This window comes from Canis lupus, chromosome 17, assembly GCF_003254725.2.
Source record: "Canis lupus dingo isolate Sandy chromosome 17, ASM325472v2, whole genome shotgun sequence".
NCBI classification, from domain to species: Eukaryota; Metazoa; Chordata; class Mammalia; order Carnivora; family Canidae; genus Canis; species Canis lupus.
Window position 1 is genome coordinate 36423692 of NC_064259.1, and position 125575 is coordinate 36549266.

At 42.1% G+C, this 125575-nt stretch overlaps 1 protein-coding gene across 1 annotated transcript; it reads left to right on the forward strand.

Moving 5' to 3' along the window:
- The first annotated feature begins 432 nt into the window (after positions 1-432).
- MERTK (MER proto-oncogene, tyrosine kinase) lies at positions 433-111706 on the forward strand. The gene is made up of 19 exons (XM_025453956.3): positions 433-702; positions 29170-29581; positions 40844-40944; positions 42908-43081; positions 60142-60228; positions 63697-63812; positions 69189-69372; positions 73754-73905; positions 81606-81759; positions 84143-84296; positions 86759-86844; positions 88545-88640; positions 89326-89406; positions 92667-92759; positions 94113-94231; positions 102018-102127; positions 104133-104292; positions 104952-105088; positions 110640-111706. The coding sequence occupies exons 1-19, from the start codon at positions 642-644 to the stop codon at positions 111151-111153; spliced, it is 2991 nt and encodes a 996-aa protein (XP_025309741.3). The 5' UTR covers positions 433-641; the 3' UTR covers positions 111154-111706.
- Positions 111707-125575: the final 13869 nt, after the last annotated feature.

The window sequence follows — 125575 nt, forward strand, 5'->3', positions numbered from 1 at the left end:
TACCCAGGGGGCGCTCGGCGGGAAGCGGTGCCACGGTGGCCTTCGCCTCTGGGAACGTTGCTGCCAGGGTTTTCTGTGTCGTGTACGTCTGGATTTGGGGATCGCTGCGGCTTCAAGGTGCTGGACCCTCCTCTTGGGCCTGACGGAGGCCTCGGAAGCCCTCCACTTCCCTCCAACTTTCTCCCTCTCTGTGTCTCTCCCACCCACACGTGTCGGGCTCCCGGCGGGCGCACAGGCTGGGGCTCTTTCTCCTCCTCCCCTCCGGCCCCCCCCCTTTTCTCTCCACCCCCGCCCCCCATCCCGGGCCGCTCGGGCTCTGCCCAGGGCCCGCCCCTCCCCGCCCCTCCCCGCCCCTGCCGTCCAGCCCAGTCCCCTTCCTTCCCCTTGGCGGCCCGCCTCCCCACCGTCCTTCCCGCCCCCTCCCCACCCCAACTGGCTCGGGTCCGCTCGGACTCGGCCCCCGGCCCGCCCCTTCCAGCCCTAGGCGCCTCCTGCCCGCGGCTTGGCGCCGCCACTTGGGCGCTAGCTGCCCGGAGGCCGGCCCGGGGCCACCACGCTGGCGCGCTCGACCCGGGACTGGGCAGGTTTGGGACGTCCATCTGCCGTCGATCGGAGAGAGTTTCCAGACCCGCGGCCCCGGAATGGGGCGGGCCCTGCTGCCGCTCCTGCTGTGGTTCTTCGTCCGCGCGCTCGGGACGCGAGGTGAGTGGCGATGGGGCCGGGGGCTCGCGCCTCGGAGCTCCGGGGACGGTGCGCGCCCGCGGGGGCGCGCCGGGCGTCCGGGCACGTTTGCAAACACCTCCGCGCGCGCCGCGGTGCCAGGGCGTGCAGCGCAGGCGCCCCCACCAGCCGCCGACGGGGCGCCCGGGATGGGTCGTGGGTGCGCGTCCCGGTGAAGACCCGCAGGGGTGGGCGCCGAGAGCTCCCCTTTACCGCAGAGGAGGAGATCGAGCTCCGCCCGCTGCAGGTCCCGAAGTTTTCGATCCAGAGGAATTTTGTCGCAGGTCTGGTCCGGAAGGCGCTGAAAACTTTCCTCTAGACATCGTTGCTTGGTTGGACCCCGGCTCTGGGCAGTAGTTCTGGGAGCCTCGGGCCCCATCTCCCGAGGGACCGGTGCCGGGGGACCAGCAAGCTGGGGAGTGGGGGTCACATTCCTGGTGCTGCGATCGACCGAAGACGGGGATCTGCCCCCCTGTCTGCTCCCCCTGGGTCCTTAAGGGCAATGTTAGCACCTCTTTGTAGGGATCCCCTGGGTGTGGGGACCTTGGACAAAGGGAAGCATTCTTTTAACCCTTGTTATTGCTGCTAGGTTTGTCCCGATTCTGTTACATTCCAATAAAGTTCTAGACTGATAGGCGCTAGGCAAGGCGGCTTCCTTTCTGCATCAACAGCCTGTTTGGAGGCTAAGTGATTCACAAGGTAAAAGTTTGGTCGCTGTTGCATTTCTTGAGGAAGCTGGGAGAAGCTTCACCAGGTGTTGCCAAAAAGAAAAATAAATTGGTGTGTGTGGGGGAGGGGTATTTTGAATAAACACATCCCTGGCATTTTTCCTTAGTTAAAAGTTTTCTATTTCCATTCAGCATGTGTTTTGTTTTGTTTTGTTTTTATCTCTTTTGATCATAAACATGGCTGAATAGCGTTTACCTAATTACAGTCACAGATATTTGTTAAGAATACCTGGAAAGTTCAATTTATAGTTAAGCAATTTACTTAAAATATTTTTCTTTTTTTTTTTAATGTTTTCCTTTGAGGATTTCCTTTGAAAGCTTAGTCACTCAAATAAAAAATTCCTAAGCAGCACACATTAAGTTGCATATGCAATTTATAATTTGGGGGCACATAGCAATTTGAAGCAAACATCAAAAGCCAAAACCAATCAAAGAAGTTAAACAGTTCTGTTCTCCACCCCCACCAAACCCTAAAGAATTCCTTGGCATTTCTGCCAGATTTATTTTTCATAATCTGCTGCAAATCTGTTCTATTTTGCTACTAGTGAAGACTGACCATAAATAGTCTTGGAGGGTAGTGAATGTGGTGAAAATTATGGGAAAAGCAACAGAAACGATAGTTTTGATGCTTCTGAGATATTTTTAAATGGTGTGTTTCTCCAAAATTTTTAAAAACCATAATCAAAAGCCTTTTGCAGCAATTAGCTTTAGTCAAATAATCAATAATAAAAGTTCTGCTAAAACCCACCCAGCAGGAAGAATGAAAAATTTTTCTAGTTTTTCTTCTACTTTTTACTTTTTTTTTTTTTAGAGAGTGAGCTAGGGGGAGGGCAGAGGGAGAAGGAGAGAGAATTTTTTTTTTTTTTAAGATTTTATTTATTTATTTGAGAGAGAGAACATGGAAGGAGGGAGGGTCAGAGAAAGCAGCAGACTCCCCACTCAGCAGGAAGCCTGATGTGGTACTCAATTTTAGGACTCCAGGATCATGACCTGAACCCAAGGCAGATGCTTAACCAATTGGTCCACCCAGGTGCCCCGAGGAGAGAATCTTAAGCAGCCTCCATACCCACCCTGATGCAGGGCTCCATCTCAGGACCCTGAAATCATAGACCTGAGCCAAAATTGAGAGTCAACTCCTTAACTGAATGAGCCACCCAGGTACCCTACCTTTTGCTTTTTATCTTGAATTTACCAGTAAGGTGTCTGACAATGTTATATCTTACCTTTTGAAAGCTTAAAGGATGGGATTCTCACTGGCAGAATTAGAACAGAAGTAAGAATGCTATGGGTAGAGACTAAAAATGGAAATTAGACTTTTTGTCCAGTTTTAAAATTTTAGAGAGGGAAAGAGAAAGAGGGACACAGTGAGGGATGTGTGTGTATACAATGGAGAGGAATGGATAAATAATTAAAATTTACATATCACTTTAACCTAGGGACTCCTCCCACCCCTGCCGAATACATATACACAGATGTGGACACACAAATACCATCCCACAAACACACACACACAGAGAACTGAAAATGCTGAACCAAGGGCATCAAGCTTTCCAATCCGTCCTTTCTGCTCAGTCTCTGGATGGGGGAGCCAGTGAGCAGCGAAACCAGGCAAAGGGTGGATCTCAAGAGGGCCAGGGAGAGAATAGAGGAGGAGAAATACGAAAATGGATAGAAGTGAAGGATCTAACCCGTGATGAAGCAGTACGTGCAGCTAAACTCAATCCTTTGAACAAATTAGGCTTTTAAAACCCTTCAACGTTAGCATTTCCCTCCCAAGCTGATGCCTTAACCCGCGTTATAATATATTGTAAACATTCTCCTGGAGAGAACTTTAAGTTGTCCTGTTGTTTACAGGCTTGATGACAATGGCCTCAAATGCTTTTTGGAAGTACGCAGGGCACACTTTAAAAATAAATACTTTATAAAGGCATTCTGATCTGCTTTTTTTTCAAAGTGATGACTGGAACACAGATATGTTTAAAATTCACAATAATTATGTTTTTCAATTTGATTTTTAGAAATAATTTCCAGATAATCTGAAGAGCAGGGCCAGTGAGTTACCAGTCAGAGCTGGTTTTGAACAAGTTGAATCTTTAGATGCCCTGACTCAGGAACATGCTGCTGAGTAGAAAAGCTGAGCCAGGACATTGCTCCTCCCCACCTGCAAATGAACGCATATGTGTAACCGCTGCTTACTGCATAATCGCCAGAATGAAATCGTGAAGATGAATTGGACTGTGTTGTCCCCTTGTTTAAAATTCTCTAGCAGCTCCCCATTCCTCCCATGGTTTGCAAGGGTGTGAAGAGCCTCCCACTCCCTTTGCCCCATTTCCATTTGTTCTAATGTTCACACTGCTCCAGCCACAAGTGTCTCTCTAGCACTTTTGCAGTGGATGTTCCGTCTGGCTGGAATCTTTTCCCCAAGATCTCTGCATGCTGGCTCCTTGGGTTTTAGCTCAGATGTCCTAGAGGAGGCCTTCCCTCACTCCCACCTCAACCAGAGTTACACACACATACACACACTTCCCACTGAATTTAAATTACTGATAACACTTTTCACTACCTGATGGTGAGATGGCACAGTGCTTCACCCATTTCAGAAGCTCAGTGAGTATTTGTGGAGTGTACTAAAGGACCAAGCCTCTGTAGATCTCACCGCTCCTCCTGCTACTCTGCTCTTGCTGGCTCACCCAGAAACGGAATGCAGAAGCTCCCCATGCCCTTGTGCTTGGGGCTTCGTTGATAAAAAATAATCTTATATTTTGCTGTGATGCCAAAGTGATTGTATTACTAGGTAACTTAGGACATCGAAAGTAGACTTTTGGGCTATATTAATCCAATATAGCAATGTTGACATTTTATATTTTCTTAACTATTCTTAACTATTCTAGGGTGGGTGGGAAGTCAAAAACTGATTTTTCACGTTAAAAATAGTGTTAGCAGCTCCTTCCCAGAGGCAGGTTGCCTGATATCCGGCTTGTAACCCTGAGTGCCTTGACTTTGGCCCATTTTCACTAGTTTAATTTTTTTTTTTTTAAGATTTATTTATTTAACAGAGAGAGAGCACGCCAGAGAGCACAAGTAGGGAGAAGCAGGCAGAGGGAGAAGCAGGCTCCTCCCTGAGCAGAGAGCCCAATGCAAGGCTCTATCCCAGAACCCTGGGATCATGACCCGAGCTGAAGGCAGAAGTTTAACCTTAAGACTCAGCCAGTCAGGCGCCTACTTAAAAAAATATATATATATGATTTTCTTTTCTTGTGTGTGTTTTTAAAATTTTAAAATCAATTAGTTAACATATAATGTATTATTGATTTCAGAGGTAGAGGTCAGTGATTTATCAGTCTTATATAACACCCAGGGCTCATTACATCATATACCCTCCTTAATGCCCATCACCCAGTTACCCTGAACCCCCCCATCTTCCTCCCCTCCAGTAACCCTCAGTTTGTTTCCCATGATTAAGAGTTTCTTATGGCTTGTCTCCCACTCTGATTTTCGTCGTTTTATTTTTCCTCTCTTCCCCTATGATCTCTATTTTGTTCTTTAATTCTACATATCAGTGAGATCATAGGATAATTGTCTTTCTCTGATTGACTAATTTCACTTAGCATAATACCCACTAGTTCCATGCACATTGTTGCACATGGTGTCACTAGTTTAATCCTAACCGAAAGCCCATGGCTCTGGGTTGGTATGAGTCTCAGCAGGAGGTTAATGATTATTAAAAAACCGGGAAAAAGCAGGTTCACCACATGAGATTCTTGGGACTGGTATGAAAATGTTAACAGGCAGACTGGGTAGGCAGCCAGCCTGGCTTCATGTCCTACCTGGCGGGCTCCTGGGGAGCCCTGGGGGCTGTGGGTAACTCAAGACCTCAGTTTCCTGTCTGGTACCGTGGGTCTCTTCCCTAGTCACAGAACCGGCAGGAGGATGCAATGAGCTAAGGACACATGGTAAATGCTCCAAAAATATTAGCCATCACTGCCGATGCTTTGCCTCCATTCTTCTGAACTCAAAATCCGGGGTAATGTTTTTTTTCCTAGACAAAAGGTGTTGCGGGGAAAGCTTCTTCTTTACTCTCTGAAATGTACCTAAGTTGCGACCTGAAATATAAAAACAGAGCTGTGGGCCACCCTCCACCGGTCAGAGCAGTTTAGGGAAGGAGCTGTGCTTGTCGTCCTAGAGACCTAGAGCGTCCAGGTCCTTGTCATTGCTCTTTAGGGCTTTGTTCCTAGTACTGCTTGCAAAACCCATGCCTGTCACTTGTAGCCTATCTGAGGACGCAGGGCCTGCCCTGCTGCCACTCCCCACCCCTCCCCCTGCCCTGCTTCCTTCACTTATTGAGTTCCGACTTAACATAGTACAGGAATAGCTTCCCGTCATGTGCCTCTCAGGAAGGTATAAAAATGAAGTCCAATTCCTGCTCAACTTTTCCCACATAATGCTACTCCAAAGTGGGTGTGGTTTGTTTTTATTTTTGCATTTGTTTTGGTTTGGTTGGTTTTAAATGTAAACATCCAGATAATCCCTTTCCTTTTTATCTGCTAAAACTCTGTTTTCCAAGTGAAGCATTCTGGCTGCAGTGGATACAAAATGAGGCTTTGTTTCTTAGATTAACTGTGTACGTGTGTGAGTGTGTCCATGTGTGGGTGGTCCTTGAGCAAATGGAACTACGAGGAGCTCCAGATGTACTCCTGGCTCCTAGGCACTTCCTATTGGGTGACAGGTATGGACCAGCGCCCAGGTACCCTGAGGAAAGCCCTCTGGCTCCTCTGCCTCCTACAAACTCCCATTTGCTAACCTCAGATTGAGAAGTAACTTATTCTGTCTGTTTACCCCTCTTCTAGTCCTTCTGCCTCCAGCTGAAGGCTGAAAATGCAGCCAGTCAGCGGTTGAAAATTTCATTAGGATCTGTGGGCTCCTCTTGGAGAGCAGAAGTACTGCCAGCACCTGCCAGTCGGGCACCTTCTCCCTCGCAGGCCTCAGTTTTCTTTGGCTGAATTGTAGCTATTGAATTGTATAAAAGATTCTTTTTTGCTGTTTATTTATTTATTTATTTATTTATTTATTTATTTATTACGATTTTATTTATTGGGTGCCTGGGTGGCTCAGTAGTTGAGTGTTTTCCTTCAGCTCAGGGCATGATCCCAGGGTCCTGGGTTTGAGTTCTGCATCAGGCTCCCCGGAGGGAGCCTGCTTCTCCCTCTGCCTATGTCTCTGCCTCTCCCTGTGTGTGTCTCATGAATAAATAAATAAAATCTTAAAAGAAAAAGATTTTATTTACTTATTTGACAGAGAGAGCACAAGCAGGAGAGTGGCAGGCAGAGGTAAAGAGAGAAGTAGGCTCCCTGCAGAACTCTATTTCAGGACCTTGGGCTCATGACCTGAGCTGAAGGGAGACACTTAACCAACTGAGCCATCCAGGTGCCCCTATAAAGATTTTTAACCCCAGCAAGGCCCAGGTCTTCCTCAGTCTTGTGAGACCTCTCAGCTTGGCTGCAGCGGCACGTGGAGCAGCTAGACAGCCTGCCTTCTTAGCAGTGTTGCTGTTCCCATTCTCAGGGCCTCTGTCAGGCTGCAGGATCCAGCGGGTGTGACCTGCTAGGGAAGCCCTACACTGCCTCATCCAGGTCACCTCCTTAGTTCCTGGTGTTTTATTTTTTATTTTTTGAAGATTTTATTTATTTATTTGAGAGAGAGAGAGAGAGAGTGAGAGCACACAGATCAGAAGGAGAAGACTCCCTGCTGAGCAAGGAACCCAATGAAAGACTCGATCCCAGGACCCTTGGGATCATGACTGAGCCAAAGGCAGACTCCTAATGACTGAGCCACCCATGCGCCCCAGTTCATGGTGCCTTAAAGTAATAAATGAAGAAAGTTTGATTATTTCTTATATACATTTCATAGAGAAACTTGCTCAGTTCTTTCACTTAATGGTAAAATGGATTTTCCATGAGTCTTGGGGATAATTGAGGAGGAGCAGAGCAGGACAGAGAAAGAGACAGAGGGGACAGATGTTGACTTTTTGTTTGGACCAAGATCTTACAGAAATTTTATACCAAAAACTAAGAATGTTTGAGAGACTTATGCTTGGAGAAAACCCATTTCATTTCTTCTCAATTTATAGACTTTCATGGAAGCAAATTCTATGCTCCTATGTCTCCTTATACCCAGTCATTAATGGTGTCTTCTGGATATTTTTCAATCTCTTCCTTCAAAGATACTGTCTGGCGTCTGTGGGGTGAGCCAGAGCCCTAGCCAGATCTGATCATCATGGTGTTAGCACCTTACCGTAGCTTGCTCAGGAGGGGGCCCACCCGTAGGACCTAGATCTCAGGTTGGCATTTGACAATCAGGCAAATGCTCTGGGACAGATCCCTTTTTGTATGATCTGCTCTTCTGGGGGCGGGGGCCGGGGGAGCTCCAGTTACCTCAGCATTCAGAACAGTAAACATCTTAGAATCTGCTTTAGCTGTGTTCTTGCCTCTCATTAGACACACAAAGGAAAGCCTTGTTTATCTTGGAGAAGCGATTGTTTTGCTATTTTAAGCTTTAGGGCTTGTTCAAGCTACTAACAGTAGACTGGCCTCATTATGGTTTTTGAAAATGATTTTTTTTTTTTTTACAAGTCAGAACAAGCTGTCTTAATGGAGAATATTAGAACATGGACTCAAACTTGCTGAAAGTTGTTTTCTATCCCTGCCCTGCTTAGTGAATGCACAGTGAGGTGATAAATATTCATGGGATCCCAAGTGCCGCCTGTTTTGGGGGCTGGTTTTCCACTTGTTGCAGTCCATGGCAGGCTGCCTCCACACAGGAAGTGAAACCAGCCCTTAAGCCTTTTTACAATTCTGGCTCAGGATTTGAAGATTTGTTGATGAAAACAATGTTCTTTGAAAGTTTTGGAGCAAGGAAAAGAGGAAGCTCATTAGATTTTAGCATTGCATCTTAAGCATTAGTTGAAAAATATAACCACTTTGGGAGTCCAGAGATATAAGTTCTCATCCCAGCTTAGGTATTAACTTGCAGGGATACCTGGGATATGATGTTCCACCTTTCTGAAACTCCAGATCCCCACCGATCAGATGGAAGGGTGGATAGGTGATTCTGGGGTACCTTCTGGGCAGAAAACAGATTCTGTCTGAAGGGGAGATGCATGATGGAACGCTTTCTCACTGCAGTTCCAGACACACTCCCTTAGCTCGAGTGTGAGCCTCCCAGCTATGCACCAGACTCTGGCTGTGGGTGTCCTCAGGCATCAGCCTAGAAATAAGCCAGAGGCACTACAGCATCTTTCTTAAAAATGAGTCATGCCAGTGGGTTCTTTACTGTGGGCAGCTGCCGTTCCCTGCCGCCTGGGCCGTTTGTGCCTCCATGAAATAGCCCTTCCAGCTACACAAATGTGTGTTTTTGAGACCTGCCCAAACAAATTATGGCTTCTTACTGTCCAATCTGCGGGGAGCATGGACTCTTGGATTCTGGAAGACCTGGGGATGCTTATGTAGTCTTTCTGGGCTGGGCAGAGCAGAGCACGTCTCCCAGGGTGCACAGCAGAAATCCCAGCATTCAGGGGGAATTTTATCATTTTTAAAAGTCTATTCATATATGATGTAATTTTATATTACAATCACAATATTTTATAATGTGAGTTATAGGATGTAAATCTCCTAAGCATGGTGGCTAGGAGGCCAAGGAAAAAGTATGCTAGGAAGCTTTTTCAAAATACAGAAGCCCAGGCCCCACCTAGGACCTATGGAACCAATGTTTAGGGTACAGCCCTGACCAGCAGGAGTCTGAGTCATTCCGTGCACATCTCTTGTTACACTCTACCAATGCAATGTGTCTGATTCTTCTGCTTGGGTTCCCCTGGCCATACTGATGGGGGAACACAGGGCTAGCTGAGGACAAGGTACGAGCTTGGGATAGCACATTGGCAAGTCCTTGAAACAGGGAGAGTGACATTCCTCTACAGACTCAACTCCTTCGATGTTCATGCTTTGCTAAGGGCAGAAGGCAATCTTAGCCCGGCCCCCAGGATCTGGTAAGTCTACTTTAACATATTCCTTTAGACATTTCCCTTTATCTCTAACCCCCCAAGATATGTGTTGGCAATCATCCTCCAAGCACATGGCCCACCGATACACATCTGAAGGGTCATGACTCAGGTTTTATTAGACGGTAATAAGTGACCTTTCCCAACAATACCTAGCCCCCTCAAGGTCCTGGAAACCTTGTTTCCAAAATTCCTTAGCGAGTACACTATCCTCAAACCCCTCCCAACTCCCAGGTATATAATCAGCCACCCCTCACAGGTCTGGGGCAGCCACTCTTCCTGCCCATGGGTCCTGTCCCCGTACTTTAATAAAACCTCCATTTTGCACCAAAGACATCTCAAGAATTCTTTCTTGGTTGTTGGCTCCAGACCTTACCTATATTCCAAAACTTCATCAATCCCAAGCTGCAGGGAAGAGTGACCAATCAAATGTGGTAACAAGGCAGGTTGCTCCCTGATCAGGAGATCATTTGTAGGAAAAGGGGGACTGAGCATTGAGCAGGGTGCTACAGCTGCTGCTATACACATGTGATAAAATTTTATGTAAATAGTGTGTTTGCTTTCAGCTTGTTCTCTCATTCTGTGTTAAGTTTGCTAGGCTCGTCTGGGTTGAACCGTGTTGCCCTAGTTTATTTATCTTCATAGGCAAATACGTGGATGTACTGTAGCTTATTTATCTGGTCTCCTTTTATTGGGCACTTAGAGTTTTCTAAATTTTTCTGTTACAGACAGTTTTGCTGGTGTAGAAATGTTGAGGTTTGCAGTACAGTTGAGAAAGAATTCTTGAGACATCTTTAGTGAAAAAAGGTGGTTTTATTAAAGTATGAGGATGGGACCTGGGAGCAGAAAGAGCTGCACTGGAATCATGAGGAGTAATTGATTGTGCACTTTCAAGTTGGGAGGGGGTTAGGGACAGCACAGGCCTCCCAGGTATTTTGGAAACTAGGTTTCCAGGACCTTAAGGAGGCTAGCTATTGTTAGGAAAGGGTCATGTATTACTGTTTACTGAAAACCTCAGTCATGAGACCCTTCGGATGTATGTCAGTGGGTGGTATGCTTGCAGGATGACTGACAACATATATCTTGGGGTAGAGACAAAGAAGTTTCCAAAGGAATTTTCATAAAGTAGACTCACAGGATCCTGGGGGAGTCAGGACAATGTCAAGCCAAGATTGCCTTTTGCCAAAGCGTCAACATCAGGCAGCTGAGCTCCCTGAGGAAGGTCCCTCTGCTTGTTTTAAGGACTTGTCAGTAGGCTGTAAGTAGTGAGGAAATATTTTTTCTTTTGCCTTTGTTTCCCACATCATTGCCATGAGCATTCTTGTTTGTAATCTTTCCCTTATAGAGATTTATTTGCTATAATAAAATGCACAGATTTTAAGTGTCGAGTTTGATGAGTTTTGACAACTAGGTGTCAAAACCACTACTCAAGTTAAGATGGCCATCAACTTGCATGTGTGTCTGACTGTGGGTAGACATGTATGAGTCTTTAAGGGTAGAAATGCTAAGTTATAGGTTGTATTGCAATTTCATCCTCATCAAAAATTGCCAAACTGACATTAGAGAAAAGCATTCATACTGTACATCCTCTAGGTACATTATTGCCATGTAAGATCTCAACTGAGGCATCCCTCAAGTATACTCTAGATAGGTCTGGTAATGCTGCTCAGGACTGGTTGTAGGCAGTCTGCAAAGCAGGCTAGACCATCTAAGCAGCACCCACTGGCCTTCCAGGCTCACCACCCAGAGCCGCCCCCCTGAATGTCCCACCCGCCCTTTGCCTGACACAAAGCACACTGGAGCCCCGTTCTGCCCAGCCCTCAGAACTAACCTCAAGTAGAGGCTTAGGAGCTGGGGCCTGAATGTGACTGGAGAGGTGAGGGTAAGTGTGACTGGGAGGAGTCCCTTCACCCCTTCCCGCCTGTGATGATCTGTGCAAGTTGCTTAGCACCTGTGAGCCTCAGGCTCCTCACTAGAACTAGGGGCAATGATACTCCCTGCCTAGGATCAGAGAAGATCGTGCAGGTAGAAAGGCTGGCAGAGTGTGAGCGCAGGCAAATAATACAGATGCTATGGCTTTTGCCTTAAACATAGTTGGATTTTTAAAATAACACTTAAAAAAAAAAAGACTTATTTATTTATTCATGAGAACACACACACACACACACACACACACACACACACACACACACAGAGGCAGAGACACAGAGGCAGAGGGAGAAGCAGGCTCCATGCAGGGAGCCCGATGTGGGACTCGATCCCAGGTCTCCAGGATCACGCCCTGGGCTGAAGGCGGCGCTAAACCGCTGAGCCACCCGGGCTGCCCTAAGATAACACTTTTGAGATAATTTTAGATTCTCATGCTGTTTCTAATAAATAATATGGAGAAGCCCCTGTGTATCTTTCCCCTAGTTTCCGCCAAAGGGTAATATCTTAGGAAACTGTAGTACAGTATGGCAGCCAGATACTGACTTGGATACACTCCACCAACACAGGATTCCCTCATGGTGCCCTTTCAGAGCCTACTCCTATCCCTCTGCCCTCTCACCTCCTTAACCCCTGGCAATCACTAATCGGTTTTCCATTTCTGTAACTTTGTCATTTCAAAAATGCTATATAAATGGAATAATACTGTATTTTCCATTTGCTGCCATGACAAATTACCACCAATTTAGTTGCTCAAAACAACAAAATATCCTGTCTTACAGTTCAGTAAGTCGGAAGTCTGACATGGGTCTCACTGGGGCTAAATCAGGGTGACAGGGCTCCTGAGTGGTTCAGTGGCTGAGTGTCTGCCTTTGGCTCAGTCATGGCCCTGGGATCAAGTCCCACATCGGGCTTCCCACAGGGAGTCTGCTTCTCCCTCCACCTATGTCTCTGCCTCTCTCTCTCTCATGAATAAATAAATAAAATCGTTAAAAAATCCAATCAGGGTGACAGCGGGGCATCCTTCCTTTCTGCGACTTGTAGGGAGAGTCTGTGTCGTTGCCGTTTCTAACTTTAGAGGCCATCCATAGTCCTTGACTCCTGGCCCCTTTCTCCATCCTCAAAGCCAGCAAGCATGGATTGTGTCCTTCTGGCATTTTAACACTGACACTAGGTCTTCTGCCTCCTTTTCTACTTTGTGGGCCCTTGAGATTACGCATTCCTGACAGCATTTGGTGATACCACTGTTGATCATCGTAGCCATCCTGACAGGTATGAAGTGATACCACACTGTGGTTTTAATTTGAATTTCCCTGATGGTTTACGGTGTTGAACACATTTTCGTGTGCATATTTGTCATCCATATATACTCTTTGGTGAAACATTTCTTCATGTTTTTACCCTTTTCTAATTGGGTTGTTGGTTTCTTACTGAGTTTTGAGGGTTCTTTAATAATCTAGATACTAGTGCTTTGTCAGATAGGTGGTTTGCAAATAACTTCTCCAAGTCTGTGGTTTTGGGGTTTTTTCCTTCTTAATGGGGTCTTTTGTAAAGCAGACATTTTTAGTTTTGATGAAATTCAATCTATCAAATTTTCTTTTTATGAATCATACTTTTCAGTGGCAAGTGTAAGACTCTCTGCCTAGCTCTAGATCTTGAAGATTTTCTTTTTTTCCTAAAAGTTTTATAGTTTTACATTTATATTTATATCTGTAACCCATGTTTAGTTAATTTTTGAATAAAGTGTAAGACTTAGGTCAAGTTTAATTTTTTTTGTCTTTGAATATCCACTTGTTTTAGCATCATTTGTTTAAAAAGCTATCTTTCCTTCATTGAATTGCTTTTGACTTTTGCCAAAAAGTGTGGATCTGTTTCTAGTTCCCTTCTGTTCCAATCTGTCTCTACCTCTGCCAATACTATCCAGTTTGATTATTGTGCTATGTAATAAGTTTCAAAACTGGGGAGACTGATTCTTCCTATTTTATTCTTCTTTTTTCAAAATTGTTTTAGCTATTCTAGATCCTTTGCTTTTCCACACAAATTTTAGAAGTATATTGTTTTTATCTACAAAAAAATCTTCCTAGTATTTTAGGAATTGTATGTTAAATCTGTATGTGCTTTTTCTCTGACATCAAATATATAGTTTCGACAACAGCAAATTCTCCATTCTCCGACCTCAGCTGGGCATCTACAATTCAATTCAGTTCTAATACTAACTACCTAGAGTTAGTGTAGACCTCACAGGTTAGGAGTTCAATTTCATAAGACCACTACGCACTTCACACACCAGCTCAAATCAAGTGTCCAGACCACCCACACTTCTGTCCAGCTGACCACAAATTCAGGGGTGCCCATGCCATCCTTTCCCCTTCAGGTTTGGTAGTTCACTAGACCAGCTTAACTCAGGAAAGCACTATTCTTACAATTACAGCTTTATTATAAATGATACCTCTCAGGAATAGCCAAATGAAAGAGATATGTAGGGGAAGAGGTTCAGAGCCTCCATGCCTTCTTTGGGTGTACCACCCTCCCAGCACATTGATGTGTTTACTAACTCAGAAGCTCCCCAAACCTTGTTTGGGATTTTTACATGGGGTTTTATTACATGAGCATGATGAGCATGATTGTTTTTAAATCATTGGCCATTAGTGACTAAACTCAATTTCCAGCCCCTCCCTCCTACCTTGAGGTTGGGTGTGGGTCAGAATATTCTAACCCTCTAAATCCCATGTTTTTCTGATGACCAGCTCCATCCTGAAGCATTCAGTGGCCCCAACCTAAGTCATCTTATTAGCGTGAACTCAGACATGTTCCAAAGGTGCTCTCACTCAGGAAATTTTTTTTTTTAAGATTTTATTTATTCATGAGAGACACAGAGAGTGAGAGGCAGAGACACAGGCAGAGTGAGAAGCAGGCTCCATGCAGGGAGCCCGATGTGGGACTCGATCCCGGGTCTCCAGGATCACGCCCTGGGCTAAAGGCAGGCACTAAACCACTGAGCCATCCAGGCTGCCCTCACTCTGGGGCAATACTGGGGATTTTAGGAGCTCTGTGCCAGGACTGGGGACAAGGACCAGTTAAATGTATTTTTATTATACTACAATCTGTATATCACTTTGAGGAGAATCGATTCATACTCCATTTATTTAGATCTTCTTTTATTTCGCCTATCAGTGCTTTGTAGTTTTCAGGATATGAGTTCTGTATGTGCTTTGTTAGATTTTTACCTAAGTATTTCATTATTTGGGAGTGATTATAAATGGTATTATATTTTTAATTTTGATGTTTATATATTCATGACTTAGTATATAGAAATAAAATAACTTTTGTGTATTTATCTTGTATTCTGTGACCTTGATGAAATCAGTTATTAGTTCTAAGGATATTTTTTATGGATTCTGTGGGATTTGCTATGTAGACTGTCGTATCTGTAAATAGTGACTGTTATTTCTTCCTTTCTGATGCTTTTTTATTTCTTTTTCTTGCTTTACCGAAAAGTTCTTGGCTAGAACTTTGAGTACTATGTTGACTAAGACTGGGGAATACAGGAACACCTGGATGGCTCAGTTGGTTAAGCATCCAACTCTTGATCTCAGCTCAGGGCTTGATTTCAGGGTGGTGAGTTCAAGCCTTGTGTTGGGTTCCATGCTGAGCATGGAATCTACTTAAAAACAAATTAAGGGGGACCCCTGGGTGGCGCAGGGGTTTGGCGCCTGCCTTTGGCCCAGGGCGCGATCCTGGAGACCCGGGATCGAGTCCCGCATCAGGCTCCCGGTGCATGGAGCCTGCTTCTCCCTCTGCCTGTGTCTCTGCCTCTCTCTCTCTCTGTAACTGTCATAAATAAAAAAAAAAAAAAAAAAATTTTAAATTAAACCAAAAAAAAACAAATTAAGAATGGGGAAAGCAGACATTTTTGCTTTGTTTTTAATCTAAGAGGAAAAGAATGAACTTTTTTTTACCACAAAATAAAATGATAGCTATTGGTTTTTTGTAGATGCTCAAGTTGAGCAAGCTCTCTTCTCTTCCTATTTTCTTAAAAACTGTGGATGGTTGTTGGACTTTGTTAAATGATTGATCTGATTATATGACTTTTTTTTTTCTTTAGCCTGTTAATATGGTCGATGACATTGATTGATTTTCATATATTGAAACTTTCTACCATGGAATAAATTCCACTTGATCTTGGTATATAATTCTCTTTATATATTCTGAATTCCATTTGCTGATATTTTGTTAAGGAGCTTTTGCATCTATATTCATGAAGGATATTGATCTCTACTTTTTTTCTGTACTGTGTTTGTCTAGATTTGGTATCAGGACAACACCAGTTTTGTAAAATATATTGGCTTTTGTCCTCTCCTCTTCTAGTTTCTGGAAGATACTATGCATTTGGTGTAATTATCCAGTGAAACCATTTGGGCCTGGTAATTTGTTTTGGGGGGAATTTTTTAGACTATGAATTTAATATTCTTTATAGTTATAGGTATATTCAAATTATCTGTTTCATGTTGGGTGAATTGTAGTAGTTTGTTTCTTTCGTGGATTTAGTCCATTTCCTTTATACTGTCAAAATTGTGTGTAGAGTTCTTCATAGCATTTAATTATTACCCTTTTGATATCTGTACAGTGAATAGTAATATTTCATGTTTCATTCCTGATATTACTGATTTGTGTCTTTTTTTCTTTGCTAGAGATTTGTCAATTTCATTGGTTTTTTTTTTAAGATTTATTTATTTATTTATTTATTTATTTATTTATTTATTTATTATAGACACACAGAGAGAGAGAGAGACAGAGACAGAGACACAGGAGGAGGGAGAAGCAGTCTCCATGCCGAGAGCCTGACGTGGGACTCGATCCTGGGACTCCAGGATCATGCCCCGGGCCAAAGGCAGGTGCTAAACCGCTGAGCCACCCAGGGATCCCCTTCATTGGTCTTTTTAAACCAGTTCTTTGTTTCACTGATTTTCTCTGTTGCTTTTCTTTTTTGCAATTTCATTTCTTATAAATATATTATTTTTTGTTTTGCTCTCCTTTGTCTGTGTTCTGAGCTTAGGTTACTGAATAAATTTTCCCCTCAGCACTGTATTATGTCACACAACTTTTGATATATCTTCATTTTCATTCAGTTCTATATATATATTTTTATTTCCCTTGAGACATCCTCTTTGATCCAGAAATTATATAGAAGTTTCGTTTGCAAGTATTTGGAGAATTTCCTGTTACTTTTCTGTTATTTCTAATTATTTCCATTGTGGTCAAAGAACACAAACTGTGTGATTTTAATTCTTTTAAATTTCTTGAGAGTTGCTTTATGGCCCAGGGTATAGTTTATCTTGGTTTATATCCCATCGTCATTTGGAAAGAATGTGGATTCTGGTGTTGTTGGGTGGAATGTTCTATAAATGTGGACTAGATTCTTTCCATTGGCAGTGTCACCAAGTTCTTCTATAGTTGTATTTTTTGCCTCATTTCTCTGGAGAGAAAGAGAGATGGTGAAATCTCCAACTACAGTATTGATTTATTTCTCCTTTCAGTTATATCAGTTTTTGCTTCACATATTTTGCAGCTCTTTGCTTTGGTACACATTCATTTAAGACTGCTATGTCTTGGTAGATTGAGTCTTTTATCATTATATAATTTGCCTTTCTGTCTCTGGTAATTTTCTTTGCTTTGAATTCTACTTTATCTGATATCAGTGTAGCTATCCTGCTTTCTTTTGATTAATGGTTGCATGATGTATCATTTTCTGTCTTCTGCATTCAACTTGCCTATATCATTATACTTGCCATGGATTTCTTATAAACAGCAGACAGCTGAGTAATGTGGTTTTTCAAAAAATTTTATCCATTTATTAGAGAGGGAGAGACAGAGAGAGAACAAGCTGGGAGAGGAGGGGCAGAGGGCAAGGGAGAAGCAAACTCCCCACCGAGCAGGGAGCCCAATGCAGGGTTCTATCCCAGGACCCTAAGATCATGACCCAAGCTGAAGGTAGACGCTTAACTGACTGAGCCACCCGGCACCCCTGGGTAATTAATTAATTAATTAATTTATTTATTTATTTATTTTCCCTGGGTAATTTTTTAATCAACTGTGCCAATCTTGGCCTTTTAATATACTTAGATCATTTAAATTTAACATAATTATTGATATTGATATTATTAGGCATTGCTGTTTCACCAGTTCAAGGTAATTATAAAATCCCTATCTCCTTTTAAGTTTCTTTACTTCTCTCTTTAAAACATAATTATCTTAAATATTTCTTCTTCATATATAGAACTATAGCAGAATAGCTGACGGTGTTCTAATTTTTCTTCAACTATCAGGCATAATTTAGAAAACTCAAGAGGAGGAAAGTCTATTGTATTAACCAATATTTTTGCTTTCTGTGTTTTTCCCTCCCTTCCAATGATTCAGGTTTCCTTCTTTTATTGTTTTCCTTCTGTTCAGAGAATTTTCTCTAGCTATTTTTTAAGAGTATGTCTGCTGATGACAAATTCTTACTTTTCTTTCATCTGGAATATTTTGGTTTCCCCTCATTTCTGACAAATTCTAAGTTGAGAGTTCTTTTCTTTTAGCACTTATGCAATGTGCCACTTCCTTCTGTCCTCCATGGTTCCTGATGTGAAGTATACTGCCATTTGGATTGTTTTTCCCCTGTAGGTCAGGCATCATCTCTCTCTCTCAATGCTTTGAAAAAAGTCTTCTTTGTCTTTACTATTCAGAAGTTTGACTATGATGTATCTTGGTGTGGATATTTTTTGGGTTTATCCTACGTTAGGTTCACTCAGATGTTTGATTTGTAAGTTTATATTTTTCTCAGGCTTAGGAAGTTTTCAGCGTTATTTCTTCAAGTGCTTTTTCATTCTTTTTTTTTTTTAATTTTTATTTATTTATGATAGTCACAGAGAGAGAGAGAGAGGCAGAGACACAGGCAGAGGGAGAAGCAGGCTCCATGCACCAGGAGCCCGATGTGGGATTCGATCCCGGGTCTCCAGGATCGCGCCCTGAGCCAAAGGCAGGCACCAAACCGCTGCGCCACCCAGGGATCCCTGCTTTTTCATTCTTGCTCTCTTCTTTCTTCTCTCCTTTTGGGACTCTGTTAATACAAATGTTAGATCTTTGGTAATAGTCCCATAGGTTCCAGAATCTGTTCATTTTTTTTCTTAGTCTCTTTTCTCTCTGTTGTTCAGTTTGGATAATTTTTTATGGTTCTGTCTTCCAATTCACTGATTATTTTTTTTTCTTCTTTAACAGAAGCCCCCTCCCTTCTGTTATTGAGCCTACCCATTGAGTTTTTTATTTTGGTTATTGTATTTTAAAGTTCAAAAAGTTGCATTTTTAAAAATCTATATATTTGATTTCTTTACTGTGACTTTATATTTCTTTGCTGTGGCTTTCCATTTTTTCATGTGTTTCATGTTCATACTTGCTTATTGAAATATTTTTATGATTCATTTTTTAAAGCCTTTTTCAGGGACACCTGGGTGGCTCAGCAGTTGGGTGTCTGCCTTCGGCTCAGGTTGTGATCCCAGGATCCAGGATTTAGTCCCACATTGGACTCCTGCTTCTCCCTCTGCCTGTGTCTCTGCCTCTCTTTCTCCATATCTTTCATGAATAAATAAATACAAATCTTAAAAAAAAAAACCCAAAAAAACCTTTTTCAGATAATTCTTTTTCACTCGGTATTGGTATTTCATTCAGTTTGAGATCAAATTTTTTATTGAAACCTGACCTATGCGGTATTGTGTTATGAGACTCTGGCTCTTATTTTTTATCATTTATTATACTGGGTTTCCTCTCGACTGTTCTGGCTGGCTGGGGAACTATGCTGCCTCTTCACTGCCTGCTGGGGGTAGAATTCTGTTTTCCCTTCAGCCTCCATTGTCATCTGAGTGTGAGCTACTGCTGGTCAGAGGTGCGATGGGAGTTCTGGCTGTCCATTAGGTTTGCACTGATACCTCCTATCTGGGAGGGGCCTTATTACTTCCTAACTGTTCCCCACTGTACCTCCACTGATCCTAGGGGAAGAGGAGAGATGCCTTGCTGGCATCAGTGAATAGCCCGACTCTCTACTGGGCCTTCTCTGATACCACCCTAGTGGGGATGGGGAGGGATGCCTCGTTAATGCCGGATAGGAGTGGAAATCCAGGCTTCCCACATGGTTTTTACTAACATAATCCAGTGAGGCCCAGCTTTCTACTTGGACCTCTCTGATACCACCCGATGGAATAGTTGTGGCACCTCTTTTCAACCCAATAAGGGTGGAGGTCTAAGCTCCCCACTTGACCTTTGCTGGCATGGGTGGAGATGGGACCATATTTTTTTCTGGGTGGTTTACCTGGAGGAAAATAGTTTATTGTCTAAAAGCCTTTTGTCTTGATGGACTCTCCCTTTATTGGTCTTTTGGGGAAAAATGGGTTTTTGTTGGGGTTTTGTGTTGGTGTTTGTTTTGTTTTTTAGTAGTGGTCTTTGCCTGGTAACATTTCCAAATTGAGACATATGGAGCCGAAGGAAAACCCAGGGAATTCATCATGATGGTGCCTAGCATCCAGAAGTCCCCAGTTCAGATGCCTTCTCTCCACTTTTCAGAGTAGTTGTTGTTTGTTTGTTTAATGTTTGTTTCTGTTGTTTTTATTGTACTCAGTAGGAAGTGTAGGGAAAAGTATATCTGTTTTTGGACAGCCCACTGCCTTTAGAAAAGACTGACAAACTATTCTTGTTAGATGTTTGATGTTCCAGAAATAGACACATTTTAAAAGGAAGTAATTTTTTCTTTAGAAGAATGGCTTTTTATTTTTTTAAAGATGTTATTTATTTATTTGAGAGAGAGCACACGTGTGTGCAAGTGGGAGGAGGGGCAGGGGGAGACGAAGAGAGAGAATCCCAAGTAGACTCCAAGCTTCTGCAGAGCCCAACATGGGGCTCATCCCACTCCCTCTCCCCCAGATCACCACCCTAGCCAAAAGTCAAAAGTCTGACACTCAGCTGACTAAGCCATCCATGCGCCCCGATAAAGGCTTTTTATTAGTAGGCATTCAGGTATTGGTGGGCTGAAATGTATGTGTTGGGAGTGATATGATGGAGGAATTAAACTTGGGGACTGAGAGTCTCTCCTAGATCTCAGGAAAGCCACATCTGGCCCTTGGGGAGAACTAACCCCAGACACCCCAGAGCAAACTGCTCTACTCTGGCCAGAAAGTGTTCTTTCAGTGTTTCTGTAACACTTGATGTGCTGCCAAAGGGGAAAGAGAAGGAAAACCCTTAGTTAAGTAAACATATATTCATATTTCACTGCAAGAGGTTGAATGGTCTAAGTCAGCATAATTGGTCCCATATGTTCAGCATTGATGGTCCAGACATGACTAGTTGCACCTTTGAAACAAGACAGATGAGGTGTTTCTGTTATGAAAATCTTACGTGCCATTTATTGCATGTCTGTACATGCCAGGCACTGCATGGAGTTTTATGTGCAGCATTCTATGATCTCTGAAAGAAGGAGGTGTTATGTGTCTTACTTTACAAACAAGGAGACTGAGTCTCACTTGGACCAGTGACTTGTACAAGGTCTTCTGGCCTGAGTGGCTGAGCTGGGTGGGGATAAACCTTCCTTTTTTGACTCCAGAGTTCTTACACTTATCGTGCTCCCAAACCACAGGCATTCGAACCTGAGCCTTCTGGGTGGGGAAGGCTGGACTCTCAAGAGCTCCCTTACCCAAGGCAATTTGGGCTACTGGATTCATTCCCTAGACCAGGTGGTCTAACCCTGGCTATGCATTAGAATCGCGAGAAGATATGTTTTTTTAAGTCCTGATACCCAAAGTGCACCCCTGACCAATAAACTTGGGTGCAGCTTTGGGTGAAAAGTAGCCATGGTGTTAAAAAAAAAAAAAAAGCCATTTAACACCTTTCTTGGAGAGTCTGATATCTGCTAGTTTTGAAGGCATGCTGGAGAGTTAGAAGATGATGATGAAGAATCACAGTCAGATTCTGGAACTCTTTTCTGGCTGAATTGGTGTTCCTTTACAGAAAAAACTTAAGGGTTGCCGTCTGCTTGGGAAGCTTCTTTTGCAAAGGACTTCTACCAAGAAAAAGTTAAACGCCCAAGTCACAAAGTGGGGTACAGGCTGAAGGATTTCATGAGGGCCTTGGGACTTCACTGCTGAAATGTGTGCACAAGGGGGAAAGGCACAGGTAGGCTCTGTCTTTTTTTCTTTTAAAGATATTATTTATTTATTTATTTGACAGAGAGCACATACAGAGGCAGGGGGAGCTGCAGGGAGAGGGAGAAGCAGGCTCTGCACAGAGCAGGCAGCCTGATGTGGGGCCCCCTGGGATCATGCCCTGAGGGACTGAGCCACCCAGGCATCCCTGCTTTTTTTTCTTAAGCCAAAAAAAAACAAAATACCAGGGGAAGTGGGGAAGTGATCCTGGTTATTATCATCATTGTTGCTTAAAGGTCTGAGCCCCTTTACACCCTCAGGGCTCAGAGAAGTTGAATAGCTTGACTTGCTAGGGTCCCTGTTTGCCCCTCCAGACCCATCCCAGGAGGCCAGCCTGTGGGAGGGCAACAATGAATTGACTCCTGGCACTGTGGCTGCCCCTGGTTTGGGCTAAAATGGATACTGTGATGTATATTTGACTGAGTATATCCCTGTGTACTGGCACAGTTGTTACGTATCTGAAATTCAAGTGTAACTGGAACGTCTTGTTTTTTAGCTGGCAACCCTATGCCTCGTTGGGGGCATGTGGAAAATCTGATCTACCAACAACCATGTTTTATACCTGACTTTGGTTTCTTCCCTCTGTGCAGGCATGTCAGTGGGGTTTTGCTGCACTCTCTCTTTTCTGCTGCCATGCCACAGCTGTGACCCCTCCATGCAGAAGCAGCCAGACCATACATTCCCCTTGCTTCCCAAAGCTCCTGCCAGGCCCATTCTATCCCCGTCAGCTACTTGGTTTCTGCTAGCAGGGCTTTGTTACCGTTGGTACAAACGGGACTGTTCAGGAGTCAGTTTCATCCCATGAATGGTCCTTTTTTCTGTGTCACTTTTCTCAAGTGGTGGTGTGCATTCACTCGAGGGAAGTTAATGTTTACCATTTACAATCTGGGGACAATTGAGTCAAGTGATCTCAGAGTAAAGGTTTTAAATTCTTCTCTCATTAAGTATTGTTGCTACTTCTTTATCAGTTGAGAAACCTTCATGTTTACATAAAATGAAACAAAAACTAAAGTCACAAGTTTCTGTTTGTTCTGGGTTTGGCCTCCGCCAGCCTTAGGGATAAAGAAGGAGAGCCCTTAAACTAGATGACAGGGGGGATCCCTGGGTGGCGCAAGGTTTGGCGCCTGCCTTTGGCCCAGGGCGCGATCCTGGAGACCCGGGATCGAGTCCCACGTCAGGCTCCCGGTGCATGGAGCCTGCTTCTCCCTCTGCCTATGTCTCTGCCTCTCTCTCTCTCTGTGTGACTATCATAAAAAAAAAAAATAAATAAAATAAAATAAACAAACAAACAAACAAAAAACTAGATGACAGGGAAGCTGCCCAGGCCATGATTCAAATAGCAGCCAGAATGATGGGGATGGGGGAAGGGAGGCAGTCCTGGTACAGCCCTTTCTCTTGGAGGGGGACACAGGGCACTGCAGGGGAAGGGAAGGGATATGGGCTCCAAAAGCCTTCTTGTAAACTGCAGACCCACCCCTGAAGGAGGCCTTACCTCCAACTGCAGGGGGACCACTTGATAGTAAAGCCCACAGCAGACAGGTCGAAAGGAGACCCTTAGCTCCTGGGCAAAGGGCATCCTCCCCTCTGTTTGTTGCTGCTTCCCTGGGCTACATATGCTTTGCAGGTGGGAAGCAAAGAACACAGAGGAGTTCAGGGCTAACCCTCACTCTTGCATCCTCCCCTGGGCCTCCCAATTCTGAGGCTGAGCTTCAAAGAGCTCGCTTGACTCCTCTATTTTGTTGTTTGAGGAAGAGTAGAAAGAGTAGGGCAGTGGGTCCGACAGGCTGGCACTTCAGTCCTGCCCTTATTCCAATGCTCAGGCCAAGGCATTTCTGCTCTCCCTTTCCAGGCACCCAGGATTGTAGAGCAGATTGATGGCACCTGACACCCAAGGCAGGGTTGAATTAAATAGGGCTCGCCAACCCACACTCTTCCTCCTGTAGCACTGCCCCCCTGCCCAGTCCTCCTCCCATGGCTTGGAGGGCCTCCAGGGCCCAGGATGCTGCTCAGTGCTGGCATTCCACTCAGTACCCCTGGACCTGCAATAGTAGCAGCTTCTGCTTCTTTTATCCACCTTGGGCTGTGGTTCCAAGGTTTGGAGAAAAGGAAAGAAGCTCATGTTATGAAAGGGAGGCCACTCAGCCAGACAAAGATACCTTAGAGCCCAGAGCCTTCTGGCCATCACAAACCAAAAATTTATTTTCTCTTCTCATTCACGGGTGGCAATTATGTTGCTCCAATGTTGCTATTCCCCATGCATTGATTAAGATCTCTCTGATCAGTCCCGGTACTTATTCCTACAAGGCCTAGGCCTGGCTTCAGAAACCCTACTTCAGGTGGCCAACAGGCCCGGGTTCAAATGCAAGCCAATGACAACAATATCTACCAAAATCAGTAGAATGTGCTGGCAGACCCTGTACATCTGATCATGTCCTACCACGAAGGCACTCTTATCCTTGAAGGGGATCAGAGAGGTTAAAGAGCTTTTCTGAGGTCATGTGTCAGGCAGCAAGGGACTTTCCTGGGCAACCATGGCTTAATCACTAGCCCACCTGCCATCATACACACTTAGCAAGCACTCAGCCACTATTCATGGATTTAAAGATGAGATGTGCTAGTTGATCACACAGAAAGTCGCCTGTTCACTAGCATTCCCCAGCTGACCAATTTTGAGTCTAACAGACTAAGGTCCCTAAATGTCTGGCCTACTGTGGCTGTGTGTGGTTGGTAGGAGGTGCTGCTTCAGAGGCATGTCAACATCCCACCTCTGTCCCACTCCCAGCCTAGGAGTGACGCTCTCTCCCCTGCTCACCCTTCCGAACTCTGCCCACATCACACCCATTTATGAACACACTGCACATTAAATCCATGTCATGCATCCATCCTGCTGGGCTCAGAGGATGTCACCTCCAACTTTTGAGGAAGCTACAAATTTGTTCAGAAATATAAGGCAAACCTGCATGAAACAATGGACTGTATATCCAAACAATTTATTTTCCAGATGAATAAATATTTGCAAATCATGTTCCATAAGCCCATCCCTGTGCTTAGCACTGGAGGTCGATGACAGGAGCCACACTCCATCTATGAAACTGATGTTGGAGTCCGGTCAAGGGCTGGTGGTGATTAAGAATGCGCAGGGATGCTCCATCTTGCAGCTGCAGGGCTGGGTGGGACTGGGCCCCTGGGGTTGGCAGATGCAGCTGCGGGAACAGCTGGACAGCTACTCTCCCACCTGGGTGGGAGGCCATTTATCCAAGGCTGCTTAGTAGCAGTTACTTGTTTAAGGTTTGACTTCTCACTTTAGTGGCTTATCCACTCCACAGAAGGAAACAACCTTGAAAGGAGCGAAGGGGGGGGTCAAGTTTCTTGCGAATTCCACCCAAATTACAGCCAGAAGCAGCCCTCTTATCCGGGTGTGCTGTATAGAGGGTATTAAATTCCCATTTAGTCTCCCTCAGCTTTAATCATCTCTCACATTGATTGAACATTGTCTCCAGTGTTTCTCCATCCAGCAAGCCTTTTGCCATCATAAAGATGAGTTCTAGCATGTTAGGGAGAACGAGAAGGTTGGTTGTACAAGCATCCCTTGTTGGCCTGGTCTACTCCTCCTGCCATAACTCCCCCCAAATAATTTTAAAGCCGTCCACTTCTGCAAGGAAAAACAGGGGGAGGGGTTTCCATTGTACATGGAAGTAGTCAAACAGTGAAAAGTTAGCAGCTTAAAATGTAATCTCTGAATGGTCATTGGCAAGAAAACTGAACTGGAAGCAGCCTCCTGGCCTGTGTTTTAGCAACAACCAGAATTGTGACCACTCTGGAGAACTTTCCCATGTTCTGAGACTACATCTTTCCTAAATACTTCGTGTCAGATCAACCTTTCTGCCATGGGACCATGACGATGGCGAGGTCAGCCCCTCGCCTCTCCCCCATGTGTCCTGCTTCCTAGTCACTCTGCTGGTTAGGTCTCTGCTATCTTCCTGGCCGTTTCCCACCTCCTGGCCTCCTCCTTCCTGCTCATCTTGCTCTGGCTCAGCCGGATGTCAGTGCGGGGGGCGAGGGGGGCTGTCAAGTATGGCTCTGATCTCCTCCCTCCCGTGCTCAGAAACCTTCCAGGAATCCCTGCTGTCTCAGCCAGGATTCAGGGCTCTCCGCTGTCAGCCTGTATCCACTTGCTCTGTCACTTTAGTCCTAGCACAGGAGCGCCGCCCTACAGCTACATTCATGTTCCAAAACTATTAGGGCCTCCTTTTTCTCTTTTATTATTATTATTTATTATTTATTATTTATTATTTATCTACTAGGGCCCACCGCCCCTGCTCCTTGAAACCCTGTCCACACACCCCTCCTCTAATTCATGCCTTTACTTATTCATTTACACACTTATTTTGAGCGTCTTCTATGAACTGGCTATGGTGTGGATGTGAGACCTCTTGGGACTCTCGATCCAATAGAAGAGAAAGAACTGAATGAGGAATCACAAAAGATGTTACAAAAGGGAGGGCCCCAGCACCTAATTAGTTGAGGGGGGAGGGACCAGGGCAGGCCTCCCGGACCCTGTCAGTACAGCCCCCCACCCCAGTGAGCTGTGTTCCGTTTCCCCCTTTAACTCCTGGGACTCTCTGCTGCTCCTTTTCTGGGGCAAGTGCCTTTCTGTACCCCATCAGACTATTACAGCAAATCTTAGACCCAGGAGGTGCTGTGTAAATACTCATTGGGAAATGAATCATTGTGCCAACCCCTGGCAGTTCAACGCGGAGTTTAGCTATCTTTACAGCCATCCGTGGTGATTACAGGGTGGGTTTGCTGCTCCTGACATCATCTGAGTGGGTGGCCTTGCCTTTAGTTTCTTCAGTCAGCAGCTTGGCTCACCGAAAACTGAAGATCATACCCGACTGTAATCAAAGGTTATTTTGCAGAGTTCAGGTTACAAAACAGGTTTCCATTTTATATTTCCTGTGCTTCTATAAATATTTGAATTTTCCACTACCAACCTGGGTTACCTTTATAATTTGGCATTTTAAGACTTTTTTTTTTTTTTTTTTATGATAGTCACAGAGAGAGAGAGGCAGACACACAGGCAGAGGGAGAAGCAGGCTCCATGCACCGGGAGCCCGATGTGGGATTCAATCCCGGGTCTCCAGGATCGCGCCCTGGGCCAAAGGCAGGCGCCAAACCGCTGCGCCACCCAGGGATCCCTAATTTGGCATTTTAAATGTCGTTAAGTAAATTAAAGAAACCAAAGAATTATTTGCTTCTCCCACTCCACTTATTTGCCTTATATTTAAAGAAAAACAAAGTTACCTGGACATACCCCTGACTTCCAGTCCCATGGATGTCAATGAATAAGGACTATAGGTGATTTGAGAGACAAAGGTGAATTTTAAGTGCTTCGAAGTCTCAAGAAAAAGAGCGTTCTTGTGGAGGGTCTGAAGGCATGAAATAAAACAACCAGAGCATTCATAACCACAGGAAGTATCCCCAGATTCAGAGGAAGATGATGGAACTGGATGGGACCCAGGCAGAGCTTCACCGTTCCCTGCTAAGAGCACAGGTCCACACTTGGGCATAAGATTTGGCTGGCATGGGGGTGACAGGAGAGGCAGAGGCCCCTCTCTGCAGAGTCACCCTGACCTCCATTTCCTGGAATAAATGAGCACTCCCATCACAGCACACTCATCTGTCTGGATGGCTGGGCTCATGGCCAGCCTGTGGCTGACCCACATAGCCTCCCCCAAAGTATGCAGAGGGCCCCTGCTCTCCCACAACCATAGAGACCTTGAAGCAAGCTTTCTCCAGTTTCTTATAGTGAAATATCTTCCTTTCCCACCTGGCATTCACCCTGGAGGCAGTTCTCAAATGCGTCAACCTTGAGAGCCAACCTGGCATGAAAGAGTCACATGGAGAAGACTCCCTAATAGAAGCTATGACCTTCAATTGAGGAAGATGTGCAGCCCAGCGTGACTTGGCAGGAAGCCAGGCAAACAAATTCTCAGATCCTTCTTTCTGCTTTCAAATCTCCTGCTTATATATCCATTGGCCAAATAAGTGCTTGGTGGACTACTTATGCTAAAAATTATTAGTTGTTCATCTGAAATTCAAGCTTAACTGGGTGTCCTGTGTTCTTATTTGCTATATCTGGCACAACCCTAAACAGAGACACCCCCCTCCTCCACTCCTTGCACACACATACTCAGGAGCTCGGGAGGGTGTGACATCCTGAGTGTGGCAGAGGCACAGCTGTTGAGTGGAGATGGGCACCTCTTGGTACCCCCAGTCACTTACCCACAAAACGCCAGGCCTGTGTTTCTCCTCCCTCCCTCCCTCTGCCTGTCTCGACCACTTGTGGCCAGCGTGTTTGAATACATAACAACCAGCATAGAATGTATGCTCCAGAAGTACTATTAAAAAAACCAGAAGTACAACTATTGTGGGCCAATACTTTTAGAAATATTTGTGGGTCAGATGAAATCAACATTTCCAGGTCTATTTCAGCAGGCAAGCATTTTACTGGAAGCTCCAAGTTATTCTGTAGTTGGTGATATGAGTGATGGATTTTTTTCCCCCATACCTAGAGATGGATCATGTTGAGGTGCAAGAATTGTAAACTCCTGTCTTTATGACCAGTAGCAGCCTTTGCAAGGCCACTGGCCAAATGTGTGGCATAGTCTGTGACTGAGAACACAGTGAGAATAGTGATCTCAGGTGCTGTCATCTTCCTGACACGCTGTTGAGTTGGGGATGAAGGACTTCAAATGACTCACAATTTTAAAAAATGGGTGAAAGTAGTCGAAGGTGCAAACTTCCAGTTTTAAAATAAATAAGTCCTGGCTTGTAATGTACAGTATGGTGACTATAGTTAACAGTACTGTATTGTAAGAAAAAAATACCATATTGTATACTCTCTACCTAAGAGAGTAGGTCTTTAAAGTTATCATCACAAGAAAAAAAATTTTGTGACTATATGTTGTGATGGTAGTGAACTAGCTAACTAGATTATTATGATCATCATTTTGTAATGTATACAAATATCAAATCATTATTTGTATACCTGAGACTAATATAACATGTCAATTATATCTCAATTAAAAAAAAAAGAAAACAACTTTTAAGGGGGCACCTGGGTGGCTCAGTCGTTTAAGTTTCTGACTTGATTTCAGCTCAGGTCATGATCTCAGCCCCATGTTGGGCTACTTGAGATTTTTCTCCCTCTCTCTCCACCCCTACCCCCACCCCTGCTAGTGTTCACACACTTTCTCTCTCTCTAAAAAAAAGAAAAATTAAAAAAGAAAGATTTTTGATGGGGGGAGTTATATTTCTTAAACATTGTTTAGAAGGTAAGTGGACAGATGAATGAACTTGTGAATGAGAATATACATCCAGACATGTATGTTAAATATGTTTCACACAGGACACTGAGGATACCCCATTTCTCTCTCATCATGACCCTAGAGATTGGGAACCTACTGGAAAAACTCCATTATTTAAAAGGATAAAAATCCGTCATTCTGTTTTGCAGCTGTTGCAGAGGTGAGAGAAGAAACCATGCCTGACCTGCCATTGCCAGGAGGCCTGCAAGCTGACCGCACATCATTTTCCCTTCCTCACACCAGTGGGTACCAGGTGGAGCCTGCCTTGTTTTCACCAGCCCAGCCTGGAGGAGCCCATACAGAAAATGCAGCTCATCCTGGGGTGACCTCTGCTGGATTAAAGCTCCTACCGCCTCTTGCATTTAATCATACGATTGGCCACATAATACTTTCTGAACATAAAGATGTCAAATTTAATTGCTCCATCAATATACCTAACATGTACCAGGACATTGCAGTTATTTCCTGGTGGAAAGATGGGAAGGAGTTGCTTGGGGCACATCATGCAATTACTCAGTTTTATCCGGATGACGAAGTTACAGCAATAATTGCTTCCTTCAGGTACGTGCTCTTTCTTCCTTTTCTTTTTTAAGATTTTATTTATTTATTCATGAGAGACACAGAGAGAGAGAGAGAGGCAGAGACACAGGCAGAGGGAGAAGCAGGCTCCATGCAGGAAGCCCGACATGGGACTCGATCTCGGGACTCCAGGATCACGCCCTGGGCCGAAGGCAGGCGCCAAACCACTGAGCCACCCAGGGATCCCCTCTTCCTTTTCTTATTGTTGTTATGTTATTGCTGATTCAAAAGCAAAAGCCTCATAAGTTAAAAGACAGAGGCTTTTTTGTTTGTTTTCGGTGTTAGCAACTGCCCGGTGCATTTAGAGTGTAGATTAATAGCTGACTATATTGTTGATCTCTTTTACTCTGATCTTGGCCCCCCTGGGACTGTTGATTATCAGATGGGTTCCGGGGAATTACTTGCCACCCGACCTACAAGTCATATCAGGCCCGCTTTACTCAAGAGCCCTCCCAGTGAGTAGGAACAGTGTTTCTTACCTGTGAGGAGATATCTAAATCACCCCATGGGCATGGAGTTTTGAAAACATCCCCATCCCTTTCATTTGCTTTATCCCCCCTCGCCCACTTGTCCCCCCCAACACCCCTGGCTTCTGCAGATCATGGTGCTGAGATAGCCCTCATACCTGTTGGGGTGGGCAAGAGATGTAGAGTCCAAAGTCTGGGAAAAGGAGACAAACCTTCAGCCAATTGGGTCCCTGTCTCCATGTTCTACTTTGTTGTGGCAGGGGCCAGCTGAATGTGCTACGGGGGTGACAGGGCTAAGCCAAGTCAGCATGTATAGCTGGAAGAATCCATTGTCCCTGGGATTGAGTCATTGTATTTTCAGAGTACAGTAGACAGTGAGCCTGCTGCTGCTTCTCCCCCGTCCCTTTTTTATTCCTCTCCTCTTTAGCCAGGAGGGGTTTGGGTTTTTCGTTTTGTTTGTGTTTGAGTCAGAGCCTCCTTGAATGTACAACCGTAGAGTTCAGTGAGCCTGTGGTCATTAAAAGCTCAAAATGAGGTCAAAGCCATGCCATTGGAGCAAGTGCCTTCCCGAGTGGAGCCCTCTTTGGTCTGCTACGTTTTCACTTTCTCTGGCCTGATATTTGGGGCAGTCCCAGACAGTGTCATGTCTTTTGGTGAATCATTTTATGTTTCCTTTTCAGAAAACTGCCTCAGAGATACCACAAGGCTTACAACTCCAGTTAGAGTTTAGTGTGTCCACACTTCCACAAGATGCACGTGGTTTTTTTGATAGTTTTTTTTCCAAGATGTGGGCTTGGTTAGCATCAAAGCAAAGAACACAGCTTTCACATTTTCCATTGATTGGTTTAAACTCTGGCTGGGTCTCTCAGGCTGCCATTCTCAGCCAGTGGCTGAGACCACTCAGGAGATTGGACTACATTCTTTTCTGCATCAGCTACAAACCACAGAGGTATTACCGTGCTATAGACACAGCTTCTGATGAGAGAAGACCACCATTTAATAATAACCAAGGAGCAGTGTAAAGGTCTAAAGAGACAGACAGAAAGCTGGCACATTGGTCTCATCAGGTATCATTATGAGGAAAGCACTGCCTTGCTGTCTCTCTGGGCCTAGGAATCCTGGCCAGCAGTGAGACCATGGGTGAGCTGCCCCTCTTGCCCCAGGTGGGTTTGGGTCGGATGACCCACAGCTTCAAGTGTATTCTAGGGCTCATGAGATGATTTCAAAGAACCTAAATTGGAGAGTTTTTATTTTTTTTATTTTTTTTTTTAATTGGAGAGTTTTTAAACTTAGAGTAGATAGTGTTGTATCTTGGATATATGTCTTCAGAGTTCAGAATATGACCTGGATCCTATTTTTAGAACTTTAGAAAAATAAACTATATTTTTTCATGGATCCAGCTTCATTTTCAAAACTCATTCTGAAGGGGAAAAAATTCTTACTTGATCTCTAAACTAAGCGATAAAGCAAATTTAGTGCTCTGAATTCTTAGAAAAGGTGGACACTGCTGAATGGAGTAGCTTTGGAGACAAGTCCACCATTATAATATTCTTCAACTGTATTAAAGTCATGTTCAGATGACCCAGGAGCTATATGGTGATTCAGTGAAGTAAATTGTAGTGACTTAATCAAGATTATACATATTTCGGTAATTTCTTGACAGGAGAGTAAACACTCTACATTTGATATCTCTTAGATGAGGACCCTGAGGTTCCTGTGAGTAGGCTGACTATGACCAGGATCACTAGGGAGTAAGCTGTCACCCTTAAGCAGGGGGCTTGATTTGCACACCTGTAGTGTCCTTTCTTCCCACATCTCGTGGGTCCTAAAACAAGTCTACTCTGGTTCCCAGGAACAGTGAAGAGTCAAAAACTCTAGGCTTTTAATATATGGAATTTAATCAGGAATTCATTAGCCTGCAATTTTGTTGGAGTTGCCATTAATAATACCAGTATGGACTACGTGTATTTAAGGGAGTGTACAAAATGCCAATGTGTACATATTGGCAGGAATCAGAGCAATTATGGAGAGAAACACAAGGTATTTGGAGCTAGGTCACAGGACCATTTTTGTATGAGGTGTTATTATAAGAAAGGCTAGAATTTACATGAATTTTGAAAATGATGGGGTCTCCAGTTTGAGGCCCCCACACCGGTTTGTTTCAGTATACATCCTTTAAATATGAAGCAACTGTGAGTTGGTGGAGACTGCCAAGATTGTGGATGTGATTTAACTTTCTCAGTCTTTCTTGCTTCCACATTTCCTCTTCTATATCAGACCTCACACTTAAACTCCCAAACCCCCTGTTCTGAAAACAAGCATTGGTCAATTGTCTGGTCTCTGACCCTAAAACAAGACCTGTTTCTGGTTGAAGGTGTAAGTTAGGACATGTGCATCCTTAATGCAGTGGAGCTCTCCTCTCTTTTTTTTTTTTTAATTTTTATTTATTTATGATAGTCACACAGAGAGAGAGAGAGAGAGAGAGAGGCAGAGACACAGGCAGAGGGAGAAGCAGGCTCCATGCACCGGGAGCCCGACGTGGGATTCGATCCCGGGTCTCCAGGATCGCGCCCTGGGCCAAAGGCAGGCGCCAAACCGCTGCGCCACCCAGGGATCCCCGGAACTCTCCTCTCTTACTCCTTCCATTGCTTCCACCCCCTCTTTTCCATGGTGGTCCAACACTATCATGTTGCCCTCTCCCTTCCAAAGGAAGAAAAGACTGTGATGAAGTAATTTACACTAGGGAAAGCTTTCTTTCGCATTCACCAGTGACATCATTTTAGACCTAAGGAGTAGAGTTTTTTTTTTCCCAAATCACAACACAGGCAACTGCCCACCAGTGATAAAAATGGACAGCCTTGCTTGTGATGGTATTTGCGGGCAATCCATTACTTACTGGATGAACCACTACCTGCATGAACGTCGGGACATTGAGACAAGGAGGGTAGAGCTGGTCTGTACCCTCCTGCATGTGCCTGTGGGATAAAAGTGGAAGGGAGAACCAAAGGTCAGGTGCAGAAGTGCTAAGAGAGGGTTCATATGTTAAGGTGGTCTCTTCTTCAGATTATAGATTTGGCCTTGAATGATTGATTTAGGGGAGAAAACCTGGCATCAGGACTGAGGGGACATTTTTGCCACCCAGGAGCCAACTCATCTTTCAGTCAAATTTCAGCTTATTTAAACTGGGGATGGGCATCTGGGTTGCTCAGTGGTGGAGCATCTACCTTTGGCTCAGGTAGTGATCCTGGGGTCCTGGGATTGAGTCCTGAATTAGGCTCCCTGCTCCATGGGGAACCTGCTTTTCCCTTTACCTATGTCTCTGCCTTTCTCTCTCTGAGTCTCTCATGAATAAAATAAATAAAATCTTAAAAAAAAAAAAAAATAGGGCAGCCCCGGTGGCCCAGCAATTTAGCGCCACCTTCAGCCCGGGGTCTGATCCTGGAGACCTGGGATCGAGTCCCACGTCAGGCTCCCAGCACGGAGCCTGCTTCTCCCTCTGCCTGTTTCTCTCTCTCTCTCTCTCTCTCTCTCTCTCTCTGTCATGAATAAATAAATAAAATCTTTAAAAATAATAATAAACTGAGGGTGGGGGTGGATATGATAGAAGTTCATGTTCATTCAAGTACAAGTCCCACCTACTTGGGAAAGGCTGACGGAGATTTAACATCATGAGTGAGAGTGTTTCTAAAAGATTTTAGAAACTGCTTGGTCTTGATTCCTCCATGTATATATTTTAAAGTTATTTTTATAGTGATATATGTACTTTGTTAAATACTTAGAAAATACCAAATACCTGTAGAAAAACTGTGGTCCACAACGCCGAGAAAGCTTTTCCAAGCACATATAAATTGAATATTCCTGAAATGAAATTGCCATTTTATGACACAGATGATTACATATCTTGTTTCGTTCACTTAACATTAAGAATGTTTTCCTGTTTTATGAAAAGTCTTCAAAATATTTTGATGGCTGCCAGATGCCTCTGTAACCTGCTATTGTAAAACAGAAGCAAATATGGAAGAATGTAAATGATATTGTAAAGGGAAAACTTTTTAAAAATATTTTTATTTATTTCTTCATGAGAAATACAGAGAGAGAGAGGCAGAGACATAGGCAGAGGGAGAAGCAGGCTCCGTAGGGGGAGCCTGATGCAGGACTCGATCCCAGGACCCCGGAATTGAGACCTGAGCCAAAGGCAGATGTTCAACCACTGAGCCAAAGGCAGACAGTCAGTCACTGAGCCACCCAGGCATTCCTGTAAAGGGAAAACCTTAAAAATTATTTTCAAAATGCCAACATTGATCGGTGTGTACAAGGGAAGAAATAACTGATATGGTACTTCAAGTCCAGATGTCCTCTCGAGCTGGGTCCATTCTATGCTAATAATTCACATTTTTCCTCTTTCACTTGGACATCTATTATAGGTATAGGAAACGCTCCGTGTCTGCTAAGCTAATAGGTTGGAGTATTCTTTTTTTTTTTTTTAAGATTTTATTTATTTATTCATGAGAGACACAGAGAGAGAGAGGCAGAGACACAGGCAGAGGGAGAAGCAGGCTCCATGCAGAGAGCCTGACATGGGACTCCATCCCAGGTCCCCAGGATCACACCCTGGGCTGAAGGCGGCGCTAAACCTCTGAGCCACTGAGGCTGCCCGGATTAGAGTATTCTTAATTGATGGCTTGATACTGAAAATTGTGATTGATACTGAAAATGCACCTCCACCCTGCCTCCTACCCCACATTCCTGACCTAGTCCTGGATGGTGTGCAGCTTAGGCTGCATCTTCAGAGCTTATAGTTGTTCTCCTTTGCAGGACTTAAGTCACTAGGCTGGACCATCCGCTTGGCTCTCCAGTTGGTATTGTGCCTCATTTGTGCCAGATACCAACTTAAAACTATAGCTCATCCATTCATCCAGATCCTGGGATGCTGCATGAACAGGGGCCTTTCCCTGGAGTCTCTAAAAAGGGTTGTAATTTTGGGGATACACAGTTAGCTCTACGGTCTGGCACAGGACGTAAGGAACTCTGACGTAGGTGGAAACACTCGCTGGTCGGATAAAACATTCCAGGCAGGCACCAGCCATCAGACCAAAAGACTGGGGAGACCAACTCTCAAACAGAAACAAAAGCCGCTGTTCCTGTAGGCTGCCGGACTCTGCAGATTTAATTTATTGGCGTAACTTGTGGCAAAGGGAAAGGATTTGATCTGTTTTCTGTGTAGCCTCGGGATTCCCCATTGGGAATTAAATTCTAGCTTGATTGTCAGTAGTTAAAGCTGGAAGGACTTTATTGCTTTCTAAAACTTATAGTTCTCTAAATACATTTTTTCATTTTTAATTTTTTTATTGTGGTAAAATGTGCAGAGGATAAAATGTACTATTTAAAAAAAATTTTTTTAAAGACTTTATTTATTCATGAGAAACACAGAGAGGAGAGAGAGAGAGAGAGGCAGAGACACAGGCGGAGGGAGAAGCAGGCTCCATGCAGGGAGCCTGATGTGGGACTCGATCCTGGGACTCCAAGATCATGCCCTGGGCTGAAGGCGACGCTAAACCACTGAGCCACCCGGGCTGCCCAAAATGTACTATTTTAACCCTTTCCGGGTGTGCAATTCCGCAGCGTTAAGTCTATTCACATGATTGTACAGCCCTCACCACCATCCATTCCCAGAACGTTCTCCTCCTCCCAAAGGGAAACTCCTTGCCCATTGAACACTAACTCCTCATCCCCTTTTCCCCCTGACCTTTGGTGACCTCTATTCTACTTTGTAATGTTGACTTATCTAGGTACCTCCTATAAGGGGAATTGTGCAGTATTTGTGCCTTTTGTCTTTCTTTTAAGAAGGCTGTAGAACATAGCTGTTCCCGAAGAGCCATTCCTGAGTGCGGCAGTGGAGCTGGGCTAGGTCTGCGGGACGGGGAGGCTGAGAGTGTCTGCTGCCCGTCCTGGGGCTAACCCAGCTGGGGCTGCGCTAATGTGACTGGTTTTACAGCTGCGGCCCTGCAGCTCTGTCCAGGTGGTTCCTGTCTAGACGCGGTGGCTGAGTCCCTACAGTGGCTTTGGTTCTCCCTGGTTCAGATGTTTGTATTTGACCCAAATCTGACACGATTGTTATACCTTATTTAAAGCGATGCATACACAGGGTAAAATACTCCAACTGTTCAAAAATCCTCTTCCACTCCATCATCCAGCCCTTCCCCAGCAAGGAGCTGTGGTTATTCACTTCTTGGGTATCTGTCGGAGATATTCAATCCATATGAGTCGTGTGTGTGTGTGTGTGTGTGTGTGTGCGCGCGCGCGCTCATGTGTGCCTGGCCCCAGAGTTCATCTAATAAAATGTTAAAGCTCTGGTTAAATCAATACCCAGGATCCAATGTTTTTTGTGGCTGTGTAAATGCTATTTTCAGCTGAGTCATGTAGAAGGCTGCGCTTACATCTTACTTCTTCTTCTTCTGCTTTTGGATTTTCTTCAATTTAATAGCTTCCTCATTTGTTAGTCTGCTTAATTTTCTAAAAAGCATCTTAATTTTCTAAAAGCATCTCCTCGCAGAGTGATATTCTGAAATCAGGACTGATTTTTTTCCTGGGAGATGCCTGTCCCAGGATAGCTCAAGTCTGGGCACGCTTGCTCCCCAGCTACAGGGTACAGCTCAGTAATCTTTGCTCTCGTGCTGGGGGCCTTCATGGCATCTCTTTGCTCCAGGAGCCTGGGTTCCACATGCCTGGCCCCCAACACTGCCTTTTGGTGGTCACTCCTCCACTTTGGCATGGAGCCCACCCACCATCAGCATGGAATTTGCATGTCTGAAAATGCCATTATTTTTTCTGTGCTCACCTTGAGGTAGTTTGGCTTGATATGGAATTCAAAAGGAAAATAATTTCCTGTTGTCGTTTGGAAGTGATTGACAGACCTCCTTTTCACTCTTAGATTTGTTCTTAAGAAGCATGGTGCTGTTCTGATCATGTGTGGTGCTGCTTTCCTTCTCTCTGGAAGCTTCTGGGATCTCCACATTATCTTGGAGTTGTGACATTCCCTGGTGAAGCCCCTTACTGGGTCTTTTTTCTCTCACTGTGCTGCCCACCTAAGGGTCTGGGAAGGAAAGTCCTAGATCTCCAGCTCTGGGGCATTTTGTTCAGTTATGCTCCCCTTCCTGTGTTCTTTCTGGAACTCCTCTTACTCAGTTGTTGGAATGCCTAGATTGCTATTCTGAGCTTAGGGCCTTTGCTGGTGAACCTCCAGGGACTAGGCCTGCTGTTTCCTTTAGGGAGAGGGAGGAACTTGAGGACAACCTCTTCTGTCTCCAGCTCACCCCACGCCCAGCCTTCAGCATGCCAGCTTTAACTTGCATGTCTGGGAAGCAACAAATAGAATTATTTGTGGAAAATCTTTCTTGTGCTATAAGTAAGATGGATCTGGACTTGATGATTAAGGCAGGCACATAGCCTTTCTCCCCAGACGATTGCTGACCTCTTCCTGATATGAGCGACTAAAGACAGTTTTGATCATGTTCCCTTTGCACTCTCCTTTTCTACTCCTGGCCTGGTTGGCTTAAGGAACTCCTAGGGTTTTTGTGCCTTTTGCATCTGATTGCTACAGCCCCGGCTGTGCTGCTAAGCTTTTACTTAGGCCTGATGGTTTCTCAGTTCCATGGGCCCTCTGTGCAGTTGTTCCATGCATCCATGGGCTGTTTTCCTGGGGCTCTGCCCTGCACAGAGGGACCTCTGTGGCCTTCACTTTCACTCTGATCCCTGGCTCTCTAAGTCATGTGGCCAGCCTGTTGCAATACCGGAGTCCCAGACCCTGTGCCAGAGCCAGATCTTCAAAGGCGCAGCAATCCTCAGCCTATCAGATCTCACCATCAGTCCAGCCCCTGAGTCTTGCCTGAAAAAAATAACTCCTCTTCTACAATGAACTTTTGAGATCTGTGGAAAGGACCTCCCGTCTTCAGTAGCCATGACCTTAGTATTTTTTGGAACTGCAGAAAAGCCTAGACTGGTCAGCCATGCAGAATCTTCAGGAGCTACCAAGAACAGGGTGTACTATTCAGCCACTAACTGATACTCCTGATGGACAGGACACCATTCTAGACACATGCTTCTCTCATTCTTTCTTCCTGCCATCATGACATCCAGGTAGATTCATCAGAAGAGGGTCAGCTAGATCCTTATTTGGAAATATTTGCCCTTTGAGGTCTCTTCCCATGTTTTCCTGGTGACCTCTAGATGTTGTGACCTTCGGTCCTTGTCCTAAAGCGTGGAGAGTATCTGACCTTTCTTTGACCTTGAGTCTTTCCCAAACCCAACATTCATCCATCAGGTGCAATTCCAAAATTATGTCACTCCTACACATGAATGAGGGGAAAGAGGAAGACAGAGTATTCTAAGTCAGTGGGGTGCTAATCAGATTGGCATATCAGGAAATTCAGGTGACAAGTGAGAGTCACGTTTTTTGGTCTTAGAAACAATAAGGAGGTAATGTTAACCTAAACAGCTCTGGTTCCCCTAGTTCTGATTGACGCTATTCTTTTTTTTTTTTTTTTTTTTAAGATTTAGTTTATTTATTTGAGAGATAAAAAGCACAAGTAAAGGAAGTGGCAGAGGGAGAGGGAGAAGCAGACTCCCTGCTGAGCAGGGAGCCTGGCAAGGGGACTCCATCCCAGGATCCTGAGATCATGACCTGAGCTGAAGGCAAACACAACCAACTGAGCCACCCTGGTACCATTGATTGACACCATTCTTGACATGTATTTTAGCTACTCTGCTAATCAGAAGCTAAAAGGAAGCTGCAAAATGGCATGTTGAGGGAGAAGTTGTAATTTAAAATGTTCCTTGTTCTAAAAACGTGTGTTCAGCCTCAAGGCCTAGGTGCCTTGTTGTGGCAGATTGGCTCTTGGTGCCACTGTGCTGTGTTTCTCCTGGCAGCTGCTCTCTGTTGCCCGGGGGGCCCATGGGCAAGGATGGCATCCCCTCCCACCTTGCCAGCTTCCTATTCTCTTCTAAGCATTAAGCTTCAGCCCTTGACAGCTTGAGGGATGGGTTTTTATTTTGCTTTAGGATAAATAAGTTGTATCAGGGAGCAAGCTGCTGGAAAAGAAGATGGACCCCTCCATGGTTTTCTTCTTTTACTTTTTTTCTCTTGCCATGACCTCTGCTCTGTCTGATGAGTAGAGTAGAAGAAATCAGTGCCTTTGGGCCAGTGAAAAGGACCTCTCTTGGAGAGTGTCTGAGAACATTTCAAAGAGTTCCTCGTTTCCTCACTCCTTCCCACTCCCAGCTAAGGACAGGTAGTGTGGAACTTCCCGTTTATGAACATGTTGGAAGGGTGGAAAGCAGGATTCTCAAGATCTCAGAGCCAAGGCTGCCTGTCTATAGCAGATACTTTACAACATATAGTGTTCAAACTGTAGTATAAGGACAACAAAAGATGGGGATCCCTGGATGGCTCGGTGGTTTAGCGCCTGCCTTTGGCCCAGGACATGATCCTGGGGTCCCAGGATCGAATCCCGTGTCGGGCTCCCAGGGTGGAGCCTGCTTCTCCCTCTCTGCCTGTGTCTCTGCCCCCCCCCATGTCTATCATGAATAAATAAATAAAATCTTTTTTTAAAAAAGGACAACAAAAGAAAAGTGATCTATAATAAAATAATATGAACATGAACGTGTAAATGCCGGGCCTGCCCACTCTAAGAGAGATAATAAAGTACACTGGGAGGGGCACCTGGGTGGCTCAGTCAGCTAAGTGTCTGACTTGGGCTTAGGTCATGATCTCGGGTCCTGAGATCCAGCTCTGCAGCAGCAGCATTATCAGGTTCTGCAATCCACAGGGAATCTGCTTCTCCCTCTCCCTCTGCCCCTGCCCCCACTCAGGCTCTCTCTCAAATAAATAAATAAAATCTTAAACTTGCATCCTGGCATGCCCCCATGCATATGGCAGCTGCAGGTGGAGAGGTGCTGTCAGTGATCTGAGTCTTGGCCAAGTTCCAAACAGGACAAAGGAAGGGTGGCCCCCATTCTCAGATAATGGCAGCCCTAGGAAATTAGGTGGGTATCAAAATCAGACAAAATTCTTTGTGTGTATGTAAATGGAACTTGGTTCTAGACTCAGAAAGTCATCTGGGATATGAAACAGTTGCCCCTGGTACCTAAAAGTGGCCCTTCACTCCTAAAAGCCACAGTGGTCCCTAGTTTTTGTGCCCACTTAAAATAACCCTACAAACTTGCAAAATGCCTCTATAGGGCAATACCCCAGTATAGAGAATCTGGGTATAGAGCCTACCATTTAAGGCAAGAAGAGTGACAGCGTATACATTAGTCATGATTCTTCAGAGAAACAGAACCAAAGAGGGAACAAGAGAAAGTTATTTTAAGGAATTGGTTAATGTCGGTGCCTGCAAATCTGAAACATACAGGGCGTCAGGTAGAGACCCAGGGAAAAGTTGGTATTGCGGTCTTGAGTCTGAAGGCAGCTTGGAGGCAGGATTCCCTCTTCCTTGGAGGACCTTGGTCTTTGCTCATAAGTCCTTAAGTTGACTGGATGAGGCCCACCCATGTTATGAAGTGTCATCTTTACTCAAGAGTCTACTCATTTAAATGTGAATCATACATGAAAAATACTTTCACAGAAACATCTAGAGTAATGTTTGACCAACAATCTATTACCATGATCTAGCCATGTTGACACCCACGATTCAACACAACATATGACAAAGAAGTTGAAAAGCGTTATTCCTGTAACAGGAGCTCAAAGGGTAAATATCTTTGTATGTTTTCTTTGAAGCATAACCAGTGTACAGCGTTCAGACAATGGGTCATATATCTGTAAGATGAAAATAAACAATGAAGAGATTGTGTCTGACCCCATCTACATCGAGGTACAAGGTAAGTCCAGAGGCCACAGCGTGGCCTGTATTAATTGCTTTGCATATAAAACTGTAGAGTTTGGTGTGCCCATTTATAATTCTGTATGCAAACTTTGCAAATTTGTAAGCACTGACATTTTACAAGGTGATCCTCTTTTTACACTTTAGGAAATAATAAATGAATGACCCGAATTCAGTTCTTGAAGTTTTAGCTCTATCCTCAGCAAAAAGGCTGAGATTATGGATTTTCTTGTCCTCAGGTTATTTACAGTCTAGAGATCTGGAGACTTTTGTTTAGAAGCAAAATGTATTCCATCATCCATTTCTCAGTGCTGGCATCAGATACCAGTCACCTGGTCTAGTGGTGATTTGCCTAGGAGGGTGAGCCATATTCCTTTTTTTTTTTTTTTTTTTGTGAGCCATATTCCTGAACTGGGTCAGCAGCTCGATCTGGGACTCGTGTGGGCTCTAGGATTTGTCGGGTACGTGGTTCAGTACAGTTCCATGACGTGACATGAGACGGGCTCGGTGGGGGTAAAAAGTGAGACATGGACTAGGAGAAGGTGGTCTCCGCCCTCAAGGAATGTGAAGTGCAGTGGGGAGTGTGAGCTGACGCCTAGGTAAGCTCAGGTCCTGAGGACCGGGTCTCTGGTTGTGCATGCCTGGTTCTGCAATGGCAGGGTCTGGCAAGGAAGGCTTCAGGGAGGAGGCACCTCTATTATCACCACAGGCAGTCATTCCTCACCAACTCACTGGCTTCCTCCACGGCCCCTGAATCTCAGATTTCTGAGATACTCCTACCAGCAGAAGCATCCAAACACCTTTCTTTAATACTTTCTCCTGACCCTCCTCACCACAGGCTTTAGAGCAGGTCATTGGCTTTTCAAGGAAGTTCATCTGGAACCATCTCCCGCTGAAAGGGTGCTCTGCTACCCACTTTTTTTTTTTTTTTTTACAAACCTAATCCTCATACCCCCTAATGCTGCAGGAGGCTTGAGGGAGGGAGGCCCCCCTCAGAGGAGTCTCCTTTAGAGCTTTGGTCTAGGCCCATGCCAGGCTGGACAGTTAATGCCTCCTCAGAGTTATGTAAACATCAGCCCAGGGGTGTTCCTATGTTTGCTGTTAATCTTGGAAAAATATTGAGTGGACATTTAACTTGTCAGAATGCCAGCAAAATGTCCAGGGCAGAAACACTTTAGGTCCAAAAGGAGTTTCACAGAACTTCGAAGCAGGAAAAAAGATTTCCATTTTGCCACACCCGCATCATTCCTTCTGGGACCAGGTCTGTGAGTTCTCAACCCCGAAAGAATACAGTTTAAATCCCTGAGGACAGTTAGCTTGACCTGTTAATTTTTTGGCACATGCTCCAAATGAGTACTGACTGTCTTTCTCTGAGATACTTCTGAAGTTCCCTGATGGCCTCAATTTTGAATGACAGTCGAAGATTTTAGGAATGTAATTTCATAACTGTGTCTACATCGATCTCAGGAGAAGGCACTTTGCAAAGTATCCAGCCCTGCACAAGTGTACAGATTTTACAATTCATTATCACTCATCTTAAAGTGCCACACCCAGTAGATTATCCTCAAAAATAGGCAGACCTATTACGTGGCTTTGTTTTTATGGTGTGTATTTTGGTAAGGAATACTGAAAACGTGCCAGCCTGTCCCAGGAGTTTGAGTAACACCTAATTTCAACACCACCAGGTCTCCTTTCTGGTAAAACCAGTTCTGAATCACCATTACAACCCCTTTGGGAAAGTATCCTAGAAAGCCAGGATACTTTTATTCTAGTTGGGTAGAATAAAATAAGCTTCTCTTCTTTCTTAGCCAACTTTCAGAAGGTGAAAACTGGCCATTTCAGACCTGAGGTGGTATATAAAGAAATCTCTTGCCAAGTTCCAGAACAGTCTCCATTCCCCTTGGGGCTTTGCCTTTGCTTGCAGATCTAAGACATTCTTTCACCGAACTCTTTCTTTACAGGACTTCCTCACTTTACTAGACAGCCCGAGAGCCTGAATGTCACGAGAAACACAGCCTTCAACCTCACCTGTCAGGCTGTGGGCCCTCCTGAGCCCGTCAACATTTTCTGGGTTCAGAACAGCAGCCGTGTGAATGAACAGCCGGAAAGATCCCCCTCTGTTCTAACTGTTCCTGGTGAGTCCGAGTTGTGTGATTTCTTTATTGTTTTCTCTTGAATAGTGGAAGGGATCAAATGTGTGGTGACCACTGCTGGTGCAGTAGAAGACAATGAGACTCAAGTGTCACTGAGGTTAGAGACTGGGGACGTAGAGAGGGAGGTGGTGGGAATCTCGGGAGTGAGAGTTCACAAGCCAGGGTTGGGGTGTCTGTGGTTAAGTGAGCAGAGTGGCGGGAATGCCTGAGCCCTGGCAGCGGGAGCCCTGCTCACATCTCCTGTCACAGCCGGGGCTTGGCTGGCCTGGCCTGTCTTGCGCTTCAGGAGCCACTGATGTGAGGTTTGATAGCAAGGAACTGCACCGGTCATGGGAGCTGTGGGACAATTGAGTCATTTTGGGATTGTGGCCACACTGACAGTCGGGAGTCATCTAGATTCTCATCTGAATGGAAGCACCCTGGCCTCGTTCCCAGCACTCCCCTGGCAGTGCTCTTGGAATCAAGGCCTTGCTGTTTCCCATGCTTCTAATGCCCACGGGCTCCCCTTTGGTTTCTCTCATCGCGGCTTTTGGCAACATCTGGCAGAGGTACCAACCCCTAAATCCTTCCTTTCTTCATGCATTCAGCGACTGTGTGGCGAGGGAGTGCTGTATGCCAGAGGCTGTTCTAGGTACTGTGAGCACAGGGGTGAACTTCTGGAAACAGTCTTCCTAGCTTCCTTCCCACTCCTCTCCACTGCTCCTCCTCTGCCCTTGACAGCCTCATCCTTGAACCCACTTCTTTTCACTCTGAGACACTCCCCCCCCCCACTCCCCCCCCCCCCCCCCCCGGGAGAGTTCTCTGTGTCCCTGGCTTCAATACTGCCTGTGTGATGTGGTCTTGAGCTTTATATCTCTGGCCCAGCCCTTTCTTCTGAGCCTCAGGCTCATGTCCCCAAGTGTCTCCTTGGCATTTTCACTTGCTGGTACATAGGCACCTTAAAATGAAACTCTCGATCCACCTCCCCCACGAGACTTGTTTTGCCCCAGAATTCGCCATCTTAGCAAATATCACCATTGGCCCATCCTTCCTCTTTCTCATTTCTCATGTCAAATGCATCAGCAAGTTCTGTCCCGCCTTCTACCGTGTGTCTTCAGTCTGTTTTTTCTCCATTCGTGCTGCAGCACCCTGCTCCACATCACTGCCAGCTCTTACCAACACTAATGCAGTAGCTCCCTAACTGGTCTCTGCTTCCACCCTTGTCCTCACTTGAATCCATCATCCTTGGTGGCTCCCCATTGTCATAGACAGTCATTCAGAGTCATTCTTGCCTCTGTCCATCGGCCCTGCATGCTCTGGCCACTGTCCAACTCTCCAACCCCACCCCACCCCACCTCACCTTCTCCTCCCTAATTATTAAGCACTGGTCATCCGGATTGTCTGTCATTTCCTCACACACGTGGCCCACCTTCCTGCCTCAGGACCTTTGCATTCTTTCTTCTGTCCGCCTACAGTATTCTTCCGCCTGCCCTTTGTCCCATAATACAACTGAGATTCTTCCAGGAAACCTTGCCTGGTCATTCAACTATTTTAGGTCCTCCCCACCTCTTTATTGACCCCCCAGTCATGGGTTCTTGTGGACTCCATCACTGCACCCGTCACAGTCTATCCTCCCCCCATTTATTTGTCTAGCTTCCTTGTCTGTCTTCTCAGAGACTATATACTCAGCAAGGACAAGGACTTTGTCTGTCCCAAGGCAGTGCCTGATTCATAGTAGCACTCACTGAATATTCATGGTGAGAATGGAGCAGCAAGTAAATGCCAGCTCCTTGGATTTATCTCTGAATCACTTTCCCAACTCCTGACACCACGAGGAATACTATGGTTTTCTCTGCTTCCATCTGAATTGGCTCTGAGTTTCTCCAAAGAGTTGATAATCAAGCTACTTACTTACATACTTTTTTCCAGAGTGGCTGTACCAGTTTGCATTCCCACCAACAGTGCAAGAGGGTTCCACTTTCTCTGCATCCTCGCCAACACCTGTTGTTTCCTGTGTTGTTAATTTTAGCCATCCTGACAGGTGTGAGATGGTATCTCATCATGGTTTTGATTTGTATTTCCTTGATGATGAATGAATGATGTTTAACATCTTTTCATGTGCCATCTGGATGCCTTTTTTTGAAAAATATTTCTTCATGTCTTCTGCCCATTTCTTAACTGGGATATTTGTTTTTTGGGTGTTGAGGTTGATAAGTTCTTTGTAGATTTTGGATACTAACACTTTATCAGATATGTCATTTGCAATTACCTTCTCTCGCATTATCAACTATGGAGAGAGCCCAAATGTCCATCAACTGATGAATGGATAAAGAAGATGTTGTATACACAATGGAATATTACTCAGCCATCGAATGACATGAATGGAGCTAGTGTATATTACGCTAAGTGAAATAAGTCAGAGAAAGACAAATACCATTTGATCTCACTCATATGTAGAATTTAAGAAAGAAAACAGGGATCCCTGGGTGGCGCAGCGGTTTGGCGCCTGCCTTTGGCCCAGGGCGCGATCCTGGAGACCCCGGATCGAATCCCACGTCAGGCTCCCGGTGCATGGAGCCTGCTTCTCCCTCTGCCTGTGTCTCTGCCTCTCTCTCTCTCTCTCTCTCTGTGACTATCATTAATAAAAAAAAAAAAAAAAAAAAAAAAAAAAAAAAGAAAGAAAACAGATGAACGTATGGGAAGAAGGAAGAGAAAAAAAGGAGAAAGGGAAACAAGCCATAAGAGACCCTTAATGATAGAGAACAAATTCAGGATTAATGAAAGGAGGTGGGTAGGGAATGGGTTAGATAGGTGGTGGGCATTAGAGAGGGCACTAACTTGTTATGATGAGCACTGGGCTTTGTATGTAAGGGATGAATCACTGAATTCTACCAATATTGCACTGTATGTTAACTACCTAAAATTTAAATTAAAATTTTTTTTTAAATATAAATAAATAAATTGAAAAAGCCAAACAAAGTCAATTTGAAAAATATACCCTACCCTTTCTAGGATGTTGGCTCTGAGTCTCGTAAAGAAAACTTTGTTTTCATTAAGATAAAAAGGACATACAGCAAGTGCATAGAACTTAAATGCATGACTCAGTGAGTTTTGATAAATGTAGACACGCATGTCAATGTAGACACTTCAGTCATGGCAGAACATTGCCATTACCCTCATACTCCCTTCCCATTAGTCCCCATCTCTCATAGGCAGTCGTATTCTGATGTCTGTCATCACAGATTAGTGTGCTAGTTCTTTAATGTTAAATGAGTGGAATCATAAAGTATATATTCTTTTGTGTCCAGTTTCTTTCCCTCAATATGATGTTTTTGGGATTCATCCATGTTGATGTATGAGTAGTATGTTGTTATTACCAACAGGGCTGTATGGTGTTGATATGCTACATTTTGTTCTTTTGTGTGGTGACCATTTGGGATGGTTATGACTGTTGGTTATAATAAAGGACTTACAGATACTTGTGTGTAAGTCTTTTGGGAGCCATATAATTTTATTTTGTCCTGGATAATACCTGGGAGAAGAACTATGGGATCATATACTAGGCATATGTTTAATTTTTTTTTTAATTTTTATTTATTTATGATAGTCACACAGAGAGAGAGGCATATGTTTAATTTTTAAGGAAACCACCAAACTGTGTTCTAAAGTTGTACCAAGTTATATTCCTGGCAACACTGGATGAGTGTTCCAGTTGCTCTATCCATGTCCTTGCCAACATTTGATATGGTTAGCTTTTTTTCATTTTAGACATTCTAGTGGATGTGCAATGGTAAATTTTAAATTTGCATTTCATTCCTCTAATGTCTAATTAATTTAGATTTAGAAAAGGTTTTAGTGGGGTACCTGGGTGGCTCAGTCAGTCAAGTGTCTAACTTTGGCTCAGGTCATAATTTCAGGGTTTTGGGATTGAGCCCCTTGTTGGATTCCCTGTTCAACAGAGAGTCTGCTTCTCCTTCTCCTTCTGCCCTTCCCCACTGTTGTGCTGTCTCTCTCTCTCAAATAAATGAAAAAATCTTAAAAAAAGAAAAGATTTTAGCAATTTTTTCTTGTGCTTATAGACCAATCGTATATCCTCTTCATTGAAGTAGCACTTTGAGTCTTTTGCCTATTCTCATAAAAATCTTAGAATCAGCTTAACAACTTTTGCAAAGAGTGTTTTGTGATTTTGTTTACAATTGTATTGAATTTATAGGTCAATTTAGGGGGAGATCACATCTTAATAATATTGAGATTTCCAATCCAAGAAAATACTCTGTCCATTTACTTAGGTCTTCGTTAATTTCTCTCAGCAATTTTTTATAGTTCTTGATGTAGAGGTCTTATATGTCACTTATTAAAGTTATTTTTTTTATATTTTATGTTGTTGATGCTGGTAAGTAGCACATTGGAATTCATTTCCCAATTGTTTACTATTAGTATATAGGAAATAAATGAATTTTTGTATGTTGATCTTATATCCAACAACCTTGTTAATGTCTTAGTTCTAAGAGAGTTTTTTTGTTGTTGCTTTGTAGATTCCTTAGATTTTTTTCTGTAGACAATGTCACCTGCAAATCAAGACAGTTTTACTTCTACTTGTCCAGCTCTTATCTTTTTATTTCTGTCCCTTTCCTTATTTTACTGGCCAAGACTCTAGCACAATGCTGAATAAAAGTGGGGAGAGTTGATGTCTCCGTCCCAGTCACCAACTATGACATAAACTAGGTTTTGGCCAGTGCCCTTCATTAGGTTGAAGAAGTTTCCTTGTATTCTCAGTTTGCCAAAAATTTTATTCTTTTTATCATATAATTATATAGTTTTTCTTCATTATTCTCCTAATATGGCAAATTACTTTGATTTGATTTTTAAATGTTAAACCAGTGTTGTATTCTTGGTATAAACTCTACTTGGTCATGATATATTGTGGTGGATTCAATTTGCTAATACTTAATTAAGGATTTTTGCATTTACCTTTATTCTGTTTCACTGCCAGACTAGAGTAACACCAACCGGGTATACTGAAATTCAGTTCTGATAAGTAAACTGCCCAAGTCTGCCACAAGGCTCACTTCAGATGCCAACCACAAGCCTCAAAAGTGGGGGCTCCCCAGGCCACCTGCACTTCTTACTGACTAGCTATAAATTTGGAGGTTCCCATGACCCCCTCCAGTTTGATAATTTGCTAGACCAATTCACAGAACTCAGGAGAGTGCTGTGCTTAACGATTACAGTTTTATTACAAAGGGTATAGCTAGGGTGATGTCTGGGAGGATCCTACATGCAGAGTTTCCCTGCCCTTTCCTCTTTGAATTAGGGTGTGTCACCCTTTTGGCACATCCAGGAAAAGGACATTCCACTGAGCTTTGGGGTGCAGACTTTTTATTGATGTTTCCTTGCATAGGCATAATTGATTAAATCATTGACCGTGTGATTGGACACAGTCTCCAGACCCCCTCAACCCTCTCATCACATGGCTGGTCATTCTGATGACCAGTCTTCATCCTGAGGTTTTCTAGGAGCCCATTGTGAGTCACGTCATAAACCTAACAAAGCTACCCCTGTCACCCAGGAAATTATAAGGGACAAAAGCTAAATTCTTTATTGTACAACAATGCTCATGAAGGCAATGGTCTATAATTTTGTTTTTGGGATGTCAGTTTTTGGTATCAGGGTATTGTTAACCTCATAAAACTAGTTAGGAAGTATCCCTACCTCCTCTATTTTCTGAAAGAGTTTAGTAGCATTGATGTTATTTTGAAAGACATGCATAAAGTTCAGTGGAAGCTGCAAAATAGTGTTTTGTACACAATATTTCTTTTTTTTTTAAGATTTTATTTATTTATTCATGAGAGACACAGAGAGAGAGGGAGAGAGGGAGAGAGGCAGAGGGAGAAGCAGACTCCATGCAGGGAGCCCAATATGGGACTCATTCCTGGGATTCCAGGATCATGCCCTGGGCCAAAGGCAGACGCTCAACCAGTGAGCCACCCAGGCGTCCCATACACAATATTTCTGGTAATGCAGTTTGCATTACTTTTTTTGATGAAGGTTAATGTATTGATTAATGTTGAGATTGAACTTAACCGAAATCCTCAGGTCTTTTTTCTTCTCAATTACTGCAAAATCAAAGTTCTTCTCCTGTTTCTTGTATATTTAATTATTTTTGGAAGTTCAGCCTACCATTTATCCTTATAAAATTTAAACAATTGTCCCGGCCCACTGGGGCCATCTGGAACCTCAGTCCTTTCCTTCAATTAACAAATCACCCCCGCCCCCTGCTTTATGCCAGCTGCCTTTTGTGTCTCGTCCAAGTTGTTGATGAAAATCTAGATTCCACTCTGAGGGCAGAGTCCAGTGGCATGTTGATAAAGGCAGACTCTGAGTTGACATCAGTTCATTAAATCAACTTTCTTGGCTGTTGTTCAACCACTAGTAAATATGCTTGGTTTTATTTTCCTCCTATTTACTTCTCTTTCTTCTGAGATGTTATCACCATATCAGGCAAGTAGCTATTACAGAAAGTCTGGAAATCAGCTTGGAATTCATTTTGAAATCAGACCATACTTGTAGATGAGCCAAAAAACCAGATGTGACAATTTCCTGCATTCTTACAGGCACGAATTTGATAGCCCTCTCTTGAGTTTTATGGTGGATTTCTCTCTCAATGGTTCTGTACTACCAGGATCAGTGCCATTTTTCTTTAGGAAAATAGGGACAAAAATCTGTCAATCTCTGTTCATCTAGAACTATTCCTCTATTGCATGTTTTCTTAGAAGGTAGAAGTGTGTTTCTGTGATAAGATCTGCAAATTCGGGGATCCCTGGGTGGCTCAGCGGTTCAGTGCCTGCCTTAGGGCCAGCGCATGATCCTGGAGTCCTGGGATCAAGTCCCGCATCAGGGTCCCTGCATGGAGCCTGCTTCTCCAAATGCCTGTGTCTCTGCCTCTCTCTCTCTGTGTCTCTCATGAATAAATAAATAAAATCTAAAAAAAAAAAAAAAAGAAAGAAAAGATCTGCAAATTCTTTTCATACCCAAGGCTAAGTATAATTTGTCTCAGATTGGAGACCTGATTTATTTCTAAATGATTATATAGTCTCACAACCATAACCTATTTGGGGTTGCAAGTTCATTACAATTTTTATTTTACCTTTTTTAATTTGAAGATTTTTTTTCCTTTGGTAGGAGAAGATAAAAGTAAGATAGAAATAGAGCAGTTTATAGCTGCTCTATTTTGTTCATTTATGTGTTTACTATTTGAAAGAGAGAGAGCATGCAAGCACGTGCAGGCCGAGGGTGGGGGTGCAGAGGAAGAGGGAAAGAGAGACTCTCAAGTAGATTCCACACTGAATATGGAGCCAGATGCGGGCTCCATCTCATGACCCTGAAATCATGACCTGAGCCAAAATCATCAGACGCTTAACTGCCTGAGCTACCCAGGGGTCCCAATTTCAGACTTTTTGTTATAATAAAAATAATATGTGAACACATTTTCATTGTAAAACATTCAAACCATAACAACATACCAAAGCAAAATGGGCAAGAGTCCTTGAATCTCCACACATTCACTCCCTACATAGTTGTCACACACAATGTGTGTGACGACACACAATGTGAGCCACTGGTTCACTTTCTTCTAGGCCCTTCTCCCTTAAATATACTCATATGTACATATACACATAGATGGCCAAGACATGTAGATCTTTCCATATAGGTACTTGTGGGCCTCTCACTATTTATGGTAATTGCCTCATTGCATGAGTGAACTATAATTTATTTAACCACTCCCTTGCTGATGAGCATGTAGGTTGTTTTATTTTGGTTGGTATTGTTACTCATGTGGACATCTTTGTACCTCTATGTATTTCTTTTCTAAAAACCTTTCTGGACACCCCTTCCTTGTCTGTGTATCCGCAATGCCTCTTCCATAATGCTTGTACCTCCCCACCACATGGAAGCACAACCATCTACCGACTCCCCACCCTGAATTATTGATCAGTGTGATTATTAAATATTAGTTATTAATTACCTTAGCCCTATCACCCAGGACAATGCCTGGTACGTGAGAACTGTGTGAATGAATGAATGAACTAATGAACAAACGAATTATGAACAGACACAGAGTCAGAGATCCTTTCACTGGTACAAAGGAACATAGTGATAATGAAGTAACTTGTAAAAAAAAATGAAGTAACTTGTATTTTCATAATTGCTTTTGGATGTAAACTTCTCATCTCTTCTCATTTGTATTTCTAACCAGTTCTGTGAAATTAATACAGCATTTTTCTTACACCCATTCTGTAGACAGAGGGCTTAAGGAAGTCCATGGAGGAAGGGCCAACAGTGTAGGTTTCTGACCACAGGGCTGGTGCTGGACACACCAAGTTAGATCAAGTCAGCTATCTGTGGACTATTCCAAAGCACCTGAATTTTGTAACATTATAAAACAACCATAAAACATCATTCTTATTTACATCTGTGTTTCATTTTGAGGATGTTTAGTGATAACCTGAGCCCATCTTAAAAGTTCATGTTTAAGGAACTAGGTGCCATTCTGACCAGAAATGCCAGGGACGGGGTCTGTGCTTCACATGCTGATGTAAAACTGTGCGTATTTGCAGGGAGGGGCCATTCTGTCTTGAAATTAACCCTGAAGTAAACTTTTCTTTTTTCTTTTTTTTTTTTTTAAGATTTTATTTATTTATTCATGAGAGACACAGAGAGACAGAGATATAAGCAGAGGGAGGGAGAAGCAGGCTCCTCTCGCAGGGAGCCCGATACAGGACTTGATCCCTGGACCCCGGGATCAAGCCCTGAGCTAAAGGCTCAGCTCAACCGCTAAGCTACCTAGGCATCCCGAAGTAAACTTTTCTAATCCCTCTACCAAGAGAGTGCTAAGTAGGGACGTGGTTTAAAAGGTCCTGATTGTTGATGCTTGCTTTGAGCAAGCACATTTGTGGACAGGAAGGCCATATGCTTTTTTTCTTCTTGATACCAGTTGGGTTTTTTTTTCCTCTGTCTTTAAGAGACATGAGCTAGAAGTACTTTGTCTAAAGGGCATCATTCTGAGTCAACAAAGCCAATCCAAAGGTTATATGCAGTATGATTCCATTTATATGACATCCTCAAAATGACAAAGTTATAATGATTAATCAGGGATTAGCTTGGATAGAATGTTTCTAAAACACGAGGGAGTTTGGGTTTTTTTGTTTGTTTGTTTGGTGCTGAAGTAGTATAAATCTGTACTTGTAATAAAATTTCATAGAGCTGTATACCACCCTCCCCACACACACACCCCAAAATTAAACAGAACAAAAATTGGTAAAATCTGAATATGGTCTATACTTGAGTTTAAATAGTATTGTACTAATGTCATGTTCATAGTTTTGGGCATTGTACTATGATTATGTAAGATCTTATCATTAAAGGAAGCTGGTGAAGGGTGACAAGAACTCTGTACTATTTGCAATTTCTTATAAATTAAAAATTATTCAAAAACAAAATTTTGTTTTTATTTTTTAAAAGATTTTACTTATTTGAGAGAGAGTGTGTACATGAGCAAAGAGAGGAGCAGAGGGAGAGAGAGAGGGGGGACAAGCAGACGCCACACTGAGCCCAAAGCCCAGTACAGAGCCTGATCCCACCACCCTGAGATCACAACCCAGGTCGAAATCAAGTGTTGGAGGCTCAACCGACAGAGCTGCCCTGTGCCACACAAAGTCTTGTTTTTATTTTTATTTTTTAAAATATTTTATTTATATATTCATGAAAGAGGCAGAGACATAGGCAGAGGGAGAACCAGGCTCCCCACAGGGAACCTGATGTAGTACTTGATCCTAGGGCCCTGGAATCATGCCCTGAGCCAAAGGCAGACACTCAACCGCTGAGCCACTCAGATGTCCCCAAAGTTTTGTTTTTAAAAAGTGCTTTGTCTTGAGCAAAACCAAATTCCAAAATAAAGAACCAAACTGCAAAAGATTTTGCTATATGGTATTTAATGGTGGTAGTTTAGTGGTTGAGATCCCTAGTTATGACATGCACACTAATACTACTTCATTGTTGTGTGTCCCTAGGCAAGTTACTCAACTACCTAGTAGAAAATAGGGATAATAACAGCATGTGCCTCATAGAACATTTATGAGGATCCAGTGAAATAATGAGTGGAAGGCCCTTAGTACAGGAGCAACCTATAGGAATAATTCAAATGTTACTTATTACAAAATGTTTATGTTTTTATATGCAGTAGTTACTATCTCATTGTCAGTTTTGAGCTGCCTTTCTATCAAGAGTGGTGGACTTATGCTGATCTTTCTAGTTTTTATTCAAGACTTTATTTACTTACTTACTTTTAAAATTTTTTCAAATGATTTTATTTATTTATTCATGAGAGACACAGAGAAAGAGAGAGAGGCAGAGACACAGGCAGAGGGAGAAGCAGGCTGCATGCAGGGAGCCTGACATGGGACTTGATCCCGGGTCTCCAGGATCATGCCCTGGGCCGAACGTGGCTCTAAACCACTGAGCCACCAGGGCTGCCCTTATTTACTTACTTGAAAGAGTGCAAATATGTGTGCACGCACATGCACAGGCATGCAAGCAGGGGTAAGAGCAGAGGAAGAGAGAGAAAGAGAATTTCAAACAGGCTTCACGCTGAGCAGAGTCCAACAGTCCCACGACCCTGAGATCATGACCTGAGCCAAAATTAAGAGTCAGACCCTTAACCGACTGAGCCACTCCGACGCCCCTGGTTTCTATTTTTTAAAAATACTCATTTTATTTTTAAATCCACACCTAGAAAATAGCTAAGCTAGCTTTATGTTTTAGTTAGTTGGATAGAATTAATAATATTCGTTGTAATAACAACACTAACAATGACTAGAATTGATACAAGTCAATTCATAATTTTCACAATGCTTTCTGTAAAGATTGATCTTGAACTTCATAGCGAGCTGTGATGTAGTTAGGCATTTTTAATGCCCATTTTCAGATTAGGAAAAAATTTGGAGCTAGTAAGGAATCTACTTATTTAAGGTTTAGTCTTTATGTGGCCCCTGCAATGATCCTGATAAAACACAAGTTAGATCATGTTGATCTTCTGCTCAATGCTCCAGGTTTACCATCCCACATAGAAGACAAAGCAAAGGCCTGTTCCCTTTGCCCAGAACAACCTCTCCCCCCACACCCCACCCTGGCATTTAGCCCATTCCCTTACTCAGAGTCATTCCTCTGAGGACATTTCCCTAAGCCACCTCTGACCTGAATATTTAAAATCACAGCCCACTTCCCCACCCACCCTTGGCCCTCTGATCCTTTTCTGTTTTTCCATAGCCCTAATCACCTTCTAATAGAGTATGAAGCTTACTTATTTGTATAGGTTATTATTTCCTACCTACTTCCCTCTGAGAATTCGAGCTCTGTAAGGGCGAGGATCTCTTTTCTTTATGGATATACCCCAAGTGCCTAGGAAAATATCTGACACCTAGTAAGTACTCAGTAAATATGTGTTGAATGAATGAATTCAGGGCAGATAGTGTGCTCCAAGTTAATAAGCAACTTCCATTATGCAGGTTGTGCTTCCACTGCTTTGCCTATTTTACTCTAGGAAAAAGAGAAAAAGAAAAGAAAGGGTTGCTTATCCAGAACTCAAAGAATTGGCCCAACTGGTGCTCTTAGAAGTTGCTTTCTTAGCAATTCTGACTGTTTTTCCCTCAAGGGAACATCCTGTTACTGAATGTTCTTTAAAATATCTTTCAGACCTTGTGTCAGAGGCTGTCTTTTTTTAAACCAGCAGACCAAGCAAGAGGGGCATGAACCATCATGATGTGAGTTAGGTGAGATGTCACAGAGTAAAAGGGGGTGGCCCACTGGAAGAGGACATGGCTCAGAAAGACTGGAGGCTTCGGTGCTAGAGCAGAGAGTGGGTAGTAGGGTGGGAACCTAAGGGGGTGGATGATTTTTTTTTCCCCTGGAAAGCCACAAGGGCCCAGGCTATAAAACTTCAAGGTCTATTCCAGTCTGGTTATTATTCATCCAGACAGAGAAGAGGAAAGTGAGAGGAAACAGTCTTTCCCAGCACATGCTGTATTCAACCCAGGCTTGCGCATGAGTCTTTAGCTGGGAAGCTAGTGCCATTAGACAGAGGAAGTATATGTAACTGAGTACATTAAGCAAAGAAAATTGTATTTTGCCTTCAAAAGTTCTGGCCCACCTACTTTTCGAGAAATTTAACTTTGATTTAAAAACTTCTCGCTGCTGGCATCTGTTTGGCCTGTGGGCAATAACCACCTCAGTGCCCAGGAAGAACTGCTGTAATACATGATTTAGCTCCTTCTGGGCCATTCTGTATTAATGTGGATTTCTTGTGCCAGAGAATTTGCTAGAGATTGTTTTCCTGACTTTGTGTGCACTTTGAAAAGAAACACAAAAAGGAAAAGCAACTTCCCACTTAACCTTAACATCATGTTCCTGACACGTGGTTTCACTTTGGGCGTTGATAAACCTTGCAGCTCTAAATAACAGTGGACCCCAATTGTCTTACTTAGGGATCTATAGCTTGTCAAAGGAGTTTATGAAATGAATCCATCTTCTTGTTTTTTTCCCCCTCCTGACCAGTTTGGAATGTGATCTGTATCCTGTACTCAAGTGTTTCCCAAGAGTTTTGACAAGAGTCATTGAAGTCAAATAACTATGTTTAGCTCGACTATATAAAAAATATAAATTGCAAAGCAACTGTATTTTCTGAGCCAAAGCCTATTTTTCTAAATATGAGCCAAGTTTTGCACATTCATGGAGCCTGGTGAAATGGGCATCTTATTTGAGAGCTTATGACCTAGAAGGTTAAAAGTGATTCTTAAGTATGAAAACCAAAGTGTCACAGGTTGGACTGTGAAACAATAGTTGGCAGCATGGGCACCAAGCAGTGGTTTAGAGGGATGAGGTCTTGATTCTCATCTGGGATGTCTGGCTTCTTTTGTAAAATCTGGCCTGACAAAGTTCCTGAAATCCAAATGCTATGTCGGTGCTTCTTTTCCAACTGCAGCTTCCCAGTCATCTCTCCCTCACTTTGCAAAAGAAGAAAGACCTCTCCCTGACTTATCTGGAGTCACCATAGGGCATCAGTTCTCAAATGCTTTGGTCTCAACATCCCTTTACAATCTTAGAAATTATTGAGAACCAAAAAGGTTTTGTTTATGTGAGTTCTACCTACTGGTAGTAGTTTCTGGTTTCTAATTCAGAAACTAAAATAAAACTTTCAAAGCATAAAAATATACAAGCACATCCTCTATTACTGATAGAGCTAATGACATCATCACACAACATACAGCCTCTGGAAAATTCTTTTGGAACATTCCATCACATGTTCCTGAAAGAAAGAAAGTAGAAAGGACAAATAACATCTTATTATTGTTAGTGTTATTATTATTATTATTACAAAAATAGTTTTCTTTTCTTTTTTTTTTTTTCAAAAATAGTTTTCGTCATTAGGACTCCTAAAAGGGCCTCTGAGATCCCCAGGAGTTTCCAAATCTCACTTGGAAAGTGACTGCTATAGTGCTTTGGCTCAGGTTAAGAAATTTCCAGATCACTACATAGAAAATTCCAAATTTTGTTCAACAAAGGAGTTGCCCTTCCAGTAAAATTCTTCTATTTATGTTTAAGAATTATATACGTGGTTGGGGTGCCTGAGTGGCTCAGTCAATTAAGTATCCAACTGTTGATCTCAGCTTAGGTCTTGATCTCAGGGTCATATGTTCAAGACCCACATCAGGAGAGCCTACTTTAAAAAATAATAATAATTCTATATATTGTCCTGATGAGTTGTACCCTAAAAGTTTTGAGAATAATCAATCTAGAAGATATTTTTTCCCAATTTTAACATATATGTGTATTTTGATTGCCAAGAAGTGTTGTAAGGTCATTAATCATGACTTCTAAACCCAAATACTTAGTGCCATTTGGATAAAATGCTGCAGGAGAAATAGAAAATCATGATGGAAACTTCTGGCTGCTGGGAGAAAATTGTTTCTCACCCACAATCATTGTGGGTGATTTAGGGTCTCCCATCCCTAAATGGGTATGCTACATAGGTACCTTTAAGGGAATTTTACTTTAAAATGTCAGAGTACCGGAAATTACTTTCTTTGCAACTGTTTAAATCATAAAACATTTAAGATGCAAACCTCAAAAATGTATAAGAGCTCCATATATTTTTCAAAGTTATTTGTGAGGAATATAAGCAGAAGATACAAAGACCCCCAAGGCAGGGTATTAAAGGATGTCCTTTTATACATGTGGTTAATGAGTTTGACATAAATATTCCTCTTCAGTGAAATAAAAAAATTTTTTAAACCATCACACAAACTATTAACAGTTTCATCTGTCACTCAAAAGGAAGTGACCAAAAATGTGAAAAGTCATGGCTCCTACCTGAAATTTTAGTTTCTTAGCTCTTGGAATTGTCAAGAGAATCGAAGCCATCCAAATAGGATTTTCTTCCAATCTGAGGGAAATACTTCTTACCTCAGAAAATTAAAATACCTGAAGTGTCTGTCTTATTTTGACAGAACATTATTTTAGAGAAGTAAAAAGTCACCAGAGAATTGTAGGACAGAGATACATAGGTTTGTTTTTTCTTGAGAGACCATGTCTAGTTAGCAGAACTCAGGTGCCTAACTTAACTTCCATCTGGATGGAAAGGAGCAAGAGCCCACCGACACTGGTATTTCTGTGCATTTCTAAACCTCAAGAGAAGTGCCAACATAAAAGGGATCAGGTTCACATTTCTTCCTAAAACTTCTCCCAGACATGGTTCTCTGGCCATTTGGCCCAACTTAGGGCTGGTCTTCCCCCAGCAGCTTGTTCCTCCTTATTTTTTCAAATATTTAATTACTGTTAGTGACAAGCTTTGAATATTAAAACTATCAGGTCGAAATTTTCTTATACAAGTAAATGGATAATGGATAGAAGAAAACAAAGTAAGGTTTTCAGGAAAGAAGCAAATGGAGATACATTTTCAAGAATTTTTTCTTTCTCCAGTTCATGATGTGAATTCTGTGCCACAAGACACAGAGAAGTTTCCAGATTCTACTAGATGGTATATATGGCTGTGCTTTGAAAAAAAAAAAGAAAAAGAAGCAAATATCTGTTTTTAAATTTTAGAATAGTTTTAGATTTTAGATGTTATGGAGATAATACAGAGTTTTCCCATAAACCCCACTCCCACGCTCTCCTATTATTAACATCTTATATTAGTGTGATATATTTGTTATAATTAATGAACTAATACTGATACATTATTATTGACTCAAGTCTATATTGACTCAGATCTCCTTAGTTTTTAGCTAATACCCTTGTATTCTATGATTTCATCCAGTATTTAGTTGTCTTGTCTCTTTAGGCTCCTCTTGATTGTAACAATTTCTCAAATTTAACTTGTTTTTAATGGTCTTGACAGATTTGAGGAATACTGGTCAGGTTTCTTGTAGAACGTCCCACAGTCTGAACTATCTGATATTTTTCTCCTGCATAGACTTTGGGTGTATGTTTTGGTGAGGAAGACTGCCCGGGGGGGGAGGGCCACTTTCATTACACCATATCAAGGATACATTCTGTCAACATAACTTAGTGGTATTGACCTTGGTCATATGGCCAAGGTACTGTTTATCATTTTCTCAACTCTCAAGTTTAAAAAATAAAGTTTCGCTTTTATTTCCTTTTCGTATTATCCTTTTTTGGAAGGAAGTCACTATGTGCAGCCCATGCTTAAGGGGTTGGGAGTTATGGTCCTCCACCTTCAGGACAAAGAATCCACATAAATTATTTGGAACTCTTCTACATGAGAGATTTGTCTTTTCTTCCCCATTATTTAATCATTTATTTGTATCAATATAGACTTGTAAATATTTATTTTATACTTCAGGTTACAATCCAATGCTACTTTGTTTATTTTCTTGATCAAATTGTTACAGCTTTGGCTATTAGGAGTTCTTTTAGTTGATTTCTGTTTCTCTGTCATCCCCCCATCACTGTGTGTGTGTGTCTGTGTGTCCGTGTGTTACATGGCGTTTGTGTTAAATTTTATTCCAGGCTCATCTTATATATTTCCTGCTCCAATCTGAGAATCAACCATTTCTCCAGACTTTCATTTCCTTTTATTGGCAAATAGTCTTAGAAACCAATATCTGGATTACCTCATCTTTCTATTTAAAATTAATAAATCAACTACTTTTTAAAATTTCTAAGATGTCTTCAAACCTCTGATATTATAGAATTTTTTTTTCATTCAACACTACCATCTTCTCTTCAAGTAATCATAACGTATTGTGTTTATGTAATACTTATTTATGAACAGACTAATTTTTACCATTAAGAGAAGTATTTGGGGCACCCAGGTGGCTCAGTGGTTGAGCATCTGCCTTTGGCTCAGGTTGTGATCCCAGGGTCCTGGGATCAAGTCCTGCATCAGGCTCCTTGAGGGGAACTTGCTTCTCCCTCTGCCTATGTCTCTGCCTTTCTCTGTGTGTGTCTCTCATGAATAAATAATCTTAAAAACATTTAAAAATTAAAAAATAAATTTAAAAAGGGATTCATTACAACAGACCATCTGAAATGGTTAAGCACTGTGACTTTTATCCCACTATGTCTGGTGTCCTGAAATGTCATTAGTGTGCAGTATCATATGTACTGTGTGGCTAAGCAGTAGGGGATCATCCAGGTGAGCCTCAAAAAGCACTCTTCTTGATATTGGGGCCAGAGATTCCTATACCTCCTTGCAAAAATTTAAGTCTAAATATTACTGCTTTGTCATCTAACAGTTCACCATCTGGGAAAAAGAAAGCATTTAAATGAAAAACAGCTGCCTCTGAGGCCCACAGTTGACTTGCTCCTGGTGGCTAAGGTTTAATCCCAGGTTTGTTTCAACCACCAGCACACTTTAAATATTAACTTTGCGTTTATGGGTTGAAGCAATGAACCAAAAAGTAAAAGAATGTTAAGACAACCATAGGAGTCTGGTGCCCTGCAGCCTGTTTCTCGGTGGCTGGTCTCACGAGTCCCTTCCTTTCCAGGTCTGACCGAGACAGCAGTCTTTAGCTGTGAAGCCCACAATGACAAAGGGTTGACCGTGTCCAAGGGTGTGCAGATCAACATCAAAGGTAAATATCAAAGTCAAGTCCCTCAAGCACATCCTGGGAGCTGGTCAGGGAACGCAGCATGAGCCCTGCAGCCAGCTACCTGGGCTTGAGCCCTGTCTTCCCCACTGACTTCCTTTGCGACCTTCGACAAGTCACTTAACCTCCTTGGCTTCAGTACAAAATAGGGATAATTACAGAATCTACTTCTTTTTGAGGCTTAAATGAGATAATACAAGTAAAAGCACTCATAACTGTGCCTGGTGCATAAGTCTTTGATAAACATTAGCTCGTTTAGTTCTGCTTAGTCTGAGAATAGGCTAAGATGTCTACCCTTGATCTTCTTAGCCCCGGTTTTCACCTTTCCCTCTCCCACCTTGAACTAGTCCCTGTTACCCCCTTGAAGAGCTCCCAGGGGTGGGGGTGGCTTAGGGCATCGATTAAAGGAAAGGGGGCGCGAGTCTTCCCTAGCTGCTGTCCTGAGAGGGGCAGAAGGGAGGGAAAGCCCAGAGCTCCTGTGCCTCGTCCCCCTGATCTTCTTGCCTGAGCTGGGATATAACATAATGGAAGATTTGTGTTTGAAGGTCCCCATGCTAGTGGAGGCATTCCAATTCAGTCGCCTGCCTCCTCCTCCTCCTCCCTCCATGGAATCAGTTATTTAAACCTGAAACTTGAGAGTAAATATTGTCCTTTTATTTCTTTTCAAATCATCTTTCTTACCCTTTGTCATAGAAACTCAAGCAAATTTTATGTTTTAGTATTTGTTTTTATTTTTTATTTTTTTAATAAATTTTTTTAAAGATTTTTTTTGTTTGTTTATTCATAGAGACAGAGAGAGAGAGAGAGAGGCAGAGACACAGGCAGAGGGAGAAGCAGGCTCCATGCAGGAAGCCTGACGTGGGACTCGATCCCGGGTCTCCAGGATCACACCCCAGGCTGCAGGCGGCGCTAAACTGCTGCACCATTTCTTTTTTTAAGATTCTGTTGGTTTGTTTGTTTGTTTATTTATTTATTTATTTATTTAAGAGAGAGAGAGTGAGAGAGATAGCAAGAGCGGGATGGGGCAGGGGGTGGACAGAGGGAGAAGCAGAAGCAGACTCCCTGCTCAGCAGGGAGCCCAACACAGGGCTAGATCCCAGAACCCTGGGATCATGACCTGAGCCACCCAGGCGCCCCATTTGTTCTTAATTTAAATACAGAGAAGCAAATATTGAGTCTGTATTCCTTTTGGTCTTAATCTTGGGGAAACAACACCAGGGAAAAGCAGGATGTGTTTAATAATGAGTTAAAAGTTAAGAAATATACAGTGGGGGACTCTTATCATAAAAGAGTTATACTTTATAAAGATGTTGATGGGGATGTGTAGGTGGCCCAGTCAATTAAGTATCCAACTTGATCTCAGCTCAGGTCTTGATTTCATGGGTCATGAGTTCATGGCCCACACTGGGCTCCACAAGGGGCATGGAGCCAACTATTAAAAAATAAATAAATAAGTCAAAAGTGCCATTGTTTCATTTCAGCAAATCAACTAGATGAAGGTGACGAGGGGGCATTTTCTAAAAGTTTATTCGAAAAAAAAAAAAAGAAAAAAAAGCAAGCTGAAACTTACTCCTGGAGGAACTGTATAACTTCCTTCCTCATTATAATTCTCATCATTACAATTTTCAAAAGAAATGTTGGGAATTTCAGGAATTCATGAGTAGGTATGAATTGATAAAGACATTTTCATAAAGTATAAACACCTTAAGATTTAAATATCTATAAACCAAGAGACACTTTAAGATTTTATGCTTTACACAGAGTCTTAGCTTTTTTTTTTTAATCCTCTAAAACTTATGTTTTTGGTTTTCATTTATTTAAAAATTTATGTCAAAGCAACCAAGACTCCCTTCTTCCAATCTCTTATTAACTGTAATATATGTGCCAAATTATGATCTTTAAGGTAGGCATTTTAGGACAGTTCTACAAATAATCTATTTAGGGAAGAGAGTCAAAGAAAATGCTGATTCTTCGCCACTCACCAAGCTGTTTGTCTTCTAGTAAACAGAAACTCCTGAATATGGTACCCAGGACACTTCACAGGGTCCCAGCTCTCCTTCTTCTGATCTTCTTCCCACTCTGTCATTGCTTCACATCAGCACCCCTCCCCTAACCCTCCCGCATGTATACCTTCTCAATCTTCCCCAGCCCCATGGAGCAGTGCTATTACTATCCCCACTAAGAGAAAAAGAAACAGTTTAGAAAAGGCATTTAACTGTGGCCTGGCCACATGGCTGGCCAGACAGGAACCAGACTCACCAGCTGGTGCTCACACCAATGTGCTTGCTGCCTCCTGTAACCAATCTTCAGTGTTCTACTGAGGGACACACACTCCAAGCTCAGATAGACCTGAGTTCAAGTTCCTGTTCTGCTAATAAGCTCTGTGATCTTTGGCAAGTTTTTAACTTCTCTGATTCTCAGTATCCTCATCCATAAATGAGGATCGTGAGACTACCTCTGTGACAGGGTTCTAGTGATAATGAAGCACAGCGAAATCCATAATGTGCTGGCCCATAGTAAGCACTCGAAAACAGTAGTCATCATTTTTGCTTATAAATGTGATGATGACCATTAATTAAGAATTATATTTAGGGGGTGCCTGGATGGCTCAGTCAGTTAAATACCTGCCTTCAGCTCAGGTCATGATCCCAGGGTCCTGGGATCGAGTCCCGCATTGGGCTCCCTGTTTGTCCTCTGCTTCTGCCTACCACTCCCCTGCTTGTGTGCTCTCTCTTTCTCTATCAAATAAATAAATAAAAGAATTAAATTTAGCATAAAACAAGATCCTCAAACTTCAGATCCTTCTTAGATTCTAGTGAAAATACCTGTCCATGTCCCACATGTGGCCAGGGTCATTGCACATTGTATGGTATTACCTGCCTACCCTCCCAGCAGATGCAGTTGGTTCTTTGGCTTGAACTGACTCTCCCATTTCCTTGGCCTGGAAAACTTCTCCCCTACATCTACCACACATGCACACTCGTGCTCCCATAGCACCCCTCTCTTCTCAGCACGGGCTCTCTCATCCTCAGGTTATGGGGGGCTCCCCTCCTCAACCAGGAGTTGCACAGGAATAGGGCCATGATTCTTTGTCCCCATGTAGAATCCTGGCACCCGGCAACATGCCTGTGTACAGTAGGGTAGTGAACACGAGCTCAGTGAAGGAAATAGATGTGTCTGTATCCTTTTCCCTCTAAGGTCTCACTTCATCAGTAGGCAGGAAAGCAGGTCTGTGTTCCACTCCTCTGGTCCAGGCACAACCATCCTATCACCGGAAAACCTATCTATAAGCTAATATGATTAATCTCAGACAATGTGGCTTCTTTTTAAAACTTGAGTTGAATTTTCCTAATCTTAAGAAATGGAAACAGATTTGATACTGTGTGTGTTCGGTAGCTGTGGCCACCTGTAGTTTATAACTGTGTTTGTATGTGTGTCTTTGTTTTTATATAGTAATTCCCTCCCCACCAACTGAAGTCAGTGTCTACAACAGCACGGCACACAGTGTGCTGATCTCCTGGGTCCCGGGTTTTGATGGATACTCCCCGTTCAGGAGTTGCAGCATTCAGGTAAACCTCCAGGATGAAGAGAGAAGTGGCTGTCTGGTGCTCTGAGGTCCTACCTGATTTTTCATCCTCCTGAGGATGCGTGCCAAGGCTTTCCACACCTCTGTTTAGAAGTCCACTGACTCCTCTCCACTCAGTGTCCACCATGCATACCCCATTTTACGGTGTTTGCCCTGGGATGCTGCTTCCTTTTTGCTCATGGTCCAGGGTCCAATCAGAAGGGAAACAGGTTTCTAGGATAGAACATCATGAGACAAGAGAGAATTAATTTTTAAGGTATAAAAACACATCCCTAAATTAGGACTAGCTTGTGATCAGGAATTCAGGAAAACCAAGTATTCCTCAACCTGGCTTCTCCTGGGCTGGAGGCCATGAAGCCCAGGCAAGCATGAGGTAGGTCATTTTTGCTGTCAAACGTAGCACCTTGGCCAATGGATCCCAGGACAACCTGGGCATTATAGGCTTGCAAAGTCTTTCCCCTTTTTAACCACTATCTAAAACTGGTATGACATTGTGCTATAAGAAATATAGGCTAGCCATCCTAAAATGGTACCTTGCTATGATGTAGGCTCTGCTTTGAGTGTTAATTTCATTAAAATAGAAAGGGTAGCAGTAACACTACCATTTACTGAGTGCTCACAATGGCCAGGGACTTTGCTGACATCATCTTACTGAAAACTGACACCAGCTCAGAGCGCTCACAGAGTCCTTGAGTAGTAAAACCAGAATTCAAACTCAAAATGCTCTGATGCCAAAAGCAATGCTCAGAACCATCTGCTCTTCCATGTCTCAGAAGAGACATTGCTTATGGGAACAGTTGAACATGTGTAGATTATCCACTGAAAACATGACGCAGTCTGCCTTGTATGTTGTCATACAGTAGGGTCAGAAATTGTTCTTAGTTTCATATATGTCTGGTCTTACTAGCTGAAAACATATTAACCTGACACAGGCCACTCATGCCAGCTCAACTTGAAGCAGTGACTTCTAAAGAATTTTATATGTTGACAACCAGATGTTTTTAATACCAAATGGAATTAGCTTCTCTGTTTTTGTTGCCTCCCACTCTTGTCTAACAGCTGTTCCTTCCCTGAAAAATGAAAACATTCTGTTATCCCCAAAATAGCCTCCACCCTCACCCCACCAACTCTAACTTTACTTAATTCTTGCCCAACTTTATTTGTAAACCTCTCAAGGATTGGTAAGTCTAACAAAGTCCTTACCAGGGATATCATTTTTTTTTTGGCAGCTTTTTTTTGAGAGATATTTCATAGACCATAATACTTACCCATTTAAACTGTATAATGTTGGGGTGCCTGACTGGCTCAGTCAGAAGAGCATGCGACTCTTGATCTCAGGGTTATAAGTGTGAGCCCCACATTGGGGTAGAGATTACTTAAATAAACTTTAAAAAAACAAAGTGTGTAATGTTTATTGGTATATCCACAGAGGTGTGTAGCAATCACCATTGTCTAATTGTGTCTATATTCATAAAAGCTATTGGGCTATAGTTTTCTTGTGTTAGCTGTTTCTGGTTTTGGTATCAGGGTGATACTGGCCTTATAGAATCAGTTGGGAGGTGTTCCCTTCTCTTCTATTTCTTGGAAGAGTTTGTGGAAGATTGATGTTAATTCTTTAAATATTTGGTAGAAATCACCAGTGAAGCTATCAGGTCCCAAGTTTTTCCTTGTGGAGAGTTTTTGTTGTTGTTGTTGTTTTAAGATTTTATTTATCCATTCACAAGAGACACAGAGAGAGAGACAGAGACATAGGCAGAGGGATAAGCAGCCTCCTCGCAGGGAGTCCAAAGTGGGACTCAATCCCGGACCCTGGGATCATGCCCTGAGCTGAAGGCAGACCCTCAAAACCACTGAGCTACCCAGGTGTCCCTGTGGAGTTTTTTGAATACTACCTTAATCTTTTTACTTGGTACAGCTCTACTTACATTTTTCATTTCTTCTTGAGTCAGTTTTTTTAGTTTGTTTCTAGGAATGTGTCCATTTCGTTTGGGTTACCTAATTTGTTGGTATGCAATTGCTTATACTATTCCATTATAAGCTTTTTTTTTCTTTGAAGTTAGTAGTGATGTCTCCATTTTCATTCCAGATTTTAATAATTTCAGTCTTCCCTTCCTTTCTTCTGTTTGCTTTGGCTTAGTTTGCTTTTTATTTTATTTTTTTTTAGTATCATAAGGTAGAAGTCTGGGTAATTCATTTGAAATTTCTTCTTTAGGGGATCCCTGGGTGGCTCAGCGGTTTAGCGCCTGCCTTTGGCCCAGGGCACGATCCTGGAGTCCCGGGATCGAGTCCCACATCAGGCTCCCGGCATGGAGCCTGCTTCTCCCTCCTCCTGTGTCTCTGCCTCTCTCTCTCTCTCTCTCTCTCTCTCTCTCTCTCCATGTCTATTATAAATAAATAAATAAATCTTTAAAAAAAAAGAAATTTCTTCTTTAATATAAGCATTTATACTATACATTGCCTTCTAAGCAGTGTGTTAGCTACATCACATAGGTTTTGATATTTGGGGGCTTTTTCCTCATTCATCTAAAATTTTTTTGTTCTTTTCCTTGTGATTTTTTTCCCCTATTGGTTATTCAGGAATATGTTGTTTAATTTTTTACATATGTAAATCTCTCAAGTTTTCTTCCTTTGCTTATTTCTAGTGTTATTCTATAGTGTTTGGAGGATATACTTAATATGATTTTCATCCTTTTAAATTTACTACGGCTTGTTTTATGGGCTAGCATTTGTTCTGCCCTGGAGAATGTTTCATATGACTTGAGGGGAAGGTATATTCAGCTGTGGTTAGGGTAGAATATTTTATATGTCTGATAGATTTAGTTAGTTTAGAGTCTTGCTCACTTCTTATTTCCTTGTTGATCTTCTGCTAAGTGGTTTTATCTGTTATTGAAAGTAGGAAATTAGGGTCTCAACTATAGTTTTTGAATTGTCTATTTCTCATTTCAATCTCATCAGGTTTTCCTCCATGTATTCCAGGACTCTGTTGTTAGGAGCAACCAGGGCTTATTGATAGATAGATAGATAGGTAGGTAGATGGATGGATGGATGGATGGATGGATGGATGGATGGATAGATATAATTGAAGCATGAGCCAGCCCTTTTTAAAACTGCTGCTGAGCTGTATAAAGAGTCCAAGAAAACAAGAGGCTCCTGCCCACCTAAGTATTGTTGTCTTTAGGGAGACTGTGAGGATGAGTACTACCCCCACATTGAGAGAGTAGGTCTCAGGGTGGAGATGAAGTAGAGCAGGATGGTAGGAAGGTCTGAAAATATCAGATCATTCCTGACGGTAGAAGATTTCACAGAAGCATCACCTGCTTTCTCTCTTTTCCCCTTGGCTTTGGGCTGAGTGAAAAATCATCCAGTGACTGCCAAATTGCAGGCCTTCCTTGTCCACCTTGGATCCTGTGGTGCCAGACGTGATTATTCTGTCTCTGCCCCACTAGCTAGCTCAGCCTCCCTTCACCCATAAAAATACAGTTATTTTACAAGTTAAATTATAGGAGTAATTTTGTGACATACCTGTACATGTAATTATTTATTGTTTATCTGAAATTCAAATATAACTGGCTACCCTGTTTTCTCTGACCAGTCCTAGCAGGGTTAGTCAGGAGTAGTTCTAGAAGTTACATTTTTATATTTTGCAGATTAACAATGTATTCCCACTTCTGAAGGAACCAAGCACAATTTTGTGGCACATATCCCCAGTCCACTACAGTTTTAAACTCTGACTTGGTAACAAATGAATGTCTTGGACAAGATTCAGATCCATGCACTAACGGGACACACCCTCTCACTTCCCCTTGGTCCTGATGTTAGTTCCTTTCTTCACCCATTTTTGGGCTGCATAGTCCATTTCTATTTTTAACTCTCCCGAGTACTTCTTGCTATTTCATGCCCTTTTTTCCCTCAGGACCAACAGAGAAGCACTGTTATAGAAACCCTGTATTCTTTCAGCAGTGTGTTCTCAGAGCGTCCCTGTGCCTGGAAATGCTCCACATATTGCTCCGGAAACAGGGCAGGGGTGGAGAGCCAAAGGTTTCCTCCACCTTAGTTTCAGAGGTTGGTCACCAGGAAGTAGGTACATACTCTGAAGTGAAGAAACAAAAAGTCAGTTCTGCCAATAGCCACCACCAAGATAAGCACGTAACTCTTTGTTTCTCCTCTGGTGGCTCCTCAGGCCAGCTGGTACTTTGTTGTCACCCAGTGGAGCCTGCAGGTCTGAGTCAGAGGTGAGGCTTGGCTTGGCCCCCACGTCACCATCATGGTATCCACTAGGGGATTCAGAATTCCAAAATGTTATTTGTGGCCTCTTGGCCTAAATTTCAGCACGTATATCCTGAAATAACAGCATTGTGTATCCACACCCCATGACCGTAAGCCCATTATTATTAGTAATACACACAGGGTTCAAGATTTTTTTTTCCTCAGTTACTTTTGGTTACTTGTGTTTTATTCAATATCACTTTCTCTTTTCTGACTTTACAAATACTACATATCATAGAAATTTTGAAAAATGTGTAGTTTTATCCCCATTCCCAGACAAGAGGTATGCTTAAGGAAAAAGGTAGTTTGGCCTCAGTCTAGATTTTTGCTTGTGAAGAGTTGTATATGGAGAAATTGGTAGAGATTACAGAGGGAAATATGAAAAAGAACTCAGAGGAAAGAGCTGAGATGTTTTAATAAGATTTGGAGAAAAGTGGGTTGGGTGAACTCTTCCCTATCTCCGCCCACCAAATAATTTCAGAAAATGTACATTTTCTCTATATGCTTTTGGACTTGAATTTATATTGGGGTGGGAGTCAGGGTTAAAAAAAAAAAAAAAAGGACGTGTAGAATTTACCTCAAGGCAAGAGCAGAGTTCATCAGGTTGCATAATGAAAAGAAATGCAGAATAAAAATAGAAATCCCATATCCAATCCCCTGAAGTAGGATTTGGGAAATGATCTCTTCAAAGGGCCAGACAGTAAATATTTTAGGTTTGCCCCCACAAAGAATGTTGGTTCTCTTTGGTGCATATTCTGTAAAACAGCTGAGAGAAGAAATCAAGAATTGAGGTGGTTCTGAGAAAGAGAGGACTACTACCATAATTATCACATAATAAAGATCATCCTTTGCTCTTTTACCTCCCATGGCAAGAACACTTATTTTAGGTATTTTGCTCAAGTCATTGGTGGCTGCTCCAATAACATGAGTAACACACTGTAATGCTGGTGGGGAAATTAGTGTGTGGCCCGAAAGGAAGCAGGTACTTCCCCTCAGTGGAGAAGAGCCATGTGCACTGAATACATAAGTGCCCCATGTCTGGCATTCCCACCACCTTACTAATGCCTGGTCCACATTTTTGCTCCTCACTTAGGTCAAGGAAGTTGATCCGCTGAGTAATGGCTCTGTCATGGTTTTTAACACCTCTGCTTCACCACATCTGTATCAAATTGAGCAGCTGCAAGCTCTGGCTAATTACAGCATTGGTGTGTCCTGCATGAATGAAATTGGCTGGTCTGCAATGAGCCCTTGGATTCTGGCCAGCACAACTGAAGGAGGTAATTCCTGGAGTTCAGAATAAATATTGCCCCTAATGGCATGTGATTAAACAAATCCTTCCCAGTGGCCTCATTTAGAGTTTAAAGTCTGCTTTGTTTGGTCTTTGTTTCTGGAGGAGAATTTTATTGAGGTAGCTGATGAAAATGGAGAAGAGATTTCGTTCTATTTAGTGACAAAGCTTACCCTTACTATGAATATATAATATTTTACAGAGGAAGATAATAGCAACACATTTTATGGCATCTATTATTTTAAACTAAAATATAATCATATAAAAATTATTAATGGTAGCATCAAATTCAAGAAATAATGAACATGAAGGTGGTTAATGTTTACCAAACATCACATGCCAGGCACCACATTAGGTGCTTTGCATGGATTGTTTTATTAGATCCTCAGAGAAGCCCTATGAAGTAGGTTCTCTCTATGCTATCTTATTCATAGCAAATTTTATTTATGTCTTTAAACTTTAAAGAATTTTCTGTGTGCTTTCTTGGATTTCTGAGATTTTTATTATCGTCTATGAATATTGGAATGAATACTGTATTTCTGTTCAATTCAAATCCACAGTTTCTATTCTTCCCCAGTTTAGAGCTTTAGATTGCTAGAACGTCTTTCTGCCCTTAACTCTGGCTTCACCTAGTCAGTGCTCTGGCTTTAATACAGATGGGAGGTGGGTGGGGACACAGAACAGGATCAGAAATCTTTAGGGCATAAGCCTTGCACAAAATGACACTTCTAGTGCCAAAATTGTAAAGTATCTTCTTCTCTCAAATGATAAAGAAAAGCCTTTGAGGACAATTTTTATATGCTGTGTTTCATGTTCATTCAGTTCAAAAATACTTTTTTTACTTCTTTGACCCAATTAATTATTAAGTTATGTAAGTTAGTTCCCAAATATTTGGGGGTTTTCCAGAAGTCTTTGTATTCCTGATTTCTTATTTCATTCTATTGGTGCCCAAGAACATATTCTGTATCACTTGAATACTTTAAATTATGGCCCAGAACATGGTCTTGCCTGATAAATGTATGATGTTCACTTGGAGAGAAAGGTATTGTCTTATGATATGGAGTATTCAATAAATGTCAAGTTGGTTGAGTTGGTTGATAGTCTTTTTCAAATTATATTCTTACTGCTTTTCTGCCTGTTTCTATCAATTATTTAGAGAGAGACATTGAAATCTGCGGTTATAATTTTGGGTTTATCCATTTCTTTCTTTTTTTTTATCCATTTTTTTTTTTGATGTTGTAGCCAGTTTTGCTTCAGACCTTTTGAAGGTCTGTTATTTTGTGCGTAAATGTTTAATTTTACTATGCTCTCCTAATAATTGACCACCTTCCCATTATGAGATTGCTTTCTTTATCTTTGGTAGTATTCTTTTTCTGTGAGATCTACTTTCATATTAATATAGCCATTTAGCCTTATTTTTGAATATGTAATATATCTTTGATTTCTCCTTATTTTTAACTTATTTATATCTTTTTATTTGGTTTGGACACCCTTAAGTGTCAATATTGGTTTTCTGTCCTCTGGGACCACTCACTTTGTCTAGCCAAGAAGTGTCCTATTTCCTGCCTTAGGAAACATGGCTGCCGATGCTGTAGGTGCCAGCTGAGGAGGAGGGGTGAGACAGAGTCTTCCTCATTCAGTGTACAGACTCCCACTTATTTCTCCAGTTGTCTGTCTGGCCTCTCATTGTGTCTTCATCCTGACAGTGTCCCAAGTCCAGAGGCTTTTCAATTCGGAGAATAAAGCAACATCCTGTTTCCAGGGGGGTAATAAGGGAGTACCTGGCAGGTGTGTGGAAATAGGTTAGAGGGATCTTGAGGACTAGCTACTTCCTGGTCAGACCTTCAATCTTCCAGTTTTAGTACCTGGCCCACAGTTTCTGAGCCTCTCCATGATCCTTTGGGGAGAACAGGTTGCTGAATTAATTATACCTTCTTCATCTTTTCAGCTTTTCAGTATATGTTGACATTTCTTCTCCACTATTAATTAACTCTGCTTTCCCTTATGAGTTTATACTGTTTTAAATTACTTACTGTCATCGTAGAGAGATTTCAGGAAGAGCAGACATAAAGACATGTTGAGTTGGCCATGTTTACCCATAAATTCTACAACAGATTTTTTTTAAAGATTTTATTTATTCATTCATGAGAGATACAGTGAGAGAGGCAGAGACACAGGCAGAGGGAGAAGCAGGCTCCATGCAGGGAGCCTGATGTGGGGCTCTATCCCAGGACCCCGGGATCACGCCCTGAGCCACAGGTAGACACTCAACCACTGAGCCACCCAGGTGCCCCATTCTACAACAGATTTGAAACTATGTGACTCCGTTCATAGCACAACTTTAGTTATATGACATTTCCTAAGCAGAAATGAAGGTTAGAGTACTCTTTTGTTATCTTTTTGGGCATATCAGAAATATATAACTTATTCTCTCCTAAATACAAGTATAGACAATAGTAGTTTGGTATATATTATTGCAATTGTTTTTATTCTTTATATATATATATATATCATATATATATATTCTTTATATATATATATCATTTTTATTTCTAAAATAGATTATTGTTCATACCTTTTTGCAATTTGATTTTTCCCTCCATCAGATATTTTTTTATGTCAGTACACATGAACTACCTAATTCTTTTCAGTGGCTAGGTAGTAAGTATTCCATTGGAAAGTCTATCGAAATTTATTATATCATATTTATTGACTGAGCATTACTTTTATTCTTTTTTATGCTTCAGTAAATGTAATACTACCTACAGGAGAATGTTCTAGATTAAATTCCTGGAAATAAAATACTTGGTCAAAGAGCATATTGTTTTCAGGTTTTTTTTTTTTTTTTTTTAAGATTATTTATTTATTTATTTACTTGAAAGAGAGAGAGAGTATGTGAGCAGGGGAAGGAGCAGAAGGGCAGGGAAAGGGGAAGGGAGAGAATCACAAGCCAACTCTGCACTGAGCACAGAGCCCATCCTGGGGCTCCATCTCACACCCCTGGGATCATGACCTGAGCTGAAACCAAGAGTCAGACACTTAACCAATTGAGCCACCCAGATGCCCTCATATTATTTTCAATTTTAGTAGATACAGTCAAGCTCCTCACTCCCAAAAAATTATCTAATAGTGAACTTGACCTGTTTGCCAAATTATTTTGTCCATATATATGATACATACATACTTTTTTTTCAAAGTGCTATAACTTTTATCCTTGTGAGAGATAATAGACATTCTGACGTAAATGGGTATGTGACATAAGCAAAACTTAACTATAAACCAGAGAGTGATTGGGGATCTCTGGGTGGCTCAGCAGTTTGGTGCCTGCCTTCAGCTCAGGGCGTGATTCTGGAGACCTGGGATCGAGTCCCACGTCAGGCTTCCTGCATGGGGCCTGCTTCTCCCTCTGCCTGTGTCTCTGCATCTCTCTCTCTCTCTGTCTCTTGTGAATAAATGAGTAAAATCTTTAAAAAATATATATTTAAAAAAAAATAGAGAGTGCAAACCAGAGTTAAATTTTACATTTTGACATCCAGTAATTACCATTTGATCCTCTGGTCTTCAATAATGAGATATCTTACATATATATAAGATATATCTATATATGTATATATATGTATATGTATGTATGTGTGTGTGTGTGTGTGTGTGTATATATATATATATATACATTTTTAAAAATTTATTTACGGATCATCAGTAACCTGCCTTTGGACTTTGAAATGATGGCTTCCTTCTGAGCTCTGCACTGTTCCCTGCCTTATACATCTCCCGTGACACAGAACTGATATCCAGTCTGGTTGATCTTCCACCCCACAGGTTACTACTGGAGAACCTGTTCAAGTTCTGTCTGCTTTGCTTCTCCAGGAGGAGTCTATGAGTGCCATCCACCTCCTTTCCTGCCTTTCCTTGTCTTTGTGATTTTAGTTTGGAAAGTGCTTACGTTTTAAAAACTCAGGTACTATTTCAGGGGTGCCCGGGTGGTACAGTCAGTTAAGCGGCTGACTCTTGGTTTGAGCTCAGGTCATGATCTCAGGGTCCTGGGATCAAGCCCCTAGTTGAGCTCCATGTTATGCACTGAATCTGCTTCAGGATTTTCTCTCTTGCCCTTCCCTACACTTGTTCTCATGCATTCTCTCTCTCTTTCTCATAAATAAATAAAGAAATCTTTTAAAAAATAATAAAAATTCATGTAGTATTTCAATGCTCCTTAACTGAAAAGAGGGTGAAAATCTGCTATTAAATTCAGTCTCATTTGAATGCTTTCCACAGAATGTTCAAAAACCAAACATTCAGAAACTGAGAAGAGAATGTACCTCTACATACTTTGCTCTGTGGTTCCTCATCTTTCTCTCTTTTTTCTCTTATAGCCCCATCAGTAGCACCTTCGAATGTCACTGTGTCTCTGAATGAATCTAGTCATAAGGTGGATGTCAGATGGATCAAGCCTCCAATTAAGCGGCAGGATGGGGAGCTGGTGGGCTACCGGATATCTCACATGTGGCAGAGTGCAGACACTTCCGTAAGTCTGAACTCTGAAGGAGTTCACTGGTCTCCTAGGATTTGCTCATTTAATACTGTTGTAGAAGCTTTTGTTTTATTGTGAGAAGATCGGGTTTTATTGAATGAGGCACCTTTTCCTGAATAGTTAAAAAAATTCCAGAGAAGCTTTGGGGCTTTTCTTCCTGACTCACTCATCCATTCATATATGTATTCCGTAAATATGTTTAGGACCCATTTCCATTATCACTTGATTCGTGACTTCTGGGAACTTGGGCTCTTGTAGGAAGATAGTTGAGAACTACACACATAACCATAGTGGAAGGTCAAGAAGCTATACAGCTTAGCAGTCCAGCCATTCATAGCCCCTTGGAAACTCCAGAGGATGCTTTTCTGAAGAAGAAAGTCAGGGAAGAACCCCAACCTCATAGAGAATGGCAAGAGGTAACCAACCTCCAGAGGACAGGGGTAAACCAGCAACAGGTTACCTTAATGCAGCTCCACAGGAGTAGGGATGATGCCTGCATGTGGGTGGGGAGGCAGCTCCCAGACAGGTTCCCTTCCCACTTGGGAAAGGAAGAGATTTGAGATGACACTGACTTCTTTGTGACACAGGGCATCCTTGGAAAGGCAGATGCACTGACCTCATCATCAGGACTGTCTCTTTACCGCCATCACGCAAAGCAGACTTTTTCCTGATCATCCTAGCCCTGCAGATAGATCAGATTTTAGCATCCTCGTGGCATTTGTGGAGGGCACCACATGAAAAGTAGTGCAGATACTTGGCAGGAGAGAGGGACAGAGCCAACAGCTGCCCCCGCCAATGATGTCCAAGCTTCATTTTAGTCATTTTCCACCTCATGTCATCCAACTTTTACTGAAACTGCTCTTTCCCTAAAGAGCAGTTGGGATTTCTTCTCCTCCTTCTCCTGACTCAGTTTACCTCTCAGGAAGCAGACTCCTGGAAGCAGTAGGTGATGGAAGTAAAGGAAAAAGAAGAGGGCTTGAAGTCCATGATTTTTTATGCCTCAGAGTGATAACAGAATGTTGTTTGTACAAGTCCAGTCCCTGCTTAGGAGTGTTGCAGCTACCAGAGAAGCCTCTTATTTCTTGGTCTTTTGTCCCAAGGCCACTGTGCAGAGTGCTTATTTGATTAACTGTATCTCTACACTGGCTGAATCAGGGGGATCAAATGCTTCTCTCAGAGAAAAGCTCCTTTCACAATGCTAAACTGTCAACTGTCCATGAAGGTCCATTAATTGTATTTGGGTTCAATAGGATTTTATTTTTCTCTGGTTGGCAGAAGACAGTATTATCAGCAGGCACTTGAGAGGTCTAAAAAAAAAAAAAACAAAAAAACAAAAAAAAAAAAAAACCAGTTTGTTTAAAGAGCTGCAGGTCATCCTGTAGTTGGGGGAATCCATTCCTAGAGAGTTTTGGAATTGGCTTCTAAAACCATCATTGTCGTCTTGGCTAATTCAGAAGAAAATTAGAACAAAGTGAAATGGTTACAGATGTTTAAGGGAAAAAAAGCAAAGTAAAGCCTTTTTTCTCACCTTGCATTGGCAAAACTACCTCTCCACCATTTTTGTTAAACTTTTGAGTCTAAAGCATCTTACCAGTAAGTATGAATGTCATATACATCATTATGAAAATACTATTGCTATGAGATAAGAAGCCATGTATGAATGTCGTATACAACTTTAGGATTTGCACTAAATCCTAAAGTTTTCACCTCCTTTCACATCTATTTACATTATATTCCTATTTACTAAGTGAGGAGGGGGCTTCTTTATATAGTGCTTCATCATTAATAAGTCAGTAACTGTTCTGTTTCTGAGATGTTCTTTTTGTGCATTAAAAAAGTTCAAAATTAAAAAAAAAAAGTATCCTTGACGTCTCCTTCTAGCGTGGGTGAAAGCCGCTTGTTTGGCAGGGATCTCTGGAGCTGAGGCGCGTTGAGGGGCAAGGGTGAGGAGCACCTCACGCGCTAAATGCCACCCGCGCCCCGCTGCATTGCGCCTTCTGGTCGCCCTTTGTTCAGAACAGTCCCCTGTGCGGTGAGAACAATACTGCCACAGTCAGGACTGTGACCTTTCCAGTCATTACCTCCTCAGAGATGCTGGATCACCCCACTGAGAACCTCATTTGCATTGTACTCTTGCTATACTTTGTGCATCGTGATGGTCTCGTGACAACAAAGGACTCAGTGGCTCACTTTACTTAGGATAACATTCTCTGGGGCAGCTAAGATTCAAGCTCCTGGACCACAACTGGAGGTAAATAAAAACACTCAAGAAAAGCCAAGCCTGGGAGAACCCTAAAGCCCCTGCCCGAAGTGAGGTTTGAAATGACCTCTGTACCCGTCACCTCTGTCTCCCTTCATTTCAGGAGAGCAAGAGTTAAACACAACTTCATCTCAGAATTGTCCTCTCATTTCCATTTTTAGAAAACTGAAACTAAAGGTATATCTTCTCTGTGCAAGGCAATGAATTGGATATTTTTGGAGGATATTCCCAGGTGTGACTCTAACAAAGGCGGTTTTTTGTAGGCAGTTTCAGAGTTTTCTTGGAAGTTATCTTTGGGTGGGTTATTATCTCCCCCTGTATATCACTTTCAAACTAGGAAACTCCTGATATTTACTGTATGCACATTTACTATATCTTGACCTTTTATTCTTCCATTTTTCTTTATATCCCTTGCATTCCAAACCCAAGCTCAAGATCCAAAAGTTGGGATCAAGTGCAATCTATTCTCCTTAAGGTTGGGGCCATGTCTTGCTCATCTTTGTACCATCCGAGCAGAGGACCTTGTTTTCTAGGCATTTATGATGCTGGACTTGATACATGGACCTGAGTGATATCCATGCCAGCTGGAGAGTTTCCCTCTGTGATGGGACAGCTTTTTGATGAGTCTGGAGTAGTATTTCCCATCCATTCCCACTCCTATAAGTTGTCTGTAGACCTTTCATGAGAAAAGAATTCAGCAAGCAAATAAGTTTGTAAAATATTGTATAGTATACCCCTTTCTGGAAGATCCACAGTATATACTGGTAAGTTTAAGTCTCTGACATTTTTTGGTAAATAAGGCTGTTTAATTTTGACCCTGAATTGCCCATATGTTAAACAGGGGCTCATTTTTATATGTGTTATTCTTACAAAGCTCATTATTATGGGATTGTGGCTCTAATGCTGGCTTAATTGTGTTTGGAAAGGGTAGAGATGTTAGATCAGAAGAAAGTTTCATAGCAGATTATTACGGGTCTAGAGACAACACAACATATAGAAGTAACCTCTTTAAAGACCTAGAAAAGCCACAGCACATGCAAGGATTCCTTCCTCAGGCCTAGACCACTGCCTCCTGACAAGATGCATGCCTGGATTTTGGCATGTGCCCGCTGCCTCTTCCTTTTCTCATTGCTCCCTGTCACTCACAGAGGATTTGAGCTTCTGTCACATTCAGGTATGAGGACTAAGTGAGGTTCTCGTGGGATAGGCCAGCCAGGGGTCTGGAACACTTCTGAAACCCAAGGAATGATCAAGGATGGATGGGATATTTGGTCTAGAGGAGAAACCTACAGTGGAGATAAATTCTCTTAATCGGTCAAATAAACTTCTTGGTTTGGGGAACTAGACAATCTTGATCATTTTCTCTCATGTATCAAGACTTGAAAGATACTGCAAGGTCACTTCTGTAAGAGGGACCACAGAAAGGGAAAGGTGATCCACATAGAGCACTTTATAGGTGGTATAGGAATAATAATAACCACCATTGATTACTTACTGTGTGCCAGACCGTGCACTAACTGATGTACCTATAGGAATTCATAAACCTTAAGAAAACACTGAGAAAGATATTATTACTTTCAATGTTTACTTGAGGAAACAAGTTCAGAGATGTTCATTAACTTACTCAGAGTCACAAAGCTTAGAATTGGTAGCAATGGGGTAAGAACCCATGCTGGACTGACTTGAGAGCCAGTGCTTTTCAGAGCCCACTATTCCTTCCCAGATGCCCTTGGCTTTCTTCATAATACAGTGCCTCTTGCTTAAATTCTACTCTGTGGCCTCTTAGCAAAAAGAAATAGGAACAGGGCATGTTTGAAGAGTAAGATGCAAGTTTTGCACAAACCCCTGTGAATGTGAAGCCTGCTAAGCAAGTCACCTTTGTTGTTGTAGGATGACAGAAACTTTTATCTCACAGTGCTTTCCCATGAATGTCACCATTCTTTGAGGCAATAGGATGGGCCTGGGCCTTATTCTAAATTAGAGTTATGAATTACAGAGCTGTGAATTCTTACAGAGTTGGTTGGAGATATTAAAGTCTTTGGATAACTGGAAACCAATACCTCTGCAGTTGCCCTAACTCTAGTACCTCTTAAGAGAAGAAAGAAATTGTGTCTCCAGAGATGTGCTATTACTTTCCCCAGCAAGCACGGTCCACGTGTTTTCTGGGTAGGTAAAGTTGTAATCAGATATCATATTATAAATCTGATTATTACCTGAAAAGGCTCTTAGATTTTTAAGTCCTTGAGGTTCCAGGCCTTTGTTGTTGAAGATGAAAAGCTCACAGAATGAGAAAGACGTAATAGCCCATGGCGTGTGCCCCAGGATCTGACCACCTCATGCCAGGAAAATGACCACACCTTCTGTGCTTGGCACCCTGACATCAAGAGAGATAATACACATAGGAGTGGCTCCTACATGTGTCTGGTTTTATTTTTTATTTTATTTTTTATTTTTTAAAGGTTTTATTTATTTATTCATGATAGAGAGGCAGAGACACAGGCAGGGGGAGAAGCAGGCTCCATGCCGGGAGCCCGACATGGGACTTGATCCCGGGACTCTAGGATTGCACCCTGGGCCAAAGGCAGGTGCCAAACCACTGAACCACCCAGGGATCCCCTTGTGTCTGGTTTTAAATGGATTTCTTTGTCAAATTTCAAAATCAAAATCAAAATCAATATTTGGGGGCAGCCCCAGTGGCCCAGGGTTTAGCACCACCTTCAGCCCGGGGTGTGATCCTGGAGACCCGGGATCGAGTCCCACGTCGGGCTCCCTGCATGGAGCCTGCTTCTCCCTCTGCCTGTGTCTCTGCCTCTCTCTCTCTCTCCCTCTCTCTCTGTCGTGAATAAATAAATAAAATCTTAATAAATAAACAAACAAATAAATATTTGGGGATATGGATATGGTCACACCTCTCTTTACATATTTGGCATCAAAAGAATATGGATAAATTACATCCATTTTTTAAAACAGATCATTTTGGGGGCACCTGAATGGCTCAGTCGGTTAAGCATCTGACTTTTGGTTTCGGCTCAGGACATGATCTCAGGGTCATGAGATCAAGTCTCGTGTCAGGCTTCATGCTGGGTGTGGAACCTGCTTGAGATTCTCTCTCGCTCTGCTCCCAACCCTCCCCCCTCCCGCCCCATCTTACTTGAGCACTCATGTAGTCTCTCTCTCTCTCAAAAATAAATACATAAATAAAAACAGGAATCATTTTTAAACTATCATTTAAGGGGCAGCCCAGGTGGCTCAGTGGTTTGGCGCCTGCCTTCAGCCCAGGGTGTGATCCTGGAGACCCGGGATCAAGTCCACCATTGGGCTCCCTGCATGGAGCCTGCCTCTCCCTCTGCCTGTGTCTGTGCCTCTCTTTCTCTCTGTATCTCTCATGAATAAATAAATAAAATCTTTTAAAATAAATAAATAAATAAACTATCATTTAAGGATATTCTTAGAGAAAATGATTACACCTCTACTATAATATTTATCATCCATCTTTCTAATCACTACTTCAGCATTATAGCTCCAGCCCTCAAATGGGAAATTTTTTAATGTATTTCCAAAACATATTAGCTATAAGCAGTGGCTGACATCATTTCCGTACTTCAAGATTCAGAGTGATGACACCAGCAACCATGATGATACCATTGTTAATAACTTAAGGAATGAGAGGTAGAAATTTCAGAGTTCCTTCTCTGAGTTTTCATAGTAAGTTATAGGACCTATGTGAATAGATATTATCAACTACTGTTACATTTATTTCCCAAAGGACAATTTTGTTTTAGAGTACCTCTTCTTCTTCTGGGGATTTAATTCTTTCACAATTATGCATGTCCTTTAATCTTGAGATAACTCAAGATTAAATGATGTCTTATATTTGAATCCTGGCAGTTGAAAAGCATGAAGCCGGAAGCAGGCTCAGTGGCCCTCACCAGGCATGACATCTTTTGCACTATCAGGAGCTTTTAGGTAGTAAACTGTGTAGTAGACATGTTATTTCTCAGCTGCCAGCTGGACTCACTGCAGAGCTCTCGTTTGGACCATGGAATGGCTCTACTTGATTCGTCCCCTCCAAATTAAATAGAGAATGCCAGCAAACTCATAGTCAAAACTGGGTTTGCCATAAATAAAATGCTGTATGTCTAAAAAAAAAAAATGATATTGCCCAAATATACAGAAAAATCTTAATTATTGTTTGTTGACTTAATAAAAAAAAATCAATGACAGATCTCCTTGGCATGCAGCCCAGTGGCATAGAAAAAACAAAAAATTATAAAGCCCTGTTTTCCCCTTTTATCCCTTGTCTGAGGTTATTTCTGAGTCCTGATGATCACTGCTTGTCTAGATTTAGAAAATCTCTGGGCGGCTGACCCAGGTACCCTCTTGGTCATTAACGATGGGACTGCCTTCTCCCTAAGGGCTGAGCTGACCGCACCCTGCACCACTGTTAGAAGTGATCAACAGGAGACAAGGTGACCAGGGAATAAAGTTGCCACCTGAACCAGGCCCCTCCTCATTGTGATCCACACCCATACCGTATGACACTTCTCTCTTTGTTTCTGTGAAATCAGATTGTCAAAATGCAGAGATTAAAGACATGTTCCTGGGGGGGGCCTCATTTCAACCTTCACCAGCCCTCCAGTTCCCATTTGAAAAGCCAGCCCCCAACTTAAAATTAGTTTCTTACACCATAGGACAGCATGGTTGAAGTTTGGAAGCAAAGGGGAAAGTGTTATATAAGCACTCAAGCCTGGTTTTGGGTTTCTTGTGCTCTTGTTGTTGTTGTTGCTTTTTCCAAAAATCATTTCCCTTATGTTTTAATGGCACATGTTGCATGGCAGTGGTTATAAACCAAAATAAGTAAAAGTGAAACCAGACTTTTGGAAATTGAGAAAATTGTGCATGTATCACACAGGAGGGGGAAAAAAAACAGTATCAGTGTCCTCCTCAAAGTAGATTTTAGTCAAAACTTTTATCATTGCAAGGAACAGGAGCCCATGCCTGTGGGTTCCAGGGAAGTTGGCAGGCAGTCAATGTCAAGGTACAGTGTGGCTCTTGGGCTTTATACTGTGGTGTTTCTGAGGGCAGAGATCTCTAGGGGAGGCATTAACCCTAAGCCTAACTCTTGCCATCCAGCTGCCTCTGCTGCATGCTCTTCCCTTCCAGGGGATTCTTTACTGACCATTCTTAGTGCCATGCCCTCATAGCCTTAGTTGGCCCAGGCTCCAAGGCCTGAGGTTGCTGTAAGCTCATTCTGCATCCCTGCCCACCTTTTGGTTAACTATGGCCTGAGTAAGGAAGGGATGCGGTGGAACCACAGCTGCTGCTCCCTGGGATGTGGGTGGGACGACTTCCCTCAGAAGAATTGTGGGCAAGCAGGCGACGTCCCCTTGGCACCTCAGAATTTCATCTCCCTTCCTTTCTTTTCTGTCCCCAGAAAGAGCTGTCTGAAGAAGTTGGCCAGAATGGCAGCCGTGCTCAAATTTCTGTTCAAGTCCACAACGCGACATGCACAGTGAGGATTGCTGCCATCACCAAAGGGGGCGTCGGGCCGTTCAGTGACCCAGTGAAAATGTTCATCCCCCCACACGGTGAGAGCCAGGTTCCTTATCAGCTGATAGAATGTGTCAGTCTGGGCGGTGCTCTGATTGCAACAGTGACCCGTTGGCGGGGGCATCTGGTGTTAAGAATGATAAACAAAGGGCAGCCCGGGTGGCTCAGCGGTTTAGAGCCGCCTTCAGCCCAGGGCATGATCCTGGAGACTCGGGATCGAGTCCCGTGTCGGGCTCCCTGCATGGAGCCTGCTCCTCCCTCTGCATGTGTCTCTGCCTCTCTCTCTCTCTCTCTCTCTCTCTCTATGTCTATCATGAATAAATTAAAAAATCTTAAAAAAAAAAAAAGAATGATATACAAAGACCGAAGGAAATTTTTGCAGTGATAAAGATAGTTTTCTCATATACCACTCCCCAGAGCACTGAGACCTGTGAGTCCTCCCACTACCATTACTACTGATGGGATTAAGTTACGACAAAGATTATTAGTCCTTTCAGAATACCAAATTGGACTTGGCCTACTGAGGTTAGTTTAAATGATGTCTACATGACCGTGTACATAGATAGGCAGTGAGGCTCATCCGTAGAACTCTTAATGGGCTCTGTTTATTTATGTGCTAGTGTTTGTTTCCTGTGTTTTAAGCTTCCTGTGATATTAATCACTCAAGCTTTGGTAATGTCTTTCGTGATCAATTGGTACAGAACACGAATCATTGCCTACCAAAGCTGTCCTTACATGGCATTGGGCTCACTGAGCTAAGTGGTCAAGCCTGTGTGCTGCCTTCTGTGTGTTGTTGGAGTGTCCTCTGGCAAGGTGCCACCATGGTGCCCCCGTGGCCCCAAACACTGTACTTGCTTCTGTAGTCCAATGGATCCACCTTTTCTGACTCTCACTCCCCCATTAAACTGCTGTCATAAACTCCATGCCACAGGCATCTCTATTGATGTGATTTTTGTATTTACAAGTTCTTGCCAAATATGATTTTTGTACCTGTACCAGACAGCACTTGGGAGTGAGTCATTGAGTGCCTGTCTGTGTGTTTTAGTGACCTTCAAACATGCTGAAATGGAACCATTTTACAGTTCCTGCAGCCCATGGGCTGTGTGGTAGTAGTAACTGGTGGTGGCAAGCAAGGTGTGTCTACCTGGTAGAAATTCAGAGGTGATAAGATTCTGCTTCTAAGGGCACAGGTTAAAAAAAAAAAAATCAGACTTTAAGAAGACAGAGCTTTCACCTTTATACATAACAAACTCAAACATTCTACAAAGCTGGGCTATTCCGGCAATCCTTGCTTTGCATGATTCCAACATACATACATTTCAGCTACCACAATTTGGTTAAATAACACTAGTTTCCCAATCACGTGGTCCGAACTTGAGTTACCATCAGGTATTATCTGTGAGTAATTGTGTGAAGTGTAAACTTCGCCTCTAGCTGTCTAGTCCACAAACCACTATGTAAATAAATAACAGATGCGCATTGTGTTCATGGCTAGACTTATCAGTTGTTTCGAAGTCTCTCGGTGGCTGGATACTGCTCTTACTAGATGCATGTGATTTGAATAACTTATTCAGAGGCATCTAGTAAGACCTCTAGCCATGTTGCCTCCTTATCTCCCAGGAACACACCACACAAGACTTTATAAAAATAAGTTACTGAAAGAGAGAGTCCGTGAACAAAGATAAAGTGCAGCAAAGAAAGTGCAGGAAAGAAAGGAAGAGTGTAAGTGTTGAAGTGAAATATGAATTGAATGTGGAGTTATGGAAGACACAACTGACCAGCAGTCAAACACTGCTGCCATTTGATTGACTAGCTCTGCAGCCAGGGAACACGGTGAAGGTGACTTTACGTGAGCTAAGTGGCTATGCCAGAAAGAAGATGGCTCCGAGGAAGTTAAACTAGCAAAAATCTTCATATAAAGGAACTCTCACAACATTGAAAACACAACATTGAAAACATAAAGGGTAAAATGTTGGGAATGAATCCAAACCCAGAAAGGAGTATGAGAATTCTCCAGGGCATAGAAAATATATTCTTGCTATATCATAAGTTATGTGACCAGAAGAACATAAGTACTATTCAAATCACTCTGGATCAGTATTTTACAAAGAAATGCAATTTTTTATTCTCAATATTTCTAGTGTCTTAAATATGAGTAAATATGAGTTTTACCATGTTTTTCAATTCCTTACACATTCATAACTGATGTGAAGTCACCCAGTGATTATTAGAATCACTGTGCATGGTCCCTGCTTGCACCATCAGATGAGGACTGCCTGCATATGTTGATCACAAAATATAAAAGGACTAAGTTCTAGAGCTTTTGACTGTCTTCTTTCCCTATTACAAGCCAACATGTCTTATGTATTCTAGATCTCAAAGAAATGTTTTCAATTATTGATTCTGTTGGTATTTTACTAGGCTGGGTAGATTTTGCCCCCTCGTCAACCCCAGCACCTGGCAATACAGATCCTGTGCTCATCATCCTTGGCTGCTTTTGTGGATTTGTTTTGATTGGATTAGTTTTATATATTTCTCTGGTCATCAGAAAAAGAATCCAGGAGACAAAGTTTGGGTAAGTGTCCCAGCTTCAAATGTTTTGCCTAGGGTTATCATGTGCTTGTTATTGCCAACTCATAATGCCTCTCCTGCTGGCTCAGCTCCTCATGTTGTGCCCAGCTGGGTGCCCTGTCTTATGTCCATCCTGGGGGCAGGCAGTTTCCTTGCCTAGGCCAGTCCTACAGAGGCAGCCAGCAGTGAAAGCTGGCCTTAAAAGGGGCTCATTTATGGAGGAGAGCATTAATAGGCCTTCAGTATTCAAACTGACTTGCCATAAAATGAGGATTTTAGTTGGAAGACTTCAAAATAATGCTAATTCTTTTTTAAAAAAACAGATGAAATGAGGTACCTGGGTGGCTCAGTCAGTCAGGCGGCTGCCTTCAGCTCAGGTCATGATCCCAGGGTCCTGGGATCGAGCCCCATGTGAAGCTCCCTGCTCAGCGGGGAGTCTGCTTCTCCCTCTGACCCTCTCCCTTGCTTGTGCTCTCTCTCTCTCTCTCTCTCTTTCAAATAAATAAATAAAATCTTTTTTTAAAAAAACCAAACATATACAGATAAAAATGCTGGAAGGAAGTTCACCAAAGCATCAGCAATTCTGGATAAGTGTGGACGATTCTACGTTTTCTTTTTTTGCTATATTTTATACATTTTCTGTAGTGATCAGTTAGTTTTCTAATAGAGAAAAACTTTATATTTTCACACTCAAGTGTAAAAGAAGTTCTTGTTCTGATTTTCTTTACATCTGACTTTTATAGCAGTAGTCCAGTATCAACAAAAATGGGCAGGCATGTGAAGGCAAGCTAGGAAAAGAAGGGTATGTATGCAAATTTGTTTCTGACTCAGTTTTCTACTCCAGTGCCTCTGTAGTGAATTTGAATTTCCACGAAATCCAGTTTACCACTCGTGGGACAGAGGAAGAATTCTGTAAAAGGCAGGTTGTTGACAGCCTAGAATGGGACAGAGTGAGGGAAAGTGAGTGACTCTGTTTTGGAGGGAGCTGAGCAACTTTTGTTCATTGCTACATCTTAGGAATGCTACTATAATGTTCCACTCCAGGACTTTCCATTGCCATGGAGGGGGGCTTGAGAGTGGAGGGTAGACTACCCTTTATTTGTGCCCATCCTAGTCTTAAGGGTTGGGTACCTTCAGTACTTACTAACTCTATCCTTATCATTATTATATCTTAGTATGTAGATTCTGACTGTTTTAAAGAAATGACAAAATCTGATCTAAATCCTGAACATAGAGTTGACTGAAATGCACCCCAGAGTCAAGGTGTGGCTCACTGTGAAACAGGTACAGAGAACCTCTGCAAAAGTTGTAAGATAGCTCAGTAAAATGTATTGAAGGCCCCCTAGGTGATAGCCTGGGTACAAGACTGAAGCAAAGCAAGCACTGCTCCTGCTTTCTGAGTGCTTACAGTTAATGGAGAATCACGCAGTAATCACAAATAAATATAAAATGGCAACTGTTAAATCCTTTATTTTATAAAGGGAAATGTGAGAGTGTATGATGGGAGAATTTGACTGCATTAAGAAAGTCAAAAAAGGTTTCCCTGCAGAAGTGATCTGAACTAACATCTAAAAAGGGGCAGGTATTCATTATGTGAAAGACAAAAGGAAGAGGATTATAGCCAGAAAGAACAGTACATGCAAAAACCCTGTGGTGGCAGGGAGCCTGGCATACAGAGGGGAAGGCACTAGACTAGAAGATATGATGCTGGGTTCTGGCATCAGTTCTGTCACTTAAATAGGACATAGTTATTTTTCTCCCTTTCCTTAGTGTACTCTTTGGAAACAAGTCAACAAGCATAGCCCACACTTACCAGGATGAGGAGTTCTACTTCCTTCACCCTTGAAGGGCATAGTATCCACATAAAATATTTAGGGTTCTTCTACAAAACTTTGTCTCTACACCTCATTTATGCATTCAATCATATCATAGTAGTATGGACTCGTGGATATTCATTTTATACTTTGGATTATAATCCAATACTAGTTTATTTTATTGCTCAGACTGTTACAGCTTTGGCCATTGGGAACTTCTCAGTTGTTCTGTGTTCTTTTTTTTTTTTTTTTTAAGATTTTATTTATTCATTTAAGAGATGAAGTGCATGAACAGGGGAAGGGGCAGAGGGAGAGGGAGAAGCAGGCTCCTCAACTGAGCAAGGAGCCCCATGTGGGGCTCCATCCCAGGACTCCAAGATGACTTAACCGAAGGCAGATACTTAACCGACTGAGCCACTCAGATGCCCCTATTCTGTGTTTTTGATAGTACTTGGACAGAATTGTTTTGATTTCACCAAGTAAGCCTGAAATAGAGCTAGGGAAAGAAAACTATTTCTCCCAATGGGAAATGCCTTTGTCATAAAAGAGGCGTTTGAACAGACAGTGGTTTGGTGACATTCTTGTAGAATCAGCACCTGTTCAGGGAGCCCTTTTTTAATAATATAAGATGTCTTTATTTTTATTCACCCAGGAACGCCTTCACAGAGGAGGACTCCGAATTAGTTGTCAATTATATAGCAAAGAAGTCCTTCTGTCGGCGAGCCATTGAACTTACCTGTAAGTTAACTTTCATTTCCTTTTTCTGATAAAAGCTAAAGTAGTTAAGAGCAAAGAAAGAACAAGTTAATTGACAGGTTTCTAACAAAAGCCAAAGGAGTCAAAGAATGGTTATTTTTAACATGCAAAAAGTCTTCAGAAACCAGCAAGTAGATAGTCATACCTAACCATGTGCTTCCCTGGTGGCTGGTTTACTGGAAATCTAGAGCGGGCCTTGAGGTGAAGTGGCCAGGGTTCAAGACTCCTAACACCGCAAACAGGAACTCATCACAGTGATAGCAGAAGATGTGGTTAGAGGTCAGAGATTTAAAGAAAACAGCAAAGCAGTTGACATATCTCTGAACTTATTTCCTGCTTTTTTGTGGCAACCAACTCAGAACAATTTGCCAGCATACTTTATAACAATTATGGTTTGAGTTTTGAGGAGTCAAACTGGAGCCTTCTAGTGTGAAGAGTGAGAATAAACAGACAGCTGTGTTCTTGATTAATAAAGAAATAGTGTAAAAAGTATGTCCAAATATTTATCAAATTCAAGCTTCTGGATATTTGCCAAAAACAAAACAACAACAAAAAACAAATATAACTATGATAGAATACTAGGTGCTATGAAAACAAAAACTCGTTTGAGGTAGAATGTTTTTTGTTTTTTTTTTTTACTTTTCTAGTTTACAAGTTTTGACTTTTAGATATCTGTTCTTATATTTAAAAAAAATTCTTCATTGAGACCAATTTCTTTCCTTTATTAGAGGACCATTTGGGTGAAATTTTTTCTCTAAGAGCTAATGTGTCTTTCCTAATTACCTACATTTTTTTCTTTCAAAGGCTTTGTTCATGCCTTAACTATGGAGCAAACTGAATCATTTGCCAAAGAGTTATTGATGGTTAATTCCTCTTCTTGGTAACACTTACTGTTGGTGCTGCATACTGATACCTTATAGATAGAAGATCTTATTTTCCACTCCCCCACCCCCTGAGTCCTCAATTTAGCACTTTTTTTAAAGATTTTATTTATTTGAGATAGAGAGCACAAGCAGGGGAGAGAAAGAAGCAGACTCCCTGCTGAGCAGGAGACCCATTGTAGGGCTCAGTCCCAGGATCCCAAGATCACAACCTGAGCAGAAGACAAATGCTTTAACCTACTGAGCCACCCAGGTGCCCAATTTAGCACTTGTTATATCATTATAATGAGGTTCCATATACTATAGGTAGAACAATAGCTACTTCTTTCAATGTTTCCTATAGTTTCTGTGGCTCCTTTGCTGGCATGGGACAGGGGAGGTAACCCCATGGCTCTTTTTTATATTATAGTTAGGGACAAAATAGCAAATACTCCACCAGAAAGTGCCTCCTTGACTATCTTTCTTCCTCCTTTAAATCAAGGCAACCTCCCCCCAAACCCCCACTCTGCCAACCTGCAGGAATCTGCTTGCTGGCTGCTGCTACTGCATAGTGGGAAGAGAAACATGGTTCTGATTTTAATAATCCTTCAGAAATTAATCTTGAACTGAAGAATCCATTTTACTCATTTTAATCAGAGTAGAATTGTGATCATTTATTATAGGCTTTTTGTGAGGAGAGCCACGGGTATGAAATGAAGAAAATGTTTAACTCTTTCATAGAACTGTATATATAATTTTAATTCTATTCAAATGAAAGGGAGCATACTGACAGCTCTTATACATACTCTCACTCCTTTATAGTGCGTAGCTTGGGAGTCAGCGAGGAACTGCAAAATAAACTAGAAGATGTTGTGATTGACAGGAATCTATTAATTCTTGGAAAAATCCTGGGTGAAGGTATGTAGTTTACAGTATTTTTTAAATACGTATTTATTATGTAAAATACCATCTTGTGACTTTAAGTTACAAGACAAACAGTTCTATTTTATAACTTACTAAATTGAAAAAGTAAATGTGTAAATACTGGTTTTTGAAACTCAGATTTGGCATATGAAAAGGGCCTCTACAGTGCCTTGCACATGCAATAGGCCCTTAAAAAATATTAATTCCCTTCCTTCATTGAAAAACATGTGATTTATTGGTTGGTTTCTTATATACTCTAATTATCTCTAGTTCTTAAGCTTACTGTTTTGGGCCCTTTCCTAATTATTAAATAGGAACAAAAGTAAAGATACATATTTAATTTGTCAAACTGATGGTAGGATGAATGATAATAGTATTTCTACTTTATAAATGTCAATAACATGTTCCATGTTGCTCTGTAAGTGTCTTGGATTGGCTATAATTCCTAATAAAATGACAAGCTAAGCCGAGCATGATCCAACCAAGCTTGTGACAAGCAGGAAGCTAGTGCATGGCTTGTGTTCCTGGTTTGCCAATGTGGGTGGCCCCAGCAGGCTCTGCCCCGCTGCCATGTATGGGTCACTCTCAGGCCACATAAAAACAGCAGCTGGGAACTGTAGCGTTTCTGTGGTGGGGGAAAATTCCGCACAATCTATATAGATGATGTCTTACTTTCCAGGAGAGTTTGGGTCTGTGATGGAAGGAAATCTAAAGGAGCAAGATGGGACCTCTCAGAAAGTGGCCGTGAAGACCATGAAGTGTGAGTTATCACTGATGAAATACCTTCCAGTGGGTATGGGCAGTTGCTTCAGTGACCTTGTACTCTGTAAGACCAATGCTGGGGTTCCTGTGTCATGATCTCAGTCACTGATGTGTCAGAGGGCCACATCCAGAACACTACGGTCACAGAGGGAAAGTGACCATCAGGAGCTCTTCATATATTCTTATACTCAAGGCAGTTATATTTGTTATCTATACCACACCTTCCTCACTGTATCTTTCTCTCTCTCTCTCTCTCACTCTCTCTCTCTCTTTCTCTCTCTGGACCCTCTCCCTCTTCCCCTCACTCTCATCTAATAGAGCAAATGACTCCAAAGTAAAGCATGAATTTCTGAGACAGGGCCAACCGGTGGCAGCCTCTGACCCCCCCAGGGTTGGTTTGGCTGATCTGGCCAACTCGGTGGGATCACTTCCTCACTTGAGGATGATTGCATAGTCCCCAGGAAGCTGTGGGCTGCCTGGAAGGTAAATTTCTCCAAGAGAGAAGACATATTGATGGGTCAAGGGCATGTGAAGAGCAGTGATCTCAAGCTGCCACCTCCAAGCAAGCTGAGAAGAGAGCCTGCAGCCAGGCCTTATAAGTCATCACCAAGAATCTGTTTTTATCCCGTGAGCAGGAGAGCACCAGTAAGAGTCTAAAGCAAGTGAGGAATAAAAGCAGATCACATTCTAGAAAGTTCACTTTGGTGACAGTATGAAGGAGAATGAATTACAGTCTTGACAAAGACAGATGCTTGTTAGGGCACTCTGTGCAGTTGTCTATCTAGATAAGGGACCTAGGCTCAGAGGTCAAATAGCTTAAAAGGCAGAAGGTTGTGGTGGACTTTTTTATCACCATGCATTGACCAGGCTGCAGTGACGGAACATGACAGCAATTGCCCTCATGCTCTTCCCTAGGAAGTACATTTCCAAGGCCTGGGGATGCAGGACTGTGTAAGCTTTATTCTTCAGGTGTCCAGCTGGGCACCCACAGAATAGACCGTGATTGTTTGGCATTTTACGTATCTTCACAATTCATATAGAGAGAGATTATTTGGTGCTTCATTTGTTAATGTCTTTAACATTGCTTCCTCATTTACCCCCTGTATATATCCAATATTATTTCTGATTAAGGAGTAAAATTGGTTTCTTCCTAAAATTTGAATTCATTATTTCCTGGGCATTGAAACATAAATTAAATTACAAGGATGTAGTGAGACTTTTTAAACAGAACTGGAGGCTGAAATTTTAATTCAGTGACAAAAAGGAATCTTAATAACCAACCAGTCAGAGGGGCTGGTGCCTTCTGTTTTCCAAAGCTTTCTATGTCTATATAATGGCCAATACTTATGTAATACTCCCTGCGTGCCAAAGGACATAATAGTCATTCCTATATTTCATCAGGAAAACAGGAAGAGGAAATCAGTGCGACTAGGAAGTAGATTCAAGTATTATTCCCTGGAAACCAAGACACCTGCAGTTAGTCACCGGAGCTGAAGCTGGTACAGAGCCAAGTCCGGGTGCTGAGCTACATCCAGCGTCGTTCCTGCCCCTTGCATTATTTTATTTGAATCTGGTCCATATACAGTCTCCTTCCATTGTCCCCAATTACTGAGTGGAAGGTTTAGGGAGCCTTGTAAGGGGGCTAGGCCTGAAATCTGTTTCCTCTCTGGCTTTGGCTATGCTCTTCTTTGACTGAATTAGAATAACTTGCATATGAATTGCATCTGTGCTCATTATCAAAGATTGAAAGAGTTGTCTCTGGCCTCTGCATCCCTGGCTGGTGCACATTTGCCTGGCATGTTGGTCACTTGGGGAGAGGTGGGGGAAGGAGTGCAGAGGATGGGAGGAGTTTGCAGGCAGTTTCCACACACCTAGTTGTCTTAGCAAAAATAATAGGTGAGGACAAAGGTAGCAGGCCATTTTGCAGGTCTATATAATTGTTTTTCTTTTTCCTTTTTCTTAAATTTGTTTTAATAGAAAGGTGAATGTATACAAAGCCCACAGAATATATGGACACTGCTAGATGCACTCACCGTGATTTCAGTGAAAACTTACTAGGTTAAAGCAAATTCCCTAAGGCATGCCTGGCTTTATGTTTGTTTTTCTTTGTTTTTAATTGTAGGAAAATACATATAAAATGTACCATCCTAACCATTTTTAAGAGTACAGTCCAGTGGCATTAAGGACATTCACCTTGTTGTGCAACCATCACCACCATCCACCTCCAGAACTTTTTTCATCTTGCAAAACTGAAACTCCAGATGCATTCAACAACTTCCCATCTCCCCTGCCCCTGCTTGCCCCTGGCTACCACCATCCTCCTTTCTGTCTCTGTGAATTTAACTACCCTAAGTCCCTCAGAAAAGTGGAACCACACAGTACTTACCTCATGTGGTTTACATCACTTAACATAATACAGGATTTTAGGTATCTCTCTCAAGTTGGCTTAATCCCCAAAATGGTATGGTGTGGAAGTTGGGAAAGTCTGTCCAGTTCACAAGGCATGATTGAGCAACCAGCCTTGCAAGATAGAGAAAAAGCATGTGTTCTTTCCCTTTTTTGAGGCAAAAATAATTGCAACAGATCAGTTGCATTTGACTCTCAGGGGTTTTTTTTGTTTTTTTTTTAACTATTATACTTTAATTTTTAGTGGAGTTTTAGGCTTATAGAAAAATTGGGCAGAAAATACAGAGCTCCACCCTTTCTCTTCACAGTCTTCACTATCTTTAAAGTCTTTCATCAGTGTGGTGGATTTTTATTTTAAAGATTTTATTTATTTATTCATGAGAGACAGAGAGAGGCAGTGATATAGGCAGAGGGAGAAGCAGGCTCCCTGCAGGGAGCCTGTTGTGAGACTCCATCCCAGAACCCTGGGATCACAACCTGAGTCAAAGGGAGATGCTCAACCACTGAGCCACCCAGGTACCTCAGTGTGGTGGATTTTTTCCAAATGATGTACCTATGTGATACATTATTAACTGAAGTCTATAAATTACATTTAACATTCACCGTGTACTGAACCTTCTATAGGTTTTGACAAGTACAGCAGCCTATATGCACCATCACAGTATCATACAGAAGTTCCACTGCCCTAACATCTGTGTGCCACCTGTCCATTCCTCCCCGCCCACTTGTCTGTTTCCTGTTGCTGTAGTTTTGCCTTTTCCTGATTTTACTTTTAGAGAACAAAATTGCCCTTACCTTTCCCTTTCACTGAGTAAATTATTGGTGCCTACCATTTTCCATCTTTTCTTTTAGTGGACAACTTTTCTCAGCGAGAGATTGAGGAGTTTCTCAGTGAGGCAGCGTGCATGAAAGACTTCAACCACCCAAATGTCATCCGACTCCTAGGTAACTTCAGAGAAGTGTGGGATTGGGGGGATAGCGGGGTCTGGCTAATCCACTCCGTACCAAAGGAAGAGTCTCTGGGGCAGATAAGGTTATACTTTGTATAACCCACAGGAATTGATAATATTGAGTTTTTTACCCCAAAGACTTACTACAGTTATATTTTCTGAGGCTGACGGTAGAAATAGGCTTGCATTATCTGGACACTCCAAGGGCTCAAGAACACTTAGCATCCACAGAATTCTAGGTGACTATGGGGTAAAACAGGGCCCCCATGTTACTCCAAGCCAAGACAAAAGCTTATGCTAAATTATGTTACAATTTTTATTGATTTAAGGTTATCCATGAATCAAATACCAGTGCGATAAAGCTGTCAAAGTAGACAAATTCCATAGATCATCTCTGAGAAACAATTTATTAATATATTTTCAAGTACCGATTTCCTAGGACCTATACTGCTGGTTTCATGGGACATGGTTTAATAGAATTTAGTTTTGTGGCCCTGTAGCTATCAGATTGCTGTGTGAGTTCACTATGCCAAGACAGAAGAGCAACCTAAAAATTCTAAATTCTTTGGGGAACTTTCAAAGTTTTATTATGGTCAAAGCTGCAGGGAGATGTGAAAAATAATGCTTGGATACAATATCATTTCAAGGAAACCACTGTTACTCCTATGTAGGTATTGATTTTTGCAGACTCTGAGAACCATCATGCTTTGCGATTAATGGGCCGTGATGTGCAAGAGCTTTGCAAGCCTGACATTAGGTGACAGGCCCCCATACTAGGTTTCCATGATAAATGGTGTTTCCCGTGTATAATTTAAAATTTAGAGACATAAAAAAAAAATTAGAGACGTGAATTTTACCTATCCCACAGAACTAGTTTGCTCTTGAATTTTATTGTAGTCACTACCCCTCACTTAGGCTCAGTGTAACAAAAGATGGCCACATTTGTTACAGATTAATGTTTGAGAACTCTCATGCAAAGATTGGCACTAATCTGAAAGAAAAAAATATCAAGAAGTGGACCGAGCGTGTGTTCCATATTCTAATACTCAGTTTGTGTGAGTTACGGATATTTCTTTTCTTTCTCTCCTTATTATTTTTTTTAAGTAGACTCCGTGCCCAGCATGGAGCCTAAGACAGGACTTGAACTCATGACCCTGAGATCAAGACCTGAGCCAAGATCAAGAGTCAAACTTATAACCAACTGAGCCACCCAGGCGCCCCATGTTTATTTATTTTTTTAACTATTACCTCAAGAGCACATGGTTTCAATTTGGCCAGTGCTCCTGCAGTGCTTTTCTGGTTACTGGTAACAAGGGCTCTTTGTAACTTTCTCTGGTTTTAATTTCAGGTGTGTGTATAGAAATGAGCTCTCAAGGCATCCCAAAGCCCATGGTGATTTTACCCTTCATGAAGTATGGGGATCTGCATACCTACTTACTCTATTCCCGACTAGACACAGGACCCAAGGTAATTACCCCGTCGTATTGCCTCTGAACTGGGCCTTGGGCTGCCGTGACAGGGCCTGGGAAATATCAGCCTCTAACCTTGAAAATAAAGGAGGGAGGGAGAGGATGTGGCCTTTGTTCAATGCTCATTGTGCACCCTGAGGACTGAAATGTGGTATCTGTCCTCACAGCAGGCCCTTCTCATAGGGAGGAAGAAGCTGGCTGGGCAGCTGGGTGCACAATCTCATGGCTCAAGCCTCATGGCAATGAGGGCAGGGGACAGGGCCCACATGCAAACAGAGTGGCCTCTTTCTTTTGAAGTCTCCTCTTTCCAGCTCATTCACTCTGAAATCACTAGAAGCAGGATCCGTTTCATTCCCAGAGGGAAGTTGCACTGAGCTGTTTTTCTGGACACTGAGCATGAATGTATTTCATCCACCTTTCCATTTATCAAGAGCCCTTCTGTCCTCAGGATCAGAAAGCATGTGAATTGGGGGGCCGGCATGCTTTCTTTCAACAGTGCCCCTAAGAAGGGTGGTGGCCCCACAGGGCAAACGCTGCCTGAGTCCTACAGCACAGGGAAACCCAACAGAAGCAGGAGCTTAGGCTAAAGCACCATGCCCACCGACATTTGGCCACAGGTCCCACTCAGGTGACCAACCAGGGGCCACAAGAATGGTGACTGTGGGACTTAAGGGAGCAAGTCCTTATCCCAAGAGACAGGCAAATTTGCAGGAACAGCCATATATTGTATTTGGCAAGGCACTTGAAAACAAAAACAAAAGCTTGAGACCAAAATTAGGGTAAACCTATTCTGGAACCTTCTTTCCTATCTCCTGCTGACCCTGTGCGTTATGGATGTGTAAGGTTATGTTTTTGCTTTCCTTTCCTTTTTCTTCTATTTGTTTGGTTCTTCCAAGGAAGACATAAGTGATCTTTCTTTTTTCAGTTCCCCTTGGTCTCGTGCTCAGATTTTTGTTCTCTTCCTCATGACTTCTTTTAAGTCTTCCACCCACACAGTTACTAACTAGAGTTAGGAAATGGTAGCCACATCTCAGAGCTATTATAAAATCACTGAGGTGGAGGGCCTAATCCAAAGTGGGGGACTCAACATGGCTGAATGTGTTTCTTCCCTTTTTCCACCCAAAAGAAAGATGATAATATTGTAAGAAGCCTGGAAAAGAAAAAAAAAAACCCCACAATATCCAACATCTTAGCACAATCATTGGCATCTTCAGACATTTACATTCCAACTGTTCATTCCATGCCTATGTGTTTCACAGGCTGATGCCCAGCAGGTATGCATCTACCTACAGGCCATCCTCAATGCTAGGATTTCTCAAGCATCTAATGGACACCAGCCTGTATTTTGCATACAGTAGTGCAGTAATGGCACAACAACCAGAGAAAGTACTTACTGATAGAGTCTCAGGTGAGGAAACCGAGGCACAGATCAGGCAATGGTGGAAGCAGGACTGGCCCCCACGCTGCAGAGCCGTTGCCTTCAGAGCTTCTCTGATGGCCCCATCCCATGTGCACCTCTCCCCAGCAGGGCAGCCTCCAGACAGTTGTCTGTGAATGGCTGCACGGCATGGCATCCTCTTGAATGGATTTTGTTTCACATTGGTGGGCAATTTCACTCTCATTTAATTCTCTGGTATGCTGATGATTTTTCCAATAATTTTTGGAGGGATGGGAATTTCATGTTGCAGAGGAGTGGATTCTATAGTAAAACATAAAAATGTGCAGGGCTGTTTGATGGCCAACAATCATCTGTTTTTACTTGTTCAACTCTCCTTCCTCATTCAGACCCCTTCATAAATAGAGGAGCTTCTTAATTGGGACTTTTTTCTTGAATCACTGTGAAAGAGATAGAGGCCATTTATAATCTTTATAAAAATCTTTTTAAAATTATCATACAATATTATTGACCCCTTTTCCCTTTATGATGTACTGTTCTATGAATGTTAACACATCATCACAGTCAGGATACAGAACAGTTTCATCACCCAAAAACACCTCCTCCTGCTACCCCTTTGTAGTCATGCCTTGTCCCCATGGCTAACTCCAGGTGACCACTGACCTGTTCTCCATTACTATAATTTTGTGTTTTTAAGAATGTTATATGAATGGATTCATATAGCTTGTGACTTTTTGGCTCCCTTTACTAAGCATTATGCCTTTGAGATCCATTTAAGTTGTTGTCTGTATCAATAGTTCATTCCTTGTTTGATTGCTATGTATCTTCTATTGTGTGGAGGTGTACCAGTTTCCTTATCCATTCATCTGTTGAGGGACACATGGGTTGTTTCCAGTTTTTGGCAAGGATGAATGAAGCTGTTATAAAAAATCATGTACAGGTTTTTGAGTGAACATAACTTATTTTTCTAGTGTAAAAACCGAGAAGTGGGATACTAGGTCATTTGGAAAGTGTATGTTTAATTTTATAAGACACTTCTAAACTATCTTCCAGAGTGGCTATACTATTGTATTGTACATTCCCACCAGCAGTGTATGAGAGATTCATTTGCTCTGCATTCTTGTTAGCACTTGATATAATCAGTAGTTTTTTGGTTTGGTTTGATTTGGTTATTAGCTGCTGTGATAGGTCGGTAGTGATACCTCATCATGGCTTTTATTTATGTTTCTCTAATGATTAATGATGTCAGGCAATTTGTTTTGTGTTTATTTGCCATCTTTATATCCTCCTTGGTGAGTATATATTAAATTCTTTTTTTAATTGGGTTGTTTTTCTTACTGTTGAGCTTTAAGAGCTCTTTAAGTATTTCAGTTATAGGGGCAGCCTGGGTGGCTCAGCGGTTTAGCACCGCCTTCAGCCCAGGGCCTGATCCTGGAGAACTGGGATCGAGTCCCACATCGGGTTCCCTGCATGGAGCCTGCTTCTCCCTCTGCCTGTGTCTGTGTCTCTGCCTCTTTCTCTCTCTCCATCTCAAAAAAAAAAAAAAAATTTCAGTTATAATACCTCTGTCGGATATGCAATTTGCAAAGATTTTTCTCCTAGTTCATAGCTTGTTTTGTGTTTTCTTTCTTTCTTTCTCTCTTTCTTTCTTTTTTTTTTTTTTTTTGTCTTTGTACTCTCATAACATGAGTAAAAATACTTAACTTTTGCTAAGTGCAGTTCATCAGTTTTTTCTTTCGTGGATCGTGTTTTCATGGTCATGTCTAAGAACTCTTTGCCTAAACCCAGATAAAAAAATTTTCTCCTATGTTATCTTCTAAAAATTTTGTGATTTCGCATGTTACATGTAAATCTGTGATACATTTTGAATGAATTTTTATATAAGGTGTGAAATTTAGTTTAAGGTTTGCTTTTTTTTGCATCTGAATGACCAATATAATTTGTGAAAAGACTATCATTAATCCACTGAATTGCTTTCGCATCTTTGTCAGAAGTGAATTGCCTATGTAAGTGTGAGTCTGTTTCTGAGTTCTCTGTTCTGTTCTGTTAAACTGTGTGCCCATTCGTTGCCCCACCACCTTGTCTTGATTACTATAGCTTCATTGGAGCATATGAGCTGGGTTTTATATTACATGCAAAAGAAGCCACCCAAAAGGTGACCCCAACTTATCTTTCCTGCTTTATCACCCCATTCTCTCTGCCACTTTGCTTTTGCATGAGACAACCTCCTTTTCCTTTTTTTTTTAACCTCCTTTTCCTTTTATTTTATTTTTTTTAATTTTTTTTTTATTTATTTATGATAGTCACAGAGAGAGAGAGGCAGAGACACAGGCAGAGGGAGAAGCAGGCTCCATGCCCCGGGAGCCCGACGTGGGATTCGATCCTGGGTCTCCAAGATCGCGCCCTGGGCCAAAGGCAGGCGCCAAACCGCTGCGCCACCCAGGGATCCCTCAACCTCCTTTTCCTAAGACACATGTGTGCTCTCAGATCACTAGGTCTTTGCTCATTCTGATTTTGGCTGTGTGCTTCTTTTAATTTGCCGTATTATCCCTACCCCTCTTTTGAGGACAGCCACAATGACAGCGTAGAATATTTTTTAAATTTTTTCAGGGGCACCTGGGTGGTTCAGTTGGTTAAGCAGCCAATTCTTGGCTTCAGTTCAGGTCATGATCTCATGGTTGTGAGATAGAGCCCCACATCGATCTCTGCACTCAGCACAGAGTCTGCTTCAGATCCTTTCTCCCTCTGTCTCTCTCTCCAGCTCACATTCTCGCTCTCTCAAATAAATAAAATCTTTAAAAATATTTTTTTCCATGAGAATTAATTTCTTTGCTGAGGTTCTGGAGCAGGTTACTCTTACCTCTCTGCTTGATGCATATGTTATTACAGCCTGCTTCCCTTTGGTGTGTCCACCCCATGAAAACCGGGGTCCTGTCCTGTCATCTTCCTGTCTGCCCTGCACACCTCCAGAAGTGCTATTCCCATGGAAGACGGAGTGGTACCCTGGGCCCAGCATTCAGACCCTGCTGGGGAAGCACATTTACATAACTGAGACATAGTCTCAGGCCATGCTAGCAGGAAGCAGGAGGATCTCACATGGTGAAGGCCAGAGGTAGGAAAGTTGTGCCCTCAAGAGAATCATCACATGTCCACAACTGTTCCACCATTGTGCTTTTTCAGCTACAGCTGCCCCTTCACATGTCCTGACAGTGGCACCTCCTCCAGGCATGACATCTTCACCCACCAGCCAAAAAGAGAAAAGCCTGTCTTCTCTCTTTCCTCTTCTCTCTCTTTCTCTTTTTCTGGAACAGTAATTCTTTTTTTCATAGCATCTTTACTGAGATGTAATTCAAATACCATACAGTTCTGCTGTTTAAACTGTACAACTCAGTGGTGTTTACTATGCTCAGAGTTTTGCACCCATCACCACAGTAAATTATATTTTCATCACCTAACAAAAAGTCCCATACCCTCTAGCAATCACTTCCCAATCTCTCCTCCCTGCCTTGTTCCCAACTATAAGCAACCTGCTTTCTTTTTTTTTTAATTTAATTTTTTGGCATTTTTTATTTTTATTTAAATTCAATTAATTACCATATAGTGTATTATTAGTTTCAGAGGTAAAGTTCAGTGATTCATTAGTTGCATAAAACATCCAACACTCATCACTTCATGTGCCCTCCTTAATGCCCATCACCCAGTTATCCCATCCCCCCAACCTCCTCCCCTCCAGCAACCCTCAGTTTAAGCAACCTGCTTTCTGTTTCTCTAGTTACCTATTTGGGATATTTCAGATCAGTGGGATCATAATTTGTGGTCTTTTGTATCTGGCTTCTCACTGAGCGTGTTTCGAGGTTCATCCACATTGTAGCTTCTACCAATACTTCATTCCTTTTTTTTTTTTTAAGATTTTATTTATTTATTCTTGATAGTCACACAGAGAGAGAGAGAGGCAGAGACACAGGCAGAAGGAGAAGCAGGCTCCATGCAGGGAGCCTGACGTGGGATTCGATCCCGGGTCTCCAGGATCACGCCCTGGGCCAAAGGCAGGCGCTAAACCGCTGCGCCACCCAGGGATCCCTTCATTCCTTTTTAAAACCAAATAATACTCCATTGTATAGATATATTATATTACATTTATCTATAGCTCTGTTGATGGAATTTCAGGTTGTTTCCACTTTTTGGATTTTATGAATAATTCTAAGAATTTTATACTTGAGCTCTTACATTAGGTCTTTGATCCATTTTGAGTTAATTTTGTATATGATCTCAGGTTGGGGTCCAGTTTCTTTTTTTTTTTTTTAAGATTTTAGTTATTTATTCATAGAGACAGAGAGAGAGGCAGAGACACAGGCAGAGGGAGAAGCAGGCTCCACGCAGGGAGCCTGACACGGGACTCGATCCCGGGTCTCCAGGATCACACCCTGGGCTGCAAGCAGCGCTAAACCACTAAGCCACCAGGGTTGCCCTGGGGTCCAGTTTCATTCTCTTGCATATCCCACTCACCTGTCTCATTCTTTCCCCCACTGGATGATCTTGGCACTCTGTTCAAAGACATTTGACCATATATTTATGGGTTTATTTCTAGACTCTCAATTTTGTTTCATTGATGTGTGTGTTAGTATCCTCATGCTAGTACCATATTACCTTGTTTATAGTTGCTTTCTAGTAAATTTTGAAATTAGTAAATGTGAGGCTTCCAACTTTAGTCATCTCATTCAGGCTTGCTCTGGATATTCTGAGTTCTTGAATTTTCATATGAATTTTAGGATCAGCTTGTCAATTTTCTACAAAGAAGCCAGCTGGGATCCTGATAGGGCTTATGTTAAATTTGTAGATCAATGTGAGGAATTTTGCTATCATAACAATATTACGTCTTCTGATCCATGAACACAAGATGTCTTTCCATTTATTTAGATCTACTTTAATTTCAGTGTTTCATAATTGTCAGAGTATCAGTTTTGCACTTCTCCTGTTAAATTTATTCCTAAGTGTTTTATTTTTAATTCTTTCTATATGAAATTATTTCCTTAATTTTATTTTTGGATTGAACATTGCTAGTGTATAGAAATACAATTAATCTTTGTATCTCAATCTTGTATCCTGTAACCTTGTTGAATTCATTTCTTAGTTCTTACCACATAGTTATCTTTTAAATTACTTTTGGTCACAGTCTGCAAGAATAACATAAATGTTCTAGGAAAAAATAACACAAATGAATAGTACCTAAAATGCACTACACCTTCACAATGTCAGCAGAATTTTGTATTCCTTAGAACCCAAATCCTTTCCTGGAAACTATCACCTAGAAAATCAAATGCCTCAAATATACAAAACAGAGGCATAAAAATTTCCTGCATGATTTATTTACATTTTTTTGTTTACTTGTCTTTTAACAACTCCAGTATGTAAAGGTAAAGGATAATTAAAGTGTTTTGTTATACAGACAGTGTCTAATGAACACATATCTTAGCTGGGAAATACAGATCATGAAAAATTCAGTGTCTTCATGAATACCACTTTGGAAAACTCATGTTCCATAAAGAATAAGCCATGACAAATCTAATGCCTTGGGGAAAATTTGTCATGGATGCACTCGCTCATGACTGACAGAAACTTGTGGTAAACCCTTTTCCTCAGGGCCCTTCTTGTGCTAAAATGTTTAGTTACAACACAGAGTTCTTCATCAGTCATCAGCCTCATCTTCAGTTCCACGAGGGCAGGTTCTCTAACATAGCCATCTGGTCTGATTTTTACAGCATAGGCTGTTGACCCTTACAGGAGGGCTCTAGAGAAACAAAAATGAAAATTCCTGAATACTTCCTTGTGGTCCTTTGGTCCTGTGATAAGGGGCAAGACTGTCCTAATTTCTGTCTGAAAGAAAAGTATCTTTGCAAGCATTTTCAAAGTAAGATTATTGCATATGCATGCATACTTGGAGTGGGCTGAGTGGGCTTTCTGCCCTCCCCACTGAGGGCAGACCGCTCCTCTTTTCCCTTCTTTGCCTGGCACAGGTGCTCTGTCCTGCTGCCACTCTGAAGGACACAGAGGATGCCATTTGACCTCATAACTTGGAAAAAAGAATGTTTATTCACCATCAATATTTTTAAAGACAGGGAGGATATGAAATTTGCCAAGAAGTTTTATGTCTTTTTTTTATTCCTTTTCTAAAAACTTATTTGTGAGATGAGTGATATGGAAATGAAAGGTTTGTTTCCTTATTTTAGGGCCCAACTTTTAAGAAATACAAACACACAGATACAAAAAGAAAAAAACAAAAACTCCAGAACAAAACAAAAGCACTGTTTCTCCCCTCAGATGGAAATAACTCTCCAAGTTTAACTTCTAAAAAATATTTTGTCTTCTTGTTTCTCCTTCTCCTCCCCAGCATATTCCTGTGCAGATACTACTGAAGTTCATGGTGGACATTGCCCAGGGAATGGAGTATCTGAGCAACAGGAATTTTCTTCATCGAGATTTAGCTGCTCGAAATTGCATGTGAGTCCTGGCCCAACCTAGGAGGGGTTAAGACCTCAGTGTGTTAAATATTTGGGGGCCAGGTAGGAATGGGGGGTGGCCTATTGCTGTCAGAATATGCAGGAGAGGCAGGTTTGTGAGGGGAGCATGTGACTGGCTCTGAAGATGGGGTTTCTATGGCTCTGTTGTATGACTGGGTCTTTTCACAACTTATGCCTCCACAAGCCTGGTTGCTTCCAAAACTTTCCCCTATGATTCTTTTTCAATTTTCACTCTCTCAGCTTAGAGAGCTGGGTATGACCTTTGTGATCCTTCCCCTTTGCCATCGGCTAGCTTTGGACCAGAGTTATATGAAAGTCAGCTAATCATGGAGACAGTAAGGAAAATCATAAAGGTTTTGTCTGTCTGGCTTCATGATCCTGCCTTATGAGCGTGCAGTATGAAACTGCACGGAGATGCCTGGGTGGCTCAGTCAGTAGCTTGAGTCATGATCCCGGGATCCTAGGATTGAGCCCCGCAATAATTTATTTATTATAAATAAATAAAGAAAATCAGAAAGAAAGAAAGAAAGAAAGAAAGAAAGAAAGAAAGAAAGAAAGAAAGAAAGAAAGAAAAAGGAAGGAAGGAAGGAAGGAAGGAAGGAAGGAAGGAAGGAAGGAAGGAAGGAAAAGAAAGAAAGAAAGAAAGAAAGAATCTTAAATAAATAAAGAAATCAGAAAGAAAGAGAGAGAGAGAGAGAAAGAAAGAAAGAAAGAAAGAAAGAAAGAAAGAAAGAAAGAAAGAAAGAAAAGAACGGAGAAAAGAAAAAAGAAAAACTGCACAGAAGCTTTCCTTTTGTAGCAGAGAAACAAGGACTTCTACAAAAAGTCTGAACTCAAGGCCCCCCCACCCGCTCCAGCAGGACCATTATCAGCAGTACATCTTTAAAAACAATAACTAGTTCTTGATTTTAAGTTTATTATTTGCAAGAAGAGAGAGTGTTCCTTAAATGTATTGCTGTTACTCATTTTTCTTGGTTGGATATGTGACCATAGGGCTGCTCCCCAACTCCTTGCCTAGCTCCCCACAGGCCTCCTACCACTTGTACCTCGTTTTTAAAAACACTGAGGGAGAATCATGAAAACCTCCCTTTGCCCTTTCCTTCATGTTTTTCCCATCAGGTAGGGTGACCAACCATCAACTCTGCCTGGAACTGAGGGATTTCCCAAGAGGGGAGACTTTTAAGTTTTATTTTATTTTTTTAAAGATTTTATTTATTTATTCACGACAGACACAGAGAGAGAGAGTCAGAGACACAGGCAGAGGGAGAAGCAGGCTCCATGCAGGGAGCTGGACGTGGTACCCGATCCCAGGTCTCTAGGATCACATTCTGGGCTGAAGGCGACGCTAAACCGCTGGGCCACCGGGGCTGCCCGAATTTTCAGTTTTAAAAGCCAGGGTCAGCCAGACAGGAACAAAGCAGTCATCCCACCTCTAGATCACTCATTTCTCCTCCTTTCTCCTTCTTCTTGTATAGATACCTGCTTTAACAGCTTGGGCTATAATTACAATTGTATCCCTTTCATTTTCCAGTTCATTCCTCAAGCACCACCTGGTTATCTTAACAGGAAGTCCAGGGTCCCCCTCTTGTGGCTTATATTTCTCCACCTCCCCTAAACTGGCAGGAGCCAGTGCTACTTCCAGACACCAGGCAGGAAGGCTACTGGGTGCTAGATGAGTCCATCAGCAGGCCCTAGATTTGGGCCACTGCTCTTCTCCTCCTTTGCAGCATCTGTTCCCTCCAGGAGGCTCCACTCTCTTTGCAAAGGTGCCCTTGCTGCTCTAGGTCCCCACACAGACCACAGAGTGAAAGGTTATAATGCTCTGTCACTTGATCTGCCATTGGTCCCAAAGCAGAACCCTCACAGGCTGATGGGGTCTCTCTTTTTGATTACTTAGCCTGAATGTTTCTAGTTGTGTCTCATCTAGACCTGTGATTTAGGCTTTGCCTCTAAGGTCTCTGAGGACATGAACTTGCTCTCTGTAGGTTACGAGATGATATGACTGTCTGTGTTGCGGATTTTGGCCTCTCTAAGAAGATTTACAGTGGTGATTACTACCGCCAAGGCCGCATTGCTAAGATGCCTGTGAAATGGATCGCCATAGAGAGTCTTGCGGACAGAGTCTACACAAGTAAAAGTGATGTGGTATGTGCAGAGCTTTGATTCGGAGCCCTACATTGCAAAGATGAAGGCGCATAGGAAGAAGGGACTTAAGCTGGTATTGCAAGACATTATACTCTTTGATAAACTGAGAATTGGGAGCATGTTCACACCCTTTATTTATCACCAGATTCTTTAATTCAGGTAGAACACTAGAGTCTGGTAAAGTAGCTTGACATTCAGAAGATCTGTTTTTTGCATAGGCCTTTAATTTATCCCCATCTTTTTTGGGGGGCTACAATATAGTGACTTGTTGCCTACAACTAAGACATTCACATTAAATTTAATGAGTTCATCCAATGACTCTTTGTAACCAAGACACTATATAAAAGGTGCTGCAGAGATTGGGGAAAAGAAGACACTCGACAGCAGGAGGGAAGGGAGCATTACAAAGAGCATTGACACACAGAGAGAAGGCTGTATCCACCTTGGTCAGATTCCCGGGAACAGCCTCAGTATAACCAGGGAAGCGTGGCTCTCTGACCCCTCTTATTGCCGCATCGGGAAAGCAGCATGTGTCACGCATAATTGTCAGCTTTGTGCACCATCATCGGGCTTTAAGGAAATGACCTTTCTAAATGAAAAAGTCCATTCAGGCTTTCTGAAAAGGCTTGCATCCTTACTTGTTGTTGCTTTGTTCTCAGTGGGCCTTTGGCGTAACCATGTGGGAAATAGCAACACGCGGAATGACTCCATACCCTGGGGTCCAGAACCACGAAATGTATGACTATCTTCTCCATGGCCACAGGCTGAAGCAGCCCGAGGACTGCCTGGATGAACTGTGAGTGAGCTTCTCCATGTCACTGGGTGCTCTGCACAAACCTGGGGACACACGGCCTCAGCTCAGTGGGAGGGGTCACTCTTAGCCAGTATGTGGAAGATGGCATGCAGACGTCCCAGGCCAGAAGCCTCTCTTGGTGTGGCAGATGGTGTGTGCACATCTCCAGTGAGCCTTCATGTGTTCTCAAGTTCTAGAAGCACCTCTGAGAGATCTGTCCTATAGACAAATAGGTAGGCTTTATCCTACATGAGGGACTTGAATGATTACATAACTGATTCCTCATCCCTGTGCAGAGATTGTGTGACTCTGTTGGTACAAAGTGGGCCTAGATGTGTATTTTAAAACTCCCCCTGGGAGACTGTGTGCTTAGCCAGGCGTGAGAGCCCCCAGCTCCAAGTGTGCAGGACGACACTGCACACCTGTCCCAGCAGACCCTCTCTCTTAAGGGTGGGCAGTCTAGAAAAAAGCCTGAGACTTGCAGCTAGGCAGGCTGCTGCCTCCTAACCAGCCACGTGTGTGGGCAATCACAACTGACTTGAACTATCCATGCCTCATTATTAGCCACACACACACACACACACACACACACACACACACACACACAAGTAGAGTCATCTATTCTTCAGAGAGGGATTGGAGAAAAAAGTTAAAGAAGAGAATGAGTGGAATGCTCAGCCTGCGGGATGTCCATAATGTATCAGTCATTGGTAGCATTATTATAGATTGATCTCTCCAAACACCAAACACAATTATTTTGCAAATAATTTCATGGGGCACTACCTCTAACTTGGTGATTTGAACCTTCCTAATGGTGAGTTTCTTCCCAACATCACAGGGGTGGTGGACTTAAAGAGGGCATTTTCACCATATTTAGCAAGAATGTTTCAGAACGGTGAGCCTGCACAACTGCATGGAACACCATGATGGGGCACTGGTTGAGAAGGCATATGTGGGACACCGTCACACACACACACACATGCACACACACACTGGCCCTGCTTCTACACAAGTGAAAAGGCCCAGGTCAGTCTGCATGCAGGCCTCCCAGATCCCATCCAAGCCAAGCAGAAGGAAACTTTATTTTTATTTTTATTTTTTTATTTTTTTTCACAGATGCCCAGGGGGTCCCCACAAGGAAACTTTATTGATCAGAGCCTCACCCTGCCCGGTGGTGGTGGTGATGGTTGTTGTGGCTGTAAATATATAACATTGACAACAGACACACAAAAAATAAGTCCTTTAGAAATATCATGAAATCATAATTAAATTAGATTTGGGGTTTTATGGTAGTTTTAAAAGAGACCACATTAATGAAATGTTTGCTTCTGAAAATGAGGGAGCAGTTTCAACCAAATAATATTGAATAAACAGTTTTGTTGCCATTTATTTCTTAGCTTCTCTTGTGCTTCAGAAGAAGTTGGTATTTGCAGTGATTATCTGGGGTCTTAGCAAGGCCTAAGCTGTGTCACATGGTGGTTTTGAAACATTTCACATAGAGCCAAACAGGGAATGCTGAGTTGGTGAGAACTTTTAGGTGAAGGAGTCGTAGACTCTGCGTGTCAGGGAAATCAGGCAAAGCAGATGCGTCCATGGTCCCCACGTTGCAGGCTTGCAAGGGTTCTGGTGAGCCAGACCCTCTTCCCAGGAACCCTCTGGCATCTGGATGCTAGAGAGCAAAATCTCCCAAAGAGGCCTCTGTATTTGCATATCTGCATTTTTCTAAAAAAATGAAACAGATACTCCTAACCTTCCCCTCCGTGTTTGTGGTCTAACTGTAGTTGAGATGAGTTCATTCTTGCGTTTAGTTGCCCCTTGGTCCTTTCAAACTCAATTCTAAGAACTATAACAATGCAAATAGCAGAGTACACTCTGTGCTTGCTCTCCGAGCCTGCCTTCTGAGGATCACCCCTACCTGTGACTGACCAGGCTGCAGGCCCTGCTCCCCATCACCCAAGAGGCCACTCTGTGTGATGTCCTTATCTCCTACGTGGGACATTGCCTTAGCTGAGCTCATGATGTCCTGGCTGCAGCCCTCAGAATATCTCCTACCAGCTGACCGCTATGGTTCATGGCACCTCTGCTGATTCCCCTCATCTCCCAGTGTGACACCTGGGAGCCACCGTGCTCTTCCTTTATCCTGCTGAGTCCTATCAGCCATCAGATGTCCTTCAGAGCCCCCTCCCCTCCATTCCTACCCCTAATGCCTTCAAACCATGAAAGCCCAGGGCTGGACGGGGCCTGGGCCATCTGCTTCCACTTCCTCATCACGTATGTGGAAACAGTGGCACAATGGCACACATATGGAAACAGTGACATCACAGTATACCTAAGCTGGTCAGGGTCATCATTGTTTCCCATGGAATAGTATGGGCCTACTATTCTCCTTACCCCCAGGCTCCTAATACATCCTTTGGCTGGCAACCAAAGTGATCTTTCTGAAATTAGCCTATTCATGGGATACCCTAAACATAATCTTTCCATAGGACAAAAACCAAACCCATTGGGATCTGACCTGTGGCAGGCAAGCTGGCTGAATGGTTAAGAATGTGGACGGTGGTGCTAGGCGCTCCTTGCTTTAGGTCACAGCTTTGCTCTTGTCCTGGGGCCAAGTATCACCCTCTTAGTTTTGTTGTCTGTGAAATGGAGATAATGGTACCTGTGTGCTAGGGCATGCTGATGGAGCAAGCTACTATCTATACAGATCCTTCTCGTGATGGCCATAGGATAGTGAATGGAAAGAAAAGGTCAGAGATTATGATTCTTACTGAAGCAGGTAGAGGTCATGGATAGGAATGGGGGCTGTGGTGTTGGACAGACTTGAAGCTGCCACTGACCACGCAACATCAAGGAGTCTCTCTCCTTCCAACCCTCAGTAGTCCCATCTGTGAATGGGAATGCATTTCTTCTCCACAGAGCTGCTGCTGATCGAGCAGTGTCAGATGACTGAGGCTCATTAGCCCTCCACGCAGCTGGCACTTGCCAGAATGTTGTCCATGTCAGTGGCCCTGAAGCTGTGGCCACCCACACTCAAGGGCTCTCACTGCCCGAGCCTCACCGGCCACTGTCACAGCACAGCCCTCATGCCTCACACACCTGACCACCCCAACACCAACCTCCCAGGTTCTTTCATTGTGCTTCCCAGGGCCTGGAATGACAGCAGGTGAAGAGCCAGTCCTGACTCATGTATCTGCTGCTCATCTGCTCTAAGGACCCCAGGTCACACCCACCTTCTCCCTCTCAGAAACCCTGCTTTACTTACTGATCCATCCCTCCACTTCTACCTGAGGCAGCCAAGGACCTGAGCAGGAGGGAGATGGGAGTCATTGGTGGCTGAGTGGCACAGCGAGGATCAGACTCTGGCTCAGCCTGTAGAGACATGTGCAGCTCATGTGATGCCTACCTTTCAAGCATCACTTCCCTGAATAGATTTGAAGCACTGTGCCCAGCCATCTTCAGAGCCAGGGACAAAGCAGGTGCTTGACAAATATGGGTGAATTCATACACTTATAAATTTTGTAAATTTGTATGATTGCATCTTTTTAAACTCCTCTGTTAAGTAGTGGTAAAATACACATAACAAAACCATTTTTAAGTATACAGTTCAGTAGTGCTAAGTGTATTCACTTTGTTGTCCAACCATCACTACTCTCCATCTCCAGGACTCTTTTCATCACATGAAACTGAAAATCTATACCCATGAAACAACTCCCCATTCTCCCCTGCCTTCAGCCCGTGGCAACTGATAGGATTATCTCTTTTATAAAAATCTCAACAGAAAAATAAAAATGACCATTTACAAAGGAACTTCCAAACCTTTTTTTTTCTTTTCACCCATAAAATTGAAATTACTAAACCTCACAGCCCCCCATTACTCTCCAGGCAAAGGCCTTCTTGTTCCTCTCCTTGGCCTGCTACTATGGCATCACCCTTTGGGGGAGCAGCTTAGACAACCACATGCTCACATGTCTGTAAAAGCCATGTTCATATTTTTAAGTACATCACAAAGTACTGCAAGTGAAAAAAAAAGTTTCAAAGTGATATTTCAACTTTTTTTTTTTTTTTGCTAAAAAAATAATAGATTATTCAAATGCTTTCTCCTAAGACCTGGAAAAATTGATAGTAAGTTAAATAACACAGCACCTTGATGAAGAAATGGAAAGGAGAGTGTATCTCTAAGGACAGAATTCCTCAAAGCTCATTTCAGAGTACCAACAAACTAGGCTTTGTGGGGGAGAAAAAGGAAGTCATGAAAATTGATTTATACCATAAAGACTTTGAAAATGGAAACAAAAACTATTTGTCAAGTCTAAGTGGTCATCTGTTGAAGGTAAAACCAGGGAGAGTAAAAAGCACTCCGAAGCCTGATGTCCAAGTGAGAATCAGGATTATCAGAGAAGGGAATATGCCCCTGCTGCTACCTCAATGTCTTCTGTTACTGGCTCGCTCCTTGGTAGACAGAGTGCTTTGCAGATCTCCACCTCCCAGAAGCATGCACAAGTGTCCATAGAGACTGCAAGAGTAAACAAGTGAAAAGATACCATTATATCTCTACATAGATGAGATCTGTATGTGTGTGAAGTACCACCTGCTGCTACAGTTAGCCAAAGTATCTACATCACGTGTTCAATGTAAACACGGGAATCGCATATTTATATTCATAAAATTGCATCTACTACGTGTGTGAGATGATTTAAATTTGGGTTGTTTTCTTATCAGCGACGTGAATATCAATTTCTCAAAACAAGAAAGAATCAAAATAAAAGAATAGTATAATTTACTCTCCATCTCTGGCCAGTAGTTCATAATTCAGTCATCTCTTTGTTTTATTGCATTCATGTAAATGTCTCTCCATTGTAATTCTTAATTATATTAGACACTGGGAATGAAGAAGCTACCCAGAAGAGAGAGTTATCTATACAGAACACAGCAGAGGGTGTCATGAGCCCCTGGGAGTAAGAGTTGTCCAGTCGGAGGCTGGTTCACATACTGCCCACACAGCCATGGCATCTGTGACATCCCTGAGTCCACTCTCATTTATATTGCAAAGTAACAATGATAGAGCTATTGAGATTAAATGTAGTGACACACACGGGGCACCTGGGTGGCTCAGTGGTTGAGCATCTGCCTTCGGCTCAGGTCGTGATCCTGGAGACCCAGGATAGAGTCCCACATCGGGCTCCCTGCATGGAGCCTGCTTCTCCCTCTGCCTGTGTCTCTGCCTGTTTGTGTGTGTGTGTGTGTGTGTGTGTGTGTGTGTGTGTGTGTGTGTCTCATGAATAAATAAATAAAATCTTAAAAAAAAAGTTAGATATAACTGCCACATATGTTCTGTATTCCTGGAGCCAGAGAATCCTATCACCTGCCTGTGGGACATTCATAAAATTTAAACAAATATTATCCACAAGGAAAACCTCAGTAATTCCCCAGAAGTAAAATTCCTGTGGATTAAAATGGGACAGAACCCAAGAATAGGTGAATACAAGGTATAGATTGCGCTAAGGACCCTGGATACTGGGCCAGAAAATAACTCACTCCTCTGTTATTCTTGTAGGTATGAAATCATGCATTCTTGCTGGAGAGCTGACCCCTTGGACCGACCTACCTTTTCAGTGTTGAGGCTGCAGCTAGAAAAGTTCTTGGAAAGTTTGCCTGAAGTTCAGAACAAAGCTGATGTCATTTACATCAACACACAGTTTCCCGAGAGCTGTGAGGACCCTGGAGAGGGCCCCGCACTTGCTCAGCTAGACATGAACATCGATGTGGACTCTATCATCGGTTCTTGTGCTCCCAGCGCTGCCGTCAGTGTGGTCACGGCAGAGGTTCACGAGAACAGAGCTCACGAGGAGAGGTACATCCTGAACGGGGGCAGTGAGGAATGGGGAGATCTGGCTTCTGCTGCTCCAGCAACAGGCACGACGGGAAAGAACTGTGTTTTACCAGAGGACAGACTTGTGAAGAATGGAGTCTCCTGGTCCCAATCAAGCACGCTGCCCTTGGGGAGCCCGTCACCAGATGGACTTCTATTTGCCGACGACTCCTCAGAAGACTCAGAAGTCCTCATATGAGGAGAGCCAAAAGAGACATTCGCAACTCAAGAAAATTCTTCTGCTTTAGGAGAATCCCTATACACTCCATGTGTTTGGAACTTGTCTTCCTTACCAGTCAAGTGCCATGGCCCTAAAGCACCAGGTGAATGTTGTCAAGTAAGTCATCATTAAAAATACATAATATATATTTATTTAAAGAGAAGATACATATATATGTATATGCTGGGAAGAGACAAAGATCTATTTTAATAAAATGTGACTTACTTCACTTGCTTACCTTGCAACCTAAAATTTCAGCTTTAATGGCCTTATCTCTACAGCTGTTCCCTGATGTTAACATTTGCACAGAGTCAGTGTTATTTTTTTTAAGTTCTTTTCTTTTTTCATGACTATTAAGTGTAAAAATAATTTGCAAAATGAAATGTTATATTTGACTTTGCTTCTGGTCTTATGAAAGATCTGATAATGTTACATGAATCATCTATTTGATAAGAATGATTTATTTAATATTTAAAGTTTTATAACTGATTAATTCTTTGATATGACTTCCTAATAAAATATGAAGGAGAAAGGATGGGTTGTACTTACTTGGAAAGATAGTGGTCACTGACCAGCAGCCTCTGTACCTTTGCAAATGAATTCCCTTATTGCCTGGCCCTCGATACAATCGTTTTGACCAATCTTAGCATTTTTCTAGAAGAGATATGGAAAAAAAGCACTCCAGAATCTAAAGATGAAGAACAAAAAATATTGAAAAGTACGATCTGGGTGGATAGATTTAAAATAACTTGTAGAAGACAGTCTGGCAGGTGGAGTGCTTCTCTGCGTGGGAGTCACAACTTGCAGGAGATAGACATGGGTAGTGGGCATGGTACACCCTTGCTTACAACTCAGCACCTCTGAGTTCACATCCAGGCTCTGCTGCATCTTGACAGCCATTGTTCTTGAGCACTTGCTATGCTTCAAGCACTTTCCCTGAACTGCCCTATTTAATCTGTATATCATTACCATGGGTACTAATGCCATCATCACGTATGGGCCAGGAAACCGAGGCTGGAGACTTTGAGTAACCTGCTGTAGCCCACAGCTAGAGAAAGGTGCAGCCAGAATTTCAGAACCAAGTAATCTAATTCTGGCTGGCTCTGCGTGTGATTTGGGGTTTGCTCCAGAGCCTCTTGACCTTTTAATTTTATCTAATAAACACATAGGAAATACTTACTATGTGGCTATGCACAGTACTCATTTCATCCCAGTAACAACCCCAGCAGGTAGGTACTGCTACTATTATCTCCACTTCACAGATGGGCAGGCTAAGGCAGAGACACCCTAACTTACTCTGCTGGTGAAAGCAGTAGACTGATGCAGTGTAAGCATTGATCCCTTGGGCCTCTTGCTCCTCACTTGGCGAGCAGCCTCACTCAAACTACCATAGCTTATGAAGATCAGCGTGTGTACTGGGCCCAGAGGTGAGGCCCCCAAGCCTGGGTCCTAGTCCTGGCTGGCTGCCAACTAGAAGCTCCAGTCTCCAACATGAGCCAACTTCACTGTTACCGTGAAATGCTCCATACAAGAAAGTTCTGGGGCTCCTGGGTGGCTCGTTGGTTAAGCATCTGCCTTCGGCTCAGATCATGAACCTAGGGTCCTGGGATCAAGTCCCACATCAAGCTCCCTGCTCAATGGGGAGCCTGCTTCTCCCTTGCCTTCTGCCCCTTCTACCTGCTCATGCTGTCTTGCACACACATGTGTGTGCACTCTCTCTCCCTCTCAAATAAATAAATAAAATCTTTAAAAATATTTTTAAAATAGTGAAAAAAGTTCTGAGGGTTTGAAAAGGATCTGCACTGTTGTAGAAAATGCCAGCATCACATTTTAACATTTTATCAGTGAAAAAAAAAAAAAAAAAAAACCACACACAAAAAAAACAAAAAGGCTGTTAGAACCTATAAAGATAATTTCTACTGTTAGAAATTTTGGAATGGTTGTTTAAAAAAAGTGAATAAAAAATTTTATATCACCTACTTGTGCAAAGTTTCTTATTGATGGAGACTATCAAGAATGTGAATAGTTCATCATTAAATTCTTGGTCAGGCACTGACCAGCTTGTTCAAGCAAGAAAACCCAATATAGAAAAGTATGTTCACATCCATAAGATAAATAAGCAAATTGGAAAACTGTTATTTGGGGCACCTAGATTGCTCGGTCCATTAAGCATCAGCCTTCCACTAAGATCATGATCCCAGGGTCCTAGGATCGAGCCCTGCATCAGGCTCTGTTTGGCAGGGAACCTGCTTCTCCCTCTCCCTGTCTGCGGCTCTGCCTACTTGTGCGCTCTCTGTCAAATAAATAAAATCTTAAAAAAAAAAAAAAAAAAGCATTGAAAAACCTGTTATTCAGAAGTTTCATATAAATTTAATATGAAATATCTAAATTAATATACTTTGTGCTTTATATTTCTGGCTTTAACTGTACAGTATAAACAGATAATAAATAGCTCATTGAATGCCCACAGCCCCCCAAATCCTGCCCAGTTGGCTCAGTATGTGCCATGTGGCCTAAAGAGGGCTGAGCAGCCTAGACCGGTTCTGCTACAGAAGAGCGTGGAGAAGTAAGCATGCTGAGGCTTCTGGCTTTTCTAGAGACATCAACACAGTAGAGAAACTCACTTGGTCTCCAACCCACCATAATGCACCGGGCTCTTGATTAAATGGAATGCCGGGGCAGCGCCTTCCCTTCCCTGCTTTCTTTTCTCAAGAGGTAAATGAAGCTGCACTGTCATTATTCAGACACTTCCGATCTCCTCACTGAGAACTTTGGAACCACGGTGGTTCTTTTTAGCCACATTCGAATGTTTAGAAGTTCTGAAAGAACTAACTTTCAGAGGACCCAATCATTGGGAAACTCATACCATCTCCTGAGCATGAACTGAAAAATAGCCTTTTTAATTCTCTTGTAAAAATTCAAATTGCTTTTGTAAGGTGGCCCTTATGGGCAAAAAACGGGGAAGAGAAAACAAACAAACTGGGTCATTGTCTTCAGCCGGCTGGGACAGGGCTGGGGAGGCCAAGAGGGCAAGAGAAATAACAAATACCAGAAATACTCATGACCTACAGGTTGGGACGAGTTCTGCCTCTGCCTCATGAGGGTTTTTCTTGCCCACCCCACCCCACTCCCTCCTTCCATTTCTTCCCTTCCTTTCCTAAGTAGAAAGGAGAAGTGAAGATCAGAGCCTCATGAGCTGGGTCACACAGCCAAGGGCAAAGGCTGGACAGGAACCAGTCTTGTGAGCACTCCTTGGGCAGTCTGGGCAGGTCACTCGGCTCCCCTGGAGCCCAAGTTTCAGTAAGTGTACAGTAAAAACAGCAATCCCCTCTCCTGCAACCCCCTGGGTGGTTCCGTAGGAAGGGGAGGAGGCAAGGTCTTTGAAAGAGTTTTGTTTGTACTTAGTAGAGGCCTTTCCCGATTACAAGCTTCTCCTGGTTTCATTTTTTATGCAGTACAAACTCACCATTTGTCATATTAGAAATACTTTCCCTGATTTGTTATTAGCTCCCCCCAAAATAACACAAACTCACTCAAAAATAAAAGAATTTCATCATTGCCAGGGATACACACAGGTGAGGAAGTTGGCAGAGTGAAAGGAGCTGGGCCATCATCCCTCGACACAGATGGCTCTTGGGCTCAGAGGCAGGCCACTCCCTATGCCCTGATGCCCAGAGGTTCCTCTCTTATCCATCTCATCCTGGAGTTTGGTTCTTACGAGCCTCAGTGCTCATCCATCTCCATAAATGGGTGACGGCAAGCAGTAGTGGCCTTGTCAACAAGATTCGGGGACCTGAGATGGGTCCAAGTGCCGTCCAGGGATGGGGAAACTCTCCCTTTGCCTCCATGACCCCAGACCAAGCAGAAGTTGCTGCTCAGGAAACGGGCCAAACCACAGTTTCTTATCTTGCAAATCAGATTGACTGTGGCCAGACTAATCCTGACTCATGAAAGTTAAGACCTTTTTGACTTCTCCTGGTCAATGGCAAAAACAAGTGGGAACTTCTGCTGAGTCAGTGGGAAAATAAATGACCCAAAAATAAACCAGCTATGACAGCAACTTAACTTCTCTAAAGACATTTAGTTACCTTGGATGACAAATGGAAAAAAGGGAAGTTTTGTTTTCTTTAATGAACATTTCAGGATTGATTACATGATGTTTCTATATGTAGATTTTACCTTCTCTTAAAAAGCTCCCAGAACAGAAATAAAACTGCCCTTCTTTTTAATGTAAGCATGTCTAAATTACCTAAATTAATTGTATTTAAATATAATGAGGGGCACCTGGGTGGCTCACTCGTTTAAGCATTGGACTCTTGGTTTCAGCTCATGTCATGATCTCAGGGTCCTGGGATCAAGCCCCATGTTTGGCTCCGAGCTCAGTGCAGAGTCTGCTGATCCTCCCCCTCGCCCTCTGTTCCTCTCCAACTCCCCAGTCCACCCCACATGTTCTCTTTCTTTCAAATAAATAAAATCTTTAAAACAAACAAAAACTTTTTAAAGAAATGTAATGATTATTTCTAAAAGCTGTAACCCAAAGACCACACTACACTTCAGAATATTTTCATGTACAATGTGTTCTATTAAAATGAGATTCCATATATAGATATTTGAAAGAGCAACTTGATTGTTCTCTGTATTAACCCTTCCTACTTCTTAAGACATAGGAATATTAAATTAATTAGTGGATTTATTGAGACTGCAGAGTTATAAATTCTAAACAAGGCAGTGTTTTTAAACAACAGTCCTATGACTGTTTATCAGTCAGTTTATAATCAGTTTATCCATTTACTAATATTCACTGAGAAGAAGGCTCTTTTCTGAACTCTGGGATTTGCAAAGAACAGCCTTGCTGTCTTTAATAACAGTCCAGAGGAGGGAACACAGGGCTTCAAATGAATACTTTCTTTTAAAAAGAATATTCCTCAGAATGCTCTGACTTGCACATTTTGTTGAAGCCAAGCCTGCAGAGCTGATGTTTAGACTCTAACAAACATCAGAACTAGAGAGCAAGTGCTTTCCCTGGAAGCAGGCTCTAAGGCCCTGCCCAGTAAAATTTAAAATTAAAAGGCCACCCATTGGAGTTTCAAAACCAAAATTCCATTATGCCACAATGATCTGAGTAGTTCAAAGGAATGTGGACTGCTGCCTTAACTCCACGAGTCCTGATTTGTTCTTTTAACATAATTTCTCCAAAGATAGAAAATAATTTCTTGTCACACGAATCTGTAGTTCTCTAAATCTTTTTCTTCCTGTACATCACATTAGAATATTTCTAATGATCTATCTTCAAATTTGCTGATGCCATGGGACGTCTGGATGGCTTACCAGTTGAACATCTGCCTTTGGCTCAGGGTGTGATCCCAGAGTTCCGGGATCGAGTCCCACAGTGGGCTTCTTGCATGGAGCCTACTTCTCCCTCTGCCTATGTCTCTGCCTCTCTCTCTGTGTCTCTCACGAATAAATAAATAAACTCTTTAAAAAAAATTTGCGGAACACCTGGGTGGCTCAGCAGTTGAGCATCTGCCTTTGGCCCAGGGTGTGATTCTGGAGTCTCAGGATCCAGTCCCACATCAGGCTCCCTGCATGGAGCCTGCTTCTCTCTCTGCCTATGTCTCTGCCTCTCTTTCTGTGTGTCTCTCATGAATAAATAAATAAAATCTTAACTTCTATTCTAAAAATAGAATAATTAAATAATAATAATAATAATAAAGTGCTTTCCAGGGGTACCTGGGTGACTCTAGTTGAGTGTCTGCCTTTGGCTCAGGTCGTGATCCTGGGGTTCTGGGACTGAGTCCCACATCAGGCTACCCACGGGGAGCCTGCTTCTCCCTCTGCCTATGTCTCTGCCTTTCTCTCTGTATCTCTCATAAATAAATAAATAAAATCTTTAAAAAATAATAAAATACAAAGTACCTTCCAGGTAGGAGACTTTAGTTTTGTCTGGTACCTATCAAATCATTCTGAACACCTTCTAGATAGCTATCACATCATTCTGAATACCTGTGAACTCAACCAGAGATCTAAGAGAAGAATTGCTGCAGTTCTACAAATAGAAAAGCAGGCACTTTCTGCAAGAAAGACAAGATGGAAATATTCACCTCAAAAAAGAGGACAAGAGGCAGTGCTGACTGCCAGGGACCTAATCACTATGGATATAAGATGTCAGAACTAGAGTTAAAAATAACAATTATAAAGATACTAGCTGGGTTTGAAAAAAAGCATAGAAGACACTAGAGATTCCCTTTCTGGAGAAACAAAAGACTAAAATCTAATCAAGTCAAAATTAAAAAGGCTATTAATGAGATGAAATAAAAAATGGAGGCTCTAACGTCTAGGATAAATGAGGCAGAAGAGAGAATTAGTGATATAGTAGACAATATGATGGAGAATAAAGAAGCTGAGAAAAAGATACACAACTATTAGATTACAAAGGAAGAATATAAAGGATAGGTGACACCGTTAAACAAAATAATATTAGAATAATTGGAATCCTAAAAGAGATAACAGAGAGAGGGGAAGAAGGTATATTGGAGCAAATTATAGCTGAGAACTTCCCTAGTCTGGGGAAGGAAACAGGCATTCAAGTCCAGGAGGCACAGAGAACCCCCCCTCAAAATCAATAAAAATAGGTCAACACTGTGACCTATAATAGTGAAGCTAACAAATCTCAGAGACAAAGAGAATATCCTGAAAACAACTAGGGACAAGAAGTCCGTAACCTACAAAGGTAGGAACATTAGACTGGCAGCAGACCTATCCACAGAGACCTGACCAGCCAGAAAGGACTGACATGATATATTCAGAGTGCTAAATGAGAAAATCATGCAGCCAAGAGTACTTTATTCAGCAAGGCTGTCATTCAAAATAGAAGGAGAGATAAAAAGCTTCCAGAAACTAAAAGAATTTGTGATCACTAAACTAGCCCTGCAAGAAATATTAAAGAGGATCCTTGGGATCCCTGGGTGGCTCAGTGGTTTAGTGCCTGCCTTCGGCCTAGGGTATGATCCTGGGATCCTGGGATCAAGTACCGCGTCGGGTTCCCTGCATGGAGCCTGCTTCTCCCTCTACCTGTGTCTCTGCCTCTCTCTCTACCTGTGTCTCTCATGAATAAATAAATAAAATCTTAAAAAAAAAAAAAAAGAGGATCCTTTAGGTGAAGAGAGAGCCCAAAAGTAACATAGACCAGAAAGGAAGAGAGACAATACACAGAAATAGTGACTTTACAAGTAATACAATGGCACTAAATTTATATCTGTCAGTAGTTACTCTGAATGTAAATGGGCTAAATTCCCAAATCGAAAGACACAGGATATCAGGTTGGATAAAAAAACAAGACCCATTGAGACGCTGTCTGTTTCAAGAGACTCATTTTAGACTGAAGATACCTCCAGATTGAAAGTGAGGGGTTGGAAAACCATTTATCATGCTAATGGACATCCAAAGAAGGCTGGGGTGGCAATCCTTATATCAGACAAATTAGATTTTAATCCAAAGACTGTAATAAGAGATGAGGAAGGCCACTATATCATAATTAAAGGGTCTATCAAATAACAAAATCTAACAATTGTAAATATTTATGCCCCTAATATGGGAGCAGCCAATTATATAAGTCAATTAATCATAGAATTAAAGAAATACATTGATAATAATACAATAATAGCAGGCAATTTTAACACCCCACTCACTGCAATGAACAGAACATCTAAGCAGAAGATCAACAAGGAAACAAGGGCTTTGAATGACACATTGACCAGATGGACTTCACAGATATATTCAGAGCATTCCATCCTAAAGAAATAAAATTCACATTCTTCTCAAGTGCACAAGGAACATTCTCCAGAATAGACCACATACTGGGTCACAAATTAGGCCTTAACTGATACCAAAAGATTGGGATCATTCCCTCATATTTTCAGACCACAATGTTTTGAAACTTGAACTCAATTACAAGAGGAAATTTGAAAAGAATTCTAATACATGCAGGTTAAAAAGCATCCTATTAAAGAAAGAATGGGTCAACCAGGATATTAAAGAAGAATTTTTTTAATTCATGGGAACAAATGAAAATGAAAACACAACTGCTCAAAACTTTTGGGAGGTAGAAAAGGTGGTCCTACGAGGGAAGTATATAGCAATACAAGCCTTTCTCAAGAACCAAGAAAGATCTCAAATACACCACCTAACCTTACATCTAAAGGAGCTGGAGAAAAAACAGCAAATAAAGCCTAAACCCAGCAGGAGAAGGGAATTAATAAAGCTTAGAGCAGAAATCAATGAAAGAGAAACCAAAAGAACAGTAGAACAGACCGACAAAACTAGAAGCTTATTCTTTGAAAGAATTAATAAGTTCGATAAACCCCTGGCCAGACTTATCAAAAAGAAAAGAGGAGGGCCCAAATAAATAAAATTATGAATGAAAGAGGAGAGGTCACAACCAATATTGAAGAAATACAAACAACTGTAAGAACTACACGCCTAATTTGTTGGCATATGAGCAACTATATGCCAACAAATTAGGCAATCTGGAAGAAATGGACGCATTCCTAGAGACATATAAACTAATAAAATTGAAACAGGAAGAAATAGAAAACCTAAACAGACCCATAACCAGCAAGAAAATTAAAGCAGTCATCGAAAATCTCCCAACAGGGATGCCTGGTGGCTCAGCAGTTGACCTTTGGCTCAGGGCGTGATCTTGGAGTCCAGGGATCGAGTCCCACATCGGAGTCCCTATACAGAGCCTGCTTCTCCCTCTGCCTATGTCTCTGCCTCACCCTCTGTGTGTCTCTCATGAATAAATGAATAAAAAATCTTCTTAAAAAATCTCCCAACAAACAAGATTCCAGGGCTGGATGGCTTCCCAGGGGAATTCTACCAAACATTTGAAGAAGAATTAATACCTATTCTTCTGAAACTGTTTAAAAAAAATAGAAATGGAAGGAAAACTTCCAAACTCTTTCTATGAGGCCAGCATTACCCTGATCCCAAAACCAGACAGAGGCCTCACCAAAAAGAATTACAGACCAATATCCCTGATGAACATAGATGCAAAACTTCTCACCAAGACATGCCAATAGGATCCAACAGTACATTAAAAGGATTATTCACCACCACCACCAAGTGGGATTTATTCCTGGGCTGCAAGGGTAGTTCAACATCTACAAATCAATCAGTGTGATATACCACATTAATAAAAGAAAAGACAAGAACGATATGATCCTCTAAATAGATGCAGAAGAAGCATTTCACAAAGTATAACATTGTTTCTTGATTAAAACTCCTCACAATGTAGGAATAGAGGAAACATACCTCAATGGGGAAAACTAATGGGGAAAACCTGAGAGCTTTTCTCCTAATGTCAGGAACATGACAAGGATGTACAGTCTCACCACTCTTCAACATAGTACTAGAAGTCTTAGCCTCAGAAATCAGACAACAAAAAGAAATAAAAGGCATTCAAATTGGCTAAGAAGCCAAACTCTCACTCTTCACAGATGACATGATATTCTATATGGAAAACCCAAAAGACTCCATCCCAAAATTGCTAGAACTCATACAGGAATTCAGCAACATGGCAGAATACAAAACCAATGCACAGAAATCAGTTGCATTTCTCTACACTAACAATGAGATAGAAGAAAGAGAAATTAAGGAGTAGATCTCACTTACAATTGCACCCAAAACCATAAGATACCTAGGAATAAAGCTAACCAAAAAGCCAGAAGGATCTGTACTCAGAAAACTATAGAACACTCATGAAAGAAATTGAAGAAGACACAAAGAAATGGAAAAATGTCCCATGCACATGGATTGAAAGAACAAATATTGTTAAGATGTCTATGCTATCTAGAGCAATCTATACATTCAATGCAATCCCTATCAAAATGCCATCAACTTTTTTCACAGAGCTGAAACAAACAATCCTAAAATTTGTATGCAACCAGAAAAGACCCCGAATAGTCAAAGGAATGTTGAAAACGAAAACCAAAGCTGGTGGCTACCACAATTCCAGACTTCAAGCTCTATTAGAAAGCTGTAATTATCCAGACAGTATGGTACTGGTACAAAAACTGACACATAGATCAATGGAACAGAATAGAGAACCGATAAATGGACCTTCTGCTCTATGAGCAACTAATCTTTGACAAGCAGGAAAGACTATCCAATGGAAAAAGGACAGTCTCTTCAACAAATGGTGTTAGAAAAGTTGGACAGCCACATGCACAAGAATGAAACTGGGCCATTTTCATTCCAATGAAAATGGATGAAAGACCTAAATGGGAGACAAAAACCCATCAAAATCCTAGAGGAGAACAAAGGTAGCAACCTCTGTGACCTCGGCCACAAAAAATTCTTGCTAGACATGCCTCCAAAGGCAAGGGAAACAAAGGCAAAACTGAACTATTGGGACTTCATCAAGATAAAAAGCTTTTGCAAAGCAAAGAGTCAACAAAACCAAAAAACAACTGGCAAAATGAGAGAAGATACTTGCAAATGTCTTATCAGATAAAGGGCAATCAATGAAGAACTTATCAAACTCAACACCCAAAGAATAATCCAACCAAGAAATGGGTAAAAGACATGAACAGACTTTTATTTAAAGAAGATATACAAATGGCCAACAGACATATGAAAAAATGCTCAACATCACTTGCTATCAGGGAAATCCAAATCAAAACCACAATAAGTTACCACCTCACAGCAGTCAGAATGGCTAAAATGAAGAAGTCGGGAAAGGACAGATGTTGACAAGGATGTGGAGAAAGGGGAACCCTCTCCCCTTGGTGGGAATGCAAGCTGCTGCCACCACTCTGGAATACAGAATGGAGGTTCCTCAAAAAGTTGAAAAAAGGGATCCCTGGGTGGCTCAGTGGTTTAGCACCTGCCTTTGGGCCGGGGCGCGATCCTGGAGACCCGGGATCGAATCCCACGTCGGGTTCCCGGTGCATGGAGCCTGCTTCTCCCTCTGCCTGTGTCTCTGCCTCTCTCTCTCTCTCTGTGTGACTATCATAAATAAATAAAAATTTAAAAAAAATAAAAAGTTGAAAAAAGAGCTACCCTATGACCCAGCAATTGCAGTACTGGGTATTCATCCATCCCAAAGATAGAAATGTAATGATCCAATGTTTATAACAGCAATATCCATAGTAACTATGGAAAGAGTCTAGACAGGTGAATAGATAAAGTAGATATGATATACATATTCAATGGAATACGGCTCAGCCATCAAAAAGTCAGAGCTTGCCATTTGCAATGACGTGGATGGAACTAGAGGATATTATGCTAAGCAAAATAAGTTAGAGAAAGAATTATATGATATCACTCATATGTGGACTTTAAGAAACAAAACAGGATTATAGGAGAAGGGAGGGAAAAATAAAATGAGTGAAACCAGAGAGGGAGACAAATCATAAGAGACTCTTTTTAAAAATATTTTTTTTAATTTATTCATGAAAGACACAGAGAAAGAGAGGCAGAGACACAGGCAGAGGGAGAAGCAGGCTCCATGCAGGGAACCCAATGTGGGACTCAATTCTGGGGCCCCAGGATCACACCTTGGGCTGAAGAAAGGCGCTAAACTGCTGAGCCATTCAGGGATCCCTAAGGGACTCTTAATCATAGAAAATAAACAGGGTTGATGGAGGGGAGAGGAGTAGGGGGACGGGGTAACTGGGTGATGAACAGTAATGAGGGAAGGTCATATAATGTTCACTGGGTGTTATATAAGACTGATGAATTGCTGAAATCTACTTTTGAAGCTAATACTCTTAATGTTAATTCATTGAGTATCAATTTAAAAAATTTTTAAATAATAAGGTGACTTTCATTTAGGCAAGATATAGTTATTTTTTACATCAATCTGACATCACTTTCTTTTAATTAAGATAATTAGAGCATTGGCATCTGATATAATTATTGATATGGTTGGGATTCAGGCAACCATCTTGCCTTTTGTTTCGTATTTGTCCTATCCTTTATTGCCTTTATCTTCTTTTTCTGTCTTCTTTTGGAATAATCGAATAGTTTAATGAATCCATTTTATTTCCCATCAATTTTTGTTCTTCTGGCGATTATCTCAAGATTTATAGCTGTGTGCTTAACTTATCACAGTCTCTGTTCAGGAGATATATCATTTAAAGTAGAGTATAAAAGCCAATCAATAATGTACTTCCATTTCTCCCCTCCTAGGCTTTATACTATTGTTGCATGGTTTTTATTTCACATGTGTGATAAACCAAAAAATAGTGTTATTATGTTTCTTTAAATAGTAAAATATCCGTTAATGGTATTTCAATAAGAAAATATCTTATATATTTACATGTTGTTATCATTTCCACTACTCTTTATTCCTTTGTGTAAATCCAGCCTTCCATCTGGAATCATCGTCTGGTTATTTCTTCTCAAGCTGATCTTCTCATGAAGAATTCCTTAAGCTTTTATAGATCTGAAAATGACTATTTCTCATTTGTTTTTGAAAGATATTTCTGCTGAGTATTGATTTCTAGATTGAAAGATTTTTTTCTTTCAATACTTTTTAAAAAGTTTCTCCGTTGTCTTCTTGTTTGTATTGTTTGATATGAAATTTATGTTATTATCTCTTCGTTTCTTTGTAAGATGTTCCTTCTCTGTCTTTTAAAAAAATTTTCTCCTCTTAATGTCTCATATTTTCCTGATTCTTTGCCTACCTGGTGATCTTTAATTGGATGACAGACATTGTGATTTGACCTTCTAAGGTGCTGGAGATTTTTTTATATACCTATAAATATATTGGGCTCTGTTCTAGGACACAGTCACTTGGAAACTATTTGACCTTTTGGGTCTTGCTCTTAAGATTGGTTAATTGGACTCAAGAGCTTTGCTTTATCTAGGACTAATTAGTCTACACCATTGGGGCAAAAAACTTTTGAGTACTCTAGACAATTCCCTATAAATTATGAAATTTTCTAGGTTAGCTGATCAGACTAGGCCCTTTCCCCAGCCTCTTCTGGTACTGTTCCTTCTTATTCTTTTTGGTGAATCTTTTTTTGGCCTCAGGCAGGTTTTCATATGTAGAGACTGATCGGTTCTTGCTGAAGATTTGAGGAAGACCATCTCCAGATCTCAAGATCCCCTTGTACAGCTTCCTCCTCTCCATACTCAGTCCTACAAACTAGCTGTGTCACTCACATTGGATCCCAGATTAGTCTTCTAAACTCTGATAATCTGCCAGGCTGTGCTTTGGTTTCTCCTCCCTATATTTTGGCCTGGAAACTTTCTCAAGCTAATAAGCTGGACCAATCATAAGACCCATCTCCCTCTCCCCTCCCCTTTAGAGATCATTGTCCATTGCCTGATGTCTGGTGTCTTGAAAACTGCTGTTTCATATATATGGCCTGCTTATTGTTGTTTTAAGTGGGAGGATAAATTTGGTCCCTACTGCTTCATCTAGCGGGTGTCTCTAACGTACTTTCTCCAAATTTTTTATTATGGAAAATGTGCAACTTACACAAAAGTAGGCAGGATAGTCATTTAAATGCCCATGTACCCATCTCCAAATTTTAGAAAATGATCAACTCATGGCCAATCTTGTTTTTTCTGTGTCCTCACTTCTCTCACTCTGGTATTATCTGAAAGCAAATACCAGACATTGTGCAAACTTACGCTGTTATATCAGCGTCAGTGTCCTGCCCGTATTTCTCCTGTCCTTTCACTTCAGTGTGCCTGACCTGACTCTAGCTCTCATGTTCTTCATCTCTTTGCTTAAAGGCTTTCCTTAAAAGTGGGGGAGAACTACTGTGCCCTGCTCGCAGCAGGCTAGAACTGCCAGTGTCATTGGTGCCCTCCCAGGGACAGACCCTAACCAAGGACAAATGGGCATGAAGATATAAATATCTCAGCTCTTTATTCCCTTGTGTGAGATGATTCTGAGGCATGGGCTTCACACTTTCCTCGTAAGTTTCTCAATGGAATAACATTCCTTTTGCCCATAGGAGTAGCCGATGTGATAATGCCCCCTTTATTATCTGTATCCCCTTTCTGTCACATTTGCTTACTCTCTGAATCAGTTTTCCGAGACTGCCGTAACAAAGTACCAGACTGGGTAACCTAACATAATTTATTTTCTCATGATTCTAGAAGCTAGAAGTCTGACATTAAAGTGTCAGAATTCAAATGTCAGCAGGGTTGGTTTCTTCTGAACCTCTCTCCTTGGCTTTCAGATGACTGTCTTCTCCCTATGTCTTCACATAGGGTGTGTGTGTATTCATGGGTGTGTGTGCATGTCCTAATCTCTTCTTATAAAGATACCAGTCATACTGGAGTAGGGCCCAGCTATACAACCTCATTTTTACCTTAATGACTTCTTTTAATGCCCCATTTCCAAATACAGTCACATTCTGTTGGTATTGGGAATTAAGAC

Coding starts and splice junctions, on each gene's coding strand:
- MERTK (XM_025453956.3), top strand. CDS start 642: ATGGGGCGGGCCCTGCTGCCGCTCCTGCTGTGGTTCTTCGTCCGCGCG. Junction 60,229..63,696: donor TGTGCAGATCAACATCAAAG/GTAAATATCAAA, acceptor GTTTTTATATAG/TAATTCCCTCCCCACCAACT. Junction 89,407..92,666: donor GGCCGTGAAGACCATGAAGT/GTGAGTTATCAC, acceptor CTTTTCTTTTAG/TGGACAACTTTTCTCAGCGA.